This window comes from Rana temporaria, chromosome 10 (assembly GCF_905171775.1).
Source record: "Rana temporaria chromosome 10, aRanTem1.1, whole genome shotgun sequence".
NCBI classification, from domain to species: domain Eukaryota; kingdom Metazoa; phylum Chordata; class Amphibia; order Anura; family Ranidae; genus Rana; species Rana temporaria.
In genome coordinates this window covers 12,994,015-13,138,193 of record NC_053498.1, presented here as the reverse complement: position 1 = coordinate 13,138,193, position 144,179 = coordinate 12,994,015, and the positions used below count along the sequence as shown (strand labels likewise).

The window sequence follows — 144,179 nt, the reverse complement described above, 5'->3', positions numbered from 1 at the left end:
TAAATAAGCTTTCTCTTTCAATTACGGGCACTGATATGGCGGCACTAATGGGCACCGATAAGATGGCACTGATGGACATCGATGAGGTAGTACTGACGGGCACTCATAGGCGGCACTGATGGGCACACATAGGTGGTACTGATGGGCACACATAGGCGGCACTGATGGGCACACATAGGCGGCACTGATGGGCACACATAGGCGGCACTGATGGGCACACATAGGCGGCACTGATGGGCACTCATGGGTGGCACTGGGCACTCATAGGCGGCACAGATGGGCACTAATGGGCGGCACTTATGGGTGGCACTGATGGATACTTATGGGTGGCACAGATGGGCACTGATAGGTGGGCACTGGGCATGGATGGGCACTGTGGGGTGGCACTGATGGACACTGTGGGGTGGCACTGATGGACACTGGGGTGGCACTGATGGACACTGTGGAGCAGCACTGATTTTGCCAGGTTGCCAGTCAGTGCCCATTTGTGGGCACTGATTGGCATCTTTTTTTTAATGCTTTTTTTTTTTTTTGACTTTTTTTTAACTTTTTTTTTGCTGGCTTTTTTTTTTTTTTTGCCCACCCTGGTGGTCCAGGGTGGGCATCCCTGGTGGTCCTGTGTGGCGACCCGAGGGGGGGGGCTGCGCTGATAAACAATCAGCGCGAACCCCCCCTGTCAGGAGAGCCGCCGATCGGCTCTCCTCTACTTGTGTCTGTCAGATGCGAGTGAGGAAGAGCCATCAACGGCTCTTCCTGTTTACATCGTGATCAGCCGTGATTGGACACGGCTGATCACGTGGTACAGAGTCTCCGCCGGAGGCTCTTTACCGAGATCGGAGATGCAGGGTGTCAGACTGACACCCTGCATCACCGATCGGCGCGCGCGGCATGAAATCCTGACAGGACGTTCTCGAACGTCCTGTCAGGATTTCATAACCACTTCCCGGACGTAAATCGTCTATAGGCCGGGCGGGAAGTGGTTAATTTATCGCAGAAAAAATCATCCCTGCTGGAAAAATGTAGGAAGGAATTTTATAATATATATATAATGTTTGGGGGTTCTAAGTAATTTTCTAGCAAAAAAAAAATGTTTGTAAACACAAATAGCCAGATTCAGGTAGAGTTACGCCGGCGTATCAGAAGATACGCCGTTGTAACTCCGAATCTGCGCCGTCGTATATTTAGGTGTATTCTCAAATTGAGATACACTTAAATCTAGCTAAGATACGACCGCCGGCGCCGTCGTATCTCAGCTGTCTATTTACGCCGGCCGCTAGGGGCGTGTACGCTGATTTACGCCTAGAATGCGTAAATCAGCGAGATACGCCTATTCACGAACGTACGCTTGCCCGTCGCAGTAAAGATACGCTGTTTACGTAAGGCGTTTTTAGGCCTAAAGATATTCCACCAAAAAGATGTTAAGTATGGACGTCGGAACCGCGTCAAATTTTAATTTTTTTGCGTTGTTTGCGTAAGTCGTCCCTGAATGGGGCTGGCCGTAATTTACGTACACGTCGAAAGCAATGAGTCTTTGCGGCGTAAGTTGGAGCATGCGCACTGGGTTACGTCCACGGACGGCGCATGCGCCGTTCGTTAAAAACGTCTATTACGCGGGGTCATGCTTTATTTACATAAAACACGCCCACCTCTTCACAATTTGAATTAGGCGCACTTACGCCGGCACATTTACGCTACGCCGCCGTAACTTAGGACGCAAGTGCTTTGTGAATACAGCACTTGCCTCTCTAACTTACGGCGGCATAGCGTATATGAGATACGCTACGCCTGCCTAACGTTAGGCACGTCTACGTGAATCCAGCTAAAAAATCTCAGAAAGAGGCTCAGGGCTTAAATGATTAAACATTTAAAAAAAATGTTTTAATCCAAAACTTAAAATTCTACAAATGCCATCTAATATGTTTGCTAAACCACACCCACTTTTATTAAATTACGCTCATCGGGCCAGATTCACAAAGAGATACGACGGTGTATCTACAGATACACCATCGTATCTCTGACTTACACTGGTCCTATCTATGCGCCTGATTCATACAATCAGTTACGCATAGATAGGGCTGAGATCCGACAGTGTTACACTGTGTTACACTGTCCGATCTTATTTTCGATTTAAAAATGGCGCCGGGGGCGTTCCCGCTGATTTACCTTGAATAATATGTAAATCAGTGAGATACGCAAATTCACGAACCTACGCGGACCCGACGCAGTCTTCTTACGACGTTTCCGTAGCGGCTTTCCCGTCGTATACTTACCCCTGCTTTTATCAGGCGCAGCCAATGTTAAGTATAGCCGGCGTTCCCGCGTCGAATTTGAATTTTCTAACGTCGTTTGCGTACGCCGATTCACAAACACGCGCGTCGCAAGTCACGCTCACGTCGAAACCACTGACGTCCTAGTGACGTCAGTGGGAGCAATGCACGCCGGGAAATTCCCCGGACGGCGCATGCGCATTTAAATCGGCGCGGGAACGCGCCTGATTTAAATAGTACACTCCCCCTAGCCGCGGAATTTGAATTCCGCCGGGGGATTTAGGATCCGCCGTCGCAAGTTTGGAGGTAAGTGGTTTGTGAATTAGCCACTTGCCTCTCAAACTTGCGGGAGCGGATCTTAAATCACGTAGATCGAGCGGATCTATAGATACGCTGATCTACGTGAATCTGGCCCATCATGCATAAGGATACTGCAACTTGTCTACTCAACAGCGCCCCCTAGGGATCATCCTAACTCGTCTATACTTCACAGTACATAAATAGAAATAAATACGTGATTGTTTAGCATGACAAGCAAGGAATTCCTAATTTCATGACTTTTTATAAGCAGACAAATATAAAGTACGATTAATTTCCAGATCTGCTTCCAACTCGTGAGAAAGTCATTTCAAAGGGCCTGTGGGATTGGGACTGTCGTAGCTGTATGACCGTAACAAATACTATTTCTGGGAATCGTCGCCATGATTGGAAACATTAATGATCTTAATTGAATTAAATATTCCTATTCATACAAAGCGTCTTCTTCTTACAGTATGCCAACTCCTAAGGATTCAATCTTTTCCTCGCAATCCCAAGAGATTTAGGGATTATGACACTGAGTATTATAGCAGTATTACAAAAGAAGGAACATTATAAAAATGTAAAGTATATGCAAAGCCTATGCCAGCCTACATGTGTAGTTGGAGTGGGTGAGGAGCATCACAAAAGAAGGTTCCAAGATGTTCGTCATTGTTAAAATATACAACCAATGACCCAGATTCAGGTAGCCTTGCGCTTTTTTTGCGTAGGCGCAGGGCACCGTTTTTGCCCTGCGCCCCCGCAGATTTTCTGCGCTACACGCGATTCACGGAGCAGTAGCTCCGTAAATTGCGTGGGCGCGCCCGGCAAAATGCCCGGCGTAAGCGCGCGCAATTTAAATTATCCCGTAGGGGGCGGGAATCATTTAAATTAGGCGCGCTCCCACGCCGAGCGTAGAGCGCATGCTCCGTCGGGAAACTTTCCCGACGTGCATTGTGGCAAATGACGTCGCAAGGGCGTCATTTGCTTCAAAGTGAACGTGAATGGCGTCCAGCGCCATTCACAAATCACTTACGCAAATTACGTAAAATTCGAACGTCGCGACGCGGGAACGACGGGTATACTTTAGCATTGGCTGCCCCTGTTATTAGAAGGGGCAGCCTTAAGCTAAACACGCTGTACGGAAACAACGTAAATTGCGTACGCAGGGCTCGCGCAACATTGTGAATCGGTGTTAGTATGCAATTTGCATACTATACACTAAGCACAATGGGAGCGCCCCCTAGCGGCCATCGCAAGAATGCAGCCTAAGATATGCGTGGCATAAGAGCCTTATGCCACGCAGATTTTAGGCTGCAGTCGGCATTACGATGTTCCTGAATCAGGAGCATACGTAACGCCGGGGCAAGTAAGCAATTGCGCTGCGTAACCTATGGTTACACAGGCGCAATTGCTTCTTGAATCCGGGCCCATCACTTTATGTGATGAAAAAAAACGACGTTTTTAAAAACGTCAATTTAAATGACTGTGTGTGGGGGAAAACGTTGTTTTATGTCTTGTGAAAAACAACAAAAAAAATTGAAGCATGCTTCAATTTTTTGTGTCATTTTTCAAAACGTCGTTTTTTTTGTGTCACAGAAATTGACCGTGTGTAGCAAAAAACGATGTTTAAAACAACGTTTTTAAACCCGCGCATGCCCAGAAGCTAGTTAAGAAGCGAGCTTCAATGGAAAAACGTGGTGAACGTAACCTCACTTTGCTAGAGCATTGTGAAAAAACGATGGTGTGTAGGCAACGTCGTTTTTGAAAATTGAAGTTTCAAAAACATCGTTTTTTACTTCACAGAAAATGTCGTTTTTTTCCATCACATAAAGTGATGATGTGTACGCGGCGTAAGTACGACTTTGATTTAAAAAAAACTACCCGATTCCCCTTGACAAAATGAGCATCAATCTAAGGTTAAAAATTAACTTTTCGGGTGAACCTCCACTTTAAGTGTTTCAAGTTCAACATATGCAATTTTTTTTTTCCCTGATGAAGTGGGCAAACATTGTAACACACTTGAAACACCTAAAGTATTTGAACTATTTTTTGCATTCATGCTTGTCGTCCACCTACATGTCCACAGACTTATGATCCAGGAGTTCTTGATATATAGCACAGCCGAATTCTGGACCCTCTTGTGGACTGCATAACAGTAAAAACATAAGCTTGGTTTAGGACCCACCCCAGATTGTCATTGGACAAATAATGAACATGTTGTTTGGCACAGTAACTCGGAAGATACTGAAGCCAGTACAGGTTTTATTTAAAGCGCGACATTTTTTGATGAGTACATGCTCTATTTTTAGTTTAGGTTGGTGGTCAGTCGGAAGAATGCTCCTTACATTCGTTGGCAGTAGGAAGAATGTCCCTTACATTGGTGATCAGTAGGAAGAATGCTCCTTACATTGGTGATCAGTGAGAAGAATGCTCCTTACATTGGTGATCAGTGGGAAGAATGCTCCTTACATTGGTGATCAGTGAGAAGAATGTTCCTTACATTGGTGATCAGTGGGAAGAATGTTCCTTACATTGGTGATCAGTGGGAAGAATGTTCCTTACATTGGTGATCAGTAGGAAGAATGCTCCTTACATTGGTGATCAGTAGGAAGAATGTTCCTTACATTGGTGATCAGTGAGAAGAATGTTCCTTACATTGGTGATCAGTGGGAAGAATGTTCCTTACATTGGTGATCAGTAGGAAGAATGTCCCTTACATTGGTGATCAGTAGGAAGAATGCTCCTTACATTGGTGATCAGTGAGAAGAATGTTCCTTACATTGGTGGTCAGTGGGAAGAATGTCCCTTACATTGGTGGTCAGTGGGAAGAATGTCCCTTACATTGGTGATCAGTGAGAAGAATGTCCCTTACATTGGTGATCAGTGGGAAGAATGCTCCTTACATTGGTGGTCAGTGGGAAGAATACTCCTTACATTGGTGATCAGTGAGAAGAATGCCACTTACATTGGTGGTCAGTGAGAAGAATGCCACTTACATTGGTGGTCAGAGGGAAGAATGTTCCTTACATTGGTGATCAGTGGGAAGAATGTTCCTTACATTGGTGATCAGTGGGAAGAATGCTCCTTACATTGGTGATCAGTGGGAAGAATGCTCCTTAAATTGGTGATCAGTGGGAAGAATGCTCCTTAAATTGGTGATCAGTAGGAAGAATACTCCTTACATTGATGGTCAGTAGGAAGAATACTCCTTACATTGATTGTTAGAATGCCCCCCTTACAGGTAGCTAAAAGATGATTGGTATCAGTGGTTACATATACAACAGGCAGAAATTGCTCATTGCTCCAGGAACTCAGAGAAAATTTTGTATGAAATATTTTATAATATATAAATAACTTTTACTTCCTCTTTTCAAATTTGTGAACGTGTATGACTGTAAGTTTGCCTGTTTCTTATTAAGCCGACAGACTTCTTCAGAAATGTGTAAAAAAACACAAAAAAAAGTGTCACCTTATGCTAAAATAATCCTTACAAAAATATGATTAACTGTTTAGCCTCAAGACTGAAGATACAGGGCCAGATTCACAGACAGCGGCGTATGTTTGAGCGGGCGTAGCTCATCTCATATGTGCTACGCCGACTTAATATAGAGAGGCAAGACCAGTATTCAAAAAGCACTCGCTCCCTAAGTTACGGCGGCGCAGCGTAAATGGGCCGGCGTAAGCCCGCCTAATTCAAATTCGGAAGGTAGTGGGCGTGTGGTATTAAAATTAACCGTGAACCCATGTAAATGAATGGCCGAACGAACGGCGCATGCGCGCGCATGCTCAGAATCACGTCGCATATACTCCCTAAGATCCGACGGCTCAATGCGTATGACGTGACCGTAACCTACGCCCAGCCCCATTCACGTACGACTTACGTAAACGATATAAAATGCGACGGCTGTTCCAACGTCCGTACCCTAACATGACTTACCCCTGCTTTAGGTGGGATAACTTTACGCCGGACGTACGCCTTACGCGAATGGCGTAGCTTACTGAGACTGGCGCAAGTACGTTCGTGAATCGACGTATCTAGGTCATTTACATATTCGACGCGTAAATCAATGGAAACGCCCCTAGCGGCCAGCGTAAATATGCACCCAAGATACGACGGCGTAGGAGACTTACGTCGGTCGGATGGAGCCAGAATTCAGGCGTATCTGGTTTCAAGAATACGGCGCATAGATACCCAGGGCAAATTACCCAGGGTGTCAGAGGTGTCGGGAGGCTTGCAAGGTCAGGGCAACCTTGGGGGTCAGTCATCTTCAAGTGGTCCTCATGGTAAGGTGACCAGATTTTTTTAAATGAAATCCGGGGACATATTTTTTCTTTACTAGTAATGGCAACAATCAGCGACTCTCTGCCCGTCGCCGCCCGCCTCACAGCCTCTCAAGTCTCACTCTTCGGGCCCCGGCTACTACTGGGTGGGCAGCGGAGGAAGATCACTCCGCCAAGGATATAAACAGGCAGACAGCTGGCCAGGATTTGAGCCAAGGCAGAAGAATTTGTGAGCGGAGCTGAATGGGCATACACCCGAAACTGAAGAAATATTCCCTCCGCTCCGACCAGCACATGATCATCAGAAAGGGGCACAGATAATGAGTAAAAATACAACCCCCCTATGCTAGTAGGCACAGCGGAGCGGGGGTGTGTAATTCTATTTTTTTTATTTTAATTCTGCACTGACTGTCTTTGAAATTGCCCCTGCCCCCTATTAAATCCAATCTGGGGGCAAAACCAGGGACAGACTTGGTCCGGGGACAGTGTCCTCAATCAGGGGACTGTCCCCTGAAACTGGGGATGTCTGGTCACCCTACCTCATGGGGTTGGCGCAACACCTGTGTGGGTGTTTCCATACCTCCCAACATTTTGAGATGGGAATGAGGGACACCTATTAACAAAAGTATGCAGGAAAGGACACACCCCTTGACACACACCCCTTAAAGGAGAATTGTACAAAAAAATTAAAGATTGGTTAAACCCACAAGTGATTTTTTTTTTTTTACCACTACTATTCCTTTATATTGGCTTTTGGAATTTACAAATGCAGCAATTTAGAAATCAGATGAAAGGTTTAGCACTGGGAAACACTTTTTGATAGATAAAAAGTGCATTTTATATACAACTATAGAGATCAGACCAAAATGAGGGACAAATGAGGGGGAAAGAGGGACAGAGGGACATTGCACCAAATCAGGGACAGTCCCTCGAAATCAGGGACAGTTGGGAGCTATGGTGTTTCTACTGTCCTGGATTTCCTGGGGATATTTGGACTTTATATACAGGGTCCTCTGTGGCAAGCAATAATAGCTAGGATAAGGATAAGAGTCTTGTAATCACAAAATGTGTGCTGTTCTCCATAGCATCCAATCAGAAGAGTGCGGTTTGACCAAGCTCAAATTAAACTAAATACGTGATTGCTTGCTATTGGCTCATTGCACTCAATAACTCTGATAGAGTCTATAGATAAACCTGTGCACACTACATCTAAAAGTGTCTTCTGCGTTCTGTATAGATTGTACTGCAATGATACCTTTTCTTAGTTTATACAGCAGAATAAAAAGTGTTCAGTTATCTCCCTCTGGTGGCCATTGCGGAAAAATAATATTTAAAGGAACACTCCACTATTGTTAAAATAACTAATATGACATTTCAAATTTCTAAACATGTTATTTTTTTTAAATTGAATAGTATTAAACATGACTTTTCCCTCTTAGTTCAGCAGCCTTTATCATTTTTTAAAACTCACATTTTTTTATGCAGCATGGCAACCTGAAGGCGAAGGCATTCATCTTCATAAACATATACCGTGTTTCCCCGAAAATAAGCCCGGGTCTTATATTAATTATGGCAACAAAATACACAGTAGGGCTTATGTCGGGGTAGGTCTTACCATGTAATGTGTTGTCTTCTCTCCCCCCTTCCCTCCCTGCCTGTCAGGAATCCCCAGTGTGAACTGAATTAAATTGCTTGTAAAATCCTATAATCCACTCTATTACAGTATTATATGATGCACAATGTGTGTGTTTCTGTAATAAAATTGTGCCAAATACCTTCGTTTTAGCTTCTGTGACCCGCTGGAGCACTGCGGGTCCCCCGCTGACAGCTAGCAGAACAGCAGCAGGAGGTCAGCTTTTATTACAGGAAGACTCTCACATTGTATAATACTGTAATAGAGTGGATTATAGGATTTTACAAGCATTTTAAACTAGGGCTTATTTTAGGGGTAGGGCTTATATTGCAGCTGTCGTGGAAAATAACGCTAGGTCTTATTTTTGGGGTAGGTCTTATTTTTGGGAAAACACGGTAACATATATAGTGCAAATATGCAAATTAGCTCAAACCAATCCAAAGTGCATAGTGCAGGGATCCTCAAACTACAGCCCTCCAGCTGTTGTAGAACTATACATCCCATGAGTCATTGTAACACACTGACATTCACAGACATGACTAGGCATGATGGGAATTGTAGTTCCTGAACAACTGGAGGGCCGTAGTTTGAAGACCCATGGCATAGTGCAATAAATGAATAATATCCATAAAAGTAAAAAAAAAACATCAAAAAGTGGAAGAAATATAAATAATAAAATTCCAATCAATGCATAAAAGTGAAAAAAAAAATTCAATCCATAAATGACTGCAGTGAAAAATGTCCCATATAATTCACCAAGGAATTAAAAAAAAAAAATATATATCAAGAAATGTCAATATAAAAAAAAATATATAAAAAATATATATATATATATATAAAGAAACGTGTCCAGTGCAATAATAACGTGAAAATGAAAAACAATCCAATCCAATAGTCAAGAACGCAATATCAAGCAAAGAATTATTATTATTATTATTATTATTATTATACAGGATTTATATAGCGCCAACAGTTTGCGCAGCGCTTTACATCAGGGAAGACAGTACAGTCACAATACAATCAATACAGGAGGGATCAGAGGGCCCTGCTCGTTAGAGCTTACAATCTAGAAGAATGAATGAATATAAAGTGAATCTGTGCTTCACTTCTATTAAGATTCCATGATGAGTGCTTCAGTGGAAAGTAAAAAACGTGCTTCCAAAATGACAGACTCCAAACCTTTCCACAGTGCAGTAGTGAAGATGGAAATAGTTAATACAAGCCCCTTACCTTGAAGTGGCTTGTATGTAAGCCTTATAGCATGTAAATGAAGGATGTCCCACAGCCAGCCTGCCGTTCTTACACTGCATAAACAGAGACCTGATCCCAGCAATGGCACTCAAAAAGAACACAAGGAGGCTTCCATAGAGTAAGACCATTCACAATTTAATGAGTAAAAACAGTTAAAACACTTACAGACAGAGCTGTATAAACAGCGTGTAGTACGATCGGGTCTCCGCTCTGCGGCCGCGAGCGGATGAAGTCACCAGCAATCCTCCTCTTCCTCACGCGTATCGTAACGAACACACGTTACTTAATCTGCCTCCAGCAGACATCTGATGTCTGAAGGTATATTCGGTGTAGTACTGTTGGTGTTCTATACCATCTCGTTAGTATTTTATATCCTCCCTCCTCATATTTACTTGCTACTGAAGCCTTGTGTGTAAACCGCAGAATCCTATCTTTCTGTTCTTGGGTGAATGTTAATCCCAGGTCTCTCTCCCAGCCTCCCAGGCTTGTATAAACGTGAATTCTTGTGGTATGTCTAGGTTAATTAATGTTGTGTAAAAATAAGACAGTGAATGTCTCATAGGGTTCCCCTCTAAACATATCTGCTCGAATATTGACAGAGTTCTGACTTCTGTATAAATGTTTGCTTTTGTCCGAAGAAATGCTTCTAGTTGCAACAACCTGAGAAAGTCTAATTCTGGTATGGCTTCACTTTCGATCTCTCTCTCCTTGTCATTAATCGGTTATTTTTTGAGAAGTGGATGATCCTGCTAATGCCCCTCTGTCGCAGGGCATTAAACCTTGGGTCTACCAGGCCTGATTGGAAAGCTCTAGTGCCCAAGATCAGCGGGCTTGGGTATTTAGACATATTCGTTTTTTCAAAGATCTTTTTAGTTATTCGTAAAGTGATTCCTATCATTGGGTGTTTCTTTGCCTCTTCTATTTTTTCACTTTCTGGAATCCTGCCAGGCCTTCTAGTGGTATTTCTACCGTCGCTTGCTCCATTTTAATTCAGGATTTCTTGTTCTGCCCACACCACTCCACCACTCTAGCTAAATGAGATGCTTCCTGGTATTTTATCAGGTCTGGAAATCCAATCCCTCCTTAGGTAATGATAGAATAGCCCTACGTATCCTCGCCGGTTTCCCTGCCGATATGAATTTCAAGAATCTTGATCTCAGTTCTCTTAAAAAACTTTGTGGGATCTTGATTGGTAGGGCCTGAATTAGACTTTTGGGAGTACATTCATCTTTAAAGGGGTGTTCCACCTTTTTTTTAAGTTTATTAAAAGTCAGCAGCTACAAAAAGTGTAGCTGCTGGCTTTTAATAAACAGACACTTATCTGCTCCACGGCTCCAGCGACGTCTTCATTCTTAGTGTGGGCACCCAGCAGTGACACCTTTCGGCATCACGGCCGGGCACCCACTGCGCATGCGCGAGCGGCAGTGCGCATGCGCGAGCGGCGCCATCCGATTGGACAGGCACTCGCCTACAGGGAGGGTCTGTGAAAAGGCGATTAAGCTAATCTCCTTTCCAGCCCCTCGGCGGAAGGAGGAAGTGGGACAGGAAGTCCCCTTCTCCTGAAGCCCCCACTCCCCCCCCCAAAAAAAATTACATGCCAAATGTGGCATGTAAGGGGACGAGGTGAGGGTTAAGCAGAAGTTCCATTTTTAGGTGGAACTCCGCTTTAATATGTTTGTCCGCCCTAACCATGTAAATATTATTTTGTTCCATCTCTCTAGGTCTGATTTTATTTGCCTAGCCAGTGCTACATAATTAAATTCAAATAGTTTATTTAAATTCCTTGTTATCTTTGTTCCTAGGTAGTTTACAGTATATGGGAGTTTGTCCACCTAAAGTCAAATTGTGTTATCTAATCCAATAGTTCCACTTTTAGTTCTATTCCTAGTGCTTCTGATTTTCCATAGTTGACTTTAAAGTTGGACAGCTTTCCATATTAATATTTTTAATAGATAGGCCATGAGTAATTACACGATACACAACATGACCCAGGAAGTAGACACTGAAGAACTGGATATCAAGAGCAAACATTTAATGGCCACATTTGAGGCCCCCCTTTAGCTCACCACTGCTTTAAAGCCTCATGTTCATGGACACATGAGAAGGACAAGTTGGAGGATAAAAGGCCAGAGGGCTTCAGGCCCCAAGGATGGTCCTACATCAGGGGTGCCCAACAGGGCTCAAGTCCTGCGGGAACGCGTGGGAACAGAGTTCCTGCAATTTTTTCACAGCAGGTACTCAGTTCCCTTTGCAGGACTAAAGCAGCCGAGCCACCTGAGCCAATCCTTCACTAAGTGGCGATCCCCAGCTTGACTCACTGTCAGGGGCAGGCGAACCTTAGTAATCCTTTGTTACAGGCCGCTTCCTGTATATGGATTCATCGGGTAGTGTGCGGGTATTCCGTCACTTCCTCGATGCCGCAATGTCTCCTGGAAGCTTTTGTCATTGTTCCCAGGAGACATTGCGGAGGTCTGCCGCGAGTTATCGCGGGATTTAGAAAGAACTTGCTTAAAAAAAAACATGCGCTTTAGTAATTATGCATATGAGCGTATAATTTTTTTTTTTGTTGGTGGGGGAGTGGATCTTGAGTGGGAGTTTCCCCAGGACTTGACCCCTGGTGCCCAACCTTTTGAAGAGCAAGGGCCACTTCAGCAACTTTGTAACCTAACCAGTCACAGGCCGCAATGAGCCGAGCGGGCGGATGACAGGTCATGGCTATTCTATAGGCCCTCAGATCCGATCCACCCAGATGGAAGGGGACAAATTCCCTTGTTTTGTTTTTTCGAATTGGAGTTAGGCGGGCGTAAGCAGACAAAAGTCTGTTTACATCTGGCATTCTATAGAGGTGATTTAAGGGTCTGATTGTGTCGGGCCAATCATGTGAAAAGGGCCTAAGACTGCTTTTACACTGATGTTCTGCAGTTTGCAACGTAATGTACCTATGTCTATCCTGCGGGTTAGGTGAACTTTGCCATAGACTTTGCCTGTGGCAAAAGCCAGTGCTGTACTGGAAGCATCGGCTTATGGGGCTCTTCTCCACAGCCGCTTTCTTCCTCTACCACCAGCTTCATTCACAACACTAATACTGTGGTATGGCGGGTCGGCAGCCTGCGATCTGGGCTTGCTAACTCCCCATTCCAGAGCAGGAGGTCGCGGGCCACATCAGAGGGCTCCGGGGGCCATATATGGCCCCTTGGCCATCCCTGTCCTGCATAAACTTTCCAGTGAAATACAAGCAGGAACTGGATGTGTTCCAGGGCAACAGATTGTGAAATATTAATATTTTTAATAGATAGGCCATGAGTAATTACACGGTACACAACATGACCCAGGAAGTAGACACTGAATAACCGGCTACAAAGAGCAAACATTTAATGGTAATATTTGAGATTTATATGTACTAAACCAACACTTAGGCAATAGCTACATTGTCCTGCTGTTTGAGAGCAAAGGTTGGCTCTGGAATTAGCAGAAGGAAGACCGTGGTGCATTCTGGGAGGAATTGCAAAAACATTGATGGATTTATGCTTAATTGAGCCTGTGCTGAACGGTTTATAGAGCCAACGGCTGACAACTTCTGATGTACTGATGTGCTCATCAATTATTCCTATTACTTGGGAGTAATTTTTTAAAGGGGTTGTAAAGGTACAATTTTTTTCCCTAAATAGCTTCCTTTACCTTAGTGCAGTCCTCCTTCTCTTACCTCATCCTTCCATTTTGCTTTTAAATGTCCTTATTTCTTCTGAGAAATCCTCACTTTCTGTTCTTCTGTCTGTAACTCCACACAGTAATGCAAGGCTTTCTCCCTGGTGTGGAGTGTCATGCTCGCCCCCTCCCTTGGACTAGTGGAGAGTCAGGACGCCCACTAACACACAGCTCCTTTCTCTATCTGCAACGTAGAGAACGTCCTGACTCTCCTCCAAGGGAGGGGGCGAGCACGACACTCCACACCAGGAAGAAAGCCTTGCATTAATGTGTGGAGTTACAGACAGAAGAACAGGAAGTATCTAGGGTATCTAGGGTATGGCAGCCATGGCAAGTGTCTGAGGGTCTCTTCTTCCCTCCTCCCGAGCATAGGCAGGATCTCCTTTTCAGCACCTTTGCTAATGGACAATGGCAGCGCTATCCTTGCTGTGTTCAGCCACAGCCCTTCCCTGTTCACCCAGGCTCTCCCATTCCATCTGGCAGGGCTGGACTGTGACAAAAATTTGGCCCTGGACTTCATCCAGACTGGACCATTTTGACAGGTCTCTCCCATGGCGGCCCGAAAACTCCCGCACCCCCCCCCCACCGGCCCCCCAAGCCCCCTCTCCCCCTTCACTAGCCACTAGCCGTTCTACTTTATTAGAGTAGAACGGCTGGTACTGGTACTCTTATAGGCAGTGCCAGTGGGGAAGCTAGACATTATTTCACCAGGGGCAAAGAATCAGTTTGGTGCCCCCCCTTATGGGACAAGATTAGGCAGAAGTGAGAAACTCACAGGCCATAGCTGTTGAGTCAGCTGTCTGTCCCCTCCCCCATGCTCCTCTGTCGTCGTCCCTGCTCCTCTGGTCCTCCCCCTGCTTCTTTTTTCCCCCCAGGTGAGCGCTGTGGGGAGGGAGAGGAGGTGAGCGCTGTGGGAAAGGAGAGACAGAGGAGCGGAGGGGGCGGCGATCCGCTGTCACTGAAGCTGGCCCACTGAGCCATCGGCCCACCAGGAAACTCCCTGTAGTCCCAATGGCCAGTCCATCCCTGCCATCTGGTCAGATTGGCAGCACACAAAGAAGAAGGAGGAACATCAGTTTCTCCTTCTCCTCTGTGAAAACTGAGGCCTTAAGTGATGAAGATTTCATCACTTCCCGTATTGGTTCTGCATTTACCTGGCCTTGGAGGGCAGAGGAGGGATCAGGGGTCTAATAAACCCCAGATTTCTCCATAAAGAGGATATATCACTACCCAAGGTATCACTAGGGATGATAAATATCACTAGTTTTGTTAGCTGTTTTTTTTGTTAAGGTTATCTGAAATATGGGTTTCAAATGTTTCGACAGGGGCGCAGTTTCAGTGCTTGCCATAGGCGCTATTTACACTAGATATGCCTCTGGTCCTATGCCTGCATACTTTTGCTGATAGGTGTCCCTCATTCCCATCTCAGAAAGTTGGGAGGTATGCATTCCTCTCAGCAGCCTGCAGACACACTTTCCCTTTCTTTGGTGCATCAACCAATTACTGTCCTCCAGGATCAATCCAGACCCAGCCAAGATGTCTGCCCCCTGCACTGGAGACACTTAATGGATGAGCATTGCAAAGTTGTCTCCTTAAAGTTGGCTGCTGCACTTCTGCATTAATGAATATTCAGTTAAGCCCTGTCCACATTGCAGAGGGATAATACAGCAGCAATAAAAAAAGACGTTCCACAGCAGTTATCAGCTTCAGTCCAGGTTACATATACATAGCTTCCAACTGTCCCTGATTTCGAGGGACTGACCCTGATTTGGAAGAAAGTCTCTCTGTCCCTCTTTCCTCCTCATTTGTCCCTCATTTTCTGTCTGATCTATATAGTTGTATAATGCCAACAAAATACAATATATTTACACCTATAAATAAATGTACGTGTCTGCTTCTGTATACCAACTCTTACATGTTACTGGATGGTTGTTAAAATATGGCATAACCATCCTAAAGCAAAAAGCATACTGTAAATAATCATACTGAACCACTCACAACATACCGTATATACTCGAGTATAAGCCGACCCGAATATAAGCCGAGGCACCTAATTTTACCACAAAAAAATGGGAAAACGTATTGACTCGAGTATAAGCCTAGGGTGTCCATCTGCATCCTGCACTTTCCCTCACTGTGTCCATGTGCATGCCTCACTGTGCCCATGCCTCACTGTGTCAATGTCTCACTGTGCCTCACTGGGTCCATGCCTCACTGTGCCCATGACTAGACTTACGTTTAACATGGGAGTATATAGAAGGGCTTTGAAAAATCGTTGCTCCCCGGCCATAGGTCCCCCAGACAGCAAACTTGTAGAGAAAAACTGGGGCTACATGTGTGCCTACGGCCGGCCGGCACCGGGTCCCCAAAGTTACCAGAGAAATTACCATTTAATATCGGAGTCTATGGAAGGGGTGCCCGCCTTTGAAAAATTGCTCGGCTTTGAAAAATCCCCCAGTCGGTACTGGGTCCCCAAAGTCCGGGAGATCAGGCACAAAAAGGTGACTCGAGTATAACCCGAGGGGGGCATTTTCAGCACCAAAAAATTTGCTGAAAAACTCAGCTTATACTCGAATATATACGGTATGTTTTTGTATAAGTATAAGATAGTTATGTTATATTAGGCCGGATCACAAGGCATAAATAAAGATAAAAAAAAATCCTAACAACAGGAAACGAATGCAGCCACCACTATTAGGGATTGGCAACCTGCAACCCCATTAAACTTTTGTTTTGGGGTTTCATACCACTTTAATTCCCATGAAGACAAAAAAAAGGGAATATGAGAGAAACCAGGAAAGACTCTTTGTGCCACGACACCCTCATATTCTTGATGGCGCCCACTCTTTGTCAACATTTTTACAACAAAGGATCACAATTTCAAAGGGCTTTTTTAGGTATGGTATGCATAAACCATCTCAGGAATAACTGAATACAGCCATAGCAATATTTCCAGTGAGAAGTAGGAAGAAATTGTCAACTAAAAGACCATTTTTTTCAGTAAAAAAAATCCAACTATTACTATTGGAGTAAAAAATAAAACATTTAATGACAGACCATATTATAAACAAAATTAACATGTGTAGTTGATCAACACTCAAAACCAAGCACCAACATTTTTAGGGACGTATTAGAACTGCCCCTAGACGTCAAAGACATCCACTAGCTCTACATATTATGTGGCTCTATATCAGTGGTTCTCAACCTTCTAGTGCTGTGACCCCTTAATAAAATGTCCCAAGTTGTGGGGACCCCTAACGGTAAAATTATTTTCGTAGCGTGGGTTGTCAGCACCCAAGGCAAGACAATTAATTTACTCCCCTAACCAACAGACATTTAGCGCTACCTGAGTCCTTTTAATGGCAACTATAATCACAGGTAGTGTTACTTACTGTGTCTCCGACTTTGTGGTGTTTTGTAGCAGTGACACCTGTGCCAAAATCAGGAGATAGGATTTCCTCCAGCCCCTCCCACTTCACATTCCTCACCAGTCAGCTGACCGTCTTTGCCCCCCAGCCATGCCGTGAACTAAATGGGCGCCTGCGAAGAGGCTGAGTGGGCGGCTGCAAGCTCAGGAAACAGCCCAGCTGGCCAGCCACAGGCTCCAGGGATAGCCCTGCTGGGTGGCGGCAAAAAGGCTGGGAGAGTGGTGTGGGCTTGAGGAACAGCCCAGGATTTGATGACCCCTGGCAAATTATCATTTGACCCCTGAGGGGGTCCCGACCCCCAGGTTGAGAACCACTGCTCTATATGGTCCTAACATGAATCTCCGATGGTTTTAGTCTCTCTCTCACAAGGAGCAATGCAAATTTTAAAGCAACACTTCCCAAAATGTAACTTTTTCAAAACGTCCACCAGCCCCTCCAAAAAGACTTTCTTAAAGGACGCCGATGAGTAATAGAATATGACGGGATCCAACGATGCATTGAAGGTGCTTAAGAGTAGAGAGTAGACTCTCCATTCTGGACTATCACCCTGGAAAAATCCCACGACATGCGATAAATTATAGGGCATGAAACAAAGAATGAAATTAATGAGGGTGATCACCACTAGGCAGATGGCTCTCATTCTTCTCTTCTTCTCCAGCCGAGGCTGAGACAGGAGGATCTTGATGAAGTTAGAGTAACAGAAGATGGTGATCACGAATGGGATTAAGAAAAGAAACAAGCTCATTTCCAGCCTCACCGGGAGTAGAATTTTGAGCTGTGCCGGTGAAAACGTACTGTAACACATCGTATTGTTTCGTTCCGTCACATTATCGGGAATAGCGGTCTCCACGATATACACGATACTGCAGTGAACAGATCCAATGATCCAGATGAAGAGGCTAGTCAGCACAGAGTAGATTGGTTTACGGAGAACCACGTATTTGAATGGAAAGGCAACAGCAAGATACCTCTCTACGCTGATGGCCATGAGGAAGAGAGAAGTGATGTAAATGCTGCTAAAGTACATAAACGATGACAAAGGACATAAAAGAGATGGCATTTTCCACTGCATGTCAGACGCCGCTTCCAACATGCGGAAGGGAAGAATCATCAAAAGTAACAAATCGGAAATGGTCAGGTTGACCAGCAGGATGTCCACTGGTACAGCACCCTGCCTAAATTTTTTAATGAGCGTACCCAGGGCCGCTATGTTCAGGGGAAGACCTGTTACAAATGTGGAGATGTAGACGAACAAAAAGAGGGCACCCGATCCTGGAAGAAGGGACATGATGGTGGAACTTAATCCTGGTGATGTTGAATTTTTCCAAGTCCCTTGTTGATTGGGTTTTGAGCTGGAGGCTTCTTCAGTATACTAAAAAATAATTAAAAATAATCAGGTCACTGATAAGGGCTACAAGTAGATTGAGAATTTTTCGTGCTGCAACCTTTGTTATTAAAACCAGTAGCTAAAATAAAGCTGCCAATGCAAAGTAGACCTTAGATACTCACCTCTCCTGCTGCCTTCTCCACCGGTCTCTGCAGTTGTGAAAAGAAATCACCCTGATGAAGAGGCTTGTTGATACATATTGGAAATAGCGCAAGCCTGATTAAACTTGGTCTTTATTATCATTACTGTGTAAACCAAGTGTCTTGCTTATCAAGCTATTGCTATACTGCTATATTATTAGACTTATCTAATACTATGCTCAGTGTACATTAAATGTGGATGTTACAGTGATAAGACAATATTGAGGTCACGCTGTTGGTCATAAAAAATATGAACAAGGTGATTAATTGAAATCTTTACTAATAAGTAAATTGAGATACCAAGCATATTAGTAATATGTAAACTGAGACAGCTACCTGCCGGGCTTCCTCCTGCCAGGCCTTCTGTGTCCTACCACTCATGAATTGCCTACCTGGAAATTCCAGTCCTGATCCACACTTTTTGCCCAGGACATAGTAAAGCTCTGGACTGTCCTGGCAAAGGTCCACTAACTTGTCTTATAGAAGCGAATAGAAATAGTTGGACGATCCAGTCATTCCCGAGGAATGTGCCCCGAGACGTCGTGACCTATCACGAAACGCGCCGGGCGGGAACGAGTGGCTTGCTAACGTCATCACCCCCATCTGCTCGCTTTTTCCACACGGACGGGTTTTCCTGTTTGCGTCCGGCCGGTGCAACAGGTTTAAGGCTGGTCTTACAGTTACTAAATGTGATTTTTTTACTGTTTGTTTATGTTATAATAAAAGTCATTGGTTTTACACTATGGAGGCATCTGCTTTTTTTGCATGATACCATACCAATTGACGTTTACGCTGAGGAGTCTGTTACAGTTAGTAACCAAAATGAACAATGACTCAATTCCACCCACATCATCACACAATCAGTCCAAACTGGGGATTCCTGTCAGGCAGGGAGGGAGAGGGGGGAGAGAAGACAACACATTACATGGTAAGACCTACCCCGAAAATAAGCCCTACTGTGTCTTTTGTTGCCAAAATTAATATAAGACCTGGGCTTATTTTCGGGAAACACAGGAAAATAATGAAGTGTCTGTGGCTAAATAGCATGGGCAACATCACAAAAAAATTTAATAAAAAAATTATGAATTAATAAATGTGTGGCTGTTAGAAATTTTCAATCACTTCCTGTCTGGTGAAAGTGTTTACTTTGACATGCAACATTTTTGCTGTAAAGACTTTCAGGCTTAGCAAAATCTTTTAATGACTCAAGGACAAGCAAAACAAAGTCAGAAGATCCAGGAAAGCGTCTTGTGCCACGGCACCCTGTTTTAAATACAGGCATAGCAATATTTGTAGCTTGAGCTAGGAAGAATAGGCCAACTAAAGGCTTAAACCTTGGTGGTATCACAAACAGAACCTCTACTGTAATAAGGGATCATAGATGTACAGTTGAACCTCCTATTACGAGCATAATCCGTTCCAGGAGAATGCTCGTAATCCAAAGTACTCGCATATCAAAGTGAGTTTTCCCATTGAAGTCAATGGAAATGAAAATAATTAGTTCCGCATTGACTTCAATGGGTTTCAATACCGAATGCGGCCAGAGGTGGGAGGGGGGGGCGCCAGAGACCACACTTCGGCTTGTCTCCTGCGCCCCCGTACCTCAGGCCAAATGAGGTACTGCAGGCCAATGTTCGGCTTTTCTCGGCTCCTGCGCCCCCGTACCTCAGGCCAAATGAAGTACTGCAGGCCTATTTAGCTTGAAATCTGCTCGTCTTGCGAGTCAACACTCGCAAACCGAGTCAGAATTAAAAAAAAAGTTGCTCGCAAATCAAAACGCTCTCGAACCAAGTTACTCTTAAACCGAGGTTCCACTGTACAAGGAAGGAAGAATATCAGTCCACAACTCAACATCTATAAATAATTAGAAGATTTCAGTCTTTTGTTATTCCATCCTTAAAAAAATCACAAATATAGTGCAGACATACAACTCATACCATATGACATTGCATCACAATGTGAGTAATTCAGATCCAGTTTATTATTTATCATAAAGCCTTAATCAACGTTTTATGTGGCCTTAAAATCTGCAGGATCTTTAATTATTATATCCTCAATAAAAACGTCACCTACTATTCCAGCTTTATGGTTGGAGCAACACATTCTTGGTTTTCATGTTCATATTTTTTTTAGGAACCTACCACATTCTACTCCGGCCTTTCTCAACCTCTAAAAATGACTTTATCTACAACTCATGATACATAAGTGTGACAGACTCTAAAATAATCCTATGTCCACAAGGGGCATAGGATGACTGAGAAATTATATCTTGGACTACCTGAGATGGCATTATTATGTAATTATTATCCAGTTTGTTGATTTTTAACTCAACGGGTTAATTGTAAGAGTGACTCATTCGTACTGTTGGGACACATACTGTTAGATGCTAATGTCCTCACCTCCAGCCATCTGTCTGTTCTCTGTGCTAATTGACCCTGCTATTGTGTGAAATGTCCTGTGTTTACACTTATGATAAGGTGTATTTTATAGCAGGAGACGTGATGTCTACTCTGAAAGGTCATATCTCGGAGTCACCTCGTCTGGGTAAATGCTTAATTAATTAGCTCATGTTAATTTATGTTCTGGTTACCTCCTCTTTAAACTGTATATAAGGTTGCATTCTTGGTTCTATTAAAGACTCCATGTTCAGCAGACATACAAAAATCGTCTAGTTGTGTGCTTGAGAGCAGCTGGAATATCTAATATCGATATCCAGATTGATGGGAAGTGGCATCTGACGGAAGCACTCAAGTGGAGTGTGGGACGTTCTGTTACAGTAATTATGATGGTCGGAGGGAAGGAATGTTCCTTACACTAGTAGTCATTGAGAAGAATTACCCCATTACAGAAAGCTAAAAAGGTCAGCGGTGCCAGTGGGAACTTATCTGAAAAGGCAGAAATTGCTCATCGCTCAAGGAACACCTAGCAACCTGTTAGGGTCAGCAGCTAAGACCACCAGACACGTAGCTACACCAGAGAACTAAAACCAAATAAAGTATTTATCATTAAAGTGATATTTATTCACAGTGAACACACACCAATAAACATACACAGCAACTAGTGAAATCATAAACCACTCCAGCAAACAAGAACAAGAATAACTAATGAACCTAACTGCTATCTATATACAATATCTACAACATAAAGGACAAAGGCAACAGGGATGCAAGGAAGGGGACACGACTGGGTACAAAGGCATGGAACAAGGCAGAGGGGTGCAGGACGGATCAGGACACTGGAAGGTTCAAGAAGGTTACAGGATAGTGACGCCCTGGGGGAAGGGAGGAGCAGCCTTAAATATCCACCTGGCAGCTGGAGCCAGGTGTGGCTGATCATAACCTGCTGGCTTCTGGGAGACACCTGATGGTGTCTCCAGCCTAACACTTACAATTCTTAAAAAAAGTCCCCCCCCCCAATGCTAATACCTATACTGCCTAACCTGTGTAAAAAAAAGATCAGTATACTTACCTACTTTTAGTCTGCTCTGGTGTGGTCAGTCCCCTGTGTCAGTAAGCAGTAGTTGCAGGAGACAGGAGGGAGTGTTCAAAAAAGGGCTGGGAGATCTGGGACCCATCATGTCACTCATGGGCTCCCATGTCCTGGCCATTGTTGGTGCTCCCTCCTTTCCCCTGTGGCCACTACTGACTGACCAGGGAAACCGGAGTTGCAGATCATGTGACTGGACTGGACTAAAACAGGTAAGTGTACACATCTTTTTTTTTTTATAACAGGTTAGGGGATATAGGTAGCAGGATGGTAGAGGGAAAATGCTTATGCATATTCATAAAGTATATATTGTTAAACTTGATGTTTTTAAGTCAGAGACACTTCCTTCTTCATTCCGCCCTGTGAAACGAGGGCCTGGGAAACCCAGAATCCCTTGGAAAGGTTGGGAAACCCTTGTTTCAGCTCCCCATGCACCTCGTATGTCTAAGTCACCCTGTGCCATCCTGGCACAGGGTGACTGAGAAAATATATCTTGGATTACTTAAAAAGGGACAGTGATATTTATCCACAATATCTCCCAGGATATATATAAAGACTATTCTTGGTTTGTTTGATTCTGAACTCAACATGTTAATTGAAAGAGCTTATCACATTGGCCTCTGTACAATGTAGGAGACGGGCCAACTCCTGCTGGAGCTCCTCCATTGTGTGAAGGTGTCCTGTGTGTATACGTATGATAATGTATAATCTACTGTGTGACAACAAGTCTGACCTGTAGTGAAATCCTGACGAGCACAGAGTCACATCATCTGCCCTAAGGGATTTGTTTATTAGCTTGTGTTAGTTTATGGTCACAAGTGTATTGTTAGAGTAATATGAGCACGAGGGGTGAAATCCCTCCTCCTCTACTGTATATAAGACTTGTATTCTGGTTCAAATAAAGAGTCCATGTTCAGCAGACAAACAAGCATTGTCTCGTTGTGTGCTTGTGAGCAGTTGGAATATCTGATATCTATATCCAGACTGAGAGGAAGTGGTATATGAGGAAAGCACTCAAGTGGAGCGTGGCACATTTCGTTACACGCCCGTTAGAGATGGAACACACAAACATATTCGCCAGCACACCATGGATCATAAATTACAACCAACATTATTGCAAAGGAAGCATCAAAAGAAGTGCGTTAGAGATGGAAGTCGGTCTGTGTTGTGTCTTTCCACTGCAGTGCATACAATAAAGCCCCTAATTATCTTTTACAAAGATCTAGGTCTACTATCTCATCTGAATGTCTTGTTTAGAGACTCCCTAACCTGATTTAACAGTGCCACAGCACCCTGGTTGAAAAAGGCTGTTCTAATCTTTTAGGTGTCATAAAAAAAATCAAAACCAACTATTACGATGGGGATGAACATTTACCAATATTTTTTAGGGGCGTAATTGGGACTGTCCCTTGACATCAAAGACAGCTAACCAATATATACATATAGTATGTGGTTCTGTCCTAAGATAAGGAAGCAATCTCTTTAGTCTCTCTCTCACAAGGTGCAATACAAATTTTATAGCACCATTTTCCCAAATGCAACATTTTTAATACGTCCACCAGTCCCTCCAAAAATACGTTTTGAAAGGAAGCAGATGAGAAGTAGAAAATGACAGGATCCAACGATGCGTTAAAGGTGCTTAACAGCAGAGCATAGACTCTCCATTCTGGACTATCGCCTTGGAAAAAACCCACGACATGCGATAAATTATAAGGCATGAAGCAAAGAATGAAATTAATGAGGGTGATCGCCACTAAACAGATGGCTCTCATTTTTCTCTTTCTCTCCAGACGAGGCTGAGACAGGAGGATCTTGATGAATTTGGCATAGCAGAAGACGGTGATCACGAATGGGATGAGGAAGAGAACCAAACTCATTTCAAGCCTGAACGGGAGTAGAATTTGGAGCTGGAGTGGAGAAAAAGTACTGTAGCACGTCATACTGTCTTCCGTTGTATTGCTGGGAATAATGTGCTCCACGATGAAAACAATACTGCAGTGAAGAGATCCAATGAACCAGATGAAGAGGCTAGTCAGCACAGGGTAGATTGGTTTCCGGAAAAGTGCATATTTGATAGGAAAGGCAACCGCAAAATACCTCTCCAAGCTGATGGCCATGAGGAAGAGAGAGGTGGTGTAAATGCTGCTAAAAAACAGAAATGATGACAAAGGACATAAAACATATGGCATATTCCACTGCATGCCAGACGCTGCTTCCAACATGCGGAAGGGAAGAAACGTCAAAAGAAGCAAATCGGAAATAGTCAGATTGACCAACAGGATGTCCACTGGTACGACATCTTGCCTAAATTTTTTAATGAGCGTACACAAGGCCATTATGTTCAGGGGAAGACCTGTTACAAATGTGGAGATGTAGACGAACAAAAAGAGGGCACCCGATCCTGGAAAATAGGTCATGATGGTTTATTTGGAACTCAATATTGGGAAGTTTGAATTTAGTCAAGTTCCTTGTTGATTTGTCGTGTTGCTTGAAGCTTCTTAAGCATACTGAAAAAAAAAAAAAAAAAGCAATAATCAGGTCGTTCATAAAAGCTACAATTAGTGTGAGAATTTATTTCTGATGCACATTTCTGTTGTACGTAAAATAAATCTGCCACTGCAAAGTAGAACTTAGATACACAGAATGCATAAACATAGAATACATAAGACACTACTTGCCCCCCCATCCCCTTCTATAAAGCAGTATACACATAGAGAACTAATATGTTGCCATTGACTTTTTGAGGGACATATAGAAAAAAATAAAAACAACATACAAAAGCAGAAATTTTTGTTGATTAGCCACTTCAGCCCTGGAAGGATTTACCCCCTTCCTAACCAAGCCCTTTTTTACGATACAGAACTGCGCCGTTTTAACTGACAATTGCGCAGTTGTGCGACATTGTACCCAAACAAAATTGGCGTCCTATTTTTCCCAGAAATAGAGCTTTCTTTTGGTGGTATTTGATCACCTCTGCGGTTTTTGTTTTTTGCACTATAAACAAAAATATATCTAAAAAAAAAAATTTTCCTCAGTTTAGGCCGATACGTATTCTTCTACATATTTTTTTTTTTTTTTTTTTTTGCAATTTATTGATTGGTTTGCGCAAAATTTACAGTGAAGGGGTTAACCAGGAGGGGGCGCTGTAGAGGTTAAGTGTGTACTAAGGGAGTGTTCTTACTGTGGGGAGGCGTGGCTGTGCGTGTGATGTCACTGATCGTCGTTCCCTAACACAGGGAACAGACGATCACTGACAGCCACAGTAGGAAGAACGGGGAAGGTTTGTTTACACTCACCTCTCCCCGTTCTTCCTCTCTGGGTCCGCGGGTCCCACGGGCGTGGTCACGGAGGACAGGACCGGACCACGGCTGGGCATCTTAAAGGGGCCGTACCTGTACATCCATGTGCCGAGCTGTGCCATTCTGCCAACGTAAATAGTTGTGTGGCAGTCCTTAAAGGGGTTGTAAAGGTGAATGTTTTTTCACCTTAATGCATCCTATGCATTAAGGTGAAAAAACATCCGACTGTACCGCCCCCCCCCCCCGAACCCCCGTTTTACTTACCTCACCCCTCGAAAGTCCCGCGCGCGTCCTTGTGATCTTCTTTGGTTCTCAGCCTGGCCGTTGATTGGCTAGGCTGGACGAATTGATAGCAGCGCAGCCATTGGCTGGCGCTGCTGTCAATCACATCAGATGACGCGGCGCGCCGGGGGCGGGGCCGAGTGATACAGTCGGTGGCTATGCCCGCCGCTGTATCACGGGAGCGCGCCCGCAAAAGCTTTCCACCATGCGAGCTCGCTCGCATGAAGGTGGAAAGCTTTCGTGAGGAGGAGCCGAGACAGCCGCTGAGGAAACCGGATTCGGGGACAGTGGAGGTAAGTATAACATGTTTGTTATTTTTATTTTTTATTCTGCCTTTAGTGTCCCTTTAAGTGGTTAATGTATCATTTTTTTGCATTTGATGGCTATTTGTGCATTGCTATACATTTATTTTATTTTCCTTTTTTAACCTTTGTTTCCTTCTGAGAGGAAAGTCATTTTGAAATAATGGGCGTTACGAGGAGCCATTTTTGGTACAAAAACAGGTCCAGAAGAGTGGAAAGGAGCTTCTGTAACCCTCAGGGGCCATTAGCAGCCTATTTTGACCTTACTAACTTTGTCTTGTCCATTGACACTAAAATGGTAAAAATTTGCTGAAATCTTCAAAATTTTACCCAAATTTCTGGAAAATAAACTCTCTCAATTTAGCTCATCCCTAGTACTGAATATTTCCTCACCTTTAGCTGACAAATATTCTCTTTTGGGTTTATTCTTTCAGCTGTTTCACCAGTGTTTTATTTTGCTTCTTCCGGAGCAATATGTCCAGATTCATTTAAATTGGTATAGTTTAAACCTAATAAACGTTCTTCTTTATGACCATTACTATGTACGTATCTATATAACCATGTGTGTAGACTTAGTACACCCATACTGACCCTACTGTAAATGTGGATGTTACAATGATAAGGCAGCAATGTGGTCACACAAGGGTTATAAATGGTCTGTAAAAGGTGATGCATTCAAATCTTTATTAACAGGTGAAATGAGATAGCATAACTTTGTCTTGCTCTAACTGGCCAAGTCCAACCATAAGCTAAAATTAGACTTTACTTAACCACTTCAGTATCGGGCACTTATACACCTTCCTGCCCAGGCCAAATTTCAGCTTTCAGCACTCTCACACTTTGAATGACAATTACCTAAGGCGACCATACACGATTCGAAATTTCGAAAGAATTTTCTTTCGAAAATCGTATCAAAGAATTTTCGTACGAATTTCGCACCGTTAGTGGGCTGCAGCAACAGCCGATTTTCGTACGGCAAACACATTTTGAGAAATCCTACATGTTGGACATTTTTCCAAAAACAAACAATTTTCTGATCAATGATGGGAGAATCGTGCGAGATGTTTTTTTTTGTTTTTTATTGTAAAATTGTGCAAATATGTAATTTTTCTGAATAAAATTGGGCCAAAGATTTTACTGCTGAATAGCTTTGGTAAGAATAACCCAAAGTAGACCCCTTTTACACCGAGCCGCCCATCGCATCAGTGGTAAAACGCCGCTATTTTTACCGCCGACGCTAGGGGCGGATTTGCTGCGCATTTCACCTGCTAGCGGGGCACTGTTAACCCCCGCTAGTGGCCGAGAAAGGGTTAAAACCGCATTGCGAAGCAGTGCATTGTGGGCGGTATAGCCGCGCTGTCCCATTGATTTCAATGGGCAGGAGCGGTGGAGGAGCGGTAAACACACTGCTCCAAACTTTTTTTACCGTCCTGCTAGCCCATCACTCCAGTGTGAAAGCCCTCGGAGCAGCTGTTTTAGGGCAGATTGCAGGCGCTATTTTTAACGCTATAGCGCCTGCAATATGTCCTCTGTGTGAAAGGGGTCTATATTATTTAGTCTGTGTGGGAGTCTACAAGCTATGGTGCCAATCACTGAAAATTGATCACACCTGATCACAATTGATGTACTGACAGGCCTAGCTCATTTCTTGAGACACTAACAAACTAGGAAAATACAAATACACCCCCCCCCCCCCAAATGACCCCTTTTTGGAATGTAGACAGTCCAAGGTATTTGGTAAGAGGCATGGTGAGTTTTTTTAAGTTTGTAATTTTTTCCCACAATTCTTGGGAAAATTCTGTTTTTTTTTGTTTTTTTTTTACACAAACTCATATTAACAGGCTCTTTCTTACACACAGCATATGCATACTTGCAACTACACCCCGAAATACATTCTGCTACTCCTCCTGAGTATGGCAATACCACATGTGTGAGACTTTTACACAGCCTGGCCACATACAGAGGCCCAACATGCAGGGAGCACCTTCAGGTGGTCTAGGAGCATAAATTACACATATCATTTTATGATGAACTGTCACATTTTTGAAGGCCCTGGAGCACCAGGACAAGGAAATTGCCCACAAAATGACCCCATTTTGGAAGGCAAATACCCCAACATATAATGTATGAGGCATAATGAGTCTTTCGAACGGTTCAAGTTTTTGGAAAATGCGGAAAAAAAATGAAAACACATTTATTTACACAAAGTTGTCCATTCATAAGATATTTCTAACACATAGCATGTACATAGGAAAAATGACACCTCAAAATACATTCTGCTACTCCTCCATCATAAATAAGATATTACAGAATAAAACAGAAGGGTATATAATGATGATGTGATTTGTTGAACTTTTAAAAACAATAAAAATGTTGATAATAATAATGAAAAAAAAGTATATAAGTTACCACATGAACCTACAATAATGACATGCAAGAGAGAAAATATTGGTCGTCGAAAAATATTTTGGCTGAACGGTTTTACAATGAAGGGTGGAAGAGGCTGCTTGCGGTGCCTAACATCTTACAGCATGCAGGAGGAACATAAGGAAGGAGCCAAATGTTAAAAAAAAAAAAAGGCATTCTGTATCCAATGAAAAAAGTAAATAAAATTGAGTAAATTAGAAAAGAGGTTACATCCTTTTATGACATCACAAAAAGAAAAATAATACAAGGCAATCAAAGTAATACAACAGCAAAAAAAATAAAAAAAATAAAATTGGAAATAAAAATGCAACAACATAAATATTGAATATTATAACAGCAAAAATGCTAAATAAAAAACATTTTGTACCAACCTTAAATTTAAATGAATGATGAGATTGAAATCACTCGGTCGATATCTTCTGTGAGAACCGTACTGCACTACAGTTGTGCAGTGAGCTTCTTCGTACTTAGGAGTTGACACAAGCCTCTCCTTTGACTAACTATGATTAGAGGTGGTTTGCACAAAGATTTCCCTTACAAGTTTTATCTGTCCGCTGTTTGCAGATGGCTAAAGCTTATATTTCAAACCGCTTGGTATCTGGAAAAGCACGTGGAGGATATCTGTGTACGTTCCTTACCATGCCATGCGGGTACCATGCCTTTGCGACAGATAAAAACCTTGAACACGAAAGCTTATTAAATAGGTTCATGACAAGAGCCGTTGTTTTCTATGCTTCTGAACTTAGAGGGCTTATTAAAGGGCTCTAAAAATAAAATTTGTTTTACCAAGCCCGGACAATTTAATTATAGGTTGTATTCTTTGTATAATGCTGATATAATATTTTATGGAGGAAGGCCATTTGCATCTGTCCATGGACAAACCAACAAGCTGATGTCAACTTTAAAGGTGTACACAAATGCCCAAGTTCAGACCAGGTTGCCTACCTCATTAGAAGTGGTCTCCAAACTGCGGCCCTGAGCCCAGATGGGGCCCTTTGCTTGCCCTTATCTGGCTCTTGTGGCATTATTTCTGCTACTGACACCAACAATGGGGCATAACTCCTTCCTCTGACACCAACAATGGGGCATAATTCCCTCCACTGACACCAACGATAGGGGATAATTCCCTCCAGTGACACCAACGATAGGGGATAATTCCCTCCAGTGACACCAACGATGGGGGATAATTCTCTCCACTGACACCAACGATTGGTATAATTCTCTCCACTGACATAAACAATAGGGGGTAATTCACTGCACTGACACCAGCAATGGGGCATAACTCCTTCCGTTGACACCAACTATGGGGCATAATTCCTTCTGCTGGCACCAAAAATAGGGGGTAATTCCCTCCACTGACACCGACGATAGGGGATAACTCTCTCCACTGACACCAACGATAGGGCATCATTTTTTACATTGACAACAAAACTGGGGCACTATAAAATAATCAACCCTTAGAAAAGATAAGGCGAACATGTTCAGTAACTTTGGGCATGGGCCCATGAACAAGTAACAACTTATGTCAAGCACGTAGTAATTAGAAATTGTGATAACAACTAGTAGTTGCATAAGAGAGGCATTTATAGCTCTGCTAATTTAGGAGTGTATGTTCCTTTAAGATGTTCCACAGCAAACAGCCAGAAGCACAACAGTCAGTCCCAAGCAGTATGTTAGTTTCTAGCAAGCCAGCTTAAAATACAGCACTTATTTAGAGCAATATATGTAGCAGGTCTTTCTGAGGCACTACAAATGAAACAATTGCTACTTATCCGTTTGCAGGGCTTGAGCATGCAGCAAGGGATTTCGTAGTGTAGGGTGTCAGTCAAGGAAGATCTCTTAGGTGTCCCCAGCTATGGCAGCCTGGACGTAGTGATGGCCATAATGTTCCAGCCTGCCTTGGTGTCCTGTGTGGGAGCGTTGGTACCAGAATTGTAGCGTGGCCGATACGGCTGACAATAATAGAACGGCGTGTGTAATACACGCCGTTCTGTTTATAGTTGTGAGGCATGTGTGCCAAATGCAATGCTTATGTATTCGGCACTTCCGCGTTCCAGGCTGGAACGCACGCGGCGCCGGGCGATGACGTCCTCACGCAGTCGCCGTATGCGTTCCAGCGTGGGACGCAATACGGCAACAGCGCCGTTTACAATATTTCAGTGCGTTACTGCAAGTTTAACACCACATATTTCAGTGCGTTATGTGCCGTTTAATGCAGTATATTTCTGTGCGTTAGTGCGCGTTTTTGCGTCATTCAAAGTGTGACAGTTGCCGAAAGCTGGTCTGAGGTAGGGGGGTAAAAGTGCCCGGTATTGATTGTAAGGAATGATTTTAGTGTTCAGTTACACAGAGATTACACATACTGCAGCGACCCCCACACAGTACACCAAGCACCACTGTCTCTGCACCACTGTCCCATCAACATCAACATCAGTGTACAAGTGTTTAGTAAAAAAAAAAAAAAATGGTGTAGCACTATCAATACTTACTTCACCATTGGATTCCACCCAAGGTCCCTGGTAGATGGGAGCTGCCAGAGAAGTTGAGTTCTAATATCCAGATGCAGTTATTTGCTATTGGATTATAATAATCCAGTGCTTTACATCCAGACCTTTTTGTCAAACAATTTCACCAGAGTTGCACTTTAAAAGTTTTTTTTTGATCCAAAAGCTCCATGACAAAAACTCTTATGCTGCGTACACAGGACCGTTTTTCATGACGAGAATTTTTTTTAAAATTTTTCATTAAAAACGACCGTGTGTGGGCTCCAGAGCATTTTTCTCAACGTGAAAAATGACCATTAAAAATTTAGAACCTGCTCTATTTTTTCTCGTGTTTTTTTTGACGTCGTCGTTTTTGACGTCGTGAAAAATGTTCGTGTGTAGGCTTTAACGACGGGGGGAAAAATGCGCATGCTCAGAAGCAAGTTGTGAGAAGGGAAATTTGCATAATCAGCCCAACGGGTGGCGCCAATCGAATGGAACTTCCCCTTTATAGTGCCGTCGTATGTGTTTGTACGTCACCGCGCTTTGCTCGAGCATTTTTTTTTTCATGATCGTGTGTGTATGTAAGGCAGGCTTGACAAGAATCACGTCGAGAAAAACTTTGGGGCAGATCCACCAAGAAGTTACGACGGCGTATCTATTGATACGCCGCGTAACTTCTATTTTGCTCCGGCGTATATTTGTTTTGTATCCACAAAACAAGATATGCCTGAAGCTGGGCTAGATCCGACTGGCGTACATCTTAGTACGCCGTCGGATCTAAGGTGCATATTTACGCTGGCCGCTAGGTGGCGCTTCTGTCGAATTCCGCGTCGAGTATGCAAATTAGCTAGATATGCAAATCCACAAACTTACGTCCGGCCGGCGCATTTTTTTACGTCGTTTCCGCAAGGCTTTTTCCGGCGTAAAGTTACCCCTGCTATATGAGGCGTACTCAATGTTAAGTATGCACGTCATTCCCGCGTCGAATTTTGAAAATGTTACGTTGTTTGCGTAAGTCGTTCGCGAATAGGGCTTTGCGTAGAATGGCGTTCACGTCGTAAGCATTGGCTTGTTGCGGGTTAATTTCGAGCATGCGCACTGGGATACCCCCACGTACGGCGCATGCGCCGTTCAGAAAAAACGTAATTTACGTCGGGTCAAGTAAAATTAACATAAAACACGCCCACATCTTTAACATTTGAATTCCGCGCCCATACGCCGGCAGATTTACGCTACGCCGCCGTAACTTTAGAGGCAAGTGCTTTGTGAATACAGCACTTGCCTCTCAAAGTTGCGGCGGCATAGCATTAATACGATACGCTACGCCTGCCGAAAATTACGATCCGCTACGTGGATCTGGCCCTTTGTTTTTTTCCATGACATGAAAAACAGTCGTGTGTACGTGGCTAAAGAACCAACCAATCATCTAAAAGCCTTGAAAGACCTGCAACATCCACCAGTCTTCAGTCAAAGTGCAGTCCCCATCTATTACAGGTTATTAATTTACAGACTTTGACACATTAGCGGTGGATCATTTTGCATTAAACAAATTATATATCAGAATTAGCACGTAGCTCACAGAAAACAAAAACCAATGTGTGGTCTAGCTCATTACCAAAGATATCTTTGTTCCCATTGTCCACTGTCACCAGTATACAGGTCTATGGTGTGGAGAATTTGCCTAATTTAGAGAGTTCATTTTATATTCAAATTTTTTATATTTACTGTAGCTTAAGACAGCACTATATAGTAAGGGATTATTGTTTTGAATTTCATCATGTTGCTTAGAACCCTTTGGCATACACCACAGAATTTGATTGCAACCAAAATTACACTGAAAGCGTAATTTGAACCTCATGGCTGAAAGTAAAAAAAAAAATGATTCATTATTTTAAATGAAAATGAGAGCAGTTTAATTTAAATGACTTTATTAATGTGTTAATAATTTAAAAAAATGCATCACAAGCTAAAATCAAATTTAATACTGATGTTTATTTAAAGTCCAACTCTAGTTTCCTCCTCCCGTACATCAACCTGGAAGAGGATCAGAGCTGGATGACAGGAGGGGTGCGCCTGCGGAAGACAACAAAGATACGGGGATTATTGCAATGAGAGCTGATAATTTATTTATTTTTTAAGTTATTAATGTAAAGTTATTTAATGTTATTGTGATTTTTGTTAAATATTTATATACTTATTTAATTAAATTATTTATTTTATTATTTTAAATCAAAATGTGATCAGGTTAATTTAAATGACTTTATTAATATGTGTTAAAGTCAAATTTAATACTGATTTTTATTTAATTCCCTCCACTGACACCGACGATAGGGGATAACTCTCTCCACTGACACCAACGATAGGGCATCATTTTTTACATTGACAACAAAACTGGGGCACTATGAAATACTGTTGTAGAATCTCATATTAGCCAATGTCTCAACCCTTAGCATAGAAAAGATAAGGCTAACATGTTCAGTAACTTAGGGCATGGGCCTATAAACAAGTAACAACTTATGTCAAGCACGTAGTAATAAGAAATTGTGATAACAACTAGTAGTTGCATAAGAGAGGCATTTATAGCTCTGCTAATTTAGGAGTGTATGTTCCTTTAAGATGTTCCACAGCAAACAGCCAGAAGCACAACAGTCAGTCCCAAGCAGTATGTTAGTTTCTAGCAAGCCAGCTTAAAATGAAAATGAGATCAGTTTAATTTAAATGACTTTACATAGACAACAAAGATACAGGGATTATTGCAATGAGAGCTGATAATTTATTTATTTTTTAAGTTATTAATGTAAAGTTATTTAATGTTATTGTGATTTTTGTTAAATATTTATATACTTATTTAATTAAATTATTTATTTTATTATTTTAAATCAAAATGTGATCAGGTTAATTTAAATGACTTTATTAATATGTGTTAAAGTCAAATTTAATACTGATTTTTATTTAATTCCCTCCACTGACACCGACGATAGGGGATAACTCTCTCCACTGACACCAACGATAGGGCATCATTTTTTACATTGACAACAAAACTGGGGCACTATGAAATACTGTTGTAGAATCTCATATTAGCCAATGTCTCAACCCTTAGCATAGAAAAGATAAGGCTAACATGTTCAGTAACTTAGGGCATGGGCCTATAAACAAGTAACAACTTATGTCAAGCACGTAGTAATAAGAAATTGTGATAACAACTAGTAGTTGCATAAGAGAGGCATTTATAGCTCTGCTAATTTAGGAGTGTATGTTCCTTTATGATGTTCCACAGCAAACAGCCAGAAGCACAACAGTCAGTCCCAAGCAGTATGTTAGTTTCTAGCAAGCCAGCTTAAAATGAAAATGAGATCAGTTTAATTTAAATGACTTTACAAAGACAACAAAGATACAGGGATTATTGCAATGAGAGCTGATAATTTATTTATTTTTTAAGTAATTAATGTAAAGTTATTTAATGTTATTGTGATTTTTGTTAAATATTTATATACTTATTTAATTAAATTATTTATTTTATTATTTTAAATCAAAATGTGATCAGGTTAATTTAAATGACTTTATTAATATGTGTTAAAGTCAAATTTAATACTGATTTTTATTTAATTCCCTCCACTGACACCGACGATAGGGGATAACTCTCTCCACTGACACCAACGATAGGGCATCATTTTTTACATTGACAACAAAACTGGGGCACTATGAAATACTGTTGTAGAATCTCATATTAGCCAATGTCTCAACCCTTAGCATAGAAAAGATAAGGCGAACATGTTCAGTAACTTAGGGCATGGGCCCATAAACAAGTAACAACTTATGTCAAGCACGTAGTAATTAGAAATTGTGATAACAACTAGTAGTTGCATAAGAGAGGCATTTATAGCTCTCCTAATTTAGGAGTGTATGTTCCTTTAAGATGTTCCACAGCAAACAGCCAGAAGCACAACAGTCAGTCCCAAGCAGTATGTTAGTTTCTAGCAAGCCAGCTTAAAATGAAAATGAGATCAGTTTAATTTAAATGACTTTACAAAGACAACAAAGATACAGGGATTATTGCAATGAGAGCTGATAATTTATTTATTTTTTAAGTTATTAATGTAAAGTTATTTAATTTTATTGGGATTTTTGTTAAATATTTATATACTTATTTAATTCAATTATTTATTTTATTATTTTAAATCAAAATGAGATCAGGTTAATTTAAATGACTTTATTAATATGTGTTAAAGTCAAATTTAATACTGATGTTTATTTAAAGGCCAACTCTAGTTTCCTCCTCACTTGTGCCCCGATGTATGTTCCAGATAAAAAAAAATCTTGTTCCTCCTCCCTTACATCAACCTGGAAGAGGATCAAAGCTGGATGACAGGAGGGGTGTGCCTGCGGGAAACAACAACAAAGATAGGGTGAGTATTGCAATGAGAGCTGCTTTTTTAATTTATTTTTTAAGTTATTAATTTAAAGTTATTTAATGTTATTGTGATTTTTGTTAAATATTCATATACTTATTTAATTAAATTATTTTATTTTATTTAATTTATTATTTTAAATGAAAAGTAGATCAGGTTAATTTAAACTACTTTATTAATATGTGTTAATAATAATAAAAAAAATGCATTACGTGCTAAAATCTAATTTAATACTGATGTTTATTTAAAGGCCAACTCTAGTTTCCTCCTCCCGTCCCCCGATGTATGTTCCAGATCATTTTTTTTCTTGTTTCCTCCTCCCTTACATCAACCTGCAAGAGGATTAGAGCTGGATGACAGGAGGGGTGCGCCTGCGAGAGACAACAACAAAGATAGGGTGAGTATTGCAATGAGAGCTGTTTCTTTCTCCTCTGCCCCACCAATGTAACCCCCTGCACATCTGCCCCACCACTGTAACCCCCTGATCATCTGCCCCACCACTGTAACCCCCTGCACATCTGCCCCACCACTGTAACCCCCTGCACATCTGACCCGCCACTGTACCCCCTGATCATCTGCCCCACCACTGTAACCCCCTGATCATCTGCCCCACCACTGTAACCCCCTGCACATCTGACCCGCCACTGTACCCCCTGATCATCTGCCCCACCACTGTAACCCCCTGATCATCTGCCCCACCACTGTAACCCCCTGCACATCTGACCCGCCACTGTACCCCCTGATCATCTGCCCCACCACTGTAACCCCCTGATCATCTGCCCCACCACTGTAACCCCCTGCACATCTGACCCGCCACTGTACCCCCTGATCATCTGCCCCACCACTGTAACCCCCTGATCATCTGCCCCACCACTGTAACCCCCTGCACATCTGACCCGCCACTGTACCCCCCTGCTCATGAGTTCCACCGATGTATCTCTTTTCTCCTCTGCACCCCTCTGCACATCTGCCCCACTTCTGTACCCCCCTACTCATCTGTCCCACCAATGTGCCTTCTTTCTCCTCTTCCCCGCCACTGTAAACAATCTCTTCCCTATCACAAAAGCTGATGATCGCAGCTACAGCAAAGTTAGAGACCCAAACTACCGTATTTATCGGCGTATACCGCACACTTTTTTGCCCTGAAAATCAGGGCAAAATCGTGGGTGCCGATACCCGCTTCCCGCGCTGTGTTTGAACCACTGCGCCGGCATATACCGAGCGCAGTACACTCGGGTATAGTCGGGCAGGCTCGGCTCCTCTCGCGGTCACGTCCTGTGCGTATCAAGAACCTGTACTCACCGAGGCCGAGATGCTGAGGACGGTTCACCCTTGCGACCCTGCGCAGTCCACTCTCTGGAGTTGAGACAGAGGAGGGAAGGCACAAGGAGGCACCGGTGCCGGAAGCAGGTTGGTAGACTTGGTGCGACTGAAGGTGGCTGAGCAGGCGTGGAAGACTGGAAGCAACTGGAGATCAGGCAGCTACTGGAAGGAGGCCCAGAAGAAACAAGCATAAGATAAAGGCAAGTCTGGGTCACAGGCCGTGGGTCAAGGGCTGGAGAAGGCAGAGGAAGTCCGTAGGTACAAGCCAAGGTCAAAGGGCAGGAGACAGCAGCAATCCAAGGTACGTTAGCCAAAAGGTCAGAGGTTCCGGGTGAGAGGAGAGTCGTCAGGAAGTCCGGGTCAAAACAAGGAGATATGGCAACAGGTAAACTCACTAAAGCTGATGACAAACCAGCAACCTGTTCAGGGAAGGCTGCTGGTTTAAATAGGAGTGTCCGGCCTCTGATTGGCCCCAGGGTTGCCGCATACCTGCACGTGCGCGCTTCCACGCACACGGCGCGCTGCCGTACCGCACATGCGTGCGCGCAAACCACGCACAGGCATGCGCCGAAATGTCATTCTACTGGGCATGTGCGGGAATCTGTCAGAGGTGGAGCTAGTACCCTGACAGTGCGTCCTGTACGTCCTTTACGCAAGAGGAGCCGAGCCTGCCCGACTATACCCGAGTGTACTGCGCTCAGTATATGCCGGCGCAGTGGTTCAAACTCAGCGCGGGAAACGGGGATCGAGCGGGGAGGACACCACGATGGCCGCAGAAGGACGCCGGACCGGACGAGGCCGCCGATGGACGCGATGGACGACGGGCAGGACGCGATGGACGACGGGCAAGACACCGACGAGGGGCATCCAAACTGGAAGTATTTTTTTTCCTGGAATTTTTCTTCAAGTTCGGGGGTGCGTGCTATACGCCGGGGCGCGCAATAGGCCGATAAATATGGTATGTTTCTCATCTTTTATAATGTGTGGAGGCGCAGTGCTTCCCCTTTCAGTGCAGGTGCGGCATGTGGAATTGTGAAATTGGAATGCATTAGTGTCTCACCGACACTTCCCTGCACTGCTCTGCTGACGGGGAGGGAGTCGAGTGGCGGCAAAACAGGCTTTGAGTGCCGCTGGTGGCACGAGTGCCGGGGGTTGCCTACCCCTGTTCTATGTTGTCCAAGGCAGTTTCAACTCAAGAACAAAATGGACATGATGCTTTTTTTTTTTGCAGTGTGTTCCAATGCACTGTAACCTATGCATGTAACGTGTACATAGTAATACCAAAAATATATATATATTTTTTAAATGCAACACAACACATGTACAAGACACATTATAGCACATCACAACCTAAAAGCCCATACACCTCGATGTGAACAATCCCATATGACTGATTACTGTGGTGTGAATATATTCTGTTAGATATACTTTATATGTTTCCTGAGATACAAGATAACAAAGAATGTCAGTGCAGTAAAGCATGGGGGGTTTGACGTTCGTGGTCTAGCACTTGCGAGAGATACTTCCTCTACAGATTGGAAGACAGGAAATAAACTTTATTTCAACTTTAAATCTCAAGAAACAATAATATATTATATCACAGAGAAACTGGGGATTTCCAGTAACTGGGGAATCCCTGCATGTTATGTGTTGAATAGATAACATGTGTTGTCAGCACACCCACACAAGCTTGTCCCAAAGGAAAAGCTCCTTTTTATTGTATTATCACATAGATTAGATTGCTTATTTATGTAAACATGCAATAAAATGTATGAATATTACAAGAAGATCGTAAAGAACGGCAGTTGGCATAACAGATTATATTTAATGTGCAAGCTATATACTCGAGTATAAGCCGACCCGAATATAAGCCGAGGCACCTAATTCTACCACAAAAAAATGGGAAAACGTATTGACTCGAGTATAAGCCTGGGGTATCCATCTGCATGCCTCACTGTGCCTCACTTTGCCTTACTGTACCCATGCCGCCTCACTGTGCCCATGCCTCACTGTGCCCATGCTTCACTGTGTCCATGACTAGACTGACATTTAACATGGGAGTCTATGGAAGGGGTGCCAAGATTTGAAAAATCGGTGCTCCGCGGCCGTAGGTCCCCTGGACAACAACCTTTAAACACTTGTAGAGGAAGAGTTGGGGATACATGTGCACCAAGTTTGGGGTCCAGGGGACCTACGGCCGGCCAGTACTGGGTCCCCAAAGTCCCCAAAGATCAGGCGCAAAAAGGTGACTCGAGTATAAGCCGAGGGGGGTGTGTGCCAGAGGCAGGTTGTGATTTTTTTATAGCACAAAAAATATTCGCAGAGGTGATCAAATACCTCCAAAAGAAAGCGCTATTTGTGCAAAAAATAGGACATCAATTTTATTTGGGTACCGCATCGCACAACCACGCAATTGTCCGGTAAAGTAACGCAGTGCCGTATCGCAAAAAATGGCTCAGTCATGAAGGGGGATAAAAACCTTATGGAGCTGAAGTGACTAAAATTAATGGGCTAGATTCAGGTACGAATTGCGCCCTCTTACGGAGGCGCAGCGTACCGTTTTAACGCTGCTCCTCCGTAAATTACGTGCGCTACGCTTCATTCATGAAGCAATAGCTACGTAATTTGCGCGGGCGCTCCTTAAAAATGCCCGGCGTAAGGGCGCGTAATTTAAATGATCCCGTAGGGGGCGTGGATCATTTAAATTAGTGCGTAGAACGTAGTGCGCATGCTCCGCAGTTTCCGTCGGGAAACTTTCCCGACGTGCATTGCGGCAAATGACGTTGCAAGGTCGTCATTTGCTTCAACGTGAACGTAAATGGCGTCCAGCGCCATTCACGATTCACTTACGCAAACAACGTCATTTTCAAACATCGCGACACAGGAACGACGGGTATACTTAGCATTGGCTGCCCCTGCTAATAGCAGGAGCAGCCTTACCCGGAACCCGACGAACGTAAACAACGTAAACTGCGTACGTAGGGCGCGCGTACGGTTGTGAATCAGCGTTAGTATGCAATTTGCATACTCTACGCTGACCACTACGGGAACGCCACCTAGCGGCCATCGTAAGAATGCAGCCTACGATACGACGGCATAAGAGCCTTATGCCAGTCATATCTTAGGCTGCAGTCGGCGTAATGAGCTTTCTGAATACAGAAAAGTCGTTACGCCGGTGCAACTAAGCAATTGCGCTGCGTAACTATGGTTACGCAGACGCAATTGCTCACTGAATCCACCCCAATGTTATTGCAAATTGTAATGATTAGGACAATATAATTTTTTTTTTTTTAGCTCTGGAAAAACTTTACTTACAAAGATATGTACAGGAATATTTAACAGAATTTGTAGAATGTCACAGGATCACAATTTTTTCCTCGTCATCTGAAAAGAAGGGGGTGGAGATGGTAGTAGAAGGTATAACCTGCTCCTTCTAGAGGTAATAAAAGGACTTTGTACTCTATATATTGCTCATCGTCCTTTCTGGAAATTGCAATTTCAGGCATAGATTTTCAATGACTTGACATAACAAATTAGCAACAGACCATTAAACGAGTGCTCTGTGTATGATCTACAGGGATTGATGGAGAAGGCGGTGACACCGCAGGTAGAATGCAGTGATGACACGGCAAGTGGGGGGTGGAGGCATAGGGAAAGTAAAAATTTAGGAAAAGAGGGAGAGATGGAGACAAGGAAGAAGAAAAGGTTGGGAAAAGGAAAGTAGGGAAGTCAAGAAGGAAGGAAGCAGGGAAGGAAAAGGAGGGTAAGAAGGATGGTAGGAAGAAAGGAAGAAAAGGATTTAAGGAAAGAAAGAAGGAAGGCAGAAAAGAGAGAAGAAATGGAGTAAGGAAGGATGGAGGGCAGATGGGAGAAAACAAGAGGAGTGATATAAGGCAGAAATAAAAGATAGAATTGAGTAAGGCAGGAAGGAAAGATGAGAGGAAAGAAGGAAGCAAGGATGGAAGGGGAGAGAATAAAAAGTAATGGGATAGAGGAGGAAGCGCAGAGAGGATGAAGAAATAATGAAGGAAGGAGGAGAGAAGGAAGGGAGAAGGGAGCGGTGATAGAACATGAAGCCAGGAAGAAAGGAGGGAAAAAATATAGGATGTAGGAATAGAAGGATGGTAGGGAAGGAAAAGAGGAGGGAAGGAAGTAGGAAAGGAGGAGGGAAGGAAGTACTGATAGAACGAACGAATGAAGGAAGGAAATAACAGAAGGAAAGCAGGGAAGGGATGGAGGAAGGACAGAAAGTAGAGAGGGGAGAAGAAAGGAAGGAAAGAGGAAAAGAAGGTATGACAGAAAGAAGAGAGAAGATAAAGAAGGAAGGAAGGTAAAGGGGGAGAAGGAATAAAAGTTTGAAGGAAAGCACGAAAAAAAGGAGGCAGAAAATGGAGAAACAAGGGAGGAAAGGAAGAAGGGAGGAAAGAAGAGAGGAAAGAAAGTATAGTAAAAGGAAGTATATGTAGAAAAGGATAGAGAGGAGGGAGGAAGAATACAAGAATAAAGGACGGGGGAGGGAAGGAAGAAATGCAGTTAAAAATGCAGGAAGGAAATAAAAGAAAGGCAGAAGTAAATGTAGGAAGGGCAGAAGGAAGGGGGAAGGGAGAAGAGCAGAGATGAGAGAAGGAAAGAAGGAAAAAGGGAAAGAAGGTAGAAAAGGGAGAGGGAACAGGGAGAGGGGTGGAAGGAAGAAGGAAGCAAGGATGGAGGGGGAAAGAATACAAAGTAATGGGGTAGAGGAGGAAGCGCAGAAAGGATGAAGGAATAACGAAGGAAGGAGGAAGGAAGGAAGGGAGCACTGATGAAGCTAGGAGGGAAAAAAATGCAGGATATAGGAATGGAAGGAAGAAGGAAAGGAGGAGGGAAGGAAGTAGTGATGGAAAGAATGAAGGAAGGAAATAATAGAAGGAAAGCAGGGAAGACATTGAGGAAGGAGAGAAAGGAGAGAGAGGAGAAGAAAGGAAGGAAAGAGGAAAAAAAATGTATGGCAGAAGGAAGAGAGAAGATAAGGAAGGAAAAAAAAGGGGAAGAAGGAATAAAAGACTGTAGGAAGGCACGAAAAAAAGGAAGGCAGAAAATGGAGAAACAAGGGAGGAAAAGAAGGGAGGAAAGAAAGAAGCAAGAAACTATAGAGAAACAAAGTATAGGTAGAGAAGGATAGAGAGGAGGGAGGAAGAATGAATGAAGGAAGGAGGAGGGAAGGAAGAAATGCAGAAAGTAAAAAAGAGAAAATGAAAAAGGCAGACAAAAGGCAAATGGAAGGAAGAGCAGAAGGAAGGAGGAAGGGAGGAGAGCATAGATGAGAGAAGGAAGGAAAGGGAAAGAAGGCAGAAAAGGGAGAGGGAATGAGGGGGAGGGGGTGGAAGGAAGGAGGAAAGAAAGGAGAAGGAAAAGAATGATGAACGAGAGAGAGAGAAAAAGGATGAAAGGAATAGAGAAGGATAGGCAGAGAGAAGGAATGAAAAATAAAGGAAGGAGGAAGGAATGAAAGAGGGAAGGGAGAAGAGAAGAGGAGGACTAACGAGGAGATTTATTGATAGAGAAGAGAGAAAAAGAGACAGGATGGATTATTTAAAATGAAAACTCTCAAAACATGAATACATTATGGCCCGAATTCAGATACAACTGGAGATACGCCGCCGTAATTTCAAATCTGCGCCGTCGTATCTTTACGCCGATGAAAAAATAGGCTTCCTCCACCGACGTAACTAGCATACGCCGGCGTATAATTGTGTGCAATTTTACGCTGGCCGCTAGGTGGCGCTTCCGTTGATTTCCGCCTCGAATATGCAAATTAGAGAGATACGCCGATTCAGAAACGTACGTCCGCCCGGCGCATTTTTTTACGTCGTTTACGTACGGCTTTTTCCGGCGTAAAGTTACCCCTGCTCTATGAGGCGTAGCCAATGTTAAGTATGGACGTCGGGCCAGCGTCGAATTTTGCGTCGTTTGCATAAGTCGTACGCGAATAGGGCTGTGCGTAAGTTACGTTCACGTCTAAAGCATTGACTATTTGCTGCGTAATTTGGAGCATGCGCACTGGGATGTTTGCACGGACGGCGCATGCGCCGTTTGTTAAGAACGTCAATTACGTGGGGTCACGGCTAATTAGCATACAACACGCCCCCACCAGCCTATTTTGAATTACGCGGGCTTACGCCGGCCAATGTACGCTACGCTGCCGTAACTTTAGGCGCAAGTTCTTTCTAAATACAGGACTTGCCTCTCAAAGTTACGGCGGCGTAGCGTATATGAGATACGCTACGCCTGCCTAAAGATAGGCAGATGTTTCTGAATCCGGGCCTATATTTTTAGAAAAGCTGCTCTTTGTACATAGGCTGCTTTTCCCCTTTTATATTCTTGCTCAAAATCTCTTTCATAATCTGTCATTAAAGTGCATATATATAAGCAAAACATTTTTATATACAGTATATTTTCTATATATTGAATTTATTCAATATAGCTGCATAGTCTGTACATTAAAATGTGATATCTTCATAATTCCTATTTACAATTTACAGTCACAATTTATAAAATAAGATAATAACATTTATAATCAATACATTAGACATTTCCTGCTTAATCTCTTATTAACACCCAATGACTGCTGGTGAGACTTTGGCTTGAGGCCCACAAAGCCATCAAAATGATATCTTACTCTTGTAAATATATTGATTATCACTTTCACTAATATTAGTTATTATTTCACTTTCATTAAGTGGTTTTATTAGGTTTATTACATTTCAGATAACTTCTGCAGTCATGCATGTCTAAAATAGTACAACTGATTCAAATCCTGTAGCATAATTCTGTAATTTAATGTGTTATGTCAATTCAAAAGTAATTTTTATGCTTTTAAATCTGCAAGGTAATAAAAAATAATTCCTTGAGATCCTGTCATGAAGCTCCATCAGGATTTTTTCTTGCTTCTTAGGAAAAAAATCAGGGCCAGATTCACAGAAGAGATACGACGGCGTATATCCTGATACGCCGTCGTATCTCTGAGATACGATTGTCGTATCTATGCGGCTGATTCATAGAATCAGGTTACGCATAGATAGCCCTAAGATCCGACAGGTGTAATTGACTTACACCGTCGGATCTTAGGCTGCAATTCTAGGCCGGCCGCTAGGTGGCGATTCCATTGCGGTCGGCGTAGAATATGCAAATGACTAGTTACGCCGATTCACGAATGTACGCTTTACCCGTCGCTCTAACTTTACGTTGTTTCCGTCGAGATACGCCGCGTAAAACTAAGGCTGCCCTCTAGGTGGTCTAGCCAGTGTTAAGTATGGCCGTCGTTCCCGCGTCGAAATTTGAAAATTCACGTCGTTTGCGTAAGTCGTCCGTGAATGGCGCTGGACGCCATTTACATTAACGTCGAAACCAATGACGTCCTTGCGACGTCATTTAGCGCAATGCACGTCGGGTAATTTGACGGACGGAGCATGCGCAGTACGTTCGGCGCGGTAACGCGGCTAATTTAAATGGTGCCCGCCCCATGTGAATTAGGCGGGCTTGCGCCGAGTGGATTTACGCTACGCCGCCGCAAGTTTACAGGTAAGTGCTTTGTGAATCAGGCACTTACGCTGTAAACTTGCGGCGGTGTAACGTAAATGGAATACGTTACGCCGCCGCAGCGTAACAGATTTGTATGTGAATCTGGCCCTCAATTTTTATGTTTCCAATTGTTTCCAACATATTTTGAGTAGTTAAAAATGAACGTTGCTGGAAAATAAAAAATTGTATCCTCTGGGCTCTGTAGAAATAATATCTACCCATCCAGTCTATAGAGTGGAAGATATAGTTATTATAGGTGGTGTCCTTGCGTGGTCTGGAGATTCCTTTCCAAAAACAGACGAAAGCTTCCCCTTTGACATGCTGTATTTTTGCTGTAAAGACTTCCAGGCTTGGTAAAATCCTTTATCGACTGTCGATGACAAGAAGTAGAAGATGAGGGGGTCCAGAAAGGCGTTGCAAGTGCTGGGCAGTAGTGCTGCTTGGCGCCACCATACGCTCTCATGAGTAATGAAGCCCACTACATGTGAAATATTATAAGGGGCAAAGCATACTATGAAGACAGCCACAGTTGTCACCGCGACTCGAATGGCTTTCTTCTTGTGCTTGGCTTGCAAGTAGCATCTCATCAGTATCTGAATACAACGAGTGTAGCAAAATATGGTAATGCCCAGAGGAAGGAAGAAAAGGACAATTGAATACTCCAATCTTGCTGGTACGATCACCTCCAACTGACTAGGAGTAAAATTTTCATAACAGACCACTTTATTGTCTTGTTTGTAAAGAAACATTTCCATATAGCCTTGTTGGGTGGTCTCCAAGACGAACACAAACAACACATGGAGAAACACAATGGCCCACAGGATAACGCAAATAAAGAAAGAATATATGGGTCTCTTGTAGATCTTGTACTTAATCGGGAAAGCGGCACTCAGGTACCGACCAACGCTTACGGCAGTTAGGAACAAAACACTTGCGTAGATCGTGCTGTAGTGGACGAAGTTGTACATTGGACATAAGATCTCTGGAAGGGTCCATCCAGATGAGAAAGTTTCCATAATTTTTATGGGTAATAACATTATAAACACAAGGTCGGAGACGCAAAGGTTAATCATGTAGATGAGATTCGGGGTCATCCGGTTTCGGGCCTTCTTGCAGAAAATGTAAAAGACGAGAAGATTGGAAGGCAGTCCCAAAAACATGGTCATGATGTAAACAGCCAGAGATAGGGTGTCCAGGACCATCTTATAGGTGTCAACGGAGGGCCAAGGAATCCTTAAATGAAGACATCTTTCCTTTTGATTAGCTTGCAAACCTACAATGTCAACTATAAATACTGAATCCCAAGAAGAGTTAGACCTTCGGCAAGACCTCTTCAGCCTTTGAACAGGATAATTCTGTTGGTCTTTCCAGTGCAGAGCCGAGAGTGCTTACAACTCTACGCCGAACAGAATCTGTGATGAATTGAACAGTCAACTCTAAGCCAAGTATTAAACATCTGGATTGAAGCCAACCCATCCTTTTATTTTTCTCTCTAAAATGCATGGGAAATGGTCCATGAAAATTGATAATCTCCGCTAATGATTCTTCCGACAAGCTCGCGTAACAAGTCGTCCTTGACTAATGGCCAATAAAACCATAAATACAAAACTGATTCTATAACGTGGCTTTGGAACACTGACAATAAATTGATAAGCTGTGGTGACTTTTATAGAGTTGTAGGGGAAAACAACAGCTAGTTGTACTGGATGGAGAAAGTGTTAGCTGGTACAGGATCACGTGTACAGGAAGGGCTATTTGGATACTTGGAAACTGTTGCTAGGAGAGCATCGCTTATAGCTATAACAGACACTGGACAGCTAATGGAGCAAACTCATACCAATTATGTGAAGTAAATCTATAGTGCTTGTGAATAAACTTGTGAATAAGAGGAGATATACCTGTAGTATGCTTTGGCTGAAACCTAGGGTGTCCTGAAATGACACTGAAAAGTAAAGGTATATATAGTGTGTATGTATATAGCGTCCGCTCCATAGGGCAAGGGGGGGCAATTGACCCCCCTGGAGAATCGAGAAGGTGTTGAAGAGTCTCGCGGCCGCGGGCTGTCTGAGCGGTCCCGGGCCAGAGGGGGGGACCTGCTGTGCCCGTGCCGTGCTGATGGCTGATCTGAGGTACTGAATGAGATGGGGGAGGAGGGGTCCATCTGTGCACAGCGAGCAGAGTGGGAGGAGGGAACCTACTGTGCCCGTGCCGTGCTGATGGCTGATCTGAGGTACTGAATGAGATGGGGGAGGGGATGTCCGTCTGTGCTGAAGGGGGGTTTGTGCTGAAGGGGGGTCCATCTGTGATGAAGGGGGGTCTGTGCTGAATGGAGGGGTCTGTGCGGAATGGGGGGCTGTGCTGAATGAAGGGGTCTGTGCAAAATGGGGAGTATGTGCTGAAGGGCGGTCCATCTGTGCTGAATGGAGGGAACTGTGATGAGGGGGGGGGTCTGTGCTGAAGGGGGGGTCCATCTGTGCTGCAGATGGGTCTGTACATTCTCTAGGCTATATTTATATGGGCATGGAGTGAAGCTGAATTATCTCAAGAGCTATTTCACGCTGCCAGTTGGCCACGTTATCGGTAAAGTGCTGCTAAAAAGCGCCGCTTTACCATAGTTTTGGCTGAACTATTCAACCGCTAGTGGGCGCTTTTAACCCCTGCTAGCATTTGAAGAAAGGGTTAAATGTGTACCGCCGCTGCGGAAGCGCCCCCCCGAAAAAATTTCAGCGGACGCCCATGCAGTTAAGTTGGCCAAAGATAAATCAAAATTCAGCTGGTTCAGCAGGGACTGGCCAAATTTTAATCCATGTTTGACCGTCCCAATTCAACAGAAGTAAATCTTATTTTTTGAGTTTGATAATGGTTTAAATTCAAATTATTGTAGCCACGCCACCCTGCCTTAAAGTGTTATTGAAGGTTCAGTTTTTTTTCTTTAAATAACAAACATATCATACTTACCTCCACTGTGCAGTTTGTTTTGCACAGAGTGGCCCTGATCCACCTGTTCTGGGGTCCCACGGCGACTCTAGCGGCTCCTCCCCACATTAGATAACCTCCCTCTGGGAAGCTCTCTCCCGAGGGGGTTACCTTGCGGGCGTGCTCCTGTGTTATACACTCGGCATCCATAGACGCCGAGAGAATGACTTGGCTCCGCCCCCCGGCGCCCGCGTGATTGGATTTGATTGACAGCAGCAGGAGCCAATGGCTGCGCTGCTATCAATCTATCCAATGAAGAGCCAAGGAGAAGGGGGGCGGGGCAGACACTGCAAGGTGTTTTTTCACCTTAACCACTTAAGACCCGGACCATTATGCAGGTAAAGGACCTGGCCCCTTTTTGAGATTCGGCACTGCGTCGCTTTAACTGGCAAACAAAATTGGCATCCAATTTTTTCCCACAAATAGAGCTTTCTTTTGGTGGTATTTGATCACCTCTTTTTATTTTCTGCGCTATAAACAAACATAGAGCTTTAATTTTGAAGAAAATGCAATATTTTTTACTATTTGCTGTAATAAATATCCCCAAAAATATATAAAAAAAACTTTTTTTTCCCCCTCAGTTTAGGCTGATACGTATTCTTCTACATATTTTTGGTAAAAAAATTAGCGACAAGCGTTTATTGATTGGTTTGCGCAAAAGTTATAGCGTTTACAAAATAGGGATAGTTTTATGGCATTTTTATTAATAATCTTTTTTTTTACTAGTAACGGCGGCGATCAGCGTTTTTGTTTTTGTGACTGCGACATTATGGCGGACACATCGGGCACTTTTGACACATTTTTGGGACCATTGTAATTTTTACAGCGATCGGTGCTATAAAAATGCACTGATTACTGTGAAAATGACAATGGCAGTGAAGGGGTTAACCACTAGGGGGCGCTAAGGGGTTAAGTGTGCCCTAAGGGAGTGATTCTTACTGTAGGGGGGGCGTGGCTGGACCTGTGACATCACTGATCGTCGTTCCCTATAACAGGGAACAGACGATCACTGACATTGCCACAGAGAAGAACGGGGAAGGTGTGTTTACACTCACCTCTCCCCGTTCTTCAGCTCCTGTGACCCGATCGTGGGACACAGGTGGCGATCGGGTCCGTGGGTCCCGCGGGCGTGGTCACGGAGCTTCGGACCGGGTCACGTGCGTGCACGACCCGCGGCTGGGCACTTAAAGGGCAACGTACCTGTACGTGCCTGTGCCATTCTGCCAACGTATATCGGCATTAGGCGGTCCTCAAGTGGTTAATGCATAGGATGCATTGAGGTAAAAAAAACACGACGGTTTACAACCCCGTTAACAAGAAGAGGATTACACACAATAGGTATGTGTGGACTTCTTAATCTGAAATAAAGAAAAAGTTTTAGGCCCAGATTCACAAAGACTTACGACGGCGTATCTCCAGATACGCCGTCGTAAGTCCGAATGGCTGCCGTAGTATCTATGCTCCTGATTCCTAGAATCAGTTACGCATAGATTTGGCCAAGATACGAGCGGCGTAAGTCTCCTACGCCGTCGTATCTTGGGTTGCAATAATTACGCTGGACGCTAGGTGGCGCTTCCTTGATTTCTACGTCGAATATGTAAATGAGCAAGATACGCCGATTCACGAACGTACGTACGCCGGTCGCAATTAGTTACGCCGTTTACGTAAGACATACGCCGGCGTAAAGATAAAGCTGGTCTCTAGGTGGCGCAGCCCATGCAAAGTATGGACGTCGGAACAAGCCTATCTTTTTACTTTGTTTGCGTAAGTCATACGCGAATAGGGCTGTGCGTAAGTTACGTTCACGTCACAGGCATTGAGCCGACGTATCTTTGGGCGAAAATACGATGTGATACTGAGCATGCGCCGTTAGTTCGGCCATGCATCTACATGGGGTCAAGCCTCATTTAAATACAACACGCCCCCTACCAGCCTACTTTGAATTACGCGCGCTAACGCCGGCCCTTTTACGCTACACCGCCGTAACTTAGGACGCAAGTGCTTTGTGAATACATCACTTGCCTCTCTAAGTTGCGGCGGCGTAGCGTAAATACGATACGCTACGCTCGCGCAACGTAGAGCGGCCATATGTGAATCTAGGCCACAGTATCATTTTAAATGTGATTTTACGGGAAGATTTTTGCCAAAATGATTGGTCAGGGTAATTTTCGAATATAATAATACATCTTATCATATCAGATAAGCGAATAAACAGCGAACATTCACAAACACACTAAGTAGGCTTGGTGCCGTCCATGCTACTAGCACTTACTGTTAGTCACAGATAACAAATCATAAAGCAATAACAGATGGGCTGCACAAGTGACGTCTTTGAATAATAAGGATGTACAATGGATAAGGGAAGGTGTCATACAAGAGATGCCTGGAATGGATTGCACAGAATCTTACATCAGTTCAATTTGCTGAGATTAAGCCACCCCGGCATCTCTGTGGGACTCCTTATCTGGCAACCAGGGGCAGACTGACAACTCATGGGGCCCCCGGCAATAGAAGATTATGGGGCCCCTGTGCTTACAGATGGCCACCACGCCAGGAGGCAGTGCAGAGGCGGGGCAGCTAAAATCTCGGGATTTTCACATCAAAAGCATGTCAGTTTCGGACATATCAGGGATAGATGTAAAAAAAAAACATAGATTTTTACATACTGTCCCTGGTTTTATTGAGCCTGGCAACCCTGATGGGGCCCCCTAGTGGCATGGGGCCCCCGGGCAGTGCCCGAGAGCCCCAATGGTCAGTCCACCCCTGCTGGCAACTAAGATCCAAGCTGATATAAGCCGAATGACATTTAGATGGCTAAGGTGTACAGTATGACAACAATTGTGATATTCACAACATGGAGAGCAGGGGAAGGGGCTGGAAAATATGTAATTTACTTGCCCTTTCTTTTCCTATCTGAACACAGCGAACAATCAGTACCAATCACTCCTGTGTCTATTCATCACTGAAGCATAGTAAACTGCAGGGAGCATCAGAGCACTTCCTATTCATTCATCTGTGCAGCTGAGGTTGCAAAGAAAGGGACTGATAAATCTATGTCCTCAGCCACTTTAGGATAGGGGGGGGGGCTGTCAGGTAGGCTGTATGGGGCCCTGTGATTTCTAAAAGCAGCCCTGCCGGCATACCCCCTCAGTACCAGTCACTCCTGTGTCTATTCATCACTGAAGCATAGTAAGCTGCAGGAAGCGGAAGCATCAGAGCACTTCCTATTCATTCATCTGTGCAGCTGAGGCTGCAGAGAAAGGGACTGATAAATCTATGTCCTCAGCCACTTTAGGCTGGGGGGGGGGGGGGGACTGTCAGGTAGGCTGTATGGTGCCCTGTGATTTCTAACTGCAGACCTGCCTGCATACCCCTTATGATGTGATGGTATGCCTGCAGGAAGAACCACAGAATGACATGAAATTATATTCCCACCCAATCCATCCACTAACCCTGTAATCACCCTTTCCCCTTCATCATCTCAATATATCCTGTTTGGAAAGAAGAAAGAAAGAAAAAAGAAGGCAGAAAGGAGAAAGAAAAAAGGAGGCAGAAGGAAGAAAAAAGAAAAAAAGGCAGAAGGAAGAAAAAAAGAAAGGACAAGGAAGAAGAAAAATAAAGGAAGAAGAAAGAAAAAGAGGAAAAAAGGAAAAAGATAGAACAAGGAAGAAGAAAGAAAGGAAGAAACAGTAAGAAGAAAAAAGAAGAATATGGAGGAAGAAGAAGAAAAAAAGAAGGAAGAAAGAGAAGGAGAAGGGGAATGAGTCTAGTATTACTATGTTAAGATAATAATAATAATAATAATAATAATAATAATAATAATAATAATAATAATAATATGAATATGAATATAAGAATTGTGCCTAATTTTTTTGTGTCTCTCTCTCTCTCTCTATATATATGAATATATAAGATTTTGATAAAAAAGATATATATATATATGTTACACTTTTACCTGATAGCTATTAATCATATCTAGATTATATTTTTATGTTCTTTTTTCGAATATGATCTCTATTTACATTTAAAGGAAGTGAGGCCCTGAGGAAACAAAGATGTGAAACGCGTCGACCACCTGACTTAGTAGATATAGAGCGATATGATGTTTAATCTTGATCATATTGATCTGAGCCAATCCCTTTTATTTGTAAATGTGTAAAGATTTTTTTTTAATAATTTTGTAATGAAGATAATATTTATATATATATTAATATTTATAATTATGTTGTAAATGTCCTTCACTGGTAAAGTCCGATCAAACCGCTCTATCAAAATCTTCTATAATCTATGGATAAGGTACCCACTTAGCCCATCAATCCTTATGTATGCAGTATATATTAGAGCTGCACGATTCTGGCCAAAATTAGAATAACAATTTTTTGCTTAGAATAAAGATCACGATTCCCGCGGCGTAAAATCTTTCTCATTATACAAAAAATGTTTTGCCTAACTTTACTGGTTATTTTTTTTATTTTTTTTATTCATTAAAGTAATTTTTTTCCAAAAAAATGCATCTGAAAGACTGCTGCACAAATACAGTGTGACATAAAATATTGCAACAACCACCATTTTATTCTTTAGGGTCTCTACTAAAAAAAAATATATGTAATGTTTGGGGGTTCTAAGTCATTTTCTAGCAAAAAAAAATATTTTAACTTGAAAACAACAACTGTCAGAAAAAGGTTTAGTGTTTAAGTGGTTAAACTTTCTTAATTTACATACAGAAGTCTATTCCTTCTATTCTTTTACATCTAAAAGACAAATTGTTACAATGTTTAGACTTAACATTCCACTCATAAAGAATGTTGTAAAACTTGTCAGTGTCATGGATATGCAATAGTCTGGCAGCTTACCTGTTTCCATCTGTCCATTAGAGGCCTGACCCTGTTCTGGTTACCTTCTTATCTCCTCTCCTTCCTGTATGGCCCCACCCAGGCCATCCCAGGAAGTCTATATTAACTGTTGCACTACAGGCCTGCAGTGCTGTTCAACAGTGTTGTTTGCTGAAGTTCCTGTCTGCAGTGTGCTACGATTACCTTCCTGTGTACCGTTTTCGGCTCGTCCCTGACTTCTCCTGTTTGCCTGTGCCCTTGACCTTTTGCCTGTCCCTCGGTTACCCTTGTCTGCCTGTTGCCCTGACCTCGGCTTACCCATCACTACCGTTTGTCCTGCTTGCTGCTTCCCCTCTCTCTCTGCGGAGCGTGACCAAGGGGATCCCAGGGGTCACGACCTGGATCCAGCTGTGGCGAAAGCCATCCTCACCACTAGAGGCTCTGGTGAACACAAAGCTGGGTCTTAGACTCTGCGCCCTGTGAGATCTTGGGTTCACGCTTCCTCTCTGATAGCAGCAGTCGGCCATAGGGTTCACTACTCTGTGGTGCATCCCTGACCCCAACGGGGTGCACTTGTCACCTGGCCACAGGTGACCTGACAGTCAGACTGCCCAGAGTTTTGACAGCTGAAAGCAGAGAGAATTCTCTGAATACAAAAGATCGGGAAATACAATGGGGAAAAAAATTGCAATAATGATTCTTGACGATTAATCGTGCAGCTCTAATATATAAATATATATATATATATATATATATATATATATATATATATATATATATATATATATATATATATATATATATATATATATATATAGATAGATAGATAGATAGATAGATAGATAGATAGATATATTATATAATTATAATTGACCTAAGCTGTCTCACATTTAACAAAATAAATCCAAATCCACCTAATTACGCAGAACACAAAATATTTATATTAAAATATGTTTTATTGTGTTTAGACAAAAAAGTTAAATGTTTCAAATATAAAATTGTAATACAAAAAAAAGCATCACACGCTTATATACTCACACCAATAAATACACACATGTAATAGTAAAAAAAAAACAAGGGGGTAATAGCATTTTTTTTTCTAATAGAGGTAAGTTATACTCAAGCTAATGTTTCTTTAATGTAATCATGACAAATAAAATAGTCAGGGTCGGTTCAATGAAATGAGGGAGTAAATGTACAGACCTTTTTTTTATCTTTGGACAGAGTAGGGAAGGGTTGGAACCCCTGTCAGTCTTTTATAATTTCCTGTATCCCTGCAGTGTGGATTCACCCTCTCTCTTTGTTCTGGTGGCCGTTTTCACCTAAACAGGAAGTGGTGGAAAATCCAAAAATGTTCATGTTGTCACCAGAACAGAGGGGAAGAGTAAATATACCAGGACACCTATTCCGATGACAAGTGGGGAATTTTTGTAGCAGAGTACTCATTTACTAATAATGCTCAGATCCATGCACAAGCCTCTCTAAGGCCGCATACACACGATCGGTCAGAACAGATGAAAACGGACTGAAGGACCTTTTCATCGGTCCAAACCGATCGTGTGTAGGCCCCATCGGTCAGTGAACTGACCCTTTAACACAATATTCTGAAAGCAATCCATAACGCGCTTCATGAATGTCTCAGCTTGGCGTATTCCACCTCGGGGTCACGCTCCCGTTCTTTGTCCTTTCTATTTAAATTAGCAATGACGGAGTAATGGATTTCATCCTGGGAGTCTTCATGGGCAATCTCTGACGAGGCAATGTTCTCATACTAAAACAAGGATTGGGGAATACATATCAATACATTGCACTTAAACCCAAAAATTTCAGATTCAGTATTTTATAGAAAACATCCAGAAATTGTAATTTTGGCTAAGAAGTACCATGAAAAATATTTTTATCTGCCTAATGGCTGAAGAGGATCACTGCAGGACCACCAGAGCTGTGCATATCTGTACACCTGTGCTCTGCATTCCTAAGCTGTGCATACGTGTATAACTGTGCTGTGAATACCTGCATATCTTGGATTTGAATACTTCTATACAGGGCCGCCATCAGGGGGGTACAGGCAGTACACCTGTAAGGGGCTCGGAGGTCCCCAGTGGCCCGGATGGCAACGCCCCCCCCCTTTTTTTATATAAAATGTTATTTTTTTATTTATTTTTATATATATATATATATATATATATTTTGTTTTTATTAAAGGGCCCATATATATATATTTTTTTTTTTATTAAAGGGCCCAGAGGTCCCCAGGGCCCCGGATGGCTACCCTCCTTTTTAAAAAAAAATAAAAATAATAATAATTTATATATTTATATATATATATATTGTTTTAATTAAAGGGCCCAGAGGTCCCCAGGGGCATGGCTACCCTCCCAGAGGTCCCAAGGCACCCCCCACTTCTCAATTAATTTCATGGCCCCCCTTCTCAATTCGCGGCAGCCCCCCCGCTTCTCAATTTGAGGCGGCAGCACCCCCCCTCGGTTCTCTGATCCAGGGGGCCCATGCCTGAAGCTGTGTAAGGGGCCCCATAATACCTGATGGCGGCTCTGCTTCTATACCTGTGATATGCATACTTGCATGCCTGTGCTCTGCATACCCGTAAATACAGTATCTCACAAAAGTCAGAACACCCCTCACATTTTTGTAAATATTCTATCTTTTCATGTGACAACACTGAAGAAATGACACTTTGCTACAATGTTGTGTAGTGAGTGTACAGCTTGTATAACAGTGTACATTTGTTGACCCCTCAAAATAACTCAACACACAGCCATTAATGTCTAAACCGCTGGCAACAAAAGTGAGTACACCCCTAAGTGAAAATGTTCAATTAGCCATTTTCCCTCCCCGGTGTCATGTGACTCGTTAGTGTTACAAGGTCTCAGGTGTGAATGGGGAGCAGGTGTGTTAAATTTGGTGTTATCGCTCTCACTCTCTCATACTGGTCACTGGAAGTTCAACATGGCACCTCATGGCAAAGAACTCTCTGAGGATCTGAAAAAAAGAATTGTTGCTCTACATAAAGATGGCCTAGGCTATAAGAAGATTGCCAAGACCCTGAAACTGAGCTGCAGCACGGTGGCCAAGACCATGCAGCAGTTTACCAGGACAAGTTCCACTCAGAACAGGCCTCGCCATGGTTGACCAAAGAAGTTGAGGTCACGTGCTCAGCGTCATATCCAGAGGTTGTCTTTGGGAAATAGACGTATGAGTGCTGCCAGCATCGCTGCAGGGGTTAAAGGGCTGGGGGGGGTCAGCCTGTCAGTGCTCAGACCATACGCCGTACACCGCATCAAATTGGTCTGCATGGCTTTTGACTTTTATGGATATTATTTATTTATTGCACTATGCACTTTGGATTGGTTTGAGCTCATTTGCATATTTGCACTATATATGTTATATGTTTATGAAGATAGCTACTGCTTGTTAATTTTATCTGAACGATTCCAGATCACTCGCTATTAATATTGTGCGGGTCACTGGCACATTTGTCTTTTTTATCATCATTTATTCACTCTTACTACTCTCCACATTACTCAGTTAATGTTGGGTGGGTATATGATTTTATTCAGAGTGGAACACATTTTACACAGGAACCAGTGGAGCACATTTTGCTGACAACTTATTCACATTATGGAAATCGTTATTGATATTTAGTTTTAATTAGATCCTGTTGCAAGCGCCATTACACCCCCTTGTCATTCATTTTTTTACAATGCTTTCTTTTTTTTTTAAGGGGGTGGGGAGGAATGGACAGTGTCAGTGTGTTTTTGAATCCTGCTCATTTTGTGAGACAACACTCGCAAACTGAGTCAGAATTAAAAAAAAAAAGAATACTCGTATTGCGAAACGCTCGTTAACTGCGTTACTCGCAATCCGAGGTTCCACTGTATGTATTTTATTGGTGTATTTAGCCGTTTGCCTGGAGGCTTGCGTTATTTACATTGTAATTATTAGACACTTTCTTTCTTTATGTCTGTAGAAACTCTTTATTCATTATTGAGGACCAATCAGGAATGTCCAAATCTTCTCTTTCCATGGAGGAGGGGAAGATTTCATCAAACAGGTAAACTCACCTCGTGTGCATTGGGCACTTTCTTGACAACGCTGTAAATTGTGGTGATGTCATTATCTGCCGCGGCACTAAAAAAAAAAAAAAACAAGGAAGTATTTACAAAGACAGTTTGGCTGCTCTCTCTCATACTGCTCTTTTTTTTTTATATTTCCACATCGGTCTCAAACCAGGGAGCGGGACAGCGAGACATGCTCACGGTAACTCCGCCCTTCGCGTCTCGTCTATGGTCTCACATCACGTGTGGTTTATCCATTTTATTTATTTATCTCTTTTTTCTTTTATATTATTTTTTTTTATTATTATTATTTGTTGTTTTTTGTTTTGTATATATTTTTTTTTCTTTCAACTATTTATTCTCATACTGCTCTGTTGCAAATATCGAATATGCATTTTGACCACGTTTCCGGTGAATTTTCTGCCTGGCAATTGTAAAACATTAAAATTGTACTAAAAAAAAAAAAAAAACGCACCAAAAAAACAGGTGCAATTTTGATGCGTTTTCAATGCATTTTAATAGGGAGGTGCATTTTTGATGCAATTTTAACCACTTAAGACCCGGACCAAAATGCAGGTAAAGGACCAGGACCCTTTTTGCGATTCGGCACTGCGTCGCTTTAACTGACAATTGCGCGGTCGTGCGACGTGGCTCCCAAACAAAATTGGCGTCCTTTTTTCCCCACAAATAGAGCTTTCTTTTTGGTGGTATTTGATCACCTCTGCGGTTTTTATTTTTTGCGCTATAAACAAAAATAGAGCGACAATTTTGAAAAAAATGCAATATTTTTTTACTTTTTGCTATAATAAATATCCCCCAAAAACATATATAAAAAAAAAATTTTCCTCAGTTTAGGCCGATACGTATTCTTCTACCTATTTTTGGTAAAAAAAAATCCCAATAAGCGTTTATCGATTGGTTTGCGCAAAATTCATAGCGTTTACAAAATAGGGTATAGTTTTATTATTTTTTTTTTTTTACTACTAATGGTGGCGATCAGCGATTTTTTTCGTAACTGCAACATTATGGCGGACACATCGGACAATTTTGACACATTTTTGGGACCATTGTCATTTTCACATTTAAATTGCACTATTTATTGTGAAAATGACAGTTGCAGTTTGGGAGTTAATCACAGGGGGCGCTGTAGGAGTAATGCCCCGTACACACCATCACTTTATGTGATGAAAAAAAACGACGTTTTTAAAAACGTCACTTTAATTGACTGTGTGTGGGGGAAAACGTCATTTTATGTCTTGTAAAAAACGACCAAAAAAAATTGAAGCAAGCTTCAATTTTATGTGTCGTTTTTCAAAACGTCATTTTTTACTTCACAGAAATTGACCGTGTGTAGCAAAAAACGTTGTTTAAAACGACGTTTTTTCACCCGCGCATGCCCAGAAGCTACTTATGAAGCAAGCTTCAATGGAAAAAGTGGTGAGAACGTAACCTCACTTTGCTAGAACATTGTGAGAAAAACGATGGTGTGTAGGCAACTTCGTCTTTGAAAATTGAAGTTTCAAAAACGTAATTTTTTACTTCACAGAAAATGTCGTTTTTTTTCATCACATAAAGTGATGGTGTGTACGGGGCATTAGGCTTCAGCTAGTGTGTGTTTACAACTGTAGGGGGGTGTGGCTGTAGGTCTGATGTCATCGATCGAGTCTCCCTATAAAAGGGATCACTCGATCGATACGTCGCCATAGTGAAGCACGGGGAAGCCGTGTTTACGTACGGCTCTCTCCGTTCCTCAGCTCCGGGGAGCGATCGCAAGGGGGCGGCTAGAAACGAATAGCCGCGCCCTCATCCCGGATCGCTCCTCAAGCCACGGGAACCGCCGCATGTACCGGGGGGGTCCCGATCGGACCCCCGACCCACGTCTAGTCGTGCCGACTTCAAAGTAGTTCCTGCATTACTTTTTTTATGAAGTCGGATCAAAGTCGGATTCCGTATTAACAGATCCGACTTTGGCATGCGACTTGTACACGACTTGTGCATGAAGGGGAACTCCACACCAATTTTTTGGAAAAAAAAAAACAGCATGGGTTCCCCCTTTATGAGCATACCGGGCCCTTCGGTCTGGTATGGATTTTAAGGGGAACCCCCACCCTGAAAAAACAGCGTGGGGGTCCCCCCCCAAAATCCATACCAGACCCTTATCCGAGCACCAGCCCGGCCGGTCAGGAAAGGGGGTGGGGACGAGCGAGCTCCCCCCCCCCCCGGTTTCCGGCCTTGGACTTCGAGCTGAAGCCCCTGATATCTTATATCTTTGCTACCTAGTAACGCCCCTGACCACACTGTACAAACATAAACACTAGTTAGGCACACAGTTAACCCATGGATTGCCCTATATGTTAACGCCTTCCCACCCAGTGTCATTAGTACAGTGACAGTGCATATTTTTTTTTCTACTTTGGGCCATTTTTTCCCTTGGTGATCAATTTTTTTTAGAAAACATCCATTAATTTGTACCACCAAATGAAAGCCCTGTTTAGGAGTTGGGATTTGTTTTACCTTCCTCATGAAGGGGTTAATGAAATGAACGTATGTTTGGAATCCTTAGAACTGTCATTACATATAAGGCTGACCTGGAAAGGTTGCTCTGTCTCTTGGATGGAGTGGGAAAATTCACTCTGGAGTAATTGAGTTGATCGGTGGAGCTGTGGATGGAGGGGTTGGGATGTCCAATGTTGTCAGCTGACTCTCTGTGTAACTGTAAAACGCATTAGATTGAAGGTCGTCATTGTTGGTTCAATAGTCGTATGACCCAGGTCCCTTTATCATGGCAGTGCTACCTCTGAGACAATAAAAGGGGAGGTACTTGTTGGGAATGGGTGTGCTTTTTCCCATATATGGGAGTGATTTGGTGGATTTGGGGTGTGGTTTGGGGGTGAAGGGGTGGGGCTTAAGGATGTCCCAAACGGGCACCCCCCCCCCCCTTATGCATGCGTACGGCCCCCTGATCTACATACAGGGCGCCGGACTATGGATTCCAATGCTGGGTGAGTTTTTATTTTTTTTTAGCACCTGAATATAGCCAGAGGCTTTAATAGGCTTCAAAAAAGGGTGGGTTCGGGGCGCAGAGTGCTGCGCCCCAAGCCCACCCAGTTGTGTGATGATAGCGAATAAATATTTGTTATTTTCACACTAAATCTCCTCTGCGCCAATCAGGAAGCAGGTCGTGAGACACGTTTCCCGATTGGTTAAAACATCAGGCTATCCTATTGGACACCTAGTGCTTAGGAGGAGGAGCGAAGAGACGCATGGCAGAAGCCGCTCAAGGAGAGGACACTGGAGCCGCTGCCCATAGCCTGCCACCCACCAAGCTGGAGGACACCGGAGCTGCTGCCTGCAGCCCACCACCCACAATGCTGGAGGACACTAGAGCCACTGCCCACCACCCACCACACTGGAGGACACTAGAGCCGCATCCCGCCACTCACCACACTGGAGAACACTGGAGCCGTTGCCCGTAGCCCGCCACCCACCACCTTGGAGGACACTGGAGCCACTACCCGTAGCCCGCCACCCACCACCCTGGAGGACACTGGACCCACTGCCCACAGCACACTACCCACCATGCTGGAGGATACTGGAGCTACTGCCCGCAGCCCACCACACTGGAGGACACTGGAGCCACTGCCCGCAACCCACCACCCACCACACTGGAGGACAATGGAGCCACAGCCTGCCACCCACTATGCTGGAGGACACTGGAGCCACTACCCACAGCCCCCCACGCTGGAGGACACTGGAGCCGCTGCCCGTAGACCACCACGCAACAGGACACTGGAGCCACTGCCCTCAGCCCGCCATCCACCATGCTGGAGGACACCGGAGTTGCAGCCCGCCACCTTGATGGGGTAAGTGCCAGACCGACCGGCAGACAGCATGGGGGTTGGTGGTAGTGCCACGCTGCTGCTCGTCTCGGGGGGTGGTTGTTTCCCCCCCCAAATTAAAACTCACCAGCTGCCACTGCTGTACATTGTAAGTTTGCAGCATGGTACAACGTGAGAGACTGCTGCAGCAGGGGCTGGGCTGTGTCAGACATTTCAGGCAAGAACTGCGCAAACACCAGGAATGACATATGTTATATCATCTCTGTTCCGGAAGAAGATACTTACTCTGGATGATGGCTGAACAATGATGGCTTCGTCCTTCTGGAGAGAAAAGCAGAGGAAGGCCATTGTTAGGGATGGTATTGTGATCTCAGGTAATACATACCTAGAAGTGTTACATTTACATATTGGTAAGCATGCTGCGCATAACCTGAAATATGTACTGTGTCTGATGATAGGTCCACTTAAGGCCGGGTTCACATCTATGCGAATTGAGTGCGGCTTAAACCTCATCCAATACGCAGAACATTTCTAAATACATTTTTTTCAATGAGGCTGGTTCACATATGTGCGATGCATTCGCACTGCGCATTGCAGTAAAACCGTGTGCGTCTTTTGGGCATTGCGGTGCGGCTCAGGTGCGAATTCAAGCCCATTATCTTCTATGGGTACGCAGCTGATTCGCAGATGTGTTCAGTTCTCTTCAGGAATTTCTCTCATTCAGCTCAATACACTTCTCCCCCACTCTCCTCTCACCCGTTACTTCTCCCAGGTCTCCAAATTCGCATCTAAAATGTTGCTAATCTGCTGAACACTTCTCTTATCTCTCTGCTGAGATAAGAGAGCTGAAATTCGCACCGCACTAGTGTGATTCCGGCCTTAATTTAAAGAGTAACTCCATTTTTGTTGAGAAAAAAACATTCCCCTCTGGGTGATCGATGTATTCACCGCGTTTTTTGAACTTTATGAATATAATTCATATGGATTTATTTATGGACTTTACATTTTTTTATTTAACATTTTTTATTTTATTTACTGTTTGTGATTGTGTTAGACAAAATAATTGCTGCTCACTGTTTATAATTTTTTAGGGATAGATTATTCCTAACGCAGTTTTATACACTTCTTACACTAATCATAGGCTCACCTGTAGGTACAATTAACCTCTTGCCGACCAGCCGCCGCAGTTTTACTGCGGCAGCATGGCTCGGCTGGGCGAAACAATGTCAAGTTACGTCGCTTCGCCCTGTGGCCACTAGGGGCGCGCGCCGCTTGAGGCACGTGTGCGAGCCAGCTGTTTTTTTTTTTCAAAATTGTCGCTGTTCTTTTGTTTTTAGCGCAAAAAATAAAAATCAGAGGTGATCAAATACCACCAAAAGAAAGCTCTATTTGTGGTGAAAAAAAGGATGCACATTTTGTTTGGGTGCAACATCGCACGACTGCGCAATTGTCAGTTAAAGCGACGCAGTGCTGAATTGTAAAACGTGCTCTTGTCAGGAAGGGGGTAAAATCTTCCGGGGGTGAAACGGTTAAAGAGGAAGACTCTACTTCTTCTTTAAAGTCAAATAGCAGGCAGTCTGTTGAGTGGAGTATGACATTCCTAGCCATGCTACTAGATTCACTGCTCTAGCAGTCCCACCCTTATTTATTTTATCACAGGTACAAGAAAAAATTTTTTATCGTTTTTTTTTTTTTTTTTCTAATATTTGCCAATGAATTATAGAAATATATTGATCACTGGTACAACGTTTAGTTACCTTTTTCATAACAAAAAATGAAGACTCGCTTTTGTCATCAACCGATCTTCTTCGAAATGCATTCCTGATGCTGGGTATAAAAAAAAAGAAAAGAAAAATAAAACAACAGAAACAATTATAAAATGTCAGTAAATAAATCGTCAATGTGCTCTTATCATATTATATTCTAATTGTATTCACACTTCTGCATTGGCTTATATTTTGCCTCACCTGGTTCCTCTATGTCCCTCCTTCCCTGTCTCAGCAGTCAGCAGCAGAGAGGAAGACAGAACTCCTCCTACAGATCCTGCACTTGTGCAGCCACAGCACCCCCCTCCTCTCCACTTCCCCTCATTCTGCTGACTACAGTCCTCCTCCAGACCCTGCACGTTCTACTCCCCCAGCTCTGCCTCTAGGTTGTTCCTGACAGCAGTACAAGGTAATAGGGGATGCACTGTGATGTAAGAAAGGGTGAGGGGCTCTTGACTTCTGATGGTGGGGGGCTCTTGACTTCTGATGGTGGGGGGCTCTTGGCTTCTGATGGTGGGGGGCTCTTGACTTCTGATGGTGGGGGGCTCTTGACTTCTGATGGTGGGGGGCTCTTGACATCTGATGGTGGGGGGCTCTTGACTTCTGATGGTGAGGGGCTCTTGACTTCTGATTGTGGGGGCTCTTGACTTCTGATGGTGAGGGGCTCTTGACTTCTGATGGTGAGGGGCTCTTGACCTCTGATGGTGAGGGGCTCTTGACCTCTGATGGCGGGGGGCTCTTGACTTCTGATGGCGGGGGGCTCTTGACTTCTGATTGTGGGGGGCTCTTGACTTCTGATTGTGGGGGGCTCTTGACTTCTGATGGTGAGGGGCTCTTGACTTCTGATGGTGGGGGGCTCTTGACTTCTGATGGTGAGGGGCTCTTAACTTCTGATGGTGGGGGGCTCTTGACATCTGATGTAAGGGGAGTGGGGTGCTCTGCACATCAAGTCTTAGATACAGTACATCTGGCCCTTTGAGGGCAACCATAATGCTGATGCGGCCATAAATGAAGTTGAGTTTGACACCCCCTGCCCGAACCGCTTACCTGACTCTGAATCGAACAATCAGAATGATGAGAGTTAATAGGATGATGAAGGTAGAGGCCGCAATGGATGCAAACTTCCCTATAGTAGCCGGACTGTCTGCAAGACAAAAGAACAGAGCTCTGGCACTATACTGAGAGGCATCATACCATGCAACTAAAGGGGAACTTACATGTATATGCAAGGTTTGATCATTACCAAATCTCCTATCCATAGACGGGTGTACAGGGTGTGCCAGATGTGCCTGGGCGCAGATTCCCCCTGCTGCCCAGGCATCCTCCCACCTCTACCCTCTCTCTGTATCGATCACTCACTGTGTTCATTCATAACTGAAGCATAGTAACCTGTTTAGTATGCTTCAGTTTGTGAATAAACAGGAAGCTGCTCAGCACAGAGCGCTTCCCATTCATTTACTGTCCAGTGCAGCTGAGGCTGCAGAGAAAGGGGGATGCGCAATCTTTCCTCAGTTCCTTTCTTTTCCCATTGAAAATGAGACACCAGGGGTCTATTTAGACCCCTGATATTTCACCAAAGCCCTCCAATGAGGTTCCTTAACCGCTTGCCGACCGCCGCACGCAATTTTACGTCGACAGAATTTAGCAGGCAGGCAGATTGGCTTACAGGTACGTCCCTTTAAATCTGCCACCCAACGGGCGGGGGCGCGCGCCGCGTGGCTCATGAGAGTGTTCACGGGTCCGGGGAACTCGATGTTCCCGGGCGGCCCACGATTGTGGTCAGCACAGGCAGAACAGGGGGATGCCTTTGTAAACAAACCCTATTCTGCCTAGTGACACTGTCACTGATGGCTGTTCCCCGTGATCGGGAATGGTCATCAGTGACGTGCCATGTGTAGCCACGCCCCCTAACAGTAAGAATCACGCCCTAGGGAACACTTAACCCCCTACAGCACCACTTTGCTACAATGTTGTGTAGTGAGTGTACAGCTTGTATACCAGTGTAAATTTGCTGTCCCCTCAAAATAACTCAACACACAGCCGTTAATGTCTAAACCGCTGGCAACAAAAGTAAGTACACCCTTAAGAGAAAATGTCCAAATTGGGCCCAAATTTTCAATATTTTGTGTGGTCATCATTATTTTCCAGGTGGGGGTGGTATATGTGCTAGAAGGGTCAAATTTTGTTTTTCATGGGGAAGTAGGTTATGCTAGTAGGGATAACTGGAGGGTATTTGTGCTAGGAAGGGAAATTAAGTGTGGGGGGTATGTACTGGGATGGGAGATTTGGAGTGGGAACCAGAGGATGTGTACTCAGAGTGAGAAATTTAAGGAGTACGGGATTTGTGCTAGAAGTGACTCTTTTTGGGGGGGGCAACAGAACATATGAGCTGGGAGCGGGGGGGGGGGGGCCGTTTGGCATGTTCGTCCTGGGCTCTAGGTGACCTTGTCCCAGCACTGGTTCTGAGCCGTAGCCACAGCCTCCCTCCTCCCAGACCTCCAGCTAGTTGCAGATCAACAGTGTCTCCTAAATTTCCACCCAACCTCCCATAGTAGTCCACAGTGCCCTCCAGCCCTCACATTGCCCCCTGGTTGCTACAGAGCCTACAGCTCCACATAGTGCCCCCAGCAGTGTTGCACAGTGACCCCTAGCCCCCGTGGTGCCCTCTAGTCTCCCATATTGCCTCTACAAAATCAATAGATGGGTCAGTCTGAGGTTTCAGTTTGTAAAGCAGAGCTTCTGCTATACTCTGTTAGCTATCTCATAGCGCTTTGTGAATCCTTTACCCTTTAATAAAATTAAATAAATGGTAATTTTTACACTATGGCCCAGATTCTTGTACACTGGGCGTATCTCTGCGGCGGCGTAACGTATCCAATTTACGTTATGCCGCTGCAAGTTTTTCAGGCAAGTGCTTTATTCACAAAGCACTTGCCTGTAAAGTTGCGGCGGCGTAGCGTAAATCACCTGGCGGAATTCAAATTCGGCGGGTAGGGGGAGTGTATCATTTAAATGAAGCGCGTCCCCGCGCCGAACGAACTGCGCATTCGCCGTCCGTAAAATATCCCAGTGTGCATTGCTCCAAATGACGTCGCAAGGACGTCATTGGTTTCGACGTGAACGTAAATTTTAAAAAGTTACGTCGTTTGCGTAAGTCGTCCGTGAATGGGGCTGGACGTCATTTACGTTCACGTCGAAACCAATGACGTCCAGCCCCATTCACGGACGACTTACGCAAACAACGTAACTTTTTAAAATTTCGACGCGGGAACAACGGCCATACTTAACATTGGCTGCGCCTCATATAGCAGGGGCAACTTTAGGCCGGGAAAAGCCTAACGTAAACATCATAACTTTACTGCGTCGGCCTCGCGTACGTTCGGGAATTCGCGTATCTAGCTAATTTGCATACTCGACGCGGAATTCGACAGAAGCGCCACCTAGAGGGCAAAAAAATATTGCAGTTTAGATCCAACGGCGTAAGAGACTTACGCCTGTCGGATCTAATGGATATCTATGCGTAACTGATTCTAAGAATCAGTCGCATAGATACGACGGCCCAGATTAGGACTTACGATGGCATACATGGCGCTGCGCCGTCGTAAGTCCTTTAAGAATCTGGGCCAAAATGTCCAAAGCGTTGTGATCACCTGACCATCACAGTTAAATAAGCATTAGATCTTGAGAGAATAAAATGGAGACAAACTCGTCCCCAGAGCTGACACTTACATGACACATGTAGAAAGACAACATTCGATCCCTTCTCACCAACCAAATTTTTTGCCGAGCAAGAATACTCCCCGATGTTTTCTATTTGTACGTCTTTCAGCTCAAAAAAGTCACCATTACTGCCCAAATACACACTGTTCAGATAAAATTCATAATAAATGTTAGTTGGGTTGGCCCTGCTGGTGCACGTCAACGTCACATCCATGTGTTCAGTTACGTGATCTCCGGGGATGACAGTCAGCGTTACATTTTTCGGAGCATCTGCCAAAGAAAATAATTTATTTAGTCATTCATATCTGCATCACGATCTCTCACGTCTGATTTTAATTAAACCGGAGCCTGCAGCCGTGCTTTTTTGAATGGGTAAGCGTAGGAGGGGGCAGAGACACGATGGACTGGTGTCGTGGTCTGGGTGGCAGAAATGAAAGCTGCACAAGTACTGCGTAAATACAAGAGGCATGTGTATTCTTACTATAATCCTGAGGTGTCTAGTTATAAAAAAATTGGCGAGCATATGTCCCAAGCATTCGCATAGCTGTCATGAATAATCAACAAAATGTGCGTAATATGTTTACTTCCTCAGTTCCATCTCGTGGCCATAGTGTAGTAGTATCCTGAAATACCCCAATCAGGAAAATATCACATGGTGGCCTTTAGATGGAGTTGGGGATCAAAGGATGTAAACCAGGGCTCGAGTCCTGTGGGAACGCGTGGCAACGGCGTCCCTGCACTTTTTTCACAGCAGGAACGCCGTTCCCTTTGCAGGACTAGAGCAGCCTCGTACCGCCCGAGCCGATCCTTCACTAAGTGGTGATGCCAGGTGCAGGTGAGCAGACTCGGAGCTCCTCCTCCAGGTTCCGACCTTGCCTGCCACCTGTCCTTCAGTACGCAGCCGGTTGCGTGTGACATCACGCGGAGGCGGAGTCACACAGCAACGCTATGGTGAGCCCGCGTCTTCTCTCCTCACACCGTCACACACACTCTGCCCTGACGTTGACACACTGACACTGTGTGTGCAGTAAGCTGTAAAAAAAGCCCTTTTTGTACCCTGCTATAATATATATTTATATATATAGATTGACCAGCCAGGCCAGCACTGAGACCAGCCTGGCCAGCACCGAGTACCCTGAGGCCAGCCAGCCAGCACCGAGACCAGTCAGGCCAGCACCGAGACCAGTCAGGCCAGCACCGAGACCAGTCAGGCCAGCACCCTGAGACCAGCCAGGCCAGCACCGAGACCAGCCAGCCCAGCACTGAGTACCCTGAGGCCAGCCAGGCCAGCACCCTGAGACCAGCCAGGCCAGCACCCTGAGACCAGTCAGGCCAGCACCCTGAGACCAGTCAGGCCAGCACCCTGAGACCAGCCAGGCCAGCACCCTGAGACCAGCCAGGTCAGCACCCTGAGACCAGCCAGGCCAGCACCCTGAGACCAGTCAGGCCAGCACCCTGAGACCAGCCAGGCCAGCACCCTGAGACCAGCCAGGCCAGCACCCTGAGACCAGCCAGGCCAGCACCCTGAGACCAGCCAGGCCAGCACCCTGAGACCAGCCAGGCCAGCACCCTGAGACCAGCCAGGCCAGCACCCTGAGACCAGCCAGGCCAGCACCCTGAGACCAGCCAGGCCAGCCCCCTGAGACCAGCCAGGCCAGCACCCTGTGACCAGCCAGGTCAGCACCCTGAGACCAGCCAGGCCAGCACCCTGAGACCAGCCAGGCCAGCACCCTGAGACCAGCCAGGCCAGCACCCTGAGACCAGCCAGGCCAGCCCCCTGAGACCAGCCAGGCCAGCCCCCTGTGACCAGCCAGGCCAGCCCCCTGTGACCAGCCAGGCCAGCACCCTGAGACCAGCCAGGCCAGCACCCTGAGACCAGTCAGGCCAGCACCCTGAGACCAGTCAGGCCAGCACCCTGAGACCAGCCAGGCCAGCACCGAGACCAGCCCGGCCAGCATCGAGACCAGCCCGGCCAGCACCCTGAGACCAGCCAGGCCAGCACCCTGAGACCAGCCATTCCAGCACCCTGAGACCAGTCAGGCCAGCACCCTGAGACCAGCCAGGCCAGCACCCTGAGACCAGCCAGGCCAGCACCCTGAGACCAGCCAGGCCAGCACCCTGAGACCAGCCAGGCCAGCACCGAGACCAGCCCGGCCAGCATCGAGACCAGCCCGGCCAGCACCCTGAGACCAGCCAGGCCAGCACCCTGAGACCAGCCATTCCAGCACCCTGAGACCAGCCATTCCAGCACCCTGAGACCAGTCAGGCCAGCACCCTGAGACCAGCCAGGCCAGCACCCTGAGACCAGCCAGGCCAGCACCCTGAGACCAGCCAGGTCAGCACCCTGAGACCAGCCAGGCCAGCACCCTGAGACCAGCCATTCCAGCACCCTGAGACCAGTCAGGCCAGCACCCTGAGACCAGCCAGGCCAGCACCCTGAGACCAGCCAGGCCAGCACCCTGAGACCAGCCAGGCCAGCACCCTGAGACCAGTCAGGCCAGCACCCTGAGACCAGCCAGGCCAGAACCGAGACGAGCCCGGCCAGCACAGAGACCAGCCCGGCCAGCACCAGTATTTTCTGTGAAATATATATGCATATGAGCGTATCATTTTTTATTTATTTTTTGGTGGGGGAGTGGATCTTGGGTGGGAGTTCCCACACTTTTTTCCCCAGGACTTGACCTCTGATGTAAACGTATTACAGCGATTTTTTTGTGACAGCTGTGTGAATGCTTGAAACATTCGCATACCAATTTTTTTTTTTATAAATAGATCCCTTAGTGTCCCTTGTGTATTTCTTCCACGGACACCAATAGACATAATTCCTCCCACTGATACCAACGTTGGGGTATCATTCCTCCCACTAAGGATGGTGCACTAGGGTGACAACGTGTCCCGGATTCCCCCGGAACAGTCCCGCATTTTGCAGGTCTGTCCCGGGCACCTTCATTCCAGGACAATACAGTGTCCCGGAATGAAACTGACACAGCCACCCCCCGGGCCAATCTGATGCCCCCAAAAAAGGCTGCCACATCACTGCTTTACTCACTGACAGTACTTATCCTGGCCGGGAATGCCGGGAGGAGCACAATCCCCGCCCCCTGCTTGTGATTGGAGAAATCATAAATCAGGTCTCTTGTGTCCAATCACTGTGCTGTGATTCGTTACAGCACAAGCTGATTTTTGGGAAGGGGGGGGGGGTGTCCCTGTATGGCAATTTGCAAATGTTGTCACTCTATGGTGCACTGTTCGTGACACTAATATCAATGATTGTATGCAGTGCAGTCCACTCTGACATCCAGGGGGGGGGGGGGCAATTGACCCCCCTTGCCCTATGGAGCGGACGCCCATGGATGGGGCACTATTCCTCTTCCTACTGACCAAATTTTTTAAATGCCTCTGACCACTACAAGACATTGTGGACTCCCATTGACGCTGGGGCATTTTCTACTCTCACTGGCCACAGTACGGCCCCCCTAAAGTCTTTAAAGCAGTAACCTGGCCCTTTGTCTAGTAGATTTGGAAACTCCTGTTATATAGGATGTAATAGGAGAAGCTGGAGTGGACAAATGTGAGTGAGGGCACCAAAACTCCCAGGTGGGCAAACATAAAGAGGACTTATTGCAGGGAGATCTCACTATTGAAGCTTCCAGGAAATGTCAGGAGCCAGGGGCTGACTTGTGAATGGCTGGATGTACTCTCTAAAATACAATCTAGTGACAATATGAAAACCAGGAGAAGGTATTTACATTGGACATCAATACGTCTCTTCGGTGATTCGCCAGGCCCGATGGCATTTAGGGCTTTACACGAGTACTGTCCAGTATGGGTCCATTCTAACTTCAACACCATAATATCATATGTTGAGTTTCTGAGCAGAACTCCATCTTTGTACCACTCGTATCTGCTGGATTGCGGCTTGCTTGTTTTCGATAAACATCTTAATTTGACAATTTCATTTTCTTTGAAAGATTTGCTTGAAACATCAAGGACCAGGTCTACACCTTTAGGAGGGTCTAGGGGAAAAAAAAGAAATAAAGTGATCTGTATAATTTATTTATTTAACATATTTGTAGAGTTTAGACATGTAGGGCCAGATTCACCTAGATGGGCGTATTTTTGGGCGGGCGTAACGTATTTGATTTACGTTACAAAGCCGCAAGTTTTTCAGGCAAGTGCTTTATTCACAAAGCACTTGCCTGTAAAGTTGCGGTGGCGTAGCGTAAATCACCCGGCGGAATTCAAATTCGGCGGGTAGGGGGCGTGTTTCATTTAAATGAAGCGCGTCCCCGCGCCGAACGAACTGTGCATGCGCCGTCCCTAAAAAATCCCGGCGTGCATTGCTCCAAATGACGTCGCAAGGACATCATTGGTTTCGTCGTGAGCGTAACTTATGTCCAGCTGTTTTCTGAATCGACGTACGCAAATGGCGTAAAATTTAAAAATTTGACGCAGGAACAACGGCCATACTTAACATTGGCTGCGCCTCATGGGCTGCGCCCACGGTTAACTATCCGCCGGAAAAAGCCGAACGCAAACGACATAAAAAAAATGCGCCGGGCAGTCGTTAGTTTCTGAATCGGCGGAAATCCTCGTTTGCATATTCGTCGTGTAAAAAAACGAAACGCCACCTAGCGGCCGGCCTGGAATTGCAGCCTAAGATCCGACGGTGTAAGACACTTACACCTGGCGGATCTTAGGAATATCTATGCGTAACCTGATTCTCTGAATCAGTCGCATAGATACGACCGGCAGAACTCAGAGATACGACGGCCGTCGTATCTCTTTGTGAATCTGGCCCGTAGACATCACTTTTGTCATTTCTTAGAAAGTTACAATATTGTCACCTGATCACTGGGGGGGAATAGAGTGAGGAAATGCTGCCTTTCTTCCTGCAGCAAACTGATGACGTCTTCTCAGCCTAGTCAAAGAAGACTGGGGCTTGAAGGGGTTGTAAAGGTTAGTTTTCTATTTTCTAAATAGGTTCCTTTAACTACTTGCCGACCAGCCGGCATCTCGAAGCAGCCATTAGGGGCGCGTGTGCTCCCGCGCTCGTCCCTGACTCCCGCGCGCGTGCCCGGCGAGCGCAATCGCCGCCGGGCACCCGCAATCGCTCGTTACAGAGCGAGGACCGGGAGCCGCGTGTATATCTCAGCCAATGGGCAGGGGTTTTCTTGAATCCCTTGGTATCCTGGGAGAACCTAGATCAGTGATGGCGAACCTTGGCACCCCAGATGTTTTGGAACTACATTTCCCATGATGCTCATGCACTTGCAGTGTACTAGAGCATCATGGGAAATGTAGTTCCAAAACATCTGGGGTGCCAAGGTTCGCCATCACTGACCTAGATATTGGGGTGAGGTCAGGTGATCAGTGTTCGGTGCCATCTGGATGTACTTTGTGGCTCATGGAAAGTAGGTCTTATACTTACAATGAATGTCCATGGTAATCTTCGGTGACATTGTACGTCCTACAGAATTTACAGCTCCACAGGTATAATCCCCAGCATCTTCTGCCGTTATAGGTTGATCCAAATTTTTTCTACTTATCTTTCCATCCTTATACCATATAATGTTGGTCACGTCTGGGTTGCTGCTGTTGACTTTGCATCGAAAAATGACCTTTTCTCCTTCAACAAACTTGGCTTTGTCTTCAACAAATACGATCTTGTCGTCTTCAGCAAATGTGGGTCTATCTAGCTCTAGGACTACTCTTGGGTACCTGGGAGCATCTAAGATAAAAAAATAAAAATTCAGTCTTCAAAGTTAATGGGAAACTATGACAGTTTTCTGTTAGTTTTATTCCAATTTTCACAAATGGCAACAGTGGCTGGCAGCCACAGTGGAGGGGTGGAGCGGTGCTAAAGACAGTACACAGCCTGCAGCAAAGAGCTAGCGGGGAAGAGAGTGACAGCGGAGGGGTGGAGCGGTGCTGATGACAGTACACAGCCTGCAGCAAAGAGCTAGCGGGGAAGAGAGTGACAGCGGAGGGGTGGAGCGGTGCTGATGACAGTACACAGCCTGCAGCAAAGAGCTAGTAGGGAAGAGAGCGACAGCGGAGGAGTGGAGCGGTGCTGATGGCAGTACACAGCCTGCAGCAAAGAGCTAGCGGGGAAGATAGCGACAGCGGAGGAGTGGAGCGGTGCTGATGACAGTACACAACCTGCAGCAAAGAGCTAGCGGGGAAGAGAGTGACAGCGGAGGGGTGGAGCGGTGCTGATGACAGTACACAGCCTGCAGCAAAGAGCTAGCGGGGAAGAGAGTGACAGCGGAGGGGTGGAGCGGTGCTGATGACAGTACACAGCCTGCAGCAAAGAGCTAGTAGGGAAGAGAGCGACAGCGGAGGAGTGGAGCGGTGCTGATGGCAGTACACAGCCTGCAGCAAAGAGCTAGCGGGGAAGATAGCGACAGCGGAGGAGTGGAGCGGTGCTGATGACAGTACACAACCTGCAGCAAAGAGCTAGCGGGGAAGAGAGTGACAGTGGAGGAGTGGAGCAGTGCTGATGACAGTGCACAGCCTGCAGCAAATAGCTAGCGAGGAAAAGAGCCACTGTGGAGGAGTGGGACAGTACTGATGACAGCACACAGCCTGCAGCAAGGCACTAGGGGGAAGAAGGAGCTACAGTGGAGGAGTAGAGCAGTTCAGATGACATTACACAGCCTGCAGAGAGGAGCTAAGGGGAAGAAGGAGCCACGGTGGAGGAGTAGAACAGTTCAGATGACATTACACAGCCTGCAGAGAGGAGCTAGGGGGAAGAAGGGGCCACAGTGGAGGAGTAGGACAGGTCAGATGACATTACACAGCCTGCAGCGAGGAGCTAGGGGGAAGTGCCGAGCATGGGAAGCCGCAATGGGATAAGTGAGATTGACTGTGTCACCGACCAACGGTGGTCGGGGGGGGGGGGGGGTTGTTGGTGGCATACTGTTTGCCGCCCCCTCAAAGAAAAAATTGCACCGGCTGCCACTGGTTGTTAGGACACTGGTGGCTGGAAGGCAGCAATGGTGCACAATGAAAATCTGTGGCTTTTTGTAACTGAAAAAGCAAGCTTCATCCACACGCCAGCTTTTAAACAATTTTTAAGCAATTTTTAGGCATTTTAGAAGAAGAATCCTGAAGGCACCCTGGTTAAAAAAGTCTGTATTAAAGGGGTTTTAAACCCTTGTTGTATTTCATCTTAATGCATTCTATGCATTAAGATGAAAAACCTCCTGTGATGCATCTGCCCCCCCCCCCCAGAGCCCCCCTTGTACTTACCTGAACCTGATTGTTCCAGTGACGGGGACAGGAGCCATTGGCTCCCGCTGCTGTCAATCAAATCCAAAGACGTGGGAGCTGGGGGAAGGGGTTGAGTCCTGCTGTCTGGGTCAATAGGTAGACAGCAGCGGTAGCGCGCCTGCACAAGTGCTCCGTGGGAGAACGGCTCTCCAGCGGGGCACTCAAGAAGAGGAGGAGCCAGGAGGGCCGCTGAGGGACTCTAGGAAAGAAGGATTGGGGTCACTCTGGGCAAAACCAATTGCAGGGGTCAAGTCCTGGGGAAAAAAGTGTGGGAACTCCCATCCAAGATCCACTCCCCCACCAAAAAAAAAAATGATACGCTCATATGCATAATTACTAAACCGCATGTTTTTTTTTTCTCGATCCACTGTACCTTAGTAATCCTTTGTTACTGGCCGCTTCCTGTATATGGATTCATTGGGTAGTGTGCGGGTATTCCGTCACTTCCTCGATGCCGCAATGTCTCCTGGGAGCTTTTGTCATTGTTCCCAGGAGACATTGCGGAGGTCTGAAGCAAGTTCTTTCTAAATCCCGCGATAACTCGCGGCAGACCTCCGCAATGTCTCCTGGGAACAATGGCAAATCTCCCAGGAGACATTGCGGCATTGAGGAAGTGACGGAATACCGCACACTACCCGATGAATCCATATACAGGAAGCGGCCAGTAACATAAAGGATTACTAAGATTCGCCTGCCCCTGACAGTGACTCGAGCTGGGCATCGCCGCTTAGTGAAGGATTGGCTCGGGCGGCTCGGCTGCTCTAGTCCTGCAAAGGGAACTGAGTTCCTGCTGTGAAAAACGTGCAGGAACTCCGTTCACACGCGTTCCCGCAGGACTTGAGCCCTGCCCAGAGGAGGTAAGTATGACATGTTTGTTAACCACTTGCCGACCACCGCCTGTAGATTTACATCGGCAGAATGACACGGCTGCGCAAAGGGACGTACCTGTACCTTGAATTTGCCGCCATGCGGGCGCCCCTTCCGTGAGCCCTGTGACCGTGCAGACTCGATGTGCGCCGGTGTCATGGAGTGGCAGAACGGGGAGGTGCCTATGTAAACAAGGCATTTCCCTGTTCTGCCTAGTAACAGGATAGTGATCTACTGCTCCCTGTAAATCGGGAGCAGTGGCCAGTGTCGTGTCACTCATAGCCCAGCCCCCCCACACAGGTAAAATTACTCCCCAGGACACACTGAAGTAGTAAGTAGACAATGCGCACTAAGCAAAATAAGCTTGCGTTCACGTTTTATTCCCCAATAATGTGCAGGGGATGTAAAAAGAAAAAAAATTGTGACACGATCAGAAGTTGGTTAGTACTCACCTTGCTATGTGAAAAATCTGTGTTGCTTTTATTAACTAGTTGCCGACCAGCCGCCGTCGTTTTACGGCGGCAGGTCGGCTCCCCTGCGCGAGAGCCCGTACAATAACGTCGGCTCTCGCGCAGGCCACTAGGGGCGCGTGCGCGCCCTCCGCTTGCCCCGGACTCCCATGCGCGTGTCCGGCGGGCGCTATCGCCGCCGGGCACACGCGATCGCTCGTTACAGAGCGGGGACCGGGAGCTGCGTGTGTAAACACACAGCTCCCGGTCCTGTCAGGGAGAGAAATGCTGATCTTCTGTTCATACAATGTATGAACAGAAGATCAGTCATTTCCCCATGTCAGTCCACCCCCCCTACAGTTAGAACACACCCAGGGACATACTTAACCCCTTCCCCGCCCCCTAGTGTTAACCCCTTCCCTGCCAGTGCCATTTTTATAGTAATCTAATGCATTTTTATAGCACTGATCGCTATAAAAATGCCAATGGTCCCAAAAATGTGTCAAAAGTGTCCGAAGTGTCCGCCATAATGTCGCAGTACCGAAAAAAAAAATCGCTGATCGCCGCCATTACTAGTAAAAAAAAAATATTAATAAAAATGCCATAAAAATACCCCCTATTTTGTAAACGCTATAACTTTTGCGCAAACCAATCAATAAACGCTTATTGCGATTTTTTTACAAAAAATAGGTAGAAGAATACGTATCGGCCTAAACTGAGGAAAAAATATATTTTTTTATATCTTTTTGGGGGATGTTTATTATAGCAAAAAGTAAATAATATAAAAAAAAAATCAAAATTGTCGCTTTATTTTTGTTTATAGCGCAAAAACTAAAAACCGCAGAGGTGATCGAATACCACCAAAAGAAAGCTCTATTTGTGGGGGAAAAAGGATGCCAATTTTATTTGGGAGCCACGTCGCACGACCGCGCAATTGTCAGTTAAAGCGACACAGTGCCGAATCGCAAAAAGTGCTCTGGTCTTTGACCAAAAATATGGTCCAGGGGTTAAGTGGTTAAATGAACATCACTGTTACCATTACATATAGATGACATAAATAGAGCTCTGTGTAATACTCACACATCACATTCAGATCCAGCTTGTCAGACTTTGCTTCTCCCAGCTTGTTACGAGCCAAACATGTGTAAGATCCGGAATGGTCTTCCTTTATATTATAGATTGTGAACTGATTACCGGTGTGATTATAGCGCTCATCCCCATCCTTGTACCAGACATAGAGGGAGACCGGGGGATTTGCTTTGGTAGAACATTCCAGTGTGATATCCTTTCCTTCTACGGGTTCCCCATATTTCTTAATAGCTGGTTTGTCAGGAGCATCTGAAAATATTGTAAATTATTACACAAAAAGTTTCAGAACAGGATAGAAGGGCACTACCAATGTCCATAGACCAGCTTTTACCAACCTTTGTACTAAGTCATGTTTTGCTTGGGGATCAATTACTGCTGTAGCACCCCGGAGTTTAGTCAGGGAGCTCCTGACAAATTTACTTGCCAGGAGTAGTTACCCTGGTTGATTGATAGGGATCTATTGAGTACTCCCTAAGTTTGGCATTGTTGCACTTCTACCACTAGGTGGCAGAGTACTTGGTGGTACTACCGTGTTTCCCCGAAAATAAGACCGGTGCATTGCCACGAAATGAGATTTGCCATCGGATGAGATGGTCCGCCTCCATCACATCCTATTGGCTCACTCCTGTCACGTGACATATTTAAACGTCAAGTATCGACGCGAACATCAGTCTCAGCTAGGCTATCATAGGGAGAGGATCTCCTCTCCCTGTGATAGCTGAAGCTGCACGGAGCTGGTGCACGGAGCTATTTGCGTAGTGCTGCGCCTGCGCACTACTACTTTACCTGCACCCGATGCTCTACTTTCTGTTCCCCGTTCCCTGAGCCTTAACGGGGGACGGGGAGTAGAGCTGCGGGCGCGGGGTGTAGTTAGCGCTGGCGGGAGGCATGCTGACAGCTCTATCGGGCATTGGGATCCCGATATCGCTGTAGATCCCGAAGTGACATTGTAATGAAGGAGAACATTTATTAGCCTGACATTGTAATAAAGGAGAACATTTATTAGCCTAGTAAATGTATGAGCTTCTGTGGCCCGATTCCGCTCTCGGAATCGGGCCACAGAGGCCATGTGAGCTCCGTGCACCAGCTCCGTGCAGCTTCAGCTATCACAGGGAGAGGAGATCCTCTCCCTATGATAGCCTAGCTGAGACTGATGTTCGCGTCGATACTTGACGTTTACATATGTCACGTGACCGGAGTGAGCCAATAGGATGTGATGGAGGCGGACCATCTCATCCGATGGCAAATCTCATTTCGTGGCAATGCACCGGGTCTTATATTAATTCTGGCAAAAAAAACACACTAGGGCTTATTTTCAGGGGATGTCTTATTTATTTATGGTATGTACAAAAAAGTTTCTCCCCCTGTCTGCTCTGGGGTCAGCATTGTGAAATTCTGTAATCCCAAAAATAATTCTTTGTTTAAAGACCTTATAAAATGATGTAATCCGTTCTGTAAAAAGATAATATCATGTGCAGTGTGTCTCCTTGTGTAACATTATTGTGGAAAATACCTTATTTACAGTGCCGCTTGCCGCTCACGTGACCCGCTGGAGCTCAAATACTGCAGAGGGAGAGACCAAGATCCCCAATGACGTCAGCCCCACTCTGAGTACTGCAGTGGGTAGGGGCTTAATAAAGTTTTATTGAAAAAAAAAACAGCTGACATCAGCCGGGGAGGAGAGGAGAAGAGCTCCGGCAGGTCACGTGAGCGCCCAGCAGTGCTGTAAATAAGGTATTTTCCACAATAAAGTTACAAAAGGGAGACACACTGCACATTATATAATCTTTTTACAGAACGGATTACATGTTTTTACAAGGACTTTAACTAGGGCTTATTTTTGGGGTAGGGCTTATATTGCAGCCATCCCAGAAACTCACGATAGGTCTTATTTTCGGGGTAGGGCTTATTTTCGGAGAAACAGGGTATCTACAAGAAGGGCAATGCAAGATCAGATTATGGGTATATGGGGTGTCTCAGCCAATGGGAAGGAGTTTTCTTGGATTCCTTGGCCTGCTGGGAGAACCTATATGTAGCGCCTGTGTACTTTATAGTACCAGGGCTAGTTACATTTAGAGGGAGATCTGAGTGTAGTTAAACTCTGATCCTAGTTATGTGCAAAACAGGGTCTCTGTCTCAGCTTGGCTGTGCTGTGAGCACATTATGTTGTACCCCAGTACTTCCAGCCACGGTGCTGCAGGTGGCAGCAGTGGAGTCAAGGTTTGGGTGCTCTTTCTGTCATCAGGAGCAGCGATCTCTGTCGTGTCACTTGCAGCCCACCCACAGTTAGAATCACTCCCTAGGACACACTTAACTCCTTCATCACTCCCTAGTGTTAACCCCTTCCCTGACAGTGTCATTTACACAGTAATCAGTGCATTTTTATAGCACTGATCACTGTATAAATGACCATGGTTGCAAAATAGTGTCAAAAGTGTCTGATGTGTCCTCCATAATGTCGCCGTCACGATAAAAATCGCTGATCGCTGACATTACTAGTAAAAAAAAAAAAAACAATTATAATAAAAATGCCCTAAAATTATCCCCTATTTTGTATACACTCTGGGCCAGATTCACAGAAGAAGTACGCCGGAGTATCTGCTGATACTCCTGCGTACTTTCAAATTTGCGGCGTCGTATCTTTATTTGTAATTCACAAATAAGATACGACGGCATTTGGCTAAGATCCGACAGGCGTACGCCTTTGTACGCCTTCGGATCTTAGGATGCAATACTTCGGCCGCCGCTGGGTGGAGTTTGCATTGTTTTCCAGCGTTGGATATGCAAATTAGCTTTTACGGCGATCCACGAAGGTACGCGCGTTCGTTACGTCGTCGCTAGTCGTTTTTTCCCGTCGCAAACTTAAGCCTGCTTTTTCATGGCTTACATTTAGACCAGCCATGTTAAAGTATGGCCGTCGTTCCCGCGTCGAATTTCAAATTTTTTTTTTTTCCGTAAGACGTCCTGGAATACGAAAAGACGTAACGCACGTCGCCGTTCAAAACATTACGTCAGGGCGACGTCATTTCGCGCAAAGCATGGCGGGAAATTTTCACACGGAGCATGCGCAGAACGTTCGGCGCGGGAGCGCGCCTAATTTAAATGGTACACGCCCCATGTGAATTAGGCGGGCATGCGCCGGACGGCTTTACGTTACACCGCCGTAAGTTTACACGCAAGTGCTCGGTGAATCAGGCACTTGCGCTGAAATCTTGCGGCGGTGTAAGGTAAAGACGATACGTTACGCCGCTGCGGATGTACATGAATCTGGCCCTATAACTTTTGCGCAAACCAATCAATATGTGCTTATTGCAATTTGTTTTTTTACCAAAAATATGTAGAAGAATACGTATCGGCGTAAACTGAGGGAAAAAATAAATGTTGTTGGAAAAAAAATATGGGATATTTATTATAGCAAAAAGTAAGAGGTTTTGTGTTTTTATTTTTTCAAAATTGTCGCTCTTTTTTTGTTTATAGCGCAAAAAATAAAAACCGCAGAGGTGATCAAATACCACCAAAAAAAAGCTCTATTTGTGGGGAAAAAAGGACGCCAATTTTGTTTGGGTGCAACGTTGCACGACCGCGCAATTTTCAGTTAAAGCGACACGGGCTGTAGTGGTTAAAAAAATAAAACGCAATGTTTACCCCAATTCTTTGTATGATGTGAAAGATGATGTTACGCAGAGTAAATAAATACCTAACATGTCATGCTTTAAAATTGCGCACACTCATGGAATGGCGCCAAACTTTGGTACTTAAAAATCTCCATTGGTTTTGGCCAAGTGCATCTTGAATTTTGGGTTCTGGCACCAAAATTTCCGTCCGGTGCTCCTCTACTTGCAATATAAACATTGAGGCCCGGTATCACGTAGAATCGCGTATCTTTGTGCGGGCGTAACGTATCCTATTTACGTTACGCCTCCGCAACTTTGACAGGCAAGTGCCGTATTCTCAAACCAAAGTTGCGGTGGCGTAGCGTAAATAGGTCGGCGTAAGCCCGCCTAATTCAAATGTGGTAGATGTGGGAGTGTGTTATTTAAATTCAATGTGACCCCACGTAAATTACGCTTTTTACAAACGGCGCATGCGCCGTCCGTGAAAGTATCCCAGTGCGCATGCTCCAAATTAACCAGCAAGAAGCCAATGCTTTCGACGTGAACGTAAATGACGCCCAGCCCTATTCGCGAACGACTTATGCAAACGACGTAAAATTTTCTAAATTCGAGGCGGGAACGACGTCCATACTTAACATTGGTACACCTCATGTACGCCTCATAGAGCAGGGGTAACTTTACGCCGGGAAAAGCCTAACGTAAACGGCGTATCTGTACTGCGTCGGCCGGGCGTACGTTCGTGAATTGGCGTATCTAGCTGATTTACATATTCTAGGCATAAATCAGCGTACACGCCCCTAGCGGCCAGCGTAAATATGCAGTTAAGATCCGAAGGCGTAAGAGACTTACGTCGGTCGGATCTAATTCAAATCTATGCGCATAGATACGACGGCTCAGACTCAGAGTTACGACGGCGTATCTGGAGATACGCCGGCGTAACTCGTACGAGAATCCGGGCCTGAAGCATATTTCCTCAGTTTACCTCTTATCCCCCCCAATTCCCGATATATCCAATAACAAAATAGACACAGCATTCCACTATGAGCTTGACTACTTACACAGGACGGATACTTCCACCGAGTTTGATTTTGTCCCGTCAATTTTGTTTTTTGCGCGACAGAAATATTTTCCTGGTTTAGTGACTTCCAATTGGCTGGCACTTCCTTTTGTGGCCTTTTGCTGTTCCTGCGGCTCTTTGAACCATGTGATGTCATAATCTGGCGGATTGCTGCTTTCAACAGAACAAGTCAAGGTCGTTGACTTCCCTCTTAGTATTTCTATAGTGGCGTTAGAAAAAATCAGAACATTTTTGGGGGCATCTGGAATGGCAGTGAAAGTCATAATTATTTTATAGGAATAAAAAATAAAAATAAAAGAGGAACAACAACAAATGATGAATAACATTTAAATATACGACTAGTATTCATCCAGCTATGTCAGTTATGGATAGAATAGGAAAGGGTTTGAACCCCTGTCAGGTTTTTATGCAATCCAAGGCTCATTTCCTGTCCTGTTTCACCAGACAGGAAGTAAGAGAAACTCTCCAATGTAAGGGATTGGGGTAAGACTAGAACCCCTATCATATTTTTATTTCTAATATAATCGCTATAAGGGCTCATGCAGACAGGCCGAAAATATTCTGTGTTCAGATCTGTAATGCAACATTTTTTTTTTTTTTAGATCTGACCACAGTTGTATGTTATGCTATTGCCCATGAACACCTCTGTAGTCTGGAGTCTGGAGTCTTTTTATATCTTTTTTTTTGGTTATTTATTATAGCAAAAACGAAAAAATATTATTTTTTTTTCAAAATTGTCGCACTATTTTTGCTTACAGCGCAAAAAATAAAAACCGCAGAAGTGATCAAATACCACCAAAAGAAAGCTCTATTTGTGGAAAAAAAATTACGCCAATTTTGTTTGGGAGCCACGTCGCAAGACCGCGCAATTGTCAGTTAAAGCGACGCCGAATCGCAAAAAGGGGCCTGGTGCTTAACCTGCATAATGGTCCGGGTCTTAAGTGGTTAAGGAAGAACATTCTGGTTTGTCCATTTGTGTTTTTTTTTGTTTTTTTTTTATAAGAGTGGATGAAATTTTATGGCAAAATATGGTGGAACATTTTTATTTTGCCAGGCTGTCTAAGTAGCATGTTGGTCCCGACTTCTAATTTCCGTGTCTCAGTCATTACAACATGAAGATGGACTTCTAATTTCCCTGTCTCAGTCATTACAACACGAAGATGGACTTCTAATTTCCGTGTCTCAGTCATTACAACATGAAGATGGACTTCTAATTTCCGTGTCTCAGTCATTACAACATGAAGATGGACTTCTAATTTCCGTGTCTCAGTCATTACAACATGAAGATGGACTTCTAATTTCCGTGTCTCAGTCATTACAACATGAAGATGGACTTACACGTGACATTGAGTTGGACTGTTTTGTTATCAGATTCTCCGTCATCTCGGTGAAGAACACATGTGATGTTCTTCTTATTGTCTCTCCACGATGGGCGGAACATCAAGCTGCTCGTGGTTCGGACTTCACTAGTGTCACTTTTGAAATCTGTTGCACTGGTACCGTTTACGTCTTCAATCCAATAGAAACTAATGTTGGAAGGACAGTAATAACTTATTGAACAGGATAAAGTAACAGCTTCCGACTCTCTTATTTCCGGTAGAGGGTGAAATCTTAAGGTTGACCCAATATCTGAGAAAAAAAAGTAGAATTATACTAGATGTAAAGGTTACATAAAATAAACGACCCAATGGCATCCTCTGGCATTGATTTGGCAGTCTCCTAAAGAGGAACTGCAGTCTGCTCACATCATTTGTAATAAAAACATCTTTGCCATTCTGAAGCTTCCCTCCAAACACTTTGCATATTATTTTACATATACCGTATTTGCCGGCGTATAAGACGACCCCCTAATTTTCCAGGTAAAATGTTGGTTTTGGGATATACTCACTGTATAAGACGACCCCCTTCTTACTAGCCATGCCTCGCCTCGCCTCACTGTGCCATTACATGCCAGACTGTGCACCATTACATGCATCACTGTGCCCAATTGCATGCCTCACTGTGCGCCACTACATGCCCAATTACATGCTTAACTGTGCCCCACTACATGCCTCACTGTGCCCAATAACATGCCTTAGTGTGTCACTGGCCAGGAGATCACTTCATTGGCTCCCTATCGAGCAGAGAGTGATCTTTAAAACGCTCTGTATCTTCTTCCGTGCATACTGGGGACAGGGTCCCAAGTACTTACACAGCTTGGCGGTGCACTATGAACCCTCGCGCCCATTAAGATCCAAGACCCAACATTTAGCCACAGTCATTCCATCTAAACTTTCTTTCATGGGAGGCAAACGACTCCAGAGTAGGGGTGCCATGCTGTGGAATGCCCTCTCCTTGGAACTTAAGATGACATCTAACCTGCTCCTCTTCAGAAAAAAACTAAAGACGGAACTGTTCGTCCAGGCCTATGGATAAATTTATATTCTTTTCTCTCTCACAGTCCGCCCCCTCATTGAAGGGGCCACTTGCCTCTCTAATAACTATGATGTCTTCTACCCCTCCTCTAGTATCCCCACTGTTCCTTTTTTCTTTTATATTTTTTCTCATACACTTCACGGCTCTTTCCTCTTGCTCCCCTAAGGGCTGGATACCCTTTCCTTTCACCGCCCTCTCTTCTCTTTTCTCTCTCTTCCTCACCACGGATTGATTCAAAGTTACATCTCACCAGCGGCGCTTAGACGCTCACTTCACAGTGGGCATTTGGCGCCTAATTAAGCTCAAAAATCAATCAAATCAATCAATCAATCACTGCTTACCTTATCCATGACATGACATGCAGACCGCGTCCGTCCATTTTTCAAAAGCCGCGCCCCTCTTTTTGCTGTTCCATGATAGGCCGAACACTCCGCTTCCCAGGAGACACTGTGTTTAGTGTTCCGCCTATCACGGGTGCCCTCTCGTCCTCGGTCTTGGACGGCACTCCATGGTTCACGCGATGATCGGCTGTGATCTGTCAGACGACACGCAGAACCGCTGATCGCCGCGTTGCGCACCCCCTCGGCCACGCGCCGGCTCTGTTATCCTGATCACGTCATATGACGTCCTATCAGGATAACTATACCACTTTGCCGCCGTCATTTTGCTATATGGCGGGCGACAAGTGGTTAAACAGAGGCCAAGATGGCAGCTTCCTTGGCTGAAAACGATAGGGGGGGTTTATTTACACTTTAAGAAGGACCTCCAGAAAAATTTCCCCCAATTACAGCCGGCATAAACCATGCAAATTACTTACCAGATACTGCAATGGTTACCGGATGTTTTGACATCCACTTATGTGTTTTCCCGAGCAGCCTCAGATGGTAAGTGCCTTTATCTTCTTTCTGAATATTTCTTATTACTATGGTGCAGTCCGTGTCGGACTTCCCCACATACTGCACTCGTCCAGCAAACAAAGGGTCCGCGTCATTCCCATCTGTGCTGTTGTAGACAATCGTCCCATTAAACCCCCGGATCTTGTCATCATACGTTGCGTTATAGTACCATATAAATCTGTCATGGGTGCTTTTTGGCATATACTTGCATGGTAGCATCGTGCAGGAACCTTTCCAGACCTCAACTCTCTCCAGGAGTTCCACATACTCATCTTTAACCGATCTATTGAAACAACCTGAAACAAACACAGATATCGTGAGTTTTGTTGAAATCGTCCTTTATTACTTTTTTATTCTCCATCTTTGTTTTCCCCCTCGAGTGGACTGCCAGTTCTTTTTTTAACCACTTGCCCAGTAAGGGCACTTAAAGAGGTTGTAAAGGTTAGTTTTTTATTTTCTAAATAGGTTCCTCTAACCACTTAAGGACCGGACCAATATGCTGCTACATGACCCAAGGGGTTTTTACAATTCGGCACTGCGTCGCTTTAACAGACAATTGCGCGGTCGTGCGACGTGGCTCCCAAACAAAATTGGCGTCCTTTTTTCCCCACAAATAGAGCTTTCTTTTGGTGGTATTTGATCACCTTTGCGGTTTTTATTTTTTGCGCTATAAACAAAAATAGAGCGACAATTTTGAAAAAAATGCAATATTTTTTACTTTTTGCTATAATAAATATCTCCCAAAAACATAAATAATTTTTTTTTCCTCAGTTTAGGCCGATATGTATTTTTCTACCTATTTTTGGTAAAAAAAATCGCAATAAGCGTTTATCGGTTGGTTTGCGCAAAATTTATAGCGTTTACAAAATAGGGGATAGTTTTTTTGCATTTTTATTTATTTTTTTTATTTTACTACTAATGGCGGCGATCAGCGATTTTTTTCGTGACTGCGACATTATGGTGGACACTTCGGACAATTTTGACCCATTTTTGGGACCATTGTCATTTTCACAGCAAAAACTGCATTTAAATTGCATTCTTTATTGTAAAAATGACAGTTGCAGTTTGGGAGTTAACCACAGGGGGCGCTGTAGGATTTAGTGTTCATTTAGTGTGTGTTTACAACTGTAGGGGGGTGTGGCTGTAGGTATGACATCATCGATCGAGTCTCCCTATATAAGGGATCACTCGATCGATGCAGCCGCCACAGTGAAGCACGGGGAAGCTGTGTTTACATACGGCTCTCCCCGTTCTTCAGCTCCCGGGAGCGATCGCGACGGAGCGGCTATAAACAAATAGCCGCGCCGTCGTCCCGGAGGGAACCCGACCGCCGCATGTAGCGGGGGGGTCCCGATCGAACCCCCGACCCACGTCTAGGCAGGGACGTACAGGTACGCCAATGTGCCTGTACGTGCCATTCTGCCGACGTATATGTACATGCGGCGGTCGGGAAGTGGTTGAGCTAGTGCATTGTTGGTTCACTTACCTTTTCTTTCAATTTCCCTTATAAATGTTTTTTTTCTTTGTCTGAATTTCTCACTTCCTGTTCCTCCTCGTTAAGCTTGCCCCCATCATCCGAGCTGTTCTGGCTGGGGGTTAAGTCAGCGTGCTCGTCCCCTCCCTTGAGACTACATCCCTGTGGGGAGACGCTGTGATCACAAATACAAATTTATCCTAAGTTACGAATTATCCGAAATAACGAATGGCGCTTCTAAAAAAATGGAACTGAACGAATTAATAATAATAAAAAATAATAATAATAAAAAGTAATTTGTTACGTTCCACTCATTTAGATATGGCATTCGTTATTTCGGATAATTCGTAACTTAGGATAAATTTGTATTTGTTATTGTGATGGAATGGCCCGTGATACCCAGAGACCTTTGAAGGATGTGGGGTACTCCTGTGCCAGCTTCACTAATGACTCTTGGGTCTAGGGCCATCCTATGTCCAATAGGGGCATAGGATGACTGAGAAATGATATCATGAATTACATGAGATGGGACAGTAATGATAATTCATGTATTGCAGGATATCTTGAAATATTACAAGTTGTTAATTCTGACCACAACAGGTCAATAGGAGAGTGTCTCCTTCAATGTGGAACATAGACTGTTGAGGTGCTAATTAAGTCTGCTACTGTTAAGATGTTAATTGATGTTAATCGCCTCCAGCTACCTGGCTGTAATCATGAAAGCTTGCTGTGATTGCATTCTATTGTCTATTGTGTTAATTAAGCCTGGCTCCTAAGATATTTCATGGTGCTATGCTAACTAACCCTGTATTGTGTGAAAGTTCTATTGATGCTAATATGTGTTGTGAGTTTACACACTCTAAAAGTCATGGGGGCAGATTCAGATAGGTCAGCGGATCTCTAGATCCGCGTAACCTATCTGATTTACGTTACGCCGCCACAAGTTTTTCAGGCAAGTGCTTTATTCAGAAAGCACTTGCCTGTAAAGTTGCGGCGGCGTATCGTAAATCCCCCGGCGGAATTCAAATTTGCCGGGTAGGGGGCGTTTAAAATGTAAATCAGGCGCGTCCCCGCGCCAAACGAACTGCGCATGCGCCGTCCGTAAACTTTCCCAGCGCGCATTGCTCCAAATGACGTTGCAAGGACGTCATTGGTTTCGACGTGAGCGTAACTTACGTCCAGCTCTTTTCTGAATCGACTTACGCAAACAACGTAAAATTTCAAAACTCGGCGCGGGAACGACGGCCATACTTAACATAGGATACCCTATACATATCAGGGGTAACTATACGCCGGAAAAAGCCGAACGCAAACAACGTAAATTAAATGCGCCGGGCGGTCGTTCGTTTCTGAATCGGCGTAAATCCTCATTTGCATATTCGTTGCGTAAAAAACAACGAAATGCCACCTAGCGGCCGGCCTGGAATTGCAGCCTAAGATCCGACGGTGTAAGTCACTTACACCTGTCGGATCTTAAGGGATATCTATGCGGAACCTGATTCTATGAATCAGGCGCATAGATACGACCGACGGAACTCAGAGATACGACGGCGTATCAGGAGATACGCCATCGTATCTCTTTCTGAATCTGCCCCATGATGTCTGCCATGTCAGCTATAGTAACTGACTGTAGATTCGGTGCCAGAAAGTCTGACTTACATCTAAAGGAATGTGTATTGAAGTTCCTTGTGTTATGTTGTGGGTGGAGTTGAGTCATTGTCCAGATTTGGTTTCTAACTGTATATAACAAGCTGAGTTTACCATTAAAGTATTCATTCGTTTGGAACCAGAGAACAGAGCTTGTGTCTCGTTATTCTGGGGGGAAAATCCATATGGATCGTATCTGCTGGATTGTGGAGTGTCGGATAAGCTGTCTTGGGTTGGTGGAATGGAATATCGTAAACGGTGTTAACCCCTGACCGTTACAGTTATGTTCACTAGCAGCCAAATTTGAAAGGAAATTCCAATACCTATAATTTAATAGTTTAGTAATAGTTATTATTAGTAAGTGAATTTTCAGATTTTCGTTCTTATTTTCAGATTTTTGTTCTTTAGAATTTTTGTATTTTCCTTCTTATTTTCGTATTTTCAAATTACCAGAATTTTGGGATTTTCGAATTTTTGAAATTTCAGAAGCGACGTCACCTCCAACCGGCTTACGCTTCTTACCGTTGCACCAGAGAAACGATCTGACGGCGCGGCTGGCTGGTCACAGAGGCAAACAAAGACCAGATCGTCTCTAATCGCCTCTATGATCTTGGAGGACCGGAACGAGTGTAGAACTATTTAATTGTATTTTTTAAAGCAAAAAAATATATAATTTTTTTTATCTTTTGCTTTTAAAGGTAAAATTAGAGATTTGGGTTCTTTTTGACCCCAGATCTCTCCATAAAGAGGACCCGTCATCCCTATTTCTATTACAGAGGATGTAATAGGAAAAAAGTGATACAAAAAAAATGAAAGGGACAGTTTAAAAGTAAAAAATTAAATAAGAACAAAAAAGAAATAAAATTAAAGTACCCCATCCCTTCGTGCTCACGCGCAGAAGCAAACACAGACGTAAGTCACGCTCACATATGTAACCGGTGTTCGTACCACACATATGAGGTATCGCCACGATCATTAGAGCGAGAGCAATAATTCTAGGGATAGGCCTTCTCTGTAACTCTAAACAGGTAACCTGTAAAAAAAATTAAAGCGTCGTCCTATGGAGATTTTTAAGTGCTGTAGTTTGTCACCACTCCACGAGTGTGCGCAAATTTAAAGCGTGACATGTTGGGTATCTGTCCAATCGGCATAACATCATCTTTCATATTTTATTTTAAAAAAAAAGTACATTTGGCGTTTAAGTTCTTTAAGGTGTATTGTTTCAAAAAATGTTGCTTTTGAAAAAAACACTGGCGCAATTACCGCGTGACACAAAAATTTGCAATGATCGCCATTTTATTCCCTAGGGTCTCTGCTAAAAATTGTAAAATGTAAAGTTTTCGAGCAAAAAAATACTGATTTAAACTTGTAAACAAAAAGTGCCAGAAAAAGCCTGGTCTTCAAGTGTCTATATAAACAATACATAAATATAAGAAGGAACTAGATTTGCATTAAATAGGACCTCTTACCACTTGCATTGGATCATTTACCCCATTAACTGCTTTGCTTTCGCTTACCTTTAAGAAATAATATTAGGAGCCCACAAGTCCATATAACTTTGACCTTCATATTCGTCATAAACCTGAAAGAAAAATTCAGATATCAAAAGTATGTTAACGTGCCTGAAGTACCTGAAGTAAGAACTGCTTGTGTTGCCCTCAGTCACCTGTTGGATTAAGGTCCCATTAACCGCTTCAGCCCCGGAAGAATTTACCCCCTTCCTGACCAGAGCACTTTTTGCGATTTGGCACTGCGTCACTTTAACTGACAATTGCGCTGTCGTGCGATGTGGCTCCCAAATAAAATTGGCGTCCTTTTTCCCCCACAAATAGAGCTTTATTTTGGTGGTATTTGATCACCTCTGCGTTTTCTTTTTTTTGCGCTTTAAACAAAAAAAGAGCAACAATTTTGAAAAAAAAAAAACACAATGGCCCGGATTCATAGGCATATTTAGGCGGGCGTAGCGTATCTAATATACGCTACGCCGACGCAGCGCACACAGGCAAGCACTGGATTCACAAAGCACTCGCTCCCACTCGTTTTTAAAGATCTGCTGGGTTTCCCTGGCGTGAGCCAGCGTAGGTGGAAGTGGGCGTGAGCCATGCTAATGAGGCGTGACCCCATGCAAATGATGGGCCGAGCGCCAGAAAGATACGAATCGCCAACTGCGCATGCGCCGTCCCGTGGTCACATCCCAGTGCGCATGCTCACAATCACGTCAAAACAACTGCCTAAGATACGAAGAATCACTGCCTATGACGTGAACGTAACCTACACCTAGTCATATTCATGTACTACATAAACGACAAAAGATACGACGGCTTGTGTTCCCTGGTCCATACCTTTGCATGAGTTGCGCCTCCTATATGGGAATAACTTTACGCCGGACGTACGACTTACGCAAACCGCGTATATGATGTGCCGGGCGCAACTACGTTTGTGAATCAGCGTATCTCCCTCATTTGCATATGTGCATAGAAAATCAATGGGAGCGGCAAATGCGCCCAGTGTAAATATACGCCCACGATACGACGGCGTAGGCAAGTTACGTCGGTCGTAGGAAGACTATTTTTAGGCGTATCTCAGATTGTGGGCACGGCGCACAGATACGACGGCGCATAGTTACACTTACGCGGCGTATCTCGAGATACGTCGGCGTAAGTACTTCATGAATCCGGGCCAATATCTTACTTTTTGCTATAACAAATATCCCCCAAAAAATATATAAAAAAAACACATTTCTTTCTCAGTTTAGGCCGATACGTATTCTTCTACATATTTTTGGTAAAAAAAATCGCAATAAGCGTTTATTGATTGGTTTATTCAAAAGTTATAGCCTCTACAAAATAGGGGACTGTTTATGGCATTTTTGTTAATATTATTTTTTTCCTAGTAATAGTGGTGATCAGCGATTTTTTTCATAACTGTGACATTATGGAGGACACATCGGACACTTTAACACTATTTTGGAACCATTGTCATTTACAGTATACAGCAATCAGTGCTATAAAAATGCACTGATTACTGTGAACATGACACTGGCAGGGAAGAGGTTAAACACTAGGGGGCGATGAAGGGGTTAAGTGTGTCCTAGGGAGTGATTAAAACTGTGAGGGGGCTGGGCTACAAGTGACACAACACTGATCACCGCTCCCGATGACAGGGAGCAGTAGATCAGTGTCCTATCACTAGGCAGAACAGGGAAATGCCTTGTTTACTCTCCGTTCTGCCTCTCTGTGAGACGAACCGCGGGACACCGATGGACATCGAGTCCGCGGCTCCCGTGGTCACGGAGCACGCGGCGGGCACGCGGTCGACGCGCGGCGGCAAATTCAAACCAACGTACAGGTACGTTGCTTTGCGCAGCTGTGCCACCCTGCCAACGTATATCGTCGTTAGAAGGTCGGCAAGTGGTTAAAGTGTTACTGAAACCCAGGACCCTGCATTCACTATATCTGGTCTCCCACAGTACACAGAACATGGAAACGCAATCGTTTTAGTAAATATAAACTGCTAAATACCTTTTCTCATCAGCAGTATATAGCAGTCCTGTGACTTCTATCAGTGTCTGGTTAAAGCTTGCAGGAAGAGTTTTAACTCTCCCTTGACTGTCCTATGAGGCTGCAGGACCCCTGACCCTCTGTCTGGACAGTGCTGATTGGCCCTGTTCTGATCACATGCACTGTTCCAAGAAAAAAAAATCTCTAGCAATAAACAACAAACTGAGCATGTGCAGCTTGTCTCCAACACTCTGTTCTATCAGGAGATGGATTGGGGACAGTGGGATCAGAGAAGACCGAATCAAACACAATGCAGACAATTAACCCCTTAGGTTCCACAGTGAGCATAACAAGCATGCTTTACTGTATATACAGACTGATATTACTGTTGTGGGTTTAGTTACATTTTATTTGTCACTTTAGTTAATGGCAATCTGCTCTCTGCAGGGTGAGATGCATCTATGATTTGTGCAGGGATGCGTAGTTCCTTTCTGTTTAGTTCCTTTCTGATCCCTGATGCAGGACCATCATTTCCTTCACCATGTTCTGGTCTATGTAACTTCTCCTCCAGAGATGGAAACAGTTTATGTCACGAAAGGCTGTGCCATCTGGTATAGGCAAAACCTGTTACCACAAGCATGAGATACCCGTACCAGAGTCACTGAACTGTCTCTTCACTGCGTCATTTTCTAAAACCAACATCGTCTATATGCAGATTATACACTGTAACCGTAAATTGTGCTAAGATTTTAAATTAATAATAAAAAAAAAAAACTGATACACTTCGATCTACTAATGTATCTAAACTACATGGCTAATTGTTTTTGGGCATCACACCATTAGGAGCTTAGTAATCATGCCACTGCAAAACCATGGGCATTGTTGTAGACAGCAGTGGCCCATCCATTAGGGGTGCACAGGCGCTGCCTTCCCCCCCCCTATCCACGCATCTGGCCCCCTGATCTACATACAGGGCGCCGGCCGCATGGATTCCAATAGCAAGGGTGTTTTTTTTAAAGCACGTGATTGGAGCCAGAAGCTCTAATAGGCGACAAAAAGGGTGGGCTCGGGGCGCAGAGCACTGTGCCCTGATCCCACCTAGTTGTGTGACAATAGAAAATAAATTATGGCGGGGGGGGGGGTACTGGGTGAGAGAGACATTTTTTTTGTTATTTTGTTTTTTTCTCCTCTCTCTCCTCTTTTTCTTTCTTTCTCTTTTTTTCCTCTCTCTCTCATCTTTTTCTTTCTCTCTTTCTCTTTTTTTCCTCTTTCTCTCCTCGTTTTCTTTCTTTCTTTCTCTTTTTTTCCTCTCTCCTCTTTTTCCTTCTTTCTTTCTTTCTCTTTTTTTCCCTCCTTCTCCTCTTTTTCTTTCTTTCTCTTTTTTTCCCTCTCTCTCTCCTCTTGTTTTCTTTCTTACTTTCTCTTTTTTTCCTCTCTCCTCTTTTTCCTTCTTTCTTTCTTTCTCTTTTTTTTCCCTCCTTCTCCTCTTTTTCTTTCTTTCTCTTTTTTTCCCTCTCTCTCTCCTCTTGTTTTCTTTCTTACTTTCTCTTTTTTTCCCTCTCTCTCTCCTCTTTTTTTCTTTCTTTCTTTCTCTTTTTTTCCTCTCTCTCTCATCTTTTTCTTTCTTATTTTCTCTTTTTTTTGTTCACCGCAGAGATGATCAGATACCACCAAAAGAAAGCTCTACTTGTGGGGAAAAAAAAGTAGGTCAATTTTGTTTGGGAGCCACGTCGCACGACCGCGCAATTGTCATTCAAAGCGTGACAGTGCCGAAAGCTGAAATTTTACCTGGGCAGGAAGGGGGTATATGTGCCCAGTAAGCAAGTGGTTAATGTACAATTACTTTCCATTACAATGGCAAATGCTGATATCGTATTTGTAAAAATTTGCATAAAAACATTAGAAAACAAACAACTGAAGTCACAGACTTTTGGCCACGGCTGTGGAATAAAATACATTAGTAACAAATACGGACGATCCACATTTAGGGCTTTTGCCACAATAATTTACAATTCAGATATCTCTTTATTTTTACAAATGTATTTAAAAACACAAGAATTTAAATAAATTTGTACAAATAAAGAGATATACAAAATAAAAAGATACATTTACACTTTAGAGCAAGGGGCCTCCAAACTTTCGAAACAAAGGGCTGGTTTACTGTCCTTCAGATTTTAGGGGCGCCGGACTGTGTCCATTGGGAGTAGAAAATATCCCGACATTGTTAAGAGAAAAATAATGCCCCATTGTTTGTCTCAGTGGGAGTAATTGTGCCCCTATCATTTGTGTCACTGGGAGGAATTGTGACCCATTGTTGGAATCACTTGGAGGAATTGTCCCCTATCATTGGTGTCATTGGACCCCATTATTGGTGTCATTGGAAGAAATTGTTGCCCATCATTGGTGTCATTGGGAGAAATTGTGCCCCATCGTTGGTGTCATTGGGAGGAATTGTGTCCCATCATTGGTGTCATTGGGGGAATTTGCCCCATTGTTGGAATCACTTGTAGGAATTGGAAGAAATCGTTGCCTATTGTCGGTGTCATTACGAAAAATTGTGCTCCATCATTGGAATCACTTGGAGGAATTGTCCCCGATCATTGGTGTCATTGGACCCCATTATTGGTGTCATTGGAAGAAATTGTTGCCCATCATTGGTGTCATTGGGAGGAATTGTGCCCCATCACTGGTGTCATTACGAGAAATTGTGCTCCATCATTGGTGTCATTGGGAGGAATTGTGTCCCATCATTGGTGTTATTGGTAGGAATTGTGCCCCATCGTTGGTGTCATTGGGAGGAATTGTGCCCCATAATTTTTGTCATTGGGGAAATTGTGCCGCATCATTGGTATCATTGGACCCCATTATTGGTGTAATTTGGAGGAATTGTGCCCCATCATTGGTGTAATTGGGAGAAATTGTGCCCCATCATTGGTGTCATTGGTAGGAATTGTGTCCCATCATTGGTGTCATTGGGAGGAATTGTGTCCCATCATTGGTGTTATTGGTAGGAATTGTGCCCCATCGTTGCGTTGGTGTCATTGGGAGGAATTGTGCCCCATAATTTTTGTCATTGGGGGAATTGTGCCGCATCATTGGACCCCATTATTGGTGTCATTTGGAGGAATTGTGCCCCATCATTGGTGTCATTGGGAGAAATTGTGCCCCATCATTGGTGTCATTGGTAGGAATTGTGCCCCATCGTTGGTGTCATTGGGAGGAATTGTGCTCTATCATTGGTGTCATTGGGAGGAATTGTGTCCCATCATTGGTGTCATTGGGGGAATTTTCCCCATTGTTGGAATCACTTGTAGGAATTGGAAGAAATCGTTGCCTATTGTCGGTGTCATTACGAGAAATTGTGCTCCATCATTGGTGTCATTGGGAGGAATTGTGCCCCATAATTTTTGTCATTGGGGGACTTGTGCCACATTGTTGGAATCACTTGGAGGAATTGTCCCCTATCATTGGTGTCATTGGAAGAAATTGTTGCCCATCGTTGGTGTCATTGGGGGAATTGTGCCCCACTGTTGAAATCACATGGAGGAATTGACCCCTATCATTGGTGTCATTGGAAGAAATTGGGAGGAATTGTGCCTCATCATTGTTGTTATTGGAGGAATTGCGCCCCATTGTTGGAATCACTTGGAGGAATTGACCCCTATCAGTGGGGTCATTGGAAGAAATTGTTGCCCATCATCGGTGTCATTGTGAGAAATTGTGCCCCAACCTTTGTGTCATTGGGAGGAATTGTGCCGCATCATTGGACCCCATTATTGGTGTCATTGGGAGGAATTGTGTCCCTTCACTGGTGTGAGGGGGGGGAGGGGAATTATGTCCCATTGTTGGTATCAGTGGATGAAACAGTGCCCTGCGAGCCGCATAAAAAGGGCCGCATCTGGCCCCCGGGCCGCAGTTTGGAGACCCCCTGCTATAGAGCACTGATGTACTGTACCTATAAAAGTCCCAGTCATAGATAGATGTAATTTGTTATACATGAAGGGCGTGGTACAAGGACTGGTCCAGGCACAGTAAAAACATTGGGCCAGATTCTCAGTCAGCGGCGTATCTTTGCCCGTGCGTAACGTATCCGATTTACGTTACGCCTCCGCAACTCAGACGGGCAAGTGCTGTATTCTCAAAGCACTTGCTCCGTAAGTTGCGGCGGCGTAGCGTAAATCGGCCAGCGTAAGCCCGCCTAGTTCAAATTTGGATCAGGGGGACAAGTTTTATGTAAAACTACTGTGACCCGACGTGGTGGACGTTTTTGCGGAACGGCGCATGCGCCGTCCGTGGAATTTCCCGGTGTGCATTGCTCCAAAGCACGCCGCAAGGACGTCATTGGTTTCGACGTGAACGTAAATGACGTCCAGCCCCATTCACGGACGACTTACGCAAACGACATAACTTTTTAAAATTTCGACGCGGGAACGACGGCCATACTTAACATTGGTACGCCGCACTTATGCCTCATATAGCAGGGGCAACTATACGCCGGGAAAAGCCTAACGTAAACGTCGTAACTTTACTGCGTCGGCCGCGCGTACGTTCGGGAATTCGCGGATCTAGCTAATTTGCATACTCGACGCGGAATTCGACGGAAGCGCCACCTAGCGGGCAACAAAAAAAAATGCAGTTAAGATCCGACGGCGTAAGAGACTTACGCCTGTCGGATCTAATGGACTTACGCCTGTCGGATCTAATGGATATCTATGCGTAACTGCGCCGTCGTAAGCCCTTTCAGAATCTGGCCCATTGAGACCAATCAAATCTAATAAACAGAATATTCGATTTTACGTTTGATCGTTTTTTCAGCAACACAATCACCACTAATGCCCTGACATGATTTCAATCTATTTTATAGAGTAACTAAGAAAACAATGTATACATTCTATGTCATGAGATAAAGTGTCCTCATTCATAGCAACCAATCAGAATTCTACTCTCTGTATTCTCCAAACAAGGAAAGGTCCCTTCTTATTGGTTGCTACGCTCTCCTGACTTGCAGCACTTTACACGTCGTTATTATTTCTTACATGAGAAAAAGATCCTCCGAGACATTTCTGTAAATCTTAATTCCTTTACCTGTTTCCCTGAACTTTCTGGAAGCTCCGCGTCAGCGATTCCTGCAATTGATTGTCTCTTCTTCTCGGAGCTCAGCCACAATACTTGTGTGATGATGGAGCCAAGCGGAGGAGCTTTACCCTAAGTGCCCCCCCTCCCCCTCTCTGAGTTTCCTGCCGTCACACTTCTATAATGAAAAGTGAAACAGAATTTTTGTAATATGTGCTAATTCAAGCATTAGAACATCAGTATCAAAGGTTGTGTTGTATTTTATTTACTTTTATTTTATACAGTGGGCTAGATTCACATAGATTAGCGGATCTTTAGATCCGCGTAATCTATGTGATTTACGATCCCCGGCGCACTTTTGCGAGGCTAGTGCAGTATTCACAAAGCACTTACCTCCAAACTTGCGCCGGCGGATCGTAACTCCCCCGGCGGAATTCAAATTCCGCGGCTAGGGGGAGTGTACAATTTAAATCAGGCGCGTTCCTGTGCCGATTTAACTGCGCATGCGCCGCCAGCGATATTTCCCAGTGCGCATGTTTCAAATGACGTCGCTAGGACGTCATTGTTTTCGGCGGCAACGTAAATTCCGGCCATCCGTATTCTCGACCGACTTATGCAAACGACGTAAAAATTTGAAACTCGGCGCGGGAACAACAGCCATACTTAACATTAGCTACCCCTCATATAGCAGGGGTAACTATCCGCCGGAAAAAGCCGAAAGCAAACGACGTAAAAAAAAAAACGACGGGCGGGCGGTCGTTTCTGAATCGGTGGAAATCGGAATTTGCATATTCCTCGCGTAAAAAAAACGAAGCGACACCTAGCGGCCGGCGGGATATTGCAGCCTAAGATCCGACGGTGTAAGTCACTTACACCAGTCGGATCTAAGGGAGATCTATGCGGAACCTGATTCTTATGAATCAGTCGCATAGATCCGACCGTCAGATCTCAGAGATACGCTGTCGTATCTCTTTGTGAATCTGGTCCAGTATGTCTACGGAGTAAAGATGGACTTCCACATTTGATAGAATACAACCCCTTGCAAAAAGTATGGAATCACCACTCTTGGAAAATGTTCATTCAATTGTTTAAAGGGGTTGTAAAGGCACAAGTTTTTTCACCTTAATGCAGAGGTCCACCCTAAAAAAATAAAAAAATAAAATACTGTATATACTCGAGTATAAGCCGACCCAAGTATAAGCCGAGGGACCTAATTTTACCACAAAAAACTGGGAAAACGTATTGACTCGAGTATAAGCCTAGGGTGTCCATCTGCATGCCTCACTGTGTCCATGCATCACTGTGCCCATGCCTCACTGTGCCCATGCCTTACTGTGTCCATGCCTCACTGTGCCCATGCCTTACTGTGTCCATGCCTCACTGTGTCCATGCATCACTGTGCCCATGCCTCACTGTGTCCATGCATCACTGTGCCCATGCCTCACTGTGCCCATGCCTTACTGTGTCCATGCCTCACTGTGCCCATGCCTTACTGTGTCCATGCCTCACTGTGCCCATGCCTTACTGTGTCCATGCCTCACTGTGCCCATGCCACACTGTGCCCATGCCTCACTGTGCCTTACTGTGCCCATGACTCACTGTGCCCATGCCTTACTGTGTCCATGCCTCACTGTGCCCATGCCTTACTGTGTCCATGCCTCACTGTGCCCATGCCTCACTTTGCCCATGCCACACTGTGCCCATGCCTCACTGTGCCTTACTGTGCCCATGACTCACTGTGCCCATGCCTCACTGTGTCCATGACTAGACTTACGTTTAACATGGGAGTCCCCCAGACAGCAAACTTTGCACACTTGTAGAGGGGAAATACTGTATATACTTGAGTATTAGCCGACCCGAATATAAGCCGAGGCACCTAATTTTACCACAAAATAATGGGAAAACGTATTGACTCGAGTATAAGCCTAAGGTGTCCATCTGCATGCCTCACTGTGCCTCACTTTGCCTCACTGTGTCCATGTGTATGCCTCACTGTGCCCATGCCTCACTGTGCCCATGCCTCACTGTGTCCATGACTAGACTTACTGTACATTTAACATGGGAGTATATGGAAGGGGTGCCCAGGTTTGAAAAATCAGTGCTCCCCGGCTGTAGGTCCACCAGACAACAAACTTTGCACACTTGTAGAGGAGAAATGGGGCTACATGTGTGCCAAGTTTCAGCCAGTACCGGGTCGCCAAAGTTACCAGAGAAATGACCGTTTAACATGGGAGTCTATAGAAAGGGTGCCCGACTTTGAAAAATCGGTGCTCCCCAGCCGTAGGTCCCCTGGACAACAAACTTTGCACACTTGTAGAGAAAGAGTGGGGCTATATGTGCGCCAAGTTTGAGGTCCAAGAGACCTAAGGCTGGCCTGTACTGGGTCCCCAAATCCAGGAGATCAGGCACAAAAAGGTGACTTGAGTATGAGTCGAGGGGGGCATTTTCAGCACAAAAAATTTGCTGAAAAACTCGAGTATATACGGTACATAAAAATGCTAAAAAAAAAAATGTTTTACTTACCAGAAATGGCGGTTGCTAGGCGATCTTCCTAATCTAATAAAAATATGCTTCATTAAACTATAAAAAAGAATTAACAGTGCTTATAAAAGAATCAAAATATTCCAAAAATGATATGTATCATATGTATCCTGCAGTAAAACAAAGTCTTATGACCCCCTCTATTGAAAGGAGTGAGCCTTAAAAACAAAAAAAGTCCAATATTCAAGTCACGTGACTTGAGGAAGCATTTTTTTACTTGAGGAAGTCACCTGACCAGTGACGCAACGTGTCGGGTGGAGCCTTGTGACGTCAGTTCCGGTGGTGTTTTAACAGAAATACGGTGAGGAGGCCTGTGTGTCACTACTCCCATTGCTTTTTACTGCGGTTTTTATCCTTACTTGATGTAAGCAGTTTTTTACTGCCATCAGTTGGGACTGAACCACCTGATATTAATTTTCACTGACAAGGGGCAGGATTGCTTTCTAATTACTTATAGATTTCAGTTGGTGTCTTGGCTTTTCATGCCTTTTGGCCCCACCCTTTCTTTATGTGTTCAATACTTTTTCCCTGTGTCTTTCCATTTTATTACACAGAATTTCTGAACTTACCGTATTTATCGGCGTATACCGCGCACTTTTTTGCCCTGAAAATCAGGGCAAAATCGTGGGTGCGCGATATACGCCGATACCCGCTTTCCCGCGCCGAGTTTGAATACTGCGCCGGCATATACCGAGCGCAGTACACTCGTGTATAGTCGGGCAGTCTCGGCTCCTCTCGCGCTCACGTCCTGGACGTACAGGACGTGAGCGCGAGAGTAGCCGAGCCTGCCCGACTATACACGAGTATATGCCGGCGCAGTATTCAAACTCGGCGCGGGAAAGCGGGAAACGAGCAGGGAGGACGCCGCAGAAGGACGCCGGACCCGACGAAGAGGACACCCGAAGCCGCAGACGGACACCGGACCCGACGAGGCCGTCGATGGACGCCGCGCAAGACACCAAAACTGTAAGTACAAAAATCTTTTTTCCACAGGAATTTCGGGGCAACTTTAGGGGTGGGCGCTATACGCGGGAGCGCGCTATACCCCAATAAATACGGTATTTGTTTTGGTTTCTTTGTATAGATGGATTGGATGGTGTAACAGTCACCACTGTTTACGATATTCCATTCCATCGCCCCACGACAGCTTATCCGACAATCCAGCCGACAGGACCCATTTCATTCCCCAGAATAACGAGACAACACAGCTCTGTTCTTTCTGAGTCAAACAAATGAATGTTTTAATGGTAACCTCTCAGGTTTTTATACAGTTACAAAGCATGCTACAGGGACAATGAAACTCTCCACCCCCAACATCACACAATGGGGCTTCAATACACATTCAGATAGACACTCTGGCACCGCATTTAGAGGGGTTAATTACTACAGCTTGACAAGTCACATTCCACATCTTATCATCAATAGGCTTTTCACACAAAACAGTGTCATTAGCATACACAATGAAATGGTCTGTAGAAGCAGACCTAATTAGCACAATGGACACAGGATGCAATCACAGCAAGACACTTAAACATCCCACAATAGGCAGCCTTAATTAGCATCTCAACAGTCTATGAGACATTCTTATTGACCTGTTGGGGGTCAGAATAAGCAACCTGTAATATCTCAAGATATCCTGCAATATATGAATTATCATTAATGTCCCATCTCATGTAATCCGAGATATCAGTTCTCAGTCATCCTATGCCCAAAAGGGACATAGGATGACCCTAGACCCAAGAGTCATTGGTGAAACTGGCACAGGAGTACCCCGCATCCTTCAAAAGTCTCTGGGTGTCACGGGCCATTCCGTTACAGATGGGTTGGTTACCGACATATGGTGAACATTTCATGTCGATAGCAACTTTAGAAATATATTTACCTAAAAGAAGGGTGACGTGTTCAATACTTATTTTACCCTTTGGGTCGTTTTTCACACAAAACCGCCTTAGGTCAAATGATATCATGCTTTACAACAAATACAGGATACAAATCACCTAATACATACTGTTTGTATCTTTATTTTGCACTCCTTTCCATGTGCAGCCATCTATATCTGAGGTTATACATTCACTTCCTCTTATGATGTTTTCAGTATCTATATGATGTTCAGCTGTGTGTTTCCTGACATCTTGTAGGGTCTTTAACAATGTAGTGATTGGTGCTAAAAGTCTTCTAGAGTGTGTTAAGCCCCAAAAAAATATATATTTTGTGTTTTGTTAGGTAGGGAAGGAAAAAATTGTCTGCGGGGGTTTTACTGCTATCTAGGGCTCTTTAGGGAGATTTTCCCTCATGTCCTGTCCCATGGACAGCATTTTACTAGATAGGCACACCTCCCAACTTTTTGAGATGGGAATGAGGGACACCTGTCAGCAAAAGTATGCAGGCATAGGACACACCCCCTTGTCACGCCCCCTTAACCACTTCAGCCCCGGAAGATTTTACCCCCTTTCCTGACCAGAGCACTTTTTACAATTTGGCACTGCGTTGCTTTAACTGACAATTGCGCGGTCGTGCGACTTGTACCCAAACAAGATTTGCGTCTTTTTTCCCCCCGCAAATAGAGCTTTCTTTTGGTGGTATTTGATCACCTCTGCGGCTTTTATTTTTTGCTCTATAAACAAAAGAACAGCAACAATTTAGAAAAAAAATACATTTTTTACTTTTTGCTATAATAAATATCCCAATAAAAAAAAAAAAATTTCCTCAGTTTAGACCGATACGTATTCTTCTACATATTTTTGGTAAAAAAATCGCAGTAAGCGTTTATTGATTGGTTTGCGCAAAAGTTATAGGGCCAGATTCACAGAACAAATACGCCGGAGTATCTACTGATACTCCGGCGTATTTTAAAATTTTCCGCGTTGTATCTTAATTTGTGATTCACAAACAAGATACAACGCCATTTGGCTAAGATCCGACAGGCTTACGGCTTTGTACGCCTTCGGATCTTAGGCTGCAAATACTTCGGCCGACGCTGGGTGGAGTTTGCGTCGTTTTCCAGCGTCGGGTATGCAAATTAGGTTTTACGGCGATCCACGAAGCTACTCGCATGCGTAACATCGTTTTTTCCCGTCGCAAAGTTAAGCAATCTTTTTCATTGCTTAACTTTACACCAGCCATGTTAAAGTATGGCTGTCGTTCCCGCGTCGAATTTAATTTTTTTTTTTGTTCGACGTAAGTACGTTACGCACGTCGCCATTCACAAACACGTCGGGGCGCCGTAATTTCGTGCAAAGCACGTTGGGAAATTTACTAACGGAGCATGCGCAGAACGTTCAGTGCCGGAGCGCGCCCAATTTAAATGGTACACGCCCGATTTGAATTAGGCGGGCTTGCGCCGGACGTCTTTACGTTACTCCGCCGCAAGTTTATACTCAAGTGCTTTGTGGATCAAGCACTTACGAAAAAAACTTGCGGCGGTGTAACGTAAAGACGATACGTTACGCTGCCGCATTTGTACCTGAATCTGGCCCATAGCGTCTACTAAATAGGGGGTAGAATGATGGCATTTTTTTTTATTATTATTGTTTTTTTACTAGTAATAGCGGTGACCTGCAATTTTTATTAGTACTGCGACATTATGGTGGAGACATCGGACACTTTTGACACATTTTTGGGACCATTGACAATTTTACAGCGATCTAACTGAAGGGAGGATGGGGCTGACTAGGAGAAATGACAGATCGCTGTTCATACATTGTATGAACAACGATCAGTCATTTCTCCCCTGAAAGAACCGGGAGCTGTGTGTTTACACACACACACACACATACACAGCTCCCGGTTCTCGCTCTGTCACGAGCGATCGCGTGTGCATCGGCTTCAAGGTTTGATCTAGGTCAGTGCCACTGTCGGTGTTTGGGTCAAGAAAAATCTGTAAAATAATAATAATAAAAAAAAATAAAAAAAATGGTTGGATGATTTTTTACCTAAATTGAATGAAATCCAAAATTGTGATTATTTAAGAAAGTATAGAATAAGACACACGCAATGGTTTGTCACAACTTTATTTACAAACGTATGTACATTAATATTTGACAGAATGTCACATTGTCACAATTGTTCACTTATCTGAAAAAAGTGGGCGTATATCGTAGTTTCGCTTATTGTAGAAGTATAAAGGGACTTTGTCCTCTATACAGGCATACCCCACTTTTAAAGAGGGGGTTCACCCTAAAAAAAATAAAAAAAAATTCTACCATGCCATCCAGCATACTAGCGCGAGCTACAGTATGCCTTTATTTTATTTTTTTGCGCCGTACTCACAGTTTAATCCCGTAGTTAATCGCGTTCTTATGCAGAGGGGAACATGATTGACGGCCGGCTATGGCGCGTCACGCTTCCCGAAAATAGCCGAAATAGGACTTGGCTTTTCACGGCGCCTGCGCAGTCAGCTCCTAGTCTGTGCGCAGGAGCCGTATAGCGCCGTGAAGAGCCGAGACCTACTCCGGCTATTTTCGGGAAGCGTGACGCGCCATAGCCGGCCGTCAATCATGTTCCCCTCTGCATAGGAACGCCCATTCCCCGCGGGGAGTCAGAAACGTAACTACGGGATTAAACTGTGAGTACGGCGCAAACAAAATAAATAAAGGCATACTGTAGCTCACGCTAGTATGCTGGATGGCATGGTAGAAACAGTTTTTTTAGGGTGAACCTCCGCTTTAAGCACACAATAGGGTTTATTTACTAAAGCTGGAAAGCGCAAAATCAGGCTCTCTTCTGCATAGAAGCCAATGAGCTTCTAACCCCAACTTGTTCAATTAAGCTTTGGTAATAAAACCTGGACGCTCATTGGTTTCTGTGCAGAAGTGAGCCTGATTTTGCGCTTTTTAGCTTAAGTAAATAAACCCCATCGTGTACTTAGAAGTGGGGTATGCCTGTATATTGCTCTTCGTCTAGCAGGTAGCAACAGGTGCAAGTAGGAGCAGGTAGAACACTGACAAGTGTGTGGGGTGTAGGGAAGGAAAAAAGAAGAAAAACGGGCAGGAAGAAGGAGAGAATGAAGTACTTTAGGACAGAAGGAAGGAAGAGGAGAAAAAAGAATGGATGGAAGGAAAGAAAGAAAGGAAAGGGGTGGAGGGGATGAAGGAAGGAAAGAACCATGGCAGAAAAAAGAAGGAGGAATGATACAAGTAGGTGAGGAAGGAGGAAGAGAGGAAAGAAAAGATGACAGAAAGGAGGAAGGGAGAAAAGAAGAGAGGGAGGAAGAGGAAAGAGAAGGAAGAAGGCAGGAAAAAAGAGAGAGAAGGAAGGAAGGCAGAAAAGAAAAGGTGGAAGGAGTAAAGCAGGAAGTACGGAGAGGAGGAAGGAAGAATGACAAAAGGAGGGAATAAGGAGAGAAGGAAACAATGATGGAAGAAATGAAGAAAGCAAGGAAGGAAGGACAGAGTAGAAAAGGCAAGGAGGAAGGGGAAGGCAGGAATGAGATAAGACAGGGAGAAGGAAGGAAAGAGAGAAGGTAAGAAGGAAGAGAAGAAAGGGTAGAAGGAGTGGAGTAGGAAGGAGAGAGAGGAGAATATAGAAAGTAATAGGTAGGGAAGAAAGAGAGAAGGAAATAATGATGGAAGAAATGAAGGAAGGAAGAAGGGCAAAAAGGCAAGAAGGACGGAATGAGGTAAGACAGGGAAGAAGGCAGGAAAAAGAAGGAAGGAAGGTAGAGACGAAAAGGTCAAAGGGGTAGAAAGGAAGGAAAAAGAGGGAATGCATAAAAAAGGAATGGAGAGAGGAAGGCCAGATAGAAGAAGGCAGGTGAGCAGAGAGAAGAGACGGGAGATAGGGAAAAGAGAGGGAAAGAGGAAGGAAGGAAGGAAGGAAGGAAGGAAGGAAGGAAGGAAGGAAGGAAGAAAAGAAACAAAGGAAAAGTAAGGAAGGAGGGAAGGAGAAAGAAGGAAGGAAAAGGAAGGAAAAGGAAGGAACGAAGGAGAAGGAAGGAAGGGGAAAGAAGAAGAAGGAAGGGGAAAGAGGGAAGGGGAAGGAAGGGGAAGGGTAAGGAAGGGGAAGGAGAAGGAAGGAAGGGGAAAGAAGAAGAAAGAAGGAAGGGGAAAGAAGGAAGGGGAAGGGTAAGGAAGGGGAAGGAGAAGGAAGGAAGGGGAAGAAAGGAAGGGGAAAGAAGAAGAAGAAGGAAGGAAGGGGAAAAAAGGAAGGGGAAAAAGGAAGGGGAAGGAAGGAAGGGGAATGAAGGAAGGGGAATGAAGGAAGGGGAAGGAAGTAAGGGGAAAGAAGGAAGGAAGGAAGGGAAAGGAAGTAAGGGAAGAAGCATAGACAGAGAGAAGAAAGGTTGGAAGGGGGAAATAATGAAGAAGGAAATAGGGAAGGGAGAAGGAAATAGGGAAGGGAGGAGGAAATAGGGAAGGGAGGAGGAAATAGGGAAGGGAGGAGGAAATAGGGAAGGGAGGAGAAAATAGGGCAGGGGGAAGGGAATGAAGGCATTAAAGAGGATATTTATAGTGAGAGAAGAGAGAATATCCTCTTTAGGTTGTTGCTGTATTGTATTGTTATTTAGAATTTTCTATTTTGAATTATTAGCTGCTATGCGGGGTGATTGGATTTTAACCTTGTATTATTATATTTTAGTTTCAATGTGTATAATGTTTTGTTGTGTTTTGTCTAGTTTGTTTATCTGTTGAGGAACATAAATAAAAAGATTTATTAAACAAAAAAAAAAAAAAAAAGAGAGGGAGACAGGACGGCATGTTAAAGAATAAAACTCTATAAAACTTAAGACATTTAGTTTGTGACTTGCTTATTTAACATTGCAGTCTATAGCACTAAAATCGCAGACAAGTAGTGCAGAAAACTTTTTTTTGTTGTTGCTGCGCCTTGAGTCGCATTGATGGCACTCATTGAAATGAATGTGTTTTTACTTTTCGTGAGTTTTAAGGGTTGATTTTTAAAACTGCAAAGGTCAAAATCGGGTTCAGCTTTGTATGGACACCCAATCAGTTTCCTGTTTTTTTGTCAAAGCTTAAAGGATATCTAAAATTTCAGTTAAACATATTAAATCTACCTCCTCTGTACAGTTGGTTTTGCACAGAGTGGCCCCGATTCTCCTCTTCTAGGGTCCCTCAGTGGCACACATGGCTCCTCCTCTTCTGGAGTGCCCCGTTGGAGAGCCGCTCTCCCTCGGGGCACTTGTGCGGGTGCACTCACATGTCCAGCTGCTGTGTCCATTGACACAGACAGCAGGAATCGTCCCCGCCCCCCAACTCCTGCATCATTGGATTTGAATGGCTGTGCTGCTATTAATCTATCCAATCAGGAGCTGGAGTGCTCGTCCCCTGTCGATGGAGCGATCAGGTTCAGGTAAGTAAAAGAGGAGCTCTGGGGGGCTGCTGCATCGCAGGAGGTTTTTCACCTTAATGCATAGAATTAAAGGGTTTACAACCCCTTTAATTGTAACAGATGAAATTAGAAGCTACCATAGCTGAATAGGATTTTAGTATATCAACCTTTATGTGTCGCAAGTTGCTGCAGTGTGAAACAGGGCTTATAAAGGGCCCTGGAACAGGACTAAGGCCCCTTTCACACTGGGGCGGGAGCCGCGGTGGCGGTATAGCGCGGCTAAAAATAGCGGCGCTATACCGTCGAAATTGCCGCGGGATTCGACCGCTAGTGGTGCGGTATTAACCCCCGCCAGCGCATCGCCTCAGTGTGAAAGCCCTCTGGCTTTCACATCGAGGTTGCTGGGCAGGAGTTTTTCAGGCGGTATAGCAGCGCTATTTTTAGCACTGTACCGCCTGAAAAACTCCTCAGTGTGAAAGGGGTCTAAGAGAAGGACCCTGGGCTCCGAGGGAAGGGCCCCAGGTCCGATGGAAAGATTCCTGGCAGTTAGGGGGCTCTTCTTGCCCCTAAATCTCCTCTTCCCCACGATCTATCCACCGACCCTGCAACCCTTCCCCCTTATTCTCACCATCCCAGTCTTCCCTGTTCTGAAATGTGCACACTATTGTTCATAAATATGAAATATTATTATTATTATTTTTTATTACTATTCTGTTAAAAGGGTAATATAATAATAATATTAGTAATATTATAATAAGAGCACTGTTGAGATTAAAGTCTAAAAATTCCAAAAATCTTCACATAAAATATATAAAAATATAGAATTAAACTTTTTAACTATAGTTTACCCAAACTAACTTGAGGGTTGACACCTGACAGGGACGCTGATGCTAAGGGGAATGCCGATGGGGACGCCTGATTTAAAGGAGGACTTGATGGGGACACTTGATGTGAAGGGGAATGCTGACGGTGACACCTAAATTTAAAGGGGAACGCTGATGGTGACACTTGATGGGGGACTCTTATATGGGACACCTGATGAAAAGGGGAACTCTGATTGGGACACCTGATGTAAAGGGGAACTCTGATTGGGACACCTGATGTAAAGGGGAACTCTGATTGGGACACCTGATGTAAAAAGGGACTCTGATTGGAAAACCTGATGTAAAGGGGAACTCTGATTGGGACACCTGATGTAAAGGGGAACTCTGATTGGGACACCTGATGTAAAGGGGAACTCTGATTGGGACACCTGATGTAAAAGGGGACTCTGATTGGGACACCTGATGTAAACTGGAACTCTGATTGGGACACCTGATGTAAAGGGGAACTCTGATTGGGACGCCTGATGTAAAGGGGAACTCTGATTGGGACACCTGATGTAAAGGGGAACTCTGATTGTGACACCTGATGTAAAGGGGAACTCTGATTGGGACACCTGATGTAAAGGGGAACTCTGATTGGGACACCTAATGTAAAATGGGACTCTGATTGGGACACCTGATGTAAAAGGGGACTCTGATTGGGACACCTGATGTAAAAGGGGAACTCTGATTGGGACACCTGATGTAAAGGGGAACTCTGATTGGGACGCCTGATGTAAAGGGGAACTCTGATTGGGACACCTGATGTAAAGGGGAACTCTGATTGGGACACCTGATGTAAAGGGGAACTCTGATTGGGACACCTGATGTAAAGGGGAACTCTGATTGGGACACCTAATGTAAAATGGGACTCTGATTGGGACACCTGATGTAAAAATGGACTCTGATTGGGACACCTGATGTAAAAGGGGAACTCTGATTGGGACACCTGATGTAAAGGGGATGTAAAGGGGAACTCTGATTGGGACACCTGATGTAAAGGGGAACTCTGATTGGGACACCTGATGTAAAGGGGAACTCTGATTGGGACACCTGATGTAAAGGGGAACTCTGATTGGGACACCTGATGTAAAGGGGATGTAAAGGGGAACTCTGATTGGGACACCTGATGTAAAGGGGAACTCTGATTGGGACACCTGATGTAAAAGGGAACTCTGATTGGGACACCTAATGTAAAAGGGGACTCTGATTGGGACACCTGATGTAAAGGGGGACTCTGATTGGGACACCTGATGTAAAGGGGGACTCTGATTGGGACACCTGATGTATTTTGGTGGGCACAGTGAGGCTGCAATTGGTGGGCACAGTGAGGCTGCAATTGATGGTCACAGCAAGGCTGCATTTGATGGGCACAGTGAGCTGCATTTGACAGGCACAGTGAGGCTGCAATTGATGGGCACAGTGAGGCTGCATGTTGATGGGCACAATGAGACTGCATTTGATTGGCACAGTGAGGCTGCAATTTATGGGCACAGTGAGGCTGCAATTGATGGGCACAGTGAGGCTGCAATTGATGGGCACAGTGAGGCTGCATGTTGATGGGCACAATGAGGCTGCAATAGATGGGCACAGTGAGGCTGCAATTGATGTGCATGGCAAGGCAGTAATTGATGGGCACAATGAGGCTGCAATAGATGGGCACAGTGAGGCTGCAATTGATGGGCACAATTTTATCTAGCAGAAATGATAAATAACCACCTGATAAATATCAATTTACATTCCTGCTTTACTAACAGTTTTGTTCGCTCAGACATTAAATATTAACTAACCATATCCCTCTATAGTGTGCACTTGGCTCAGTTGCTTATTGTAAGAGTACCCTACCATATTTACCTCTTCTATGTGATGCCTTGATGATCCCTTCAGACAACTATATACTTAACGATCATGTCAATGTTCTCATTTATCACCTTTCCTATGGAATTTTAATTGTACACTGAACTGTGTGATCAATTCATTAACCCAGTGTCACATTTATTGTGATATAGGGTCCTTACACGGACTTTATATATATTTTGTTTATATTCACTTTTGTGCCTTTATAACCATTGTGCACATCATTTAGCGCTGCACTATTGTTCTACCATTTTTGAGAAAGTTGTCTTGTGAAGAGCCAGTCCACATAGAACTGATAATTCAGTTTTGATAGATGCTTGGGGAAGTAAAGTCCCACCATCCCTACAGTGCCAATTGTTCCTGGGTCTGAACACCTACTGTGCCAATTATGAGGGGCTTATACCCTCCCTGTCCCAATGGATTTATTGATTTTATAATACAGAGACTGTAATATGATGAGCTGGAACACACATGATGGGAACACCCAAAGCTTCCTGGTAGACAGCAACTGATTTAAGAATTAGGACAGGGAGATCTCACCGCTGGATCATCTGAGGAGCCAGTACCTGATGTAGCCCACCAAACTTTACTTAGAACTAAAATAATCCCTCCTGGATGAAATGACCCAACAAATTTGTGAACACAATCCATAAGGCCCCGTACACACGTCCGAGGAACTCGACGGGCAAAACACATCGTTTTGCTCGTCGAGTTCCTTGTGAAGCCGCCGAGGATCTCGGCGAGCCGAAATTTCCCATTGAACAACGAGGAAATAGAGAACATATTTCCTCGCCGAGATCCTCGTCGGCTTCCTCGGCCGAAAGTGTACACACGGCCGGGTTTCTCGGCAGAATACGGCTCCGACCGAGTTTCTGGCTGAATTCTGCCTTACACGCTTCATGAATGTCCCAGGGAGGCATATTCCACCTCGGGGTCACGCTCCCGTCCTTTGTCCTTTTCACTTAAATTAGCGCTGATGGAGTAGGAGGTCCCATCCCGGGAGTCTTCATGTGTTCCTCCTGACGAGGCAATGTTCTCATACTAAAACAAGAAGAAGTGGGGAGTACATATCAATACATTGCACTAAATCTCACAAATTTCAGATTTGCTATGATGAAGGGAAATCCAGAAATGGTCATTTTGTCTAAGTAGGACCCTAAAAATCGTTTTATTGGTTGAAGAGGATCACAGCAGGGCCGGGAAGAACTAGTGGTGAAGATGGAGGCGGGTGGGGATTCTGCAGAAACACGTGTCTGGACCTGTCATCAGTAGAAGACAGTACAGACGGAGTTACCGTATATACTCGAGTATAAGCCGAGTTTTTCAGCACATTTTTTTTGTGCTGAAAATTCCCCCCTCTGCTTAGTCACCTTTTTGCGCCTGATCTCCTGGACTTTGGGGGCCGGCAATAGGTCCCCTGACCCCAAACGTAGCACACATGTAGCCCACTCTTCCTGTACAAGTGTGCAAAGTTTGTTGTCCGGGGGACCTACGGCCGGGGAGCACCAATTTTTCAAGCCGGGCACCACTTCTATAGACTCCCATGTTAAACGGTAATTTCTCTGGTGACTTTGGGGACCTGGTACTGGCCGGTCGTAGGTCCCCTGGACCCGGAACTTGGCACACTTGTAGCCCAATTTCTCCTCTACAAGTGTACAAAGTTTGTTGTCTAAGGGACCTATGATTGGGGAGCACCGATTTTTCAAAGCCGGGGGACCCCTTCCATAGATTCCTATGTTAAACGTCAATCTAGTCATGGACACAGTGAGACATGGGCACAGTGAGGCATGGGCACAGTGAGGCATGGGCACAGTGAGGCATGGGCACAGTGAGGCATGGGCACAGTGAGGCATGGACACAGTGAGGCATGGGCACAGTGAGGCATGGACACTGAGGCATGGACACAGTGAGGCATGGGCACAGTGAGGCATGGACACAGTGAGGCATGGACACTGAGGCATGGACACAGTGAGGCATGGGCACAGTGAGGCATGGACACAGTGAGGAATGGACACTGAGGCATGGACACAGTGAGGCATGGGCACAGTGAGGTATGGACACAGTGAGGCATGCGGATATGCAGATGGGTATCCTAGGCTTATATTCGAGTCAATACGTTTTCCCAGTTTTTTGTGGTAAAATTATTTGCCTCGGCTTATATTCGGGTCGGCTTATACTCGAGTATATACGCTATATGTGTGAAAAAATCTGCCCCCCTCACGCGCACTACTGCCCCCCTCGCGGGAGATGGACGTGAAGGTGGTGATCAGTGACCTTACCTTAGGAAGCCGGTGACCAGGTGGTGCTGGATCCAGGGTAGGGCTCCTGGAAATTTAGAGGCTGTTGCTGCCCCTCCACCCCTCCACCTGCTGCTCATTGCTCCAGCTTGCCGTGGAAAGAGCTGGGACCCTTGCTTCTCCTCTCGGCCGAACAGGAAGTGGGTTCTGAGACCCGATTGGCCAGGGAGTCTTAAGACTCCCTGGCCAATTGGGTCTCAGGAGCCCGCTTCCTGATTGAGGAGAAGCAAGAAGACATTAGTGAATATTAATTTGCTAATACCACACAACTGGGTGGGCTCAGGGCGCAGTGCTCTGCGCCCCGAGACCACCCTTTTTTTAAGCCAATTAGAGCTTCAGGCTCTAATCACATGCTTTAAAAAAAAAAAAAACATTGAAATCCATGCGTCCGGCGCCCTGCATGTAGATTAGAGCAGTGTTTCTTAACGCCAGTCCTCAAGGCGCCCCAACAGGTCATGTTTTCAGGCTTTCCATTATTTTGCACAGGTGATTTAATCAGTTTCACAGCCTTTTAATACTGAAATACTGAAAACATGACCTGTTGGGGCACCTTGAGGACTGCAGTTGAGAAACACTGGATTAGAGGCCTGGCGCATGGATTAGAAAGGCGCCCCTAATGGAGTGACCACCACTGGTCCAATCTATAATACTAGTACAGCAGTTAATGCTTTTTGTTACCTTCTTCAAAACGAAAAATGAAGATTCGCTTTTGTCATCAACCGTTCTTCTACAAAGTGCATTCCTGATGCTGGGTAAAAAAAAATAAGAATTAAGAAAATCCCTCAAAAAAAAATTATGAAAATAGTCATTATTTACATCATCAATGTGCTTCTAACATGTGATATTCTAATTTTAGTTTATTCAAGCTTACGCAGAAACATTGGCTTAGGGTTGTACTTTCCCTGGCTCCTCCTTTTTCCTGAATCAAAGACGCTAATTACATTTTGAACTCAAGCCTTTCCATTTTCATTGCACACCTTAAAGTGGATGTAAACCCCCAAAATTTTTTATTTTTTTTGATATCACAATGTAGGGCCAGATCCACGTACCTTGGCGCATATATAAGTCCGGCGTAGCGTATCTCAGATACACTACGCCGCTGTAACTTACAGTGTATTTTCCGTATCCACAAAGAATTCGCGCCGTAAGTTACGGCGGCGTAGTGTAACTGTGTCGGCGTAAGGGCGCGCAATTCAAATGGATAAGATATGGGCGTGTTTTATGGCAATTCGTCTTGACCCCACGTAATTGACTTTTTTTTGAACGGTGCATGCGCCGTCCGTGGGGGAATCCCAGTGCGCATGCTCGAAATCAGGTCGCAAATAGTCAATGCTTTCGACGTGAACGTCATTTACGCAAAGCCCTATTCGCGAACGTTTTACGCAAACAACGTAAACGACTGAAAATTCGACGCTGGCCCGACGTCCATACTTAACATTGCGTACGCCTCATAGAGCAGGGGTAACGTTACGCCGGAAAAAGCCTTACGTTAAAAAACGACGTAAAAAATTGGCCGGGCGGACGTACGTTTGTGGATCGCCGTATCTAGCTCATTTGCATACTCTACGCGGAAATCAACGGAAGCGCCACCTAGCGGCCAGCGTAAATATGCACCTATGATCCGACAGCGTACTAAGAAGTACGCCAGTCGGATCGAGCCCACATTCAGTCGTATCTTGTTTTGTGGATACAAAACAAAGATACGACGGGGCATCGTAGAAATTACGTGGCGTATCAATAGATACGCCGGCATAATTTCTTTGTGGATCTGGGGTGTAGAGTATAAGATTTCCTATCATCTGTGCCCAGTCTTGTCACACACAGTTAATCCAGCTCTGAGCAATCCTCTTTTATTGTTCAGTGAAAATTAACAGACTTCCAGATAAAAACCTGTCTAAATAAAAAGTCCTTTCCTCTCTCCTTGCTTTGAGTGACAGGTTATTTACATATCTAGCTTGGACATGTTTATCATATGTTACGTTATGTTTATCATAATATGAGGTGTAAAAATGAAAAAAATTTTGCTAGAAAATTAATCAGAACCCCCAAACATTATATTTTTTTTTTAGCAGACATCCTAGGGAATCAAATGGCAGTCATTGCAATACTTTTTGTCACACCGTATTTTCGCAGCGGTCTTACAAGCGCACTTTTTTGGGGAAAAAAATCACTTTTTTGAATTAAAAAATAAGACAACAATAATTTTTGCCCAATTTTTTTATATATTGTAAAAGATAATGTTACGCCGAGTAAAATGATACCCAACATGACATGCTTAAAAATTGCACCCGCTCGTGGCATGGCGTCAAAAATCTCGATAGGCGACGTTTAAAAAATTCTACAGGTTGCATTTTTTGAGTGACAGAGTATGTCTAGGGCTAGAATTATTGCTCTCGCTCTAGCGATCGCGGCAATACCTTACTTGTGTGGTTTGAACACCGTTTTCATATGCGGGCGCTACTCGCGTATGCGTTCGCTTCTGTGCGCGAGCTCGTCGGGACGGGGCGCTTTAAAAATGTATTTTTTTGTTTTCTTATTTATTTTTATTTAGTTTATAATTTTTTACACTGAAATAAAAAGATCACTTTTATTCCTATTACAAGGAATGTAAACATCCCTTGTAATAAAAAGAAGCATGACAGGTCCTCTAAAATATGAGATCTGGGGTCAAAAAGACCTCACATCTCATATTTATACTTAAATGCAAAAAAAAAAAAAAAAAAAAATTGAAACTGTCATTTTTTCAAATGACAAAATAATATGTTTCTTTAAGACGCTGGGCGGGACTGACTTTTTGACATCAGTTCCGCCCAGCAGAGCTATGGGGACGGGTGGGGGCCATCTTGCCCTCACTCGCATCCCCACACAGCTGCCGAACAGTCCCGATCGCCTCCGCCGCAACCGACGGCTCCGGTAAGCGGCGGAGGGCGCGGGAGAGCGGCGGGAGGGGGGGCCCTTTCCCGCCACCGATAACGGCGATCTTGCGGCGAATCCACTGCGGAGACTGCCGTTATCATTAACAGAACCGCCCACTGAAGAGATGGATATCTCGGTTGTGGCAGCAGCTGCTGCCGTTACCGAGATATCCATCTTTAAAAACAGGACATATTTTGACTATGAGGCGGTGGGCAAGTGGTTAATTTTCACTGAACAATAAAAGAGGATTGCTCAGAGCTGGATTAACTCTGTGTGGCAAGACTGGGCACAGATGATAGGAAATCTTATTCTCTACATTTTGACATCAAAACAAGGAAGTGGGAGGATTTTCCTTTACTACTTGCTTTGCCTAATTCCCTTAAAAAGGCAAGTGTGATATTTTTTACTTTTAGTTGTGTGTGATGTGCTCTTTTTTTTTCTGTTTAAAAATAACAAACATGTTATACTTACCTATTCTGTGCAGTTGGTTTTGTACAGAACAGCCCAGATGCTCCTCTTCTCGGGTCCCCCGCCGGTGCTCCTGGCCCCTCCCTCCTGCCCCCACAGCAAGCGGCTTACTATGGTGGCACCCAAGCCGAGCCACTGTTTTGTGTGTCCATTCAGATACGGAGCTGCAGCCCCACCCCTTCTCTCTTATTGGCTCACTGACTTTGATTGACAGCAACAGGAGCCAGTGGTGCTGTCCCAGCCAATCAGGAGGGAGAGTCCCGTACAGCCGAGGCTCTCGTGCAACATTGCTGGATCGAGATGTGCTCAGGTAAGTCCTTATAAGTCCAGGACTTTTCTTTAAATAGCAACCCTTTTAATGACCTAAAGGAGGCAGCTAAAATGTTCACTTTCTAGCCAATCAGGAAATAGTAGGTAGATTGGCTTGGGCACATTTTATATATCCCTCTGGTGCGCTGATCATTGTGGTTGGCTGAGCTTTATATATAGTCTGATTGTGTCATATGGGTTCCTCTCACAGCTTACCGTACTCTGAATCGAACAATCAGAATGATGAGCATTAATAGGCTGATGAAGGAAAAGGCCCCCAAGGATGCAAACTTTCCTATAGTAGCCGGACTGTCTGCAAGACAAAAGGACTGCTTGTTATTGAGTCTTCCACTCCCTTAAAAAAAAACTCATTAAAAGCTTATAAAATGCAAAACATTAATAGTCGGGAAATGATGGGACACATGGCAAAAAACTGGGAAGGGTTATAATCATCTCTTAATCTATTCAAGATAAAAAATAAAAAAAAAGCCTTTAATGGATCTTTTTTTAATTTAAATTTTAATGAATTTTTTTTTCACCTTAATGCAATCTATGCATTAAGGTGAAAAAACATTGAATGCTGCCGCCCCCCCCCCCCCCCCCCCGAGCCCCCGTTACACTTACCCGACCCCTCGAAAGTCCTGCGCGGTCCCGATATCCTCTTCGCTGCTCAGCCTGGCCGCTGATTGGCTAGAGCAGCGCAGCCATTGGAGGCCCGGTCAGAGCGGCGGAGGTGGGGATGTCCCCTCCCACCCCTCCGGGATAACAACTGAGCGGCTTTTAGCTGCATCGGTTGTTATCATCGTAAAGCTGATCGCCTGCTCTAAACAACAGTAACGGGATGATGCCTGCAGCTACGGACATCATCCCGGTATACCCCGAAAGCCGAGGACACATATCTGCGCACGCTTGGCGGCAAGGGGATAATGTTTGTGGGTTCTGAGTAATTTTCTAGAAAAAAAAAAGATGATTTTTACATGTAGGAGCAAACTGTTAGAATTGGCCCGGATGGGAAGTGGTTAAGGGATGGGTCAGTCTGTAAAAGTGCTCCATGAAGTAGACAGCTTCTGCTATACTCTCTTGTCAGCTAACTCTTAGCACTTTGGGAATCCTTTGTCGTTTGAGAAATTTTATTTTTAAAATGTCAAATATTTGTACTCGTTTTTAACTGAAGAAAAGAGACATTGAGAGTGTGTCCATGTAGGAGCTATCGTATCCGATTAAACATAAAGGGGCAGATCCACAGACAGAGTACGCCGGCGAATCTACTGATACACCGGCATACTTTCAAATTTCCTGCATTGTATCTTTGTTTTAAATCCTCAAAACAAGATACGACGGCATCTGGGTTAGATCCGACAGGCGTACATCATTGTACGCCTTCGGATCTAAGATGCAATTCTTCGGCGTCCGCTGGGTGGCGTTCCCTTCGTTTTCCGCGTCGAGTATGCAAATTAGCTATTTCCGACGATCCACGAACGTACGAGCGGCCGGCGCATTCCTTTACGTCGTCTCTAGTCGGCTTTTTTCGGCATATAGTTAAACCTGCTATTTTGTGGCGTACTCAATGTTAAGTATGGCCGTCGTTCCCGCGTATAATTTCAATTTTTTTATTTTTTTTGCGTAAGTCGTTCGTGAATCGGGATGGACATAATTTACGTCCAGGTCAAAACCAATGACGTCCTTGCGACATCATTTTGCGCAATGCACTGCGGGAAATTTAGGGACGGCGCATGCGCAGTTCGTTCGGCGCGGGGACGCGCTTCATTTAAATGAAACACGCCCCCTACCCGCCCAATTTGAATTCCGCGCCATTACGCCGCTTGAGATACACTACGCCGCCGTAACTTACGGCGCAAAATCTTTATGGATTCGAACCAAAGCCAGGTACGGCGGCGTAGCGTATCTCAGATACGATGCCCGGGGGCAGATCTTTGTGGATCTGCCCCGTAAAATTTACAAGAGATGTGAATCTAGCATGCATAACAAGCTTTGTCCAGCTCCTGGGTTGGTGTCTTCTAAATAAACTATATGGCCAAAAATTTATGAACACCTGACCATCCCACTTACATAAGTATTAGATGTTGAGAAATAAAACAGAAACAAACTCACCCACAGAGCTGACACTTACTTGACACATGTAGAAAGACTACATTCGATCTCCTCTCACCAACAAAATTGCTTGCCAAGCAAGAATACTCCCCAGTGTCTTTTATTTGTACATTTTTCAGCTCAAACGAGTCATTATCCGCGCTCAAAGAGACATTGTTCAGATAAAATTCATAATTAATTGGAGTTGATTTGCCTTTGCTGGTGCACTGTAATGTCACGTCCATGTGTTCAATTACATGATCTCCGGGGATGGCAATCAGAGTTACATTTTTCGGAGCATCTGCCAAAGAAGAAAGTTGGTTTAGTCATTGAATTTCTCATCAAGATATCTCACGCTGAACCCTGCGGCCGCAGTTAATTTTTTTCAATAGCAAGCTTAGACCTGCTGGTGGACACTGGTATAGCGATCCACGGGAGCAACAGCGCCACCAATGGGTGAACCCTTTCCTGACAACGTCCTACAGAATTTTCAGCTTCACCGGTATATTTCCCAGCACCTTCTGCCTTTACAGATTCACAAAATGTTTGAATCAACCGATGTTGTAATGGTGCACAATGAAAACGTGTAGCTTTCTGAAACTAAAAGGCAGCCTTCATCCGCCCGCTGGCTTGTAGACAATTTTGGGCAATTTTTGTGCGGGGACCCTGATACAGACTCCTTCTTCTCCCTAATTTCTCAGTGATGGGCAGTGGGCACCCCTCAGAGATGCAGCTTGTCACGCTCTCTTCATGAATACACTGAGGCCCCGTACACACGACCGAACATGTCTGCTGAAACTGTTCGGTCGTGTGTACGGCCGATCGGACAGGATTCCAGCGTACATTTGCCCGCCAGACAAATGTTTCTAAACTTGCTTAGAAATATGCCCGCTGGAATCCTGTCCGTCGGACAGGTTCGGTCGTCTGTACAGACTTACCGTACATGTCCGAGCGGCCGCCATCCCTCGCATGCGTCGAATGACTTTGACGCATGCGTGGAAGCATTGGCCTTTCAGCGTCGCGCACGTCGCCGCGGCGACGGCGCGAACACGTCACCGCGATGTCTGTCCGCGCGGATTGTCTCTCATTTCTGTATGATGGTGTGTACAGCCATCATACAGAAATCTCCGGGCGGGCATGTCCGCTGAAAACGGTCCGGCGGACCGTTTTCATCGTACATGTTTGCCCGTGTGTACGAGGCATGAGAGCTGCTTTTATTTTGTTAACTAGGTGGTGGTCCGTACCATTAAAAAAAAGTGCTCTCAGTTGGACTATAAGGCACTTTCTCTTATATAACCATCGCCGTTTATATATTGTTTGCTAATGGCGGGTCTACTTTACTTGCTGGCTTATGGAAAGTAGATTCTATACTTACAATGAATGTCCACCATAACCTCCGGTGACCTAGTACGTCCCACAGAATTTTCAGCTTCACAGGTATAATTCCCAGCATCTTCTGCCTTTAAAGATTCACTAAATTTTTGAATCTTATTTCCGTTCTTGTACCATATAATGTCGGTCACTTTTGGGTTGCTGCTGTTGACATCGCACCGAAACAGGACCTTGTCTCCTTCAACAAAAATGATCTTGTCTTCTTCAGAAAATGTTCTATTTAGCTCTAGGACTACCATTGGCAACCTTGGAGCATCTAAGGTAGGTAAAAATAAAATCTATTATTCAAAGGTAAAGAATATGTAAATCCAACAAGTCATACTCCAGAGAAGCCCGTAGCAAGACACAGGCTTAGGCGCAGGGGTAGCAGGGCAAGCAGCAGTTATAGGGGTTAATTGAGGGAAGTGTAGCTGGTCAAGGGAGTGGGGGTGGCCTAAGTAAGTTTTTCTTGGGGTAGGAGGAGTCAGTGTCCGATGGTCAATCTCAGGTCACCGGACGAAAAAGGAGCTCCCACCCTCCCGCCCTAATTTTGTTTGGAATGTACCGTATTTATCGGCGTATAACCCGCCCCGGCGTATAACGCGCACCCCAATTTTAAGAGAGAATTTTCTGGAAAAACTACAGTTACAGTTATTCATAATCATTATTTAACATTAGACACAAACTTTTTATGAATTCTTAAAATTACTTCTTATTCTCCCATCTAGACTTTCATGATGTCACAAAAAATAAGCAGAATTTCTTTTACCTGACACCTGTAGCGCGGCTTGGGGCTTCAATACCCAAATGTTCAACATTCTCATTCTGTGGTGAAGGGGAGGGTGAGTAAACCATTAAACGCGGGCAGAGCGGCAGCACTGGCCGAGACTGTAGCGCGTACCTATGGCATACCTCGGAGGGGAAGGAGGGGGACGAGCGCCCGCCGGAAATCACCGCCGGAAATCACCGAGGCGGGACTGTGCGTGTGTGACGTGACAGCCGAGTGAGAGCCGAGAGGAGATGATGGCTCGGTGATTTTCGGTATACGCCGATAAATACGGTATTTATGTTGGTTTTTGGGCAAAGAATGTAGCGGTTGGGGATCTTTGGAAGCACTCAAAATCAGAACAATATGGCATAAGTGGGGAACCATCATGGTATGGTATCCTCGGTTAGATGCCAGTTACCAAGGTTTAACTGGCATTTGGAGATGGTATCAGCGTTGGAAGGTGCAGAGTGGTATTGTCCTCGAGTTGGCATGCTGCGAATGGGGACCTTTGGCAGTGCCTTCAATGACCCACAACATGTTTACAATGTATCTGGGAGAGTATTGTTTGTAAATAAATGTTATGGTTAAATGTTAATAAAATGGCCGGCGCCATTACTTGGATGAAAAAGTCTCCTGTTCTCTTTGTATTACTTCCTGAATACACAAGGCCCCATATATGGGTACCACTTGGTACAGCGTGTAGCCACAACCTGCCATAGACTTTGACAGGTTGCCTGCAGAGGGGCTGGACACTGTATCTGTTTCCCCCAGGCACACTAAAATGCTGTGAAAAAGGGGCATTGAGCCTTGGTATTACAGCCCTTGACCCTCCCCCTCCCCCAGCCACAAGTTAACATGGCTAGTGGCCAAATTAAATATTTTTACTTTGGAAACGTGGATACTGTGAAGCTTTCATCTTTACATGCAAGTTTGGATTGTTTTAAATAAAGTTGGTTGAATTAAGTTGCAGGAAGCGATCTCTGGCCCTGCTGGTTGTGGTTGCGCTGGCTGGTCTCTCAGTGGGATGGGACAGCCACAGCAGGAGGGGGGAACATCCCCTTCCGCTGCTTGTAATAGCAATCTATTGGTTAGTAAGCTGCTCTGATTGCTTTTACAAGACTGCTGGCTCTAAAAAACATTACCGGGGTTATGACTGCAGCACTGTATATGAAAACCAGGAGGAGATATTTACATTGGACATCAATACGTCTCTTTGGTGATTTGCCAGGCCCGATGGCATTTAGGGCGTTACACGAGTACTGTCCAGTATGGGTCCATTCTAACTTCAGAACCATAATATCATCGGTTGAGTTTCTGAGCAGAACTCCATCTTTGTACCACTCGTATCTGCTGGATTCCGGCTTGCTTGTATTTGGTAAACATCTTAAGCTGACCATTTCATTTTCTCTGAAAGATTTGCTTGAAACCCCAAGGACCAGGTCTACACCTTTAGGAGGGTCTAGGGGAAAAAAACTGAATAAAGTGATCTGTATAATTTATTTATTTAACATATTTGTAGAGTTTAGACATATATATTTCACAGAAAATACTAGTGCTGGCCTGACTGGTCTCGGTGCTGGCCTGGCTGGTCTCAGGGTTCTGGCTGGCTGGCCTCAGGGCACCCGGTGCTGGCCTGGCTGGTCTCAGTGCTGGCCTTGCTGGTCTCAGGGTGCTGGCTGGCTGGCCTCAGGGTACCCGGTGCTGGCCTGGCTGGTCTCAGTGCTGGCCTGGCTGGTCTCAGGGTGCTGGCTGGCTGGCCTCAGGGTGCTGGTCAATCTATATATATATATATATATATATATAAATATATATTATAGCAGGGTACAAAAAGGGCTTTTTTTTACAGCTCACTGCACACACAGTGTCAGTGTGTCAGTGTCAGGGCAGTGTGTGTGTGATGGTGTGAGGAGAGGAGACGCGGGCTCACCCTAGCATTGCTGTGTGACTCCGACTCTGCGTGTGACATGTCACACTCAACCGGCTGCGTACTGAAGGACAGGTGGCAGGCGAGGTCAGAGCCTGGAGGAGGAGCTCCGAGTCTGCTCGGCTCAGTTCGCCTGCCCCTGACATTAACTCGAGTCGAGTCCTTCACTATGCGGCGATGCTAGGCATCGCCGCTTAGTGAAGGATCGGCTCGGGTCAGGCTGCTCCAGTCCTGCAAAGGGAACGGCGTTCCTGCTGAGAAAAAAGTGCAGGGACGCCGTTCCTATACGTTACCGCAGGACCCGAGCCCAGTACGTAACGAATAGAAGCTCAGAAGTAACATGGTGACCCTAGTTCAGTATCGGATCCCCTTAAAGGAAAATGGTCATGTGATAAATCAGTGGGCTGCCATTGCCATTTTTCCTTCTAAAAATGCTAACATTGCGTGGCTGAGCAGATGCTCCTTTTCTTAAAGGGTCTGAACAGCTTGGGGGTTGAGCTTTGACTTGAAACAACTCAACTTTTACATATGGAACATATTGGTTTCCTGGGAGTACCAGTTTACATACAGAAGGTTTGTGCTTGCACCCAAAGTCCCTATAGTTAACGATACAATATACAAACTATTATTCTGAAGGTGGTTACGGATTCCCCCTCTATTTATTGTATATATGTATTAACTTGTCTATTCCCATAGTTAGCTAGTCTATAAAAACTCTGATAAGCACAATGATATAAGGTTATCTATGAAAGTAAACACACAGCTTAGTAAAACACTATCTGTCATTTATTTCCCAAGAAAATAGGAATATGCTAACATCCAACACTAACGTAAAATATGAGGCATGGGCACAGTGAGGCATGGGCACAGTGAGGTTGGGCACAGTGAGGCACAGAGGAGCCTGAATTAAAGCAGGGTATTTTTTTTAAGCACCTGATTAGAGCCTTTGGCTCTAATAGGCGTCAAAAAAGGTGAACAGCGGGCGCCATGCTGGGCGCTCGCAGTTCACTTAGCTGTGTGTTAGGAAAGCGAATGAATATTTGCTTTCCTAACACTGAATCGCCAATCAGGTGCTCGGGTCTGTTACCTGTCAACTGATTGGCTGACACAACAGGCGCTGTGATTGGATGCCTATCAGGCATCCAATCATAGCAGAGGACGGGAAGAGAGGACGGAAGAAGACATTGAGGAGTGTGGAGGACATCGCCGCCGTGACTTGCTAACTCACCGAGACACGGTAAGTGCCGGGTGGGTGGGGGATGCACACTGGCAGCATTTGATGGGCACAGTAGTGGCAATTGCTGGGCACACTGGCAGCAATTGATGGGCACAGTAGCGGCAATTGATGGGCACACGGGTAGCAATTGATGGGCACAGTGGCGGCAATTGATAGGCACGGTGGTAGCATTTGATCGGCACAGTGGCGGCAATTTCTGGGTACAATGGCTGTGTTTGATGGACACAGTGGCTACGTTTGCTGGGCACAGTGGCTGCGTTTGATGGCACAGAGGCTGCAATTTATGGGTACAGTGGCTGCGTTTGATGGCACAGTGGCTGCAATTTATGGGTACAGTGGCTACGTTTTATGGCACAGTCGCTGCAATTTATGGGTACAGTGGCTACGTTTGATGGCACAGTGGCAGCAATTTCTGGGTGCAATGGTTGCGTTTGATGGGCACAGTGGCTGCGTTTGATGGGCACAGTGGCTGCATTTGATGGGCACAGAGGCTGCAATTTATGGGTACAGTGGCTGCGTTTGATGGCACAGTGGCTGCAATTTATGGGTACAGTGGCTGCGTTTGATGGCACAGTGGCAGCAATTTCTGGGTGCAATGGTTGCGTTTGATGGACACAGTGGCTGCGTTTGATGGCACAGTGGCAGCAATTTCTGGGTGCAATGGTTGCGTTTGATGGACACAGTGGCTGTGTTTGATGGGCGCAGTGGCTGCAATTGATGTTTTTTTTTTCCAGTTTGTTTGCCCCCCAAACATTTTGAGCACCAGCCGCCACTGATGGGAACCCCTCAGAGGTGCAGCCAGTCATGCTTTCTTCATGAATACACTATGAGCTGCTTTTTTTTCTTTATTTTCTTAACTAGGTGGTGGCCCGTACCAAAAAAACAAAAAAGTGCTTTGAGTTGGACTATAAGGCTCTTTCTTTTATATAACCGTCGCCGTTTATATATTGTTTGCTAATGACGGGTCTACTTTACTTGCTGGCTTATGGAAAGTAGATTCTATACTTACAATGAATGTCCACCATAACCTCCGGTGACCTAGTACGTCCCACAGAATTTTCAGCTTCACAGGTATAATTCCCAGCATCTTCTGCCTTTATAGGTTGAGTGACATTTTTTTGAATGCTCTTTCCGTTCTTGTACCATATAATGTTGGTCACGTTTGGGTTGCTGCTGGTGACGTCGCATCGAATGGTGACATTGTCTCCTTCAACAAATACGATCTTGTCTTCTTCAGTAAATGTTGGTCTATCTAGATCTAATACAACCTTTGGGTACCTGGGAGCATCTAAGATAATAGAAAAATAAAAAAATCTATTATTTAAAGGTAAAGCATATGTAAATCCAACATTTCATATTCCTGATATGAGCCTGCTGTACCAGGGACTTGTATGAGAAAGACTCCTGTTCTCTTTGTGTGAAATCCCTGGTGTCCTCTCTGCATTCCAATTGAAAAACCAACCACACTAGGCATGAGAGCACAACATGGTCAGCTTTCTAACTATACTGGGCACTTGGCCTGCTCTCCTCCAATGATTAGACTTGTCCACGGGGACATGCTCCCCGCATAATCATTCACTGGGAAGCTCAGTGCGCTGCTGTTTCCTTAGAAAGAAACAAAACATTAAAAACATTGAACACAGTTTTTCTTGATGCACCTGAAATGTATTGAGATGACTTAAAGTGAATGTAAAGTCTATTTTTTTTCCTATAAAAATAACAAACGTGTTATAATAAAAAAAAAGGGGGGGGGGGTTGGGTGACGAGCGCAGTCTAAATGCACTAAATCGTGGATCAATAGTATATAAGATTACATCTATAAAACATAAGTTATAATAGCCCATGTTCATGTAATGTAAAATCATATGATGAGCGCAATCCTTAATAAACATGTTATAATTACCTCCTCTGTTGCAGTGGATTTGCACAGAGCAGCCCAGATCCTCCTCTTCTTGGGTGCCTCTTCTGTGATCCTGGCCCCTCCCTCCTGTTCAGTGCTCCCACAGCAAGCAGCTTGCTATGGGGGCATCCGAGCCGAGTTGCAGCTCCGCATGTCCATTCTGACATGGAGACGTGGCCCGCCTCCACCCCCTCTCTCTCCTGGTTGGCTCACTGAATTTGATTGACAGCAGTGGGAGCCAATGGCGCCACACCCAAGCTGAGTCACAGCACCATGTGTCCATTCAGACATGGAGTCCAGGCCCCCAGACCTACCCTCTCTCTCTCTCTCCTGATTGGCTAGCTGACTTTGATTGACAGCAGCGGCAGCCAATGTCACCACTGCTGTGTTTCAGCCAATCAGGAGGGAGAATCTTGGATAGCTGAGACACTCATGGACATTGCTGGACAGAGAGAGACCTGAGGTAAGTATTAGGGGGGCTGAGAGGGGGATGCTGCACACAGAAGGCTTTTTATCTTAATGCATAGAATGCATTCAGATAAAAGAAAACCTTCTGCATTTACAACCCCTTTAAAGTGGTTGTAAACTTCAGAAATTAAACATGAACAAAGCATAACCCTCTAGATCATGTACGTGTCTCAATCCAGAGCACTAAGTGTAATTTCTGTCTGCTGCCTTCTTCCTCTGATATCCACATGATCCACTTCTGACAAGTTTTCCTGACACCAAGAAAAAAATGGTGACCTGGGAGGGACTTCCAGCTGATTGACAGCCTCAGCTCTGTTCCTCTGTGCTAAATGAAGGGGGTTTGCCCCTTTCCCCCAATCAGCTCTCAGAGCTCTCTTCACTGAGCTCTGCAGAGGGTAACTTCAGCTCTATGTCCCCTTTTTTCTGATAGCTCAGACAAGCTTTATAAATTCTGTACTTTGAATGGCTGTATAGAAGACCGCAGATAAACAGGTACAACATGTGTAGGAGGGTTTGTTTAATCTCTGCCACTTTAAACCAAGGGGTTTGATATCTATGTTGCTTTTAATAAATTAACATCACTGTTACTATTACAGGATAAATGATATGAACAAAGCTCTGCGTAATACTCACACATCACATTCAGATCTAGATTATAGGACTTTGCTTCTCCCAGCTTGTTACGAGCCAAACATGTGTAAGATCCGGAATGGTCTTCCTTTATATTGTAGATTGTGAACTGATTACCGGTGTGATTATAGCGCTCGTCCCCATCCTTGTACCAGACATAGAGGGAGACCGGGGGATTTGCTTTGGTAGAACATTCCAGTGTGATATCCTTTCCTTCTACGGGTTCCCCATATTTCTTAATATCTGGTTTGTCAGGAGCATCTGAAAATATTGTAAATTATTACACAAAAAGTTCCTCAATATTGAACCCTACGGACTAAGACTGGGATGCCATTAAAGTTCCTGTGTGTGTAAAGGCAGGTGTCCCAATACTTTTGGTAATATAGTGTATATATATATATATATATATATATATATATATATATATTGTGTAAGAGGTTAGCTCGGAGTCTTCCAAAGCCCTTAAACTTTTTCTGGCTGCTTCTGCAGCCGACGCCTAATAACAATTGATGCATTGTTTGAACAAGGCAGAAATGTATCTCCCGTCTGTGACAACACCCACAGATTTACCTGACTTCCTGTCACAATATATATATGCATAAAAAGCGGAGAGTGCACCATTAAAATTCATTCATACATTTTGAAACCAGAGAACAGAGCGTATGTCTCGTTTATTCTGGGAAATGGAATGGGTCGTGCCTGTCGGATTGTGGAGTGTCGGATAAGCTGTCTTGGGTTGGTGGAATGGAAGATCGTAAACGGTGGTGACCGTTACAGTTATAAATGGGTATATACAGCCTGCCAAACAGGGGAGGGCTGGGCCGGGGGGCAGGGTGTTAATTGCCTCCCAGGCCGCTCTAACTTATGTTCAAAATGGTCGGCAGCCTCTGCCCTTTACCATCTTTTTTTATTCTGCACTAGGAAGTCGGGACGGGGGCACGGCCACAGCGGCTTGCCACTAGCTGTTGCATTCCGGGAGTTGTAGTCCACGCTCAAGCTCCAGGTGGGTGAAAAACAGAGCAGTGCAGAGGAAACTACAACTCCCTGGGACCGGATTCTTGCAAGAGGCAGTGCGTGCCAGGGAGACGGGACGCAGGGCTGCAGAGCTGGGCGCTGGCTGCAACTTGACCCCAGGACCAGGAGCATTACCCCCCCCCCCCAGGAGGCCATGGCGTGCAAGGACCTGCTGAGCTGAGATCATTGAGGTGAGAGACGCTGACACGCCTAGCTGGCCCCCCATCTCCCCCCCCCCACCATACACCCCATGTAACCTGCCCCAGTGATCAGGCTGCATTGATGGTCACTGGAGTTGGCTTCATTGATGGGCACTGGTGAGGCTGCATTGAAAAACCAGGTGGGCCATGGATGGTGAGCTCATTTGACGGTTCAATGGGCCACTTCACTGGACTTGCCCCCCAGGCCTAAGGCTGCCAGTCCTCCCCTGCTGCCAAAATACCATCTCAATCATTACAACACAAAGATAGACTTACACATGACATTGAGCTGGACTGTTGTATTATCAGATTCTCCGTCATCTCCATTAAGGACACATGTGATGTTCTTCTCATTGTCTCTCCGCGATGGGCGGAACATCAAGGTGCTCGCGGTTCGTACTTCACTAGTGTCACTTCTGATATCTATTGTGCTGGTACCGTTTACGTCTTCAACCCAATAGAGACTAATGTTGTTGAAAGGACAGTAGTAACTTATTGAACACGTTAAAGTAACATTTTCCGACTCTCTTATTTCTGGCAGAGGGTCGATTTTTAAGGTCGTCCCAATATCTGAAAAAAAAAAAAAGTGATTGTAAACCCTCACCCATTCAGTTCCAAAAAGAAAAGAGACAGGATACTTCCTCATATAAGTACAGGAGCATCTCAAAAAGTGCTAATATCATCAAAAAAACTATGGGCCGGATTCAAAGAGATTTGCGCATTATTTACGGAGGCGCAGGGCAACGTTTTTGCCCTGCACCCCCGCAAATTTGCTCCGCTGCCCTTGATTCACGGAGCAGAAGCTCCGTGAATTGCGCGGGGCGCGCCGGCAAAATGCCCGGCGCTAGAGCACGCAATTTAAATGATCCCGTAAGGGGCGGGAATCATTTAAATTCGTCGCGTTCCCGCACCGATCGTAGAGCGCATGCTCCGTCGGGAAACTTTCCCGATGTGCATTGCGGCAAATGACGTCGCAAGGACGTCATTTTCTTCAAAGTGAACGTGAATGGCGTCCAGCGCCATTCACGATTCACTTACGCAAACAACGTAAAATTCAAATTTCGCGACGCGGGAACGACGGGTATACGTAACATGGGCTGCCCCTGCTAATAGCAGGGACAGCCTTGCGCGAAAACCGCCGTACGTAAACGACGTAAATTGCGTACGCAGGGCTCGCGCAACGTTGTGAATCGGTGTTAGTATGCAATTTGCATACTATACACTGAGCACAACGTGAACGCCACCTAGCGGCCACCGCAAGAATGCAGCCTAAGATATGCGGGCATAAGAGCCTTATGCCGCGCATATCTTAGGCTGCAGTCGGCGTAACGAGGTTCCTGAATCAGGAGCACTCGTTACGCCGGGGCAAGTAAGCAATTGCGCTGTGTAACCTATGGTTACACAGGCGCAATTGCTTCTTGAATCCGGCCCTATGTATTTCAGTAATTCAATTCAAAAAGTGAAATTCATATACAGTGGAACTTGGGATTACGAGGATAATCCGTTCCAGGAGAATACTTGTAATCCAAACTACTCGTATATCAAAGCGAGTTTTCCCATAGAAGTCAATGGAAACAAAAAATTATTTGTTTTCCGCATTGACTTCAATGGCATGTAATACTGCATGGGGCCAGAGGCGGGGGGGAGGCGCCGGAGAGAGCCTCGGAAACGGACGGAAAGGCCCGAGGACAGTTCAGCTGACCTTGGCAAACCTCGGAAAGACTTCGTTCACGAGCCTTTCCGAGGTTTGCTGAGGTCAGCCGAACTGTCCTTGGGCCTTTCCGGGCGTTTACGAACGGCGCAGATCCGGCGCCCCAGGCCAAACGCGGTACTGCACACTGCTTTGGCCTGAATCCTGCTCGTTTTGCGAGACAACACTCGCAAACCGAGTTAGGATTTTAGGAAATACAGTGCTTGTATTGCGAAACGCTCGTTAACCTCGTTACTCGCAATCCGAGGTTCCACTGTATTCTATAGATTCATCACACACAGAGTTATATAGTTCAAGCATTTCTTTCTTTTAATTTTGATGATTACGGCTTACAGCGAGTGAAAACCCAAAATTCAGTATCTCCGAAAATTTAAATTTTGTAGACTTCTGGTGTCACACTCTAATCCGCTAATGACCATATTTATCGGCATATACCGCGCGTATAGCGCGCACCCCAAGCTGAGAAGGGAAGTTTAGGGAAAAAACTTACATTTTGATGTCTTGCCCGGCGTCCATCGGCGTCCGTCTGCGGCCTTGCGCAGGGTCCTTCCAGCCTTGTCGGTGTCCATCTGCTGTCTTGCCCGGTGTCCATCGGCGGCCTTGTCCGGCATCCGTCTGTGGCGTTGCGCGGGGTCCGTCGAGCCTTGTGGGTGTCCGTCTGCGGCTTTGGGGGTGTCCATCCGCACCTTGCCCGGGGTTGCGTTCCGTTGTGTGTTTGAATTTGGCGCGCTGTGCAGAGCCGGATTTCCTGCGCACTCGGCTTCTCTCGGCTCTTCTCGCGTGGCTGCGGGTGGAACCGAGCCAAGACTAGACGAGACGGCTCGGACAATGCCCGGACAATGTCGGAGACAGCGGGGATCGGCGTATATCATGTACCCACGATTTCCCCCTGATAAATACGGTAACTCAAAACACCTATAAAGGTTTCCCCAGCCTGCTGACTTGACAGTTGTCCAGAAGACAGGGATGGACTGGCCATTGGGACTACAGGGAGTTTCCCGGTGGGCCGATGGCTCAGTGGGCCGGCTTCAGTGACAGCGGACTGCCGCTCCCTCCGCTCCTCTGTCTCTTCCTCCCCGCAGCGCTCACCTCCTCTTCCTCCCCGCAGCGCTCACCTGGGGGGAACAGAGAAGCAGGGGGAGGACCAGAGGAGCGGGGGGGGGGGGGCAGAGGAGCATGGGGGAGGGGACAGACAGCTGACTCAACAGCTATGACCTGGGAGTTTCTCACTTCTGCCTAATCTTGTCCCATAAGGGGGGGGCACCAAACTGATTCTTTGCCCCGGGTGAAATAATGTCTAGCTTCCCCACTGGTACTGCCTATAAGAGTACCAGTACCAGCCGCTCTACTCTAATAAAGTAGAACGGCTAGTGGCTAGTGAAGAGGGAGAGGGGGCTTGGGTGGCCGGGGGGGTGGGGGAGTTGTCTGGCAGCCATGGGAGAGACCTGTCAAAGTGGGGCTAGTCTGGATGAAGTCCAGGGCCAAATTTTTGTCCCAGTCCAGCCCTGCCAGAAGACAATCATTGACACCCTCCACAAGGAGGGTAAGTCACAAAAGGTCATTGCTAAAGAAGCTGGCTGTTCACAGAGTGCTGTATCCAAGCATATTAATGGAAAGTTGTGTGGAAGAAAAACGTGTGGTAGAAAAACCCGTGGAGAAGTTTTCTCCATTGCAGTCAGTAAAAAGCATTACTTACCAGATACTGTCATGGTTAATGTTTTTGACATCCACTTAAAATCTTTATTCTTACTCAACAGCCTCAGATTGTAAGTGCCTTCATCCTCTTTCTGAATATTTTTTATTACTATGGTGCAGTCCGTGTCGGACTTCCCCACATACTGCACTCGTCCAGCAAACGAAGGGTCCGCATCATTCTCATCCTTGCTGTTGTAGACGGTCGTCCCATTAAACTCTCTATTAATAATATCATATGTTGCGTTATAGTACCATATAAATTTGTCAAAGGGTTCTTTCGGTTTGTACTTGCATGGTAGCATGGCACAGGAGCCTCTCCAGACCTCAACTTTATCCAGGAGTTCCACATGGTTATCTCTAACTGTTCCATTGAAAGAACCTGCAACAAACACAGATATCATGAGTTTTATTCAAATCCTAACGATTGGAATTTCCGACAACAAATGTTCGATGTGAGCTTTTGGTCGGATATGCCGACCGTGTGTAGGCTCCATCGGACATTTGCTTTCGAGAATTTCCGACAACAAATGTCTGAGGCCCATATTCTCATAGAAGTTACGATGGAGTATCTCAGGATACTCCATCGTATCTCCCTTTTTTGGCCCGTGTATCTATGCGAGTGATTCTTAGAATCATTTTTGCATAGATACACTTAAGATCCGCCATCTGTAAGTCACTTACACTGGCGGATCTTAAATGCAATGACGCCGGCCGCCGCTAGATGGCATTTACGTGAAGGACTCATTTGCTTATGCAAATGAGCCTTCTACACCGATTCCCGAACGAGTTCGCGTCGCGTAACCGTTGCTAACGTCGTTTGCGTAAGCGGAAACTTACCCCTGCTATATGAGGGGTAAGTTTCCGTAAGTCCCACGTAGGCCATGTTACGGATGGCGTCGGGTCCGCGTCGTGTTTTTTCGTCGGGTACGTCGTTTACGTAAGTCGTTCTTGAATACGACTTTACGTCAATGACGCACACGTCAGCATCATTGACGTTTTCCGCCGAGAACTGGAGCATGCGCACTGGGCTTTTTGAAGCCCGGCGCATGCGCAGTTCATTAGAATCGGGGGCGCGCTTAATTTGAATACAAGCCGCCCCCTTGGAGATCCGCCAGGCTACGCCGGGGCATTTACACTCCGCCGTACCAACTTACGGAGCAAGTGTTTGGGGAATACAACACTTGCTCCTGTAAGTTGGGACAGCGGAGTGTAAGTGCCTTAAGCGCAGCCCGCGGATTTTTAGGGCCAGATTCACAGAAGAGATACGATGGAGTATCTCAGATACACCATCGTATCTCGGATTTTTACTAGTCCTATCTATGCGCCTGATTCATAGAATCAGATACGCATAGATAGGGCTGAGATCCGACAGTGTCACACTGTGTTACACTGTCGGATCTTTTTTTGGATTTAAAAATGGCGCCGGGGGCGTTCCCGCTGATTTACACTGAATAATATGTAAATCAGCGAGATACGCGAAATTCACGAACGTACGCGGACCCGACGCGGTGTTCTTACGTCGTTTCCGTAGCGCGGTACCCGTCGTATACTTACCCCTGCTAAAAGCAGGGGTAAGTATTGTTAAGTATGGCCGTCGTTCCCGCGTCGATTTTGAAATTCCCTACGTCGTTTGCGTACGCCGATTCACGAACACGCGCGTCGCAAGTCCCGCTCACGTCGCAACCACTGACGTCCTATTGACGTCAGTGGGAGCAATGCACGCCGGGAAATTCCCCGGACGACGCATGCGTATTTAAATCGGCGCGGGAGCGCGCCTGATTTAAATATGACACTCCCCTAGCCGCGGAATTTGAATTCCGCTGGGGGAGTTAGGATCCGCCGTCGCAAGTTTGGAGGTAAGTGTTTTGTGAATTTGACACTTTCCTCACAAACTTGCGAGGGCGGATCTTAAAACACATAGGTTACACGGATCTAAAGATCCGCTAACCTTTGTGAATCTGGCCCATAGGTTACACGGATCTAAAGATCCGCTAACCTTTGTGAATCTGGCCCATAGGTTACACGGATCTAAAGATCCGCTAACCTTTGTGAATCTGGCCCATAGGTTACACGGATCTAAAGATCCGCTAACCTTTGTGAATCTGGCCCATAGGTTACACGGATCTAAAGATCCGCTAACCTTTGTGAATCTGGCCCTTAGAGAGAATATGGGCCTGAGAGTTGTTTCGCTACGCCGACTTAACTTACGGAGCAAGTGCTTTGTGAATACTGGCCTTGCCTCACTATGTTACGTCGGCGTAGCGCAAATGTGATGCGCTACGCCGGCCAAAAGATGCGCCCTCTTACGTGAATCTGGCCCTATATAAACATAAATAAATAAAAGAAGGAACTGCATTTCAATAAAATAGGTTCTAACTCATAGCTCCCAACTGTCCTTGATTTCGAGGGACTGTCTCTGATTTCGAGGGACTGTCCCTGATTTCGAGGGACTGTCCCTGATTTCGAGGGACTGTCTCTGATTTCGAGGGACTGTCCCTGATTTCGAGGGACTGTCTCTGATTTCGAGGGACTGTCTCTGATTTCGAGGGACTGTCTCTGATTTCGAGGGACTGTCTCTGATTTCGAGGGACTGTCCCTGATTTCGAGGGACTGTCTCTGATTTCGAGGGACTGTCTCTGATTTCGAGGGACTGTCTCTGATTTCGAGGGACTGTCCCTGATTTCGAGGGAATGTCCCTGATTTCGAGCAATGTCCCTTTGTCCCTCTTTCCTCCTCATTTGTCCCTCATTTTGGTCTGATCTATATAGTTGTATATAAAATGCACTTTTTATCTTTCAAAAAGTGTCTCCCAGTGCTAAACCTTTCATCTGATTTCTAAATTGCTGCATTTGTAAATTCCAAAAGCCAATATAAAGGAATAGTGGTGGTAAAAAAGCACTTGTGGGTTTAACCAATCTTGTTTTTTGTACAATTTTCCTTTAAGAGGGTCCAATCGCGCATAAAGACGGCAAGGGGTGTGTCCTATGCCTGCATACTTTTGTTGATAGGTGTCCCTCATTCCCATCTCAAAACATTGGGAGGTATGCCCACTGAGTGCTTTGCTTTCACTTACCCTTTAGAAATAACATTAAGAGTCCACAAGTCAATATGATCTTCACCCCCATATTCTTTAGAAACCTGAAAACACAAAATCAGCTATCAATGTCTAATAACCACTAGCCGACGCAATTTTTTACGGCGGCAGGTCGGCTCGGCTGCGCGAAATCACGTAATATTATGTCCTTTCACATTTCAGCCACTAGGAGCGCGCCCCCTGCTGGCCCCTCCTCGATCACCGCCGGGCACACGCGATCGCTCGTTACAGAGCGAGAACCAGGAGCTGTGTGTGTAATCATACAGCTCCCGGTCCTGTCAGGGGGAGAAATGACTGATCGCATACGTGCATTTTTTTTTCACGGTCGTGTGTAGGTAAGGCCGTTTTAATGATCGGGTGGAATTTTTTTTTTTTCTAGACCCTTAAAAACGTAATATTTTAGAACCCGAAAAACGGTCGTGTGTACGCGGCATAAGGCTTAGGTTTCTTAAAAGCAGGCCTCAGCACAGGCTTCCTGCTTGCTAGAAGTCGCCTTCCCAAGAGACAGATGCACGCCTCGCCTTCCTTTAACCACTTAAGGACCCCTTCACGCCGATATACGTCGGCAGAATGGCACGGCTGGGCACATCCACGTACATGTACGTGGCTCTTTAAGCCCAGCCATGGGGTCGCGCGCGTGCACGCGACCCGGTCCGAAGCTCCGTGACCATGGCCGCAGGACTCGCGGACCCGATCGCCGCTGGAGTCCCGCGATTGGTCCTCCGGGGATGAAGAACGGGGAGAGCCGTGTGTAAACACAGCTTCCCCGTTCTTCACTGTGGCGCTGTCATTGATCGTGTGATCCCTTTTATAGGGAACCACAATCGATGACGTCACACCTACAGCCACACCCCCCTACAGTTAGAAACACAAATGAGGTCATACATAACCCCTTCAGCGCCCCCTTGTGGTTAACTCCCAAACTGCAATTGGCATTTTCACAATAAACAATGCATTTTAAATGCACTTTTTGCTGTGAAAATGACAATGGTCCCAAAAATGTGTCAAAATTGTTCAAAGTGTCCGCCATAATGTCGCAGTCACGAAAAAAATCGCTGATCGCCGCCATTAGTAGTAAAAAAAAAAATAATAAATTATAAAAATGCAATAAAACTATCCCCTTTTTTGTAAACGCCTTAAATTTTGAGCAAGCCAATCTATAAACGCTTATTGCGATTTTTTTTTTACCAAAAATAGGTAGAAGAATACGTATCGGCCTAAACCGAGGAAAAAAAATGTTTTATATATTTTTGGGGGATATTTATTATAGAAAAAAGTAAAAAATATTGCATTTTTTTCAAAATCGTCGCTCTATTTTTGTTTATAGCGCAAAAAATAAAAAACGCAGAGGTGATCAAATACCACCAAAAGAAAGCTCTATTTGTGGGAAAAAAAGGACGCCAATTTTGTTTGGGAGCCACGTCGCACGACCGCGCAATTGTCAGATAAAACGACGCAGTGCCTAATCGCAAAAACTGGTCGGGTCCTTTAGCTGCCTAAAGGTCCGGGTCTTAAGTGGTTAAGTAGCTTTTCCCAGAAGGCCGTGCATGAAGCAATGCACCTTGGGTAGCACAGTAGCACTGTGGGTATCATAGTCTGTCAAACACCCGAGGCAATGGAGTCTCTATCTCCCTGCACTCCAAGTTCCATAATCCTTTGTTGTGATGAACGAAAACCGAACAAGTGGTGGCAGTATCACAATTGACCACCGGAGGGAGCTGAGTTCCTTCTCATTACTAACTGTAGTCTATCAGGCCACATTGCAAAGTGACACCTTGCTACACTAGTCCCTGAGAAAATTGGCTGCCATGAACCGGTCCCTGGTGCCAAAAAGGTTGGGGACCGCTGCTCTATAACTTACAATGATCGCGTATCTGCCTGCAATATAAATTTGTGTAATCCTCATGCGTGTCACAAAACAAAGAAGGATTGCTTGAAAACATCAACCTTGGCCTGTTACTTTGATAGCAAACCGGATCTTCTGCTCTCCCTCCTCTAGATGTCAGATGAAATATCTTACGGGATGGAAGACGTTACTTGTCTGATTGTAATTGGACACTTGGCTCAGTCTTTATTTCCTGTTCAGAAGCAGCTTTCTGTTGTATGTAATGGGTCAGGGGCCACTGATTGTTTTTTTTTGTATTAAAAAAAACAAAAAAAACAGCCAAGTGTACCTACAGTGCCTTGAAAAAGTATTCGTGTATGAGCGTCAGCACAGGGATTTGTGTGTGTAGAGACACATATAGGGAAGAGGACACATATAGGTAATGACTAAGTGCTAATATATGCGCAAAACAGTGGCGGCTGGTGCTCAAAATTTTTGGGGGGGCGCAATCGGAAAAAAAATTGCAGCCTCACTGTGCCCATCAAATGCAGCCACTGTGCCATCAATTGTCACCACTCTGCCATGCCATCAAACGCAGACACTGTGCCATCTATTGTCACCACTGTTCCATGCCATCAAACGCAGACACTGTGCCATCAATTGTCACCACTGTGCCATCAAATGCAGTCACTATGCCATGCCATTAAACGCAGCCACTGTGCCATGCCATCAAACGCAGTCACTGTGCCATCAATTCGCACCACTGTGCCATGCCATCAAATGCAGCCACTGTACCATCAATTCGCACCACTGTGCCATGCCATCAAACGCAGCCACTGTACCATCAATTCGCACCACTGTGCCATGCCATCAAATGCAGTCACTATGCCATGCCATCAAACGCAGCCACTGTGCCATGAATTGTCACCACTGTTCCATGCCATCAAATGCAGTCACTATGCCATGCCATTAAACGCAGCCACTGTGCCATCAATTGTCACCACTGTGCCATGCCATTAAACGCAGCCACTGTGCCTTGCATCAAACGCAGCCACTGTGCCATGCCATCAAACACAGCCACTGTGCCATCAATTGTCGCCACTGTGCCAATTGTCACCACTATGCCCTTTAATTGTCGTCACTGTGCCCCATTCATGCCACTGTGCCAATTGTCCCCACTGTGCCCATTGTCTCCACTGTGCCTATTGTCGTCAGACTCGTCACTGTGCCCTTTAATTGTCGCCGCTGTGCCAATTGTCCCCATTGATGTCACTGTGCCCTTCATTGCCGCTGTGCCCCTCCCCCCCCCCCCCCGGCACTTACCTTTACTGGAATCAGCCACCCACGTCCTCAACCCTCGCCTCGATGTCTTCTCCTGCCCTCAATGACGCTTCAGCCAATCAGGTTACCGGTAGCCAGAACCGGCCAACCTGATTGGCTAAGACGCCTGTCAGTCTTATCCAAGGAGCGCACATACCGTGCGTTTTCGAGGATAAGCTTCCTGGGGACCCAAGGGCTGTACTCGGAAAGCCTATAAGAGCGGCTGGACCACCAGGGAGTGCCCCCCGGTGCTCAATAGAGCAAAAAAACAAAACAAAAAAAAAACACCAATAAAAAAAAAAATAACACAATCGATGCCAATCAGTGCCCACAAATGGGCACTGACTGGCAACATGGGCACTGGCTGAAATAATGCCCAGCATAACCATCAATTGTGGGAACAAAATGATAAAAATGTCATTTAGGTACAGTGTAGCACGACCGCGCAATTGTCATTCAAATTGCGACAGCGCTGAAAGCTGAAAATTGGCTTGGGCGGGAAGGTGCGTACGTGCCCTCCCCGGTATGGAAGTGGTTAAAGTGCAAAAAATAAAAACCGCAGAGGTGATCAAATACCACCAAGAGAAAGCTCTATTTGTGGGGGGGAAAAAGGACGTTCATTTCGTATGGGAGCCACGTCGCAGTCGACGCAGTGCCGTATCGCAAAAAAATGTCTCGGTCATTAAACAGGAAACATTTTCGGTCTGTAAATGTTATTTTTTTTCAATAACGCAATCACCACCAAAGCATTATCAATACATTTTCAATCAATTTTAAAGAGTAAGAAAACACTGGGGTAGATTCAGTAAGCAATTGCGTCTGCGTATCCATAGATACGCAGCGCAATTGCTTAGTTGCGCCGGCGTATCGACTTTTCTGTATTCAGGAAGCTCGATACGCCGACTGCAGCCTAAGATATGACTGGCATAAGGCTCTTATGCCGTCGTATCGTAGGCTGCATTCTTACGATGGCCGCTAGGTGGCGTTCCCGTAGTGGTCAGCGTAGAGTATGCAAATTGCATACTCACGCCGATTCACAACCGTACGCGTGCCCTGCGTTCGCATTTTACGTCGTTTGCGTACGTCGGTTTCTGTGTAAGGCTGCTCATGCTATTAGCAGGGGCAGCCAATGCTAAGTATACCCGCGTCGCGATTTTTAAAAATTACGTTGTTTGCGTAAGTGAATCGTGAATGGCACTGGACGCCATTTACGTTCACGTTGAAGCAAATGACGTCCTTGCAACGTCATTTACCGCAATGCACGTCGGGAAAGTTTCCCGACGGAGCATGCGCACTACGTTCGGCGTGGGAACGCGCCTAATTTAAATGATCCACGCCCCCTACGGGATCATTTAAATTACGCGCTTACGCCGGGCAGTTTTCCAGAGCGCACGCGCAAAATTACGGAGCTACTGCTTCGTGAATGAAGCGTAGCGCAGGTAATTTACGGAGGCGTAGTGTAAAAACGGTACGCTGCGCCTCCGTAGTAGTGCGCGCCCCTACCTGAATCCACCCCAATGTGTATACCTCTGCAGGAGAAATATTGGATTTACTAAAACACCTCGGAATGTATAAAAAATGTCCTAAATCCAAAGCAACCAATCAGAATTTTTCTTTCTATGTTCTCAATGCTCCTAACCAAGGAAAGGTCCCTTCTTATTGGTTGCTACGCTCTCCTGACTTGCAGCACTTTACACATCATTGTTATTTCTTACATGAGAAAAAGATCCTCCAAGACATTTCTGTAAATCTTAATTCCTTTACCTGGTTTTCTGGAAGCTCCACGTCAGCGATTCCTGCAATTGATTGTCTCTTCTTCTCGGAGCTCAGCCACAATACTTGTGTGATGATGGAGCCAAGCGGAGGAGCTTTACCCTAAGTGCCCCCCCTCCCCCTCTCTGAGTTTCCTGCCGTCGCACTTCTATAATGAAAAGTGAAACAGATTTTTTTTTTAACCACTTAAGGACCCCTTCACGCCGATATACGTCGGCAGAATGGCACGGCTGGGCACAGGCACGTACCTGTACGTCCTCTTTAAGCCCCCATTCACACCTAGGCGTTTTGTCGCCTGTAGTGTGATGCCGCAGCAGCCCCGAGACGCTGGAGGGATGAAAACACATTGCCCTCTATGGAGATGGTTCACATCTCCACGCCGAACGCCGAACGCCGTACGCCTGCCTGAAAAAAAGTCCCGGACCTTTTTTTCAGGCGGCTTTCGGCGTTCGGCATAGGAGATGTGAACCATCTCCATAGAGGGGGTGAGGCTGCATTCACAATCGCGGTACAAAACGCCGCAATTTGTCGCCGCAATTTGCGGGACAAAACGCCGCGATTTTGTACGCCTAGGTGTGAATGCAGCCTAAGTGCCCAGCCGTGGGGTCGCGAGCGCGCGCTCGCAACCCGGTCTGAAGCTCCGTGACCGAGCCCGCGGACCCGATCGCCGCCGGTGTCCCACGATCGGTCTCAGGAGCTGAAGAACGGGGAGAGGTGAGTGTAAACACAGCTTCCCTGTTCTTCATCGTGGCAATGTCAGTGATCGTCTGTTCCCTGATATAGGGAACGACGATCACTGACGTCACACGTCCAGCCCCTACAGTTAGAAACACACATGAGGTCACACTTAACCCCTTCAGTGGTTAACTCCTAAACTGCAATTGTCATTTTCACAGTAATCGGCGCATTTTTATAGCACTTTTCGCTGTGAAAATGAGCAGGCTTCTCAACTTTAATGTGACATGTTATTTTGCTTAGGGCCCCAGGGAGGTCAAGAACACACTGAGGGAATACACAATTAACCCCTTGATCGCCCCCTAGTGTTAACCCCTTCCCTAGCAGTGACATTTATACAGATATCAGTGCATTTTTATAGCTCTGATCGCTGTATAAATTTCAATGGTCCCAAAAATGTGTCAAAAGTGTCTGATCTGTCCACTGCAATGTTGCAGTACCGCTAAAAATCGCTGATCGCCGCCATTACTAATAAAAAATAATAATAATAAAAATGCCATAAATCTTTCCCATAGTTTGTAGACGCTATAACTTTTTGTCCGATGTGCCGCAGTCACAAAAAAAAAAAAAAAAAACGCTGATCGCCGCCATTAGTAGTAAAAAAAAATGTATTAATTATTAATAAAAATGCAATAAAACTATCCCCTATTTTGTAAACGCTTTAAATTTTGCGCAAAACAATCGATAAACGCTTATTGCGATTTTTATTTTACCAAAAATAGGTAGAAGAATACGTCTCGGCCTAAACTGAGGAAAAACATTTTTTTTTATATATATATATTTTTGGGGGATATTTATTATAGCAAAAAGTAAAAAATATTGCATTTCTTTCAAAATTGTCGCTCTATTTTTGTTTACAACGCAAAAAATAAAAACTGCAGAGGTGATCAAATACCACCAAAAGAAAGCTCTATTTGTGGGGAAAAAAGGACGCCAATTTTGTTTGGGAGCCACGTCGCGCAATTGTCTGTTAAAGCGACGCAGTGCCGAATCGCAAAAAGGGGCCAGGTCCTTAACCTGCATAATGGTCCGGGTCTTAAGTGGTTAATGTATGCTTATCCAAACAATAGAAGATCTGTGTGATAGGTTGTGATTGTTATGTGTTCACTGAATACAGATGGGGTGTTGAGGTTCCAACTTTGGTGATACATCGGTGAGACGTTCCCTGGAGAAGAAGACACTTCTCTGCCGACTTATTATTTCTTTATAGGCAATTTCATAATTTGGAAAAAAAAAAATATATATATTAATGCACTCATGTTGCAAAAAAAGAAAAAAGTTTTTTTTTTGCATAGAGGGCCCGTGTTCTGTGCACGTTTCCAGCACCACGTTCAAAACGCACAACAGTTGCGATCTTCAGCAGGTGTCAATATTAACCGCTTCAGCCCCGGACCATTTTGCTGGTCAAAGACCAGGCCACTTTTTGCGATAACTGACAATTGCGCTGTCACACGACGCGGCACCCAAACAAAATTGACGTCCTTTTTTTCCACAAATAGAGCTTTCTTTTGGTGGTATTTGATCACCTCTGCGTTTTTTATTTTTTGCGCTATAAACAAAAATAGAGCGACAATTTTGAATTTTTTTTTTTCATTTTGCTATAATAAATATCCCTCAAAAATATACTGTATTTATTGGCGTATAACACTCATGCCGCGTACACACGATCATTTTTCAGCATGAAAAAAAAAAATCGTTTTTCAGCATGTCGAAAAAACAAAGTTTTCCCAACTTCATCATTAAAATGGCCTTGCCCACACACCATTGTTTTTAAAAACACTAGGGGGTGAGGAAGGGGTTAAATGTATTCCCTACATTGTGTTCTAACTGTGGGGGGAGGGGGGGTGACTGGGGGAGGTGACCGATCTATGTCCCTATGTACAAGAGACACAGATCGGTCTCCTCTCTCCCTGACAGGACGCTGTCTCTGTGTAAAACGGCAATGAGAGATGATCTCATATGTTTACATATGAGATCATCTCTCATTGGCCGCACAGATCGCATCGCAAACGGCCACTCTGATTGGCCGTTTGCGGCGAACTGTAATTGGCTGTGTCCAAGGGACACGGCCAACACAGAGTTTCTCCGCTGCGCACTCTGGAGCGCGTGCGGGGAACGCCCTAAGGGGCGGACGTCAATTGACGTCCAGTTGGATTTTCAGGTCCGCGCTGTAGCCGTCATTCGACTATAGCGCGGGTCTGAAGAAGTTAAAGTAACGCAGTGCTGTATGGCAAAAAATGGCCTGTTCATGAAGAGGGGGGTAAAGGCAAAATGGTTAAACTTTTAAAAAAAAGTAAAAACGATTGTATTCTACCATTAATGGGGGGTTTTCCAGAAAGTGCTTTATTTATTGAGGAAGCTAAAAGACACTTTGTTCTTTTTTTTTTACTGTAATATAAATGAAATCGGAATGGGAAATGCTGTGAATAGAAAGGGAGAATCCAATAGAATGAAAAGAATGGATATTAACTGAATCTGAAGAGGAAAACAACTGAAAGATTCATCACAATGGGGATTTCCAAACATATTCATAAATACATAAATCTTTTAGGATGTGCCATTGTGATTATTATGGGATGTGTCTGTTGATTTATAATCTGTCTTTAAAATATCTTCTAAATATTTTGGGGCAGATCCACAGAGCAAGTACGCCGGTGTATCTACTGATCCGTACTTTCAAATTTCCCACGTCGTATCTTTAGTTTGAATCCTCAAACCAAGATACGACGTCATCTGGGTTAGATCCGACAGGCGTACGGCTTCGGATCTTAGATGCAATACTTCGGCGCCCGCTGGGTGGAGTTTGCGTCGGGTATGCAGATTAGCGATTTACGGCGATCCACGAACGTACGCGCGGCCGTCGCATTTTCTAACGTCGTCTCTAGTCGGCTTTTTCCGGCGTATAGTTAAAGCTGGTATTTTGCGGCGTATAGATAGACTTGCCATGTTACTGTAAGTATGGCCGTCGTTCCCACGTCGAAATTTTAATTTTTTTTTTTGCGTAAGTCGTCGTCGTTAACTCACGTCTAAGTTCAAAAAATGGCGTTGTTGCGACGTCATTTCGCGCAAAGCACGGCGGGAAATTTCTGGACGACGCATGCGCAGTTCATTCGGCACGGGGACACGCTTCATTTAAATGAAACCCGCCCCCTGGATCGCCGATTTGAATTCCGCCGCCAGAAATACACTATGCCGCCGTAACTTACAGCGAGAAATCGTTGAGGTTTCGAAATTCCGCCAGGTAAGGTACGGCGGCGTAGCGTATCTCTAATACGCTGCACGGATCCAATTCTCTCTGGATCTGGCCCTTCATTTCTATGTATGGAAATTCCCCAGCTCTCATGTGTCTCAGTCACTTCCAGTCTCTATGAAGGTGATGATGTTGGAAAAGCAATTTTTTTTTTCACACAAATAGAGATTTCTTATGTTGGTATTTAATGAGGGTTTTTATGTTTTGCTAAACAACCAAAAAAAGATCAAACATAAAAAAAAAAAAAAGCAATGTTTTACAATGTTTAAATTTTGCAAACGGGTAATTTTTCTCCTTCGCTGATGTGCACTGATATGCAGCACTGATGAGAAGGCACTGATAGGCATGACTGATGAGGAGGCACTGTTGGGTACTGATAGGCGGCACTGATGAGGAGGCACTGATTAACAGCACTGATGAGTCTGCACTGATATACAGGACTGATAGGCGGCACTGATGAGGAGGCACTTATACATCTGCACTGATATGCAGCACTGGTAGGTGGCACTGATGAGGAGGCACTGATACATCTGCACTGATGAGGAGGCACTGATAGGCATAACTGATGAGGAGGCACTTATGGGCACTGATAGGTGGCACTGATAAGAAGGCAAAGGCACTGATTGGCACACTGATGAAGAGGCATTGATTAGCAGCACTGATGAGGAGGCACTGATTGGCAGCACTGCTGAGTCTGCACTGATATGCAGCACTGATTGTCAGCCCTGATGAGAAGGCACTGATAGGCTTCACTAAAGAGGAGGCACTGTTTGAAAGCACTGATGAGTCTGCACCGATTGGCAAACCTGACGAGGAGGCACTGATTGGCAGCACTGATGAGGAGGCACTGATTGGCAGCACTGATGAGTCTGCACTGGTGTACAGGACTGATAGGCGACACTGATGAGGAGGCACTGATAGGCGGCACTGATGAGTCTGCACTGATATGCAACACTGATGAGAAGGCACTGATATGCAGAACTGATGAGGAGGCACTGATAGGTAGGACAAATGAGGAGGCACTGATATGCAGCACTGATGAGGAGGCACTGATTGGCATGACTAAATGATGAGTCTGCACTAATGGGCACTGATAGGCGGCACTGATGAGGAGGCACTGATTGGCATGACTGATGAGTCTGCACTGATTGGCACTGACAGGCGGCACTGATTTGTGCCACTGATTGGCAGCACTGATAGGTGGCACTGATAGGCATGAATGATAAGTCTGCACTGATGGCGGCACTGATAAAGAGGCACTGATTGGCAGCACTGATGATGAGGCAATGATTGACAGCACTGATGGGCACTGTTGGGGCTGCACTGATATGCAGCACTAATAGGTGGCACTGACGAGGAGGCGCTGACTGGCAGCACTGATGGCCACTGATTCACACTGATATGCAGCACTGGTCGGCACTGTTGGGGCTGCACTGATGATCAGTGCCCTAATTATCAGTGTAGATTTCCCCTTCCATGCTAGCTGGTTACTGGCTCCCTCCTCTCCTGATGCTGTGACAGCAAGAGGAAAGGAATGCTGATAACTGGCAAGTGTGTTTACATCGTGATCAGCTGTCATTGGACACGGCTGATCACATGGTAAAGAGCCGCCGTGATTGTCTCTTTACCCTGATCTGCGATCAACTGTGTCTGAAGTACACCGCAATCACAGGGATTGTAGGGGGTGGGGTGGGGGGGGTTAGAGGCGTGGTTCTGGGGAGACATCAATAGACGCCCTCCTAGAACTGGACAACCGCTCTGTGGACATCATTCGGCTACGGCGTGGTCAGCGGATTGGTTAACTTAATATTGACACCACTGCAGATCGCAACTGCAGCGCGTCCCGGGAAACGCGCACAGAGCGTGAGTTTCCCGCACCGTACGTGGTCGCGATGAAATGCAGTGTGACTGACACCTGTGAAAATCGTCAGTTAAGATTTTTTTTTAACGTCTGTTGTCAAAGGGTTAAATAAAATCAAATTGCCCAAAAAGCACTAAACTTTAATTTACTTTTTATTCTTTTTATTTTCAAAAGTTTAGGTACAAATCAGAGATAATTGGGGATACCGCGGCTTGAATCACATCCACGGACGACTAAACTTTAATCTTTATGTTCTCCCGATGGAATACGTCTTCAGTAATAACAACATTTACCTAACCCCCCCGGCCCCCGGCATTATCACATTAGTTTGGATGCAAATACTTTTCGGCACAATTACTGGAAGTGTTTGTTGGCGTCTGTCCATGTCTTAGATCACAAGTCTCCAAACGTTCTAAACACTCGGCCAGATTACTGTCCTTCAGATTTTGAGGGGGGCAAACTGTGGCCGAGGGGGGGTCAATGTCCCGGCATCAGCAAAAGTAAACTGTGCCTCAGGCCCGGTGGTCATGGGAGTAAAAAAAAAACTACATAGCACCTCTGGTCAGTAGGAGGAGGAATAGTGCCCCATTGTTGGTATCAGTTGGATGAATAGTGCCCCATCATTGGTGTCAGTGGGAGGAATAGTGTCCCATCATTGGTGTCAGTGGGAGGAATAGTGTCCCATTGTTGGTATCAGTGGGAGGAATAGTGTCCCATCATTGGTGTCAATGGGAGGAATAGTGTCCCACCATTGGTGTCAGTGGGAGGAATAGTGTCCCATCATTGGTGTCAGTGGGAGGAATAGTGTCCCATCATTGGTGTCAGTGGGAGGAATAGTGCCCCATCATTGGTGTCAATAGGAGGAATAGTGTCCCATCATTGGTGTCAGTGGGAGGAATAGTGTCCCATCATTGGTGTCAATAGGAGGAATAGTGTCCCATCATTGGTGTCAGTGGGAGGAATAGTGTCCCATCATTGGTGTCAATAGGAGGAATAGTGTCCCATCATTGGTGTCAATCGGAGGAATAGTGTCCCATCATTGGTGTCAGTGGGAGAAATGGCACCCCATTATCGGTGTCCGTGGGAGGAATAGTTAAGTAGATTCAGTAAGAGTTAGGCCGGCTTATCAGTAGATCTACGCCGACTCAGAATCTACGCCGACCTATGTTTAAGTGTATGCTCAAACAGAGATACGCTTAAACATATGTAAGATAAGACGGCTTGCGCCGTCCTATCTTAGATTGCAATATTTTGGATGGCCGCTAGGTGGCGCTTCGATTGCGGTCGGCGTAGAATATGTAAATGAGGGGATACGCCGATTCACAAACGTACGCCCGGCCGCCGCAGTCGATTTACGCCGTTTCCGTAAGGCATTAGCAGGCCTAAAGTTATTCCACCTATTAGGTGGAATAGCAATGTTAAAGTATGGCCGCCATTCCCACCGCGAGATTCAAATTTTTTACGTCTTTGGCGTAAGTCGTCCGCGAATTGTGATTTACGTCGTTTACGTCCACATTGAAATCAAAAGGCCCGTGCGGCGTAAGTAGCCGCAATGCACACTGGGAAATGTAGGCGCCCGGCGCATGTGCAGTTAAAGAAAAACTTAAAAAACGTGAGGTCAAGCCTCATTACCATCAAACACGCCCCCCTCCAACACATTTGAATTTGGCGCCCCTACGCCCGCCCGCTTTAGGCTACGCCGCCGTATATTAGCAGGCAAGTATATTGAGAATCATTACTAGCCTAGCTAATTTACGGCGGCGTAGCCTAAACAGGCTAAGCTACGCCGCCGCAAGTTTAAGCACTTGTACCTGAATCTACCTATTTAGGTTTTGTGCTGCCCTAGGCCTGACTAAACTCGTGCACCCCCTAATTTAAATATGACCCTCCCCTTCCTGTCAAGGCCACACCCCTTTCCATTTAAGGCCTGCCCTGAAATTTTCAAGTGGGACACTGAGGGCCGGGGGGGCAATGGATTTCCATAATTTGCATCGATTTCCTCTCACTTCCCGTTTGGCTACGGGGCAGGAAGTGAAGGAAAATCTCTGCAATGGGACAGGGATGGTAAAAAATAAACCGACAGGGTTGGTTGGTGAAGTCTCCTCACTGTCAGAACACAATGTATGTAAAAAATGTAATAATAAAAAAAAAAGGGGGGGGGTTGCCATCTGGGGCCCTGGGGACCTCTGGGCCCTTTAATAAAAACAAATATATATATATATAT

The 144,179-nt window shown here is 45.0% G+C and overlaps 4 protein-coding genes across 4 annotated transcripts; all 4 read right to left on the bottom strand.

Annotated features, from left to right (window-relative positions):
* Positions 1 to 17,193: 17,193 nt before the first annotated feature.
* Positions 17,194 to 18,230, bottom strand: LOC120916162 (free fatty acid receptor 2-like). Its single transcript, XM_040326983.1, has one exon. The coding sequence runs from the start codon at positions 18,151 to 18,153 to the stop codon at positions 17,194 to 17,196; it is 960 nt and encodes a 319-aa protein (XP_040182917.1). The 5' UTR covers positions 18,154 to 18,230.
* A 5,108-nt stretch (positions 18,231 to 23,338) lies between these two features.
* Positions 23,339 to 24,374, bottom strand: LOC120915997 (free fatty acid receptor 2-like). Its single transcript, XM_040326840.1, has one exon. It carries the CDS (start codon positions 24,293 to 24,295, stop codon positions 23,339 to 23,341), a length of 957 nt encoding a protein of 318 aa, XP_040182774.1. The 5' UTR covers positions 24,296 to 24,374.
* A 19,701-nt stretch (positions 24,375 to 44,075) lies between these two features.
* On the bottom strand, positions 44,076 to 45,418 carry LOC120915996 (free fatty acid receptor 2-like). The gene has a single exon (XM_040326839.1). It carries the CDS (start codon positions 45,166 to 45,168, stop codon positions 44,194 to 44,196), a length of 975 nt encoding a protein of 324 aa, XP_040182773.1. The 5' UTR covers positions 45,169 to 45,418; the 3' UTR covers positions 44,076 to 44,193.
* Positions 45,419 to 52,739: 7,321 nt separating this feature from the next.
* LOC120916161 (B-cell receptor CD22-like) lies at positions 52,740 to 131,253 on the bottom strand. Its single transcript, XM_040326982.1, has 26 exons — positions 131,171 to 131,253; positions 128,099 to 128,476; positions 124,968 to 125,261; positions 123,481 to 123,738; positions 121,489 to 121,767; positions 118,511 to 118,777; positions 116,554 to 116,826; positions 115,219 to 115,479; positions 113,304 to 113,400; positions 110,073 to 110,142; positions 108,025 to 108,138; positions 94,565 to 94,605; positions 87,497 to 87,561; positions 82,780 to 83,154; positions 80,886 to 81,176; positions 79,528 to 79,788; positions 74,847 to 75,104; positions 70,607 to 70,906; positions 68,925 to 69,191; positions 65,185 to 65,445; positions 62,503 to 62,599; positions 61,447 to 61,516; positions 59,975 to 60,010; positions 58,439 to 58,563; positions 55,857 to 55,923; positions 52,740 to 53,545 (listed from the first exon to the last, which is right to left on the bottom strand). Exons 1-26 carry the CDS (start codon positions 131,220 to 131,222, stop codon positions 53,402 to 53,404), a joined length of 5,001 nt encoding a protein of 1,666 aa, XP_040182916.1. The 5' UTR covers positions 131,223 to 131,253; the 3' UTR covers positions 52,740 to 53,401.
* Between the last annotated feature and the right edge of the window lie 12,926 nt (positions 131,254 to 144,179).

Coding starts and splice junctions, on each gene's coding strand:
- LOC120916162 (XM_040326983.1), bottom strand. CDS start 18,153: ATGTCCCTTCTTCCAGGATCGGGTGCCCTCTTTTTGTTCGTCTACATC.
- LOC120915997 (XM_040326840.1), bottom strand. CDS start 24,295: ATGACCTATTTTCCAGGATCGGGTGCCCTCTTTTTGTTCGTCTACATC.
- LOC120915996 (XM_040326839.1), bottom strand. CDS start 45,168: ATGGTCCTGGACACCCTATCTCTGGCTGTTTACATCATGACCATGTTT.
- LOC120916161 (XM_040326982.1), bottom strand. CDS start 131,222: ATGGGGGTGAAGATCATATTGACTTGTGGACTCTTAATGTTATTTCTA. Junction 115,480..116,553: donor GGTTATGGTGGACATTCATT/GTAAGTATAGAA, acceptor CTTCTTTGGCAG/ATGCTCCGAAAAATGTAACT. Junction 62,600..65,184: donor TGTCTTTCTACATGTGTCAT/GTAAGTGTCAGC, acceptor TTTGTCTTGCAG/ACAGTCCGGCTACTATAGGG.